This window comes from Hylobates moloch, unplaced genomic scaffold (genome assembly GCF_009828535.3).
Source record: "Hylobates moloch isolate HMO894 unplaced genomic scaffold, HMol_V3 SCAFFOLD_5, whole genome shotgun sequence".
In the NCBI taxonomy this organism is placed as follows: Eukaryota; Metazoa; Chordata; class Mammalia; order Primates; family Hylobatidae; genus Hylobates; species Hylobates moloch.
Window position 1 is genome coordinate 3967512 of NW_026652280.1, and position 144179 is coordinate 4111690.

A 144179-nucleotide genomic window follows, 5' to 3' on the forward strand; every position below is an offset into this window, starting at 1 on the left:
CAGCACCATTTTCCAATAGCACATGCTCTCTTTGGGCCTCTATGTCACATCTTTGTAATTCTCACAATATCTCAAACTTTTTCATTATTATCATATCAGTTATCATGGAGATCTGTGATTAGTGATCACTGTTGTTATTGTAATTGTTTTGGGGTGCCACAAACCATGCCCATGTAAGATGGCAAACTTAGGATAAATGTGATGTGTGTTCTGACTGCTCTATCTACTGGCTGCTCTCCCATTTCATTCCCTTTCTTGGGGCCTCCTAAGTGTTTAAGTAAAAGGAAGAATCTCATGTCCCTCACTTTAAATCAAAAGCTAGAAATAATTAAGCTTAGTGAGGAAGGCAGGTCAAGAGCAGAGACAGGCTGAAATCCAGAGCTTGTGTGACAGTTAGCCAAGTTGTGAATGCAAAGGAAAAATTCTTGAAGAAAATTAAAAGTGCTACCCCAGTGAACATATAAATGATAAGATAGAAAACCAGCCTTATTGCAGATATGAAGAACATTTTAATGATGTGAATGGAAGATCAAACCAGCCATAACATTTTCTTAAGCCAAAGCCTAATCCAGAGCAATTCCTCAACTTTCCTCAATTCTATGAAGGTTGAGAGAGATGAAGAAGCTGCAGAAAGAAAGTTTGAAGCTAGCAGAGGTTGGGTCATGAGGTTTGAGAAAATAAAATAAGCCACCTCCATAAAATAAAAGTCAAGGTGAAGCAGCAAGTGCTGATGTAGAAGCTATAGCATGTTATTTGGAAGATCTAGCTGAGATATAGATGAAAGTGGCTCCACCAAACAACAGATTTTCAATGTAGATGAAACAGCCTTCTATTGGAAGATGCCTTCTAGGACTTTCATGACTAGAGAGAAGTCAATGCCTGGCTTCAGAACCTCAAAGGACAGGCTGACTCTTTTGTTAGAGGTAAATGTAGCTGCTGATTTTAAGCTGACGCCAATGTTCATTAACCATTCCTAAAATCCTAAGAACCTTAAAAATTATACTACATCTATTCTGTCTGTGCTCTGTAAATGGAATTCAAAGCCTATATGACAAAACATTTGTTTACAGCATGGTTTATTGAATATTTTAAGCCCACTGTTGAGACCTACTGCTCAGAAAAGAAAATTTATTTTAAAATATTACTACTCATTGACAATGTATGTGGTTACCTGGGAGCTCTGATGAAGATGTACTAAAACATTAATGTTGTTTTCATGCCTGCTGACTCAGCACGCATTCTGCAGCCCATGAATCAATGAGTAATTTTGACTTTCAAGTGTTATCACTATAACTGTATTAGGTTATAATGTATTATGTATAACGATAACTGTGTTATCATTATAAGTGTATTACAATATCAAGTGTTATCATAATACACTTCATAGGGCTACATAGCCGCGATAGTGATTTCTCTGATGGATCTGGGCAAAGTAATTTGAAAAACTTCTGGGAAAAATTCACCTTCTTAGATGCATTAAGAACATTTGTGATTCATGGGAGGAGGCCAAAATATCAACGTTAACAGGAGTTTGGAAGAAGTTGATTCCAGCCCTCATGGATGACTTTGTGGGGTTCAAGATTTTAGTGGAGGAAGTAACTGCAGATGTTGTAGAAGTAGCAGGAGAACTAAAATTAAAAGTGAAGCCTGGCGATGTGTTTGAATTGCTGTAATCTCATTGTAAAACTTGAACAGATGGGGAGTTGCATCCTATGAATAACCAAAGAAAGTGGTTTTGTGAGATAGAATCTAATTCCGGTGAAGATGTTAGAACATTGTTAAAATGGCAACCAAGGATTTAGAATATTACATAAACTTAGCTGAGAAAGCACTGGCAGGGTATGAGAGGATTGACTTCGTTATCTGGGTAAAATATTAAAGAGCATTGCATGTGTAGAAAAATCTTTCTTGAAAGGAAGAGACAATGGATGTGGCAAACTTCACTGATGTCTTAGTTTTAAAAATTGCCACAGCAGCAACTGCCACCCTGATCAGTTGGCAACCATCAGCATCTAGGCAAGACCCTCCACCAGCAAAAAGATTACAACTCACTGAAGGCTCAGATAATCATAAGAATTTTTAACACCAAAGTATTTTTAAATTGTGTAATGCTATTGCATACTTAATAGACTGTAGTATAGTGTAAACACAACTTTTATGTGCACTGGGAAAACAAAAAATCTGTGTGACTCGCTTTGTTGGGATACTTACTTGATTGCAGTGGTCTGTTACAGAACCTGCAATATCTTCAAGATATGCCTGCAGTTGAATTACCTAGTCTAGTCTCACATACACTGCCATTTTATGGAGAGCTCAGTCCATTTACGCTGAGTTTTAGTTGTGGCATATTCAGATCTACATCTCTGTAGTACTTTAAAAATGTTTACACATCCCTTTTTTTGTCTTTCCTGATTTTGTTGTTTTGATTTAGATTTTCCTTATCCCTCTCTTGTTTTTCCTCTACTGGTTTAATATAGTGGCATTATATATATTTTATATATATATATGAAATAGTGTATATATAATACATAACTTTATTGTATATATGTAATTGTGTTTATATACATATACAGTATATATATGTATAATTATATATATAGTATACATATTTTATACATACCTAATATGGTGGCTTTATATATATTATATATTTAATATAGTGGCATTATATATATTATATATATTATATATGAGTGTGTGTATGTATAAATAAGTATATATTGGTATTCCATTGAACAGTTTAACATGTATATTTAACCTAAGGAAAATCTAATGTAATACATTTTCTTTTATCTCCCAAAACATAAGAATTTAGGAGATATTTGAATTAAATTATATGCTCTTATTCATTTCTGTACTCCTAGTTCCAGAGTGCCTTGTATACATGAATAATTAACAAAAGCTTGCTGAATAAATTCGTTAAGATATTTGTAGTTTATTATGGATTGACTCACATTTAGTCATGTTCCTGAGAAGTTCCCATGAAACTTGGGATATCGTCACTACAGGTGATTTATTTATTTTGAAAATCAAATGTATTAGAATGTTTCACTGAAAGATTAAGTATAGTCATTATAAAGCTTATATTTTTATCTAGATCCAAGAAATATATTGCTGATTTCAGTTTGTCACAGTGGAGACCTAAGTGGCCGTTGAGTGTTCATTGCTTACAGTATGGTATTTAGCCCTTGTTCCCAGAAACTTGGAATGAAATGAGATCTTGAGAGACATTCTCTGGTAACTCCTGCTTGTGAGTCTGTACAACTTTGGGCAACACTAACTTTTCCCATGGAGGAAGGAAAGAAAATGGAATTCAGCAGCCATTGGGCTCCCCTTAGCCTCACCCCCACTTCTCAGGGCTGGATAGAGTAGGAGAGGCATGTCTCATCCTCAGGCCTCCTCCCCGTGGAGGCCCCAGCCACCATCTGGGCCCCCATGACCTGGAACATGGTGTGATTTGGGGCTCATCTGTCTTGCTGCATGCCTAAGGCTCATTGTGCAGAAAGGCTCAACACAAAAAACGATAACTCTCAAGAGTGTTGCAATTTAATATTGGTGTAAGTACATCTTTAGGGCTGTGCTTAGCTCCCATCCTGACCAATCTGAAGACTGTTCTAGGTCTTCCAGGTCATGGAGATGCTGCCCTTCTTGCAATTTCCTTACTCTTAGCGCTCACAACTTGCCATGGTTTTCCCAAAGCTTTCTGGTCTTAGCTCTGAAAGTTCTGTCTCTGGGACCTTCTCAGTCCCTCGCTGGCCATCCCTACTTATTGTCTCTGTCATTTCTTTAAGACAGGAGCACAAAGCCTTGCTCTATTCCTCTTCTTGAGGCTGGGTTTCATTTCTCGTAGGCTTTCTATCTGCCTCTTCTTTTCTATTATGGGGGCAAGGTGGAGAATGCGGGGAGGTTCAGAAGAATACAAAGTTGTCCCTCTCATTACTTGGTCCTCCTTCCCACACAGCACCCCCATTCACTCTCCAGTCCCACCTCAGGACACCCCTTATTGTGAATCATGGCTGCTTAACCACAGAAGGATGCTGCCCTCCACACCATGCCTGGTCCTGGGGAAAGCCTTGGATAGACTGGGCTGGCTGAGAGGCATGGGGGCTTGTGTCTGCCTTTCTTACCCCCACACAGTCACCCTCTTAGCATCTTCATTTATTCTGCATCCAAACAGACATTCTGTTCTGGCCTCTTTTTGATCTTTTCTCACCTTCCATCTAGCTAAGTAGGACCTGCAGTGCATTTACTTCCTTTAATATTAAACTAATTTTTCTAAGAGTTTATGCCAGTGTTAGGCATTGTCCTGGTTACTAGGTATAGAAGACAAAAATCTGCACATCTGTATCTCATGGGAAAGGCAGGAATGGAAACAAACACCAAGAATGTGATAAACGTTGTGAAAGAGATCTACAGAGTACGGGGCCCAGGAATGTTCTGTGAGGACAGAAGTGATGCCTTACACTTCTTTTTCCATCTCAATTTTTGCACCAAGCAAAGTATGTTAAACAAGATAGGTACTTCATAAAAATTCCTGATGAGTAAAATAGTTGGAGTAGATGTTCTTGAGATCGATCTTGTAATCACATATTTAAAAAAAAAGTTGAGCAGTTTGACTAATTTAGAAACCATTTATGAAATACCAATATGATTGTTTTGTTTTGGCATCAGACTATTAAATATGGCTGTGAAAGGGATTTGATATGATTCTACAAGTAGCACGTTGGGTAAGCACGAAATACTTGCCTAGGGAGGTTGCAAACATATCCCGTATTTCCTCAGGTTGACTCCTGGCCTACCTCTGCATTTGCCATTTGGACTAGCTTTATGTCTTAATTAATGACCCAATAGAAAGAGCTAAAACAAAAACTTCATGAATTTTGCAGATGGTACTGAATAAAGAGATATTACTAATTGGAATAAAGAGTGGTAAGCATTCAATTGCCTTAAAGATGTTGGAAATACAGAAAAATTTAAAATATCAAACAAAGGTCAAACTTTTGTTTGTTAGAAAATGAACTGAAGAGGTTTTAGAAGTAGAAATACCAGGAAGAGAAAATATGAAAGAGCAGGAAATTTGGTATTGGTCTAAAACATCATGGTAATGAAGTTAGTTATACATAATTTTATATAAAATGATATTTTACAATGTATCATATGCATGCTTTTGAAATAATCTCACAGATTTTATTTTAATCTAAAATTTATTTTATTGGATAATCAATGATAAATCACTGGACTGAACTGTTATCTTGGAAGTGATAAGTTCTAATTTATAATTTTTACTTTTTTATTTTGACATATTATAGACTTTCAGAAAAGCTGTACAAATAATTCATAGCATACCTATATATCCGTCTCCCAGATTTCTCAAAGGTTAACATTTTATCATGTTTGCGTTTTCATTCTCTCTCTCTCTCTCTCTCTCTCTCTATATATATATATTTAAACCATTTGAAAGGAAATTGCAAACATTGTTCTCTTTTACCCTTAAATACTCCAGGGTTCTGCACCCAAAACAAGAACATTCTCTGTTATAAAAACATGGTACAAGTATAAAAGTAAAAAATTAACATTAGTGTTATACCATCAGCTAGCTAGTCTGCAGATCTTAATTCAAATGCTATCAGTTTTCCTGTTAACGTTCTTTTAAGGAAAAAAATTCTAGGGCCAAAAGTTGTGCAGTGTTCAATCATTAGGGCTCTTTCCACTGTAAATGTGAGGTTGTCCATTGGTTTTCCCATGACTGTCAGGACCTTGATATTTTTGGTGAGCACAGGCAATTTGTTTTATAGAATAAATCTTGATTTGGTTTTGTCTGATGTTTCTCTTTATTAGAATCTATTTTTTAAATATCACAACAATAATATTTTCAAAGTATATTATATCAGGAGGCACATGATGTTAGATGTCCCATTTCTGGTGATGTTACGTTGATTACCTGGTTAAGGGGAACTCTACAAGTTCATATACTGTGAAGTTACTATTTTTTCATGGCAAAGTTACTCTAAAGGTTCTGTTTTTACCTTTGTAATCTGTGTCTTATGGGGAGATACTGTGAGACCATGTAATTGTCCTGTTACTCATTAAACATTCACCCTGCATTTGTATCCACTAGAGGCTAAGTCATGAGTGACTGAGATATTGCTGTGATAGTTGCCAAATGGTTATTCATACCCCATTCATACCCCAAATGCTTGCTTAGCATATTTAGTCAATTTGGAGTGTTGACTTTTCTTTTACTTTGTGGTTGTTTCTTCAGAGAATTTGCATCAGTGGAGGTATTCTCATAGGGTCATCAATTTATCTATTTTGTTTATTTTCCCTTTTATACCCAGTATCCAAAGCACGTCTCACCATTCCTTTGTAAGTTTTTCTTCCCCCAGAAGCAATGTCTTTCAATCAAAGGCTGCCGCTCAAACTGACTGCATTTATAGCTCCTTTTTATAGCATCCGATTGTTCAGGACTCCTTTCATTTTGTACATATAATGGATTTTCTCTTTCTGGTGGTAATTTTGGATCAATCTTTGGCCTGCAGCTAACTCCTCTCTTTGCTCCCCCATGAAGTTTTTTTCTTGGACTTTCCTTTTTCTCCACAAAAGCATGCAATTGAATAGTGGATAATGCTCTAGGGGTTATATTTCTACTTACAGGCAATTTGAAGTTTGGGCATTATTTGAGCTAGTTATGCTGTAGGTATGGATTTTAATTATAGGGCCCTGCTTAAAGTTATGAAAGCCTCTGTGTTTCTAGGATTTTGGAAAAGTGGGGGTCAGAAGGTGAAAAGGAAGGGAGTGATGTCTTGGTGAGTGAATGGGTACTCATCTCACATATTTCTGGTTTCAGGTTTTTTGCATAATGTTTATGTCATTCTTCCCAATTAAAAATTTACATTAAACCTTCTGTAAGCCTATAAGGACTTCAATCACACAGTGATTGAAGGTATCATCTCTGGTGCCACAAATATTGAGTTCCAGTTCTGGTGTCACCACTTGTACATTATTTGACCTACCTGCACCTGCTTCCTGTGTGAAAATGATAACACCTGACTCATAGGGTAATTGTCAAGACAAGGTGAGACGACCCCCATGAAACTCCTTGGTGTGATCCTAAACCATCATAAAAGCACTTTCTAATATTTAAAAGCATCACACATGGTTAAATTATTTTACCTAAAGAAGTTTGATAAATGATTGTTTCCATGAGGATGTTTCTCTGTCACTGTGTTTGTAATGTTTATCATTGACCTTAATGAAGACTTAAAATTCATGTTTATTAAATCTTCAGGTTGACCCCGAGTTAGAAGCTAAATATGATTATCAATTGGATAACAAATTTCTGTCCAAGTTTTTCTTTCTCTCTTGAATATATTTCATAGGATTTTGTTTTTCCCTCTGTAATATCACTACCATAGTCCACAAGGGATGTATTTTTATTTATATGTCTTTATCCTTCACTAACTTGTGAAGTTTTTCAGAAGGAAACTTCCTTATTTAGTTTGGGAAACCAGATGATGAATAGATATTATTCAGAGAATTACAATACAGTGGCATGGCTGAAATGCTTAGGTCCTGTGAAAGAAAATTAATTGAACTCAGCTATAAATTAAATCTAAGATTTAATGGCTGCCTGACTTATATAAGAATATTTCCACCACTGTGTCTAGAATGGATTAGAGGGAGACAGGAAAGAAAGTGAAGATCCAGGCAGGATATCATGCAAGCCCAAGATGATCATAGCACAGGCAAAGGTCACCCACACAGGTTAGCAGAATTAGAAGGGCTTGAGATGTCATTGGGAGATAGAACCAAGAGATGCTATTGTAGGGCTAGATTTTGTTGCTTAGTTATAAGTATATTGAGGGGTGGAGGTCTGAATGTTGGTGAAATCCCTAGAGTTAAGACTCCATGAAAATATCAACATCCATGCCAGAAAGAAAAAAAAACTCTCTGTGGATTTGCCAGATTTACAGTTTGTTGATAAAAGTCATATAATCCAAGAAATAATAGTGACTCTTTTCTTATTTTATGTCCCCCACCCAGCTTCCTCCTTTCTCACTTACTAAACTCAACAGAGTCAAGATAAGAAAAACAGTGACTTAGTGATGAATGAGTGCCTTATTCTTCTAGTTGGTCAAACAGTTTACTGAGTAATTACTGTTGATGGTGGTGGCGGTCCATCTGGAGCTGCCGCTGTGAAGACACTGGCTGCAGTGAGGGAGGCATGGCTAGGGTTGCATGCTTGGAGTGGTATGGAGCCAGTGGGGGTCAGGGACAAATGATCCCCACCCCCTACTGAGTTGGCAGGGTGAGAGCCCTGTGCTCCCGGGCACAACTGCAGCCACCCAGCTGCGGCTGCATACCCCAGCATCCCTGTGCTTTTAGGAGGCCTGGTAAGCCCCCCTGCCCCTGCAGACTCAGAAGTGCCTGCTCCCACTGCCTGGCCTCTCGCCACTCCCACCGCCTACTGTTATTTCCGAACAAAGTTGAGGTCAAGCCTGGGTGCTGTCATGACCTGGCAAGTACGTGTGCACTCAGGAAGACACTAACATGCCAGCCCCCTGCTGCTTTGGCCCCCTCCAGACTTTCAGTGCTGATGAGCATGGGAGAGAGGCCAAGAGGGGGTTGAGGGCAGTTGGGTGCAAGCCTACAGCTGCTGCTTGGCAGGAACAGCCTGGGAGCCATGGATGACATGATTGATGGTGGCAGGAGGCAGACAGGCTCCTGGGTGGAAAGGGGCAGGTCCCCAGTGAAGCCTCACCTCCAAGCCAGGGATGGCCTGAAGCTGGGGGCTGGGCTATCAGTTCTGGGTGGAGACCATGGCCCAGAGTGAGAACTTATGGTGCTTTTCTTGGGCCCACCTATGGCCACCTATGGACCAATCAACATGCACTTTCCCCTTTCTGAAGCTCTTAAAAACCCTGGACACAGCCAGACCCACAGAGACATTGGGACGACCTGCCTGGAGAAAGGAGCTACCCACCGTGGGTCTCCTCTCTGCTAAGAGCTGGACACTTGTCAGGACAACCTTCCTGCAAAAGGAGGTACTCACTTTGGGTCTCCTGAGAGATGTTTTGTCTCTCAATGAAGCTTCTCTCCACCTTGCTCACCTTCCACTTGTCTGTGTACCTCATTCTTCCTGGCTATGGGACAAGAATTCAGGACCTGCTGAATGGCAGGACTGGAAGAGCTGTAACACAAGCAGGGCTGAAACATGCCCCCACAACTCGCCAAATTGAGGGCAACAAGGAGAGAAGAACTGTGGTCTGCTCCCTGAGCCAGGGCTGTGACACCCTCTTTGGAGCTCTGTGGCTCCTGGCATCTGCAAGATTCTGGGCGCCACTGCATTCCCCTAATCCAGACACGGGTGCCTGCAGTGAAAGCTGTGTGAGGTACATCTGGTCTAGCTCCAGCCTCACACAAAGCCAGCACCTTTGTCGGTACCTGGAGCTGCCCACCCAGCCATAGCAGCCAGTGTGCTTGGTGTGTGCAGTGGCCGGACCCTGCACTCACTTGTCCTCACACCCCTCACCTCTCTGGGCCTGGCTTGCCCTCGGCAAGTATGGGATCTGGGCTGGTAGTGCAAGCCAAGCGCAGCCTGCCAGCCCGAGTGGGCGGAACAAGCCCGGGGGTGTGAGCAATACTCAGGCAGAACGTGTGCCCAGCCACAGAGGTTTCCAGCTGGTGCAGCAATACCCCATGCATCCTGTGACACCGTGAGCTGACCCAAAGGATACTAGCGGTCTTGACAAAAATTACTAAGTTGATTACAAAATGTTTGAACGTGCTCATCAACAATAAAATTAGCAGAATTGTGACAGAGAAATAATTTTAATTGCCTACAATTTCTAAAAATAGTATATGTGCATTACTTGCATGACAAAAATGAGGCAAAGCATGATTTTCTAAGAAGAGGAATTTGCTGCGGAAAATTCTGTCCAGTGTTTAAATAAGCCAGAAAAGTTTCAGGAGGATTCTTTTTTTTCTTTAATAATCTGTAATCAAAACTATTGATTTATCTTTTTTCCTTTTTTTATTTAAACCATGTTCTTGTTTTGAATCTAGATAAAAAATAAAATATCTCTACAGTTATTCTTAAAGGCCATAAAGCAGTGACAATTCTACAATGATTCATGAAAACTTTTTGCTCATGAGTTGTAATTGCAGGGCTAATCCTAGGTAACGGGAACCACCAAAAATCTTTTTAGGAAATGGCAGTGTTTGGATCTTTGCTGCAGGGTCTTTCTAGGTTTTAGCTTCTTGAGATGAAGCAGAGGCCTACTGAACGAAGGCTTCGATTTCTGGGGTTTAAAAGACCTTGTTGGAATCAAGCCTCTTTGGGATGATGTACATTCAGTTGAGTTTGTATTAATTGAGTGAGATCTCAAGAGATGCTTGTCTAAAATCTTTAACAAATACTGAAACAAGAAATTCTGTTCACTTTTCTTAGAAACACACACTGGAAGAGACCTCTATGGGTTATTCTATGTATTTCCTGGCCTCCTAGCAAACTTGATCTAAGCTTCCCAAATAGGTTCAGCAATGCTGCAAGAGTTTTTCTGCAGTGCACCTGTGGACAAGAGGGAGGCAGGTTGGCATCAGGAAACACACCACAGGGCAGTGCTAGCCCTTTATATGCATCTTGAAATTACAGCCATGCACTCCGGAGTGATGCTTCTTTCCTGTGTCTGATGTTCTAATGCCTTCTTTTCCAGGTGGTGCTAACTGTGGAGGAGGTGCTTAAACTTCCCTTCCCAGGCTGATGAGGACTCGATGTCCAGGGCCACATCCTCAGGGCTCACCATGGGCTGTCCACTATTTATCAGAGCCTCTTTCTTTCTTTCTTTCTTTCTTTCTTTCTTTCTTTCTTTCTTTCTTTCTTTCTTTCTTTCTTCCTTTCTTTTTCTTTTTTCTTTCTCTTTTTTCTTCTTTCTTTCTTTCTTTCTTTCTTTCTTTCTTTCTTTCTTTCTTTCTTTCTCTCTTTCTTTTTCTTCTTCTTTTTTTTTTTTGGACAGAGTCTCTCGCTGTTGCCCAGGTTGGAGTGCAGTGGTGCAATCTCAGCTCACTACAACCTCTGCCTCCAAGGTTCAAGTGATTCTCCCGCTCCAGTATCCCAAGTAGCTGGGATTACAGGTGCCCTCCACCATGCCCAGCTAATTTTTTTTATTTAGTAGAGATGGGGTTTCGCCATGTTGGTCAGGCTAGTCTCAAACTCCTGACCTCAGGTGATCCACCCACCTCGGCCTCCCAAATTGTTGGGATTACAGGCATGAGCCACTGCGTCCGGCCTTATCAGCGTTTCTTATTAGTTTTTGGCAATGCCTCCTTTACGGATATTGCTTTTCTTCTGGTGTCTCTACCTCAGCCACAGAAACAAGTGTTCAGGTTCATGGGGGCTGCAGGCGAGGCCCCAGTGTACCCACAGTGCAGCTAGTGAAGCAGTCAGTGCAGGCAGGAGGGGGCCGCATCCCTCTCAGCAGGAATACACAGGTGAAGCCCCATCAGCCCCTGGAGCTGTTCACTGTTGCTCCACGGACACCCCTAAAAATGCCCTGACACAGATGACTGGCTGGGAGGCTCCATGGAGGGACCTGTGTTTGTCCATCCGGGAGCTGTTCTCCAAGATCCCCAGCACCCAGCCCGTGAGTCCCTGTGTGCCCCCCTGCCTCGATCTGCAGGATTTGAGGCTGCTGTAAAGACCAGTTAAGCCCTGGAAAAGTAGCTGGGGCTGCTGACCAAATAGTTGCTGCTGCCACCCACGATGAGCCACCTGGAGAGTTTTCCTTTGAAAAGTGTCACCCACTCTCCACCTGGAGAGTTTTCCTTTGAAATTAGTTTTCCTTTGAAATTAGATTATGTTTCACAGATCAATAGCTTCTTCTTTATTTAATCTTCCCGAGGGCGATAGCAAGCTAGGGAGAGAAAGGAACAGGGCTTTATGAAACCTGCCTGTTTGTTTCCTGGCTCAGGTGTCTCCCACTTGCACACCAGCATCGGGGAGAATTCCTCAGTCTCCTGCCTCTCGCTCATTTCTGTGGCCACGTGTGGCCGCTAAATGCATTGGTACCAGGCCTGCAACCAGGGCAGGATGGGGAGCCAGCTCGCCGGTGGGGAGGCTTGTCCTGTGTCCTCAACTGGGCTCCAGCTGCCTGCCGGCTGGAGGATGGAAGCACCAGCCTCTGGTCTAGAACTAGGCCCCTGGGGCAGCGCCATGGCTGGCACCGTCCATCAGTACTTGCCCGGAAGCGGCAACACTGCACCTTAGGAGATGTGGGGCTCCCAGGCTGGAGAAGCACCTCCCCTCTATCTTCCTCAGTGTTAGGCTGCAATTTGTTCTCATCCTGCAGGAAAACATTTAAAAACTCAGATCTCATCTTTGCCTTCAAGATCATTTGTCCAAATCTGGGAGGACAACTTCCTCGTGGAGGTGGAGAAGCACAGTCTGTGTGAGCAGCGGGCATCCCACCCCCGGCCCTTTTGGATATGCTGGGAAGTGAGTCCACTCTGCTGGAGTCCATGCCCAACAAACTTCACAGAAGCCAGTGCTCCCAAACACTGGCTTGGAGAGGACAAATAAGTCATTTAAAGAAAGATATTATATGGCGTTACATGTCCATCATAAAACGGTCTAGCCTATATGGTTTTATAACTTTGCCAAGTCTTATTGTGGTGTTTGACTTTAGCCTGGACAGTGGCTAAATTTGGAGTTCCTTATTTATTTATACTTTCATGCAAGAGGGTCACAGTGTGTATGGACAGAGGCAAGCGTGTGTGTGCACAGATTACTGATCTGCCTGGGTGAGGATCCTTCCTTCTGGCTGCCTCGGACTTTTGGTCACAAACAGACCTTTCCATAGTTTGGACAGATTGAGTTTTCCCAACTAATGTTGCTTCTCCACGAATGAAGAACACAGGGCTCCAGGACCATGGGGTTAGTCTGATCACTCCTTTGAAAAAATGTTTTATCAAGTTTTAAAATTTTTTATTTTGTTCATGTCAGAGCTCCACACCTTTTGTCTTATGAGATACGCTCTGTCCAAGGGAGCCTGGTGAGCCCAGGGGCTGGGGAGGTGCATCACGGCGTGGCCTCTGGCATTTCTTTATGACAGTATCCTTCCAGCCAACGTAGCTTGCTCTGTGCAGAAGCATGGTTTCAAATTCTGCCCTTGAAACATGGATTAAGCAGTGTTGCTAATAGGTATTTGTCCCTGCGCTGTCAAACATTTCACTGATTCTGGAGTCTGCAGAGAGCTTAATAGCCAGGTCCTCTGTCAACGTGACTGCGGCTGTGTCTCCTTTGCTTTAAGATGCCATTGAGATTTACAGGAGCAATAGGTGTAGAATGATGCCTAGTTAAGAACAGCACCTGGTTATGTATGTATCACCACAACTCACTGACATCCAAAGTGACCAGATGAAATGGGCAGACCCTGCTTGCCAACAGGCACCGGCCTCAGTGTGGGAGGTGAGAGCACCTGCCCGTGCCTCTGCTGCACTGTGCACACGGCCTCTGGAATGCAGGCACCTCTGGTTGCAGAAACTGGGATCCACTAGTGATGGAATTCCTAAGATCATTGATATAATTGATTTTACATTTTTTCTTTTTCAAAATACAGTGTAATCACGCTTCAAACACAGCACCTCTAGAATAGTGTTGGTTTCTCTGTGTATGATTCTCTAAGACATTCTGCCATTTTCATTCTCTGTAGCTTTTAGTATATAAGAAATAGGTGGCCAGGCGCAGTGGCTCACGCCTGTAATCCCAGCTCTTTGGGAGGCCGAGGTGGGCGAATCACAAGGTCAGGAGATCAAGACCATCCTGGCTAATACGGTGAAACCCCATCTCTACAAAAAATACAAAAAATTAGCTGAGTGAGGTGGTGGGCGCCTGTAGTCCCAGCTACTTGGGAGGCTGAGGGAGGAGAATGGCATGAGCCCAGGAGGCGGAGCTTGCAGTGAGCCGAGATCATGCCACTGCACTCCAGCCTGGGTGACAGAGTGAGACTCTGTCTCAAAAAAAAAAAAAAGAAATAGGTAATTAAACACTATTTTCATCAATTTATGGCAGAGAAGATTGGACTATCCTTCAAGAGAATATTATCAAATACCTCAATCCAAATATGTTAGAAACTGCATTTTGATTAAATAATTTAAGAAATAGATTGGCATCCATTTATATATTTATGATGAAGGTGAGTGAAACTTAGCCATACAGGGTTGTGCTAACTCTTCTAGGTGGTACACGGTAGGTCACATTTCTCTTCCTGTTAGCATCTCATACTTTTCATAACATAGTTGTTTAATAATGATGTATTCACTGAATGAAAAATGAATAGATACATAAGTGCTTATATTGAAAAAATAAGTCAATCTGTGGTTCACATGGCCTTTGATCTATATGCATTTTCAAAATATATAAATATATGCATTTCTAAATATATCCATTTTAATCCATACATTTCTGAATATATAGTTATATTTTACATACATAATACTTTTTTACATACAAGGGCCTTTTTTTTTTTTTTTTTTTTTTTTTTAAGTAGTGAAAGACACTTAACTCTGTCCAGGAGCTGTTTCCCCTTATGCCTAATAGAGGCTGTTTAGGTTCAGGTCTCCACACTGAATCTAAAATTCACTCTTGGGCCTACGACATGCATTTTAATTGATTGGAAACAATCATGATAATTCCACCTCGTTTGTCCTGTGAAATGGAAAGACATAGTTCTGTCTCTTGGAGACAGGAAGGCAAGCCTTCAGCCGGGGCTTCTGGGACAATCATTTTGGCATTTCACCTTTAGCATTAATGAAGAAAAAGTGCAAGTAAAATTGAAAAGATGGAGAATGACAAGTGCTGGCGTGTGTGTGGAGCAACTGTTACTCCCCCACCTTGCTTGCGGGTGAGTGAAACCGTAATCCACTCTGGCCATCTGTGGGGCCATTTCTCATGAAGTTAAATATGAACTCAGCAAAGAATTCTGCCATCCCATTCATAAGAATTTACTCAAGAGAAATGAGCACGTGTATCCACACAAAGCCTTGTGCACACTTGCACGTGAGTGTTCATATGGACGCTTTCCTTATATTCACTCCAAACTGGAAACAACCCAAATGTCTATCATCACGTAGTGCATAAACAAGCGACAGCGTCCCCACTGAAGGACATAGTTCTACGCAGAGGTCCCCAGGAGAGAGCTGCGGAGGGCACAGCAGCACGGGTCAACCTCCAACACAGGCTGCTGAGTGAAAGGCCAGGCCAAGAGCACCTATACTGTATGATTTCACCCCTAGGAAGTCCTGGACCAGGCAAACTCATCCATGCTGACATTCACAGATTCTGGCTTTCTAGGGGCAGGGTGAGAAAAAGGATGGACTGGACAGGAGTGCACGGGAAACGTCTGGGGTGATGGACACACTCTACATCTTGTGTAGGTGATTACAATAGTGTAATTGCATTTGTCAAAATGCACTCAATTGTATACATAAAATGGAGATGATATTGTGTGTAATTTATACTTTGGTAAAGTGACTTTTAAAAGAAAATCACAGAAATGCAAGAAGGAGACCATGTCTTCTGTGCCTGAGCATGCAGTGGGCAATGCTGTGATGCTCAGGGCACCTGCTGTCCTCTGGCCCTGAGTGGAGCCAGCAGCTGGAATGAGGACGGACTCATATGAGGTGCAAAGGGTCCATCTTAAGGACATCATTATGCCACTGAATTTCCCAATCCTGGGAGGAGTGACTAGGTATTTTGGAAGAAAACAAATTTTTCTTATTGTTTAGTCTAATCTTCTTGACGTTTTGAAGTATTTTTATATGTTTTTATTCTTCCTGGTCACTATCCCCACAGACTACATCTGCATTAATTATTTATTCCTCACCACAGCCCCAGGAAGTAGAGTGGGCAGCTGTAACAATTTTGCTTTGGAGGATGAAAGCATCTTTGGCTCAGAGAGGGTGAATGACTTGTGCCATATCACAGCATTGTTTAGGAGGGTGCTGGACCTACCTGTCTGGTTTAAAAAGCCACTGTTCCTCCAGTTACACTGTTGTTAGCTCACAGCTACTGATGACACTATTATTTCCTCCCCTCTTTTCCTGGCATTCATGATTTTATTGGTGAATTATCACTTTTCCATGAAGACAGAGTTGGAAGGATGTTGAGAACTCCCCCACACACTCAGACAGCCCCGCAATGACTGTCTTGTGGAGGTAAACAGCCCCACAATGACTGTTTTATGGAGGTAGATGTGTACATAAAAGTGGAAGCCTGCCCACCACATGTGCGCTGCATTTCTTCATGAGAGAGACAGGGGGCAGACACTGTCCTCAACTCCATGGACCCTACGGTGTCTGAAAACAAGGACAGGCCAGAAAACAGGCATGTCGCGAGAGGGTCTCTCCAGCCCACTGTGTGACCGGAGGGTCTATTTCAAATAACCAAGAGGGAATTTACTACATGTTAACATCTTGAACTTCTGCCTACAAATCAACACTATTTTCAATCTTCACCTACTTACTCATCCACATATTAATTCAAGTCTGGATTAATTCTTATTCAAAGACATTTCAGCTCATGCAGTATTTCAAAACATGCCTATCCAGTGGGGTGGAATCCAAACAGATAGTGAGAAAACAGATATTTAAGCCTTCTGACTATCATAGGAACTCCAGGTGAGAATCAATCTTTTGGGTGTTGTCTGAATTTATCTTTCCTATTTTAAGCAGTTTTACTTGGACTTCTTTTTTCTTTTTTCCAGAAATCGTTGTTTATTTGTGCCTTTTAAAATATTTCTCACTGGATACTGAAGGAAGGAGGTCCATTCTTCTCAGTTTGTCTACCTTTAATGTTAATGATTATAACTCTTGAGTTATTTTGGATTGTATACAGAGTGGACATGAGGCTATCTGAAGATAAGTGAACATTGAAAGTGGGCACATGTAATTATTAAATGTTTTTCTGCACCTTCATGTCATTCCAGCTAAAGTAATTCATTGATGCTTTCAATCTTTCATCCCCCAAACCCTGTGCTGAGTACCTGTCATAAGCAGAGTTTGGAGTACGTCACTGTATCCTTGATGATATTGAAGCAGAGGTGTTGACAATCTCCCTACAACTACTCATTGGCAATGTTCATGAAGACTCGCCGGAGTCACTGAAATTAAGCCATGCAAAGGGGGCCTCCTCACTTCTGCCTTCTCAGGGCTGCCCTTGTGACTTCTCCATTCGTGTTGGCTGCGTCCGTCTTCACCCCACTGTCCATGTTCAAAATCTTGACTTTGTTTAGATTTCCCTCTCCCTTTCTCCCAACAGCTACATAACTTCATTCCATAAAAATTCTTTCTTATTGATGTCTCTAGCATCAAATCCATTGCCACTGCCCTCAATTAGAACCAGTGCTTGGTTCAGATTTCCAGTATATTCTGTGTGCTGCAGCCATGAGAATCCTCATTCAAGCTTTCATCATATCAGCCTCCTAGGAGAAGATTTCAAACACTTTCTCTTGCTTATGAGATAATATTCCAAGCTGCCTGTTTGGAATTCAAGGATCTCATGCCACCCTGATTTATGCTGATTTACTTCAGCCTAAGATGACTGAATTCACACTTTGCATTATTGCACTCCAATAATGTTTAAGCCCTAATGTCTAATAGTAAGAAAAACTGGCTAATTAAATGCTGCTGATAGTATTTCTATTTCTACATCTTTGTTTTGGTAAAAATATGTTAATGAGACTTATGGTTACATAAAGCTTCTGCTTTTCAAATAAAGAAGTTTGAAAAACTGAGCAATTACATTGCTTAATATAATAGCACATTATGCTGCTTCTGTCCTGCATGGAGTCACATTTCTGCTGGTCGGTAGCCTAGAAGCTGCACCATTTTTTCTGAAGTCCTGAGGTCACCTGCAGAAGAATCTCAGCAGTCCAGAGGAATGGCTGGCACAGCCAGCGAGCATGACTCATGGAACCTGGAGACCCTGATGTGGATTCCCAGAGATGCTGGACGAGGGAAATCTGAAAGGCTGAGCTTACTGCAGAGCTGAGTATAGTAGCTGAAGTTACTGTTATTTATAAAACAAAGGGAACTATAGCTGTTGGAGGGCACAGGAGTCCCGGATGTATGGGTTAGAGGACCTTGATAATTCTTGATTCTGTGTATCCTTCACTGTAGCCAGCTGATAGATGGGCTTATTTGTGAACATGCCTAACACATGCTAGATTTTCTGACCTGGGCGACTTCCTGTCCTCTCCAAATAACTGTCACATCTTTCAGAGATGACATAAGCCCCCCCTGCTCCCCGATGTTGCCACAGGCTCCCAGGACCCTCTGAGCCATGCTGCTGGTTAATTTTGCTCAGACAAAGCAGCAGAGTCCGTCCTTGCCGGAGCTGTGGGACCTGCTAAGTGGGCTCCTGTTTCCAGTTTAAAGCTTTTCATTTGGAGGAAGGGAGCTCTTTTGAATTACTAGTTTAGTACACATTTCTCAGGGTGAGATAACTGGGTCAGACTGTGAATGCCATCATAGTTGTAAACCATAATTTGGAGCAGTAGTGATTTGGTTTAGTTTGAAATAATTAAATGATCTATTTTATTTTATGCCAAAGTTTATTCACATGATTTATGTATTCTTCATACTCACTGGAAATACCTCTTGTGCTGCTATAACAGAATACCACAGACTGGGTACTTATGAAAAAACAGAAATTTATTTGGCTCATGGTTGTGGAGTCTGGGAAGTCCAAGACCAAGGCGCCCACATCTAGAGAGGGCCTTCTTGGCTGGGCCATCCCATGGTGGAAGATGGAAGGGCAAGAGATTGAACTTGCAGCACCCCCAAGCCCTTTTATAATTGGCATTAACTCATTTATGAGGATGGAACCCTCATGACCTAGACACCTGCTATTAGGCGCCACCTCCCAACACTGTTGCATTGGGGATTAACTTGCCAAAAAGTGCTGTGGTTTATATGTGTCCCCCCTAAAAGCATTGTCCCCAAATGCTTTTAGGGGGGACACATTCAAACCATAACACTTCTCAATTGAAGTACCACTTCTGCTGTCATTATTACTATTTATTTTATGCCTACATGCAGTGGACACACACTAGGGTAATCATCCATGTGGAATATCCTGTATAAGTCCCATCTCTTGAGTGTGCTGGAGGCTGTGACTTGCCAAGACAATATGGCAAAGCTGAGGGGGATGTCATTCCCTTGACGAGCTTACATTATATAGGCTCTGTCTTGGCAGGCTGGAGACAGAGATTCTTCTGCCTGCCCTAAAAATGTAAACTTTGCTGTGTGAGAGGGCTCTGCATTCTGGGAAAGGGCCACATGGCAAGGAAGAGAGAGTGGCCCTGGCTGACAGCCAGAAGGGAAATAGAAGTCTTAGACCTACAACTGCAAGGAACTGGGTTCTGCCAACAACTGTGTGAGCTTGGAAGAGGACTTTGAGCTTCCCAAGGTATCTGGCTGATACCTTGATTGTCACCTTGTGAGACCCTTAGCTAAGAGCCCAGTTCAGCTGTGCCCAAAGTCCTGACCCATGGAAATTGTGTGGAAATAAATGTGTGTTATTCTAAGTTGCTAATGTGGTAGTTTGCTCTGCATTTGTGGACGGGTGAAAAAGATATATATGTGTTAATCTCTGGAATCTGTAAATGTAATATTGTTTTAAAAAAGCGTCTTTATAGATGGAATTAAATTAGGGATCTTGAGATGAGGACATTTTCTTGGATTATCCCAAATATAATCACAAAAGGCCTAGGAAGAGGGAGGCAGAGGGAGATTTGAAAGGCTGAAGAGGAGGAGGCAATGTGATCACAGAAGAGCTTGAACTGATGTGGCCGTGAGTCAAGGAAGGCTGGCAGCCACCAGAAACTGGGAGAGGCCAGGAACAAATGTTTCCCTTGAGCCTCCGGAGGGAGCATAGCCCATAAACACCTTGATTTTGGCCCAATGATGCCAATTTCAGACTTCTAGCCTCCAGATGGAAAGAAAAAAAAATTCTGTTGATTAAGTCCCCAAGTTGGTGGCAATTGTTTACAATGACCACAGAAAACTAATACAATGTCCATAGATAACAGGTACTTGCCAATAACCACAGTTTGGTGAGCACTTAAGATGAGTGAGACTCTGGGATAAGAACCAGTATACATTTCTCAAACTTGCCTCCAATTTACAGATGGGTTGACTTATTTTCAGAGAGATAAAGTGACTTCTCAAAGGTCACATGTTTGGACAGTGACAGAGCTCACATCTGTAGGGTTCCACATTCCACACCCTTTACTCTTATACCATGCTGCTTGAAAGGACCAGCGTACTTAATGCATTTAGTTGTGACTCATCCATAAAACCAACCGATTGCTACTAGCCTGGCAAGTCCAAAGAGATAAACTTTCAGATGCTGAAGCCCCAGAGATGTGTCTCCACATTGCTGGTCAGGGAGCACAGTGCTTTGTCCACCCTCCAGGGTGCTCAGCGAGGCACCAGCAGCAAGTGTACTTAGCTGCAGAATCACTGAAAATGAGACCGTCGTCTCTAATGGGATCTTAGTCAAAGGAGACAGTCATGTCCTTAATACTTATAGAAAGGGGAACTCTCATAATGACATAAGAAGTGACTGGTGGGTGAAGTAAAGAAGTGGATATTGAGTTTTAATGGTAGGACATAGAGAACCATTGCATCGTGGAGCGATGGACTTCAGGAAGATTAACTGGGCAGCATCTACATCAGTTCAGGTTGCCATAACAAAATACCATAGATTGAGTGGCTTCAAAACAGAAATCTATTCTCTCACAGTTTTGGAGTGCAGAAGTCTCAAATCAGAGTGTCAGCATGGTCGGGTTCTGGTGGGACCCACTTCTTGGCTACAGATGGCTGTCTTCTTGCTATGTCCTCACATGGCTTTTCCTGGGGGTGCATGTGAAGAAAAGGGAATATTTTTCTATCTCTTCTTCTTCTTTTAAGGGCACTAAATTCCATCCTGAGGGCACTGCACTTCTGACCTAATCCAAACCTCAAGGGTCCTGTCTCCAAATAGCATTCCATTGGAAGTTAGGGCTTCAACATGTGAATCTCGGAAGACACAAACATTCAGTCTGTAACAGGCAGCAATGTTAGGATAGCTTTGAGATACTGGAAGCCAGGGGTATTATGTGTTACTTGATGCCAATATCAGTTACCACCTCAGACATTAGTCTATTTAAAAAGAATCTGTAATTATTCAAAATGCCATAGGTCAGCAACTGGGTGGTTCTTCTGTTGGGCTCAGCTGGGATCATTCATATGACTGCAGTCTTCTCATGACCTGACTTGGAGTATAAAGCTATAAGATCTCATCCAGGTTTGGAAGTTGGTTCCAGCTGTTGGCCAGGGTGCCTCAGTTCTCTTCCACATGGTGTGATTATTTCCCAGTAGCCAAACCATCTTTGCAAGACAGTCACAAGGAAGTGTTTTAAGTGACCAGAGTGGAAGTTGCTCTGAACTTAGCTCTGAAAACGTCACTCTTACCCATTGCATTAATCAGACCAACGCACAGAGCCAGCCTAGATTCAAGAGTGGAAAGCCGTCAACTGCATCTTGATGAGAATAGTCACAGCTTTACATGGCAAAGGGCCTTGGACAGATGCAGGGAAGTATACTTCATGGGGTCATAGTTAACACAATCTACTGCAGCCAGTACAAAGGCTTTGCAATTTTTCAGGACAATTATAATATGAATTTGAGTTGAGATGTTCATAAAAGAAATGGAGAGAGAGAAAGGAATGATCTCAAGTGTTAGGGCAGAGAACTGGGATCCTGACTATGGGTAGGAAGCAGAGCCTTGTAGGATAAGAAATGACCTTCATGCATTAAATGTTGGAGTCCTGGAGGCTTTGATGCCATTGTGAGAAATAGGAAAATCTGAAAAACAGGCTTATGGGTCACAGAGTGGAATTGCTCTAATGCCTGTTTATGCAACTTTAGAATTTTCTAGGAGAAGTTTATACAACAATTACTTGAAAATGATAGATAATGTATTGGGTAGAACTTCAGTACTAAAAGGTAAAATTTGAGTCTGATTGGCAAAGTAGAGATAAGATAATTGGTTTAAGAAAAAAACTTACATATCAGGGCAGAAGAAAGACAAGCTACAGAAATAAACCAAAAGGGCTGTGGATATCATTAAAGGCAATGGAAGAAAATTTTGAGAAGGAAGAGATGCCATATGATTCAGAGAGATCATGAAGAACACAATATAAGAAAAGCCATTGGCTTTGGGGATTAGAAGGTGAAAGATAATGTTGAAATATCTAATTTTATCATATTTAATCCAATTTATGATTCCATTGATCATAACACTAATTCCAATTTCAGACATGTTAAATGTGAAAAAATGTTTTTTCTTATAACTGAAAAATTATTGTAGCATATAGGAAGCAAAGCCAGATTGACAGAGAAGGAAGTGGCAGTACATGACAAGGAAGGGGACCCTGAAGAAGTGGTGTAATTATTTTAAAGATGTTTAATGAAAGAAAATATAAACTAGGAAACAGATGCAAGATCTGGAACAAAATTTTGTTTGTTTGCTTGTTTGTTTATTTTCAGATTATGATTTGTTTGATTTCAGACAGACAGGAAAGAACCAGTGGAGAAGGAAGAGGGAATTGAAGATAAAATAAAACTTTAGAAGGAGGAAGAAATACGGTTAAAACCTAAGGGAAGATTTTAGCTTTGGAAATAAAGAGTTTTTTGTTTTTTATTTTTTATTTTCTCTACGTAAAGAAGAAAATGGAATCTCTGGTTCCAGTCATAATGGAGAAGCTCGAATTAGAATAATCACCCCTTTCTCCTAAAACAACCATAAAAGCTGAACAAATTATGTAAAGCAACAGTTTGATGGAAGTGGTGGGAAATGCTGTGCATAAGACTTCAGGGGCTACCATCTCTCAGAGAAGGGAAATATACAAAGTTGTCTGCATATTCACCTCAGAAAAACACAGGAGGAATAGAATCCAAGAAGACAGTGGCAATTGTACTACCTGAGGAAACACGGATCAGATTCAAGGCTGCTAAAGCAGTTGGTCTAAGAGGGCAAAAGTACTGTGGTGAAGGAAATAACAAAGAAATCACTCGTACATTTGTAGAACATTTCTCTCAATTACTGGCCAATTTCTAGGCTGCATATTTGCAAAGAAACTTTCAAGAAACTTAGTAAGAAATAAGAGCTGGCAGGATAAAGAGATGAACAAAGATTTCAACCAAGGAGGGTCTGAGGGAAAAGTAGTTAGAGTTCAAGCCCTGACCTGGAGGAAGAGCCTCCATATGTTATCTGGTCTATCAGTAGAGGGCCCAGAGTCCATGTCCCAGGACAAGATTACACTCTAGAAATAAATACCATTTCTTAGGAGTAAGTACCATGCACTAGGAATATATAACATAATCAAATAGATATTCTGGATCTGAAAAATACAGTATCTGAAATGGAGAGTTATTGGGTGAGTGTAACAGAATACTGAACTTGATAGAATACAGAGTTAATGAGATAGAAGAAGAGCAAACAAACAAAAATCCAAACTTAAAGCAAAGAGAAAAAAAAGTTAAAAAAATGGAAAACCTAGAAGAGACATGGGATAAAGTCAAAAGGTCGAACATATGTGTAACTGGAGTTCCAGAAGGCACCATGGGAGATATTGGAAAAGAAACAATATGAAAATAACATGGCTGCGAAATTTTCAAAACTGATAAACAACATCAGCTTACTGATTTTAAGAAGCTCAAAAACCTCACTTTTGATAAATATAAAGCAAATCATGCCTGGGCACCTAGGCACTTCCAACTCAGTGTACTAAACCACTGCCCTGCCCACCCACCCTCCAAAAAAAAAGGAGGGGGGAGAGAGAGAGAGGAGGGAGAGAGAGAGAGAAAGAGAGAGAGGGGAGACAGAGAGAGAAACTAAAAGTAGCCAGAGTTAGAAGACACAAGGTAACAATAATAAGACTTAAAACTGATTTTTTATAGAAACTATGAAAGCCAGAAGGCAATAGAATGGCATGTTTAAGTGTGAAAGGGGGAAAAAACTACATATAAAATTTTATAGCCAGAGAAATCATCCTTTAGAAATAAAAGCAAAATAAATAATTCAGTTACACAGAAGTTGAAATAATTCAATGCCAGCATGAATTATTTCAAGAAATAATAAAGGTAGTTCTTGAAGCTAAATAAAGTAAGTTCAGCTTCCAGCCTCTAGGTTTCAAAATATTGTACAATGCTATTATAATCAAAACAAGATAGTACTGGCATAAAAACAGACCCATTGACCAATGGAACAGGATTGAATGTCCAGAAATAAACCCCAGTTATTTAGGGTTGATTGATTTTCTCCAAAGGTGCCAAGAACACACAATGGGGAAAGGACAGTCTCTTTAATAAATGGTCTTGAGAAAACTAGATATCCATATGCTGAAGAATAAAATTGGATCCTATTTCACACTATATAAAAAAAAACTCAAAAATGAATAAAAAGACTTAAACATAAGACCTGAAACTATAAAGCTACTAGAAGAATATGTTGAGAAAAAGCTCCATGATACTAGTCTGGCCAGTAATTTCTCAGATGTGACTACACAAACTCAGGCAACAAAACCAAAAGTAGACAAGTGGGATTATATCAAACAAAAAAGGTTTCTACATAGCAAAGAAAGCAATCAACAGAGTGAAGAGAGAATCCATGGAAAATATTTGCAAACCATACATCTAGTAAGGGGTTAATATCCAAAATATGTAAGGAACTCAATAAACTCAGCAAGAAAATAGATAACTTGATTTCAAAGATGGGCAAAGGGTCTGAACAGATAGTTCTCTAAAGAAAAGATGTGAAAGGCAACAGATCTATTAAAAACCTTCAACATCTCTAATCATTAGGGAAATGCAAATTAAAACCATAATGAGATATTACCTCACACCTGTTAGTATGGCTATTATTAAAAAGATGAATAAGTGTTGGTGAAGAATGTGGAGATAAGGAAATCTTGTACCCTGTTGGCTGGAATGAAAATTAGTACTCATTTTGGAAAACTGTATGAAGGTCCCTCAGAAAACTAAAAATAGAATTACTATAAGATTCAGCATCCCACTTCTGAGTATTTAGCCAAAGAAATTAAAATCATTATGTTAAAGAGATATCTGCAGTTGTATGTTCATTTCAGCGTTATTCACAATAAATAAAATATGGAAGCAACCTAAGGGTCTGTCAGTGGACGACTGGGTAAAGACAATGGTGTATATACACAGTAGAATACCATGCAGGCCTAAAAAAGAGGGAAATTCAGTCATTGGTGGCGCTGCGGATGGAAATGAAGGACATACGTTAAATGAGATAAGCCACAAACAAAAAGACAAATGCTGTATGATCTCACTTATATGTCGAATTTTAAAAGTCGATCTTATAGAAACAGAGAGCAGAATGGTGGTTGCCAGAGGCTGGAGGAGGGGCGGGAGTGGGGAACAGGAAGATGTTGATCTGGGGGAAAAGTCTCAGTCAGACTGAAGGAATAAGTTTTTAGTGATCTGTTGCAGTGCATGGTGACCGCAGTTAATAATAATGTACTGTGAAATTCGAATTTCCTGAAAGAATAGGTTTTTAATTTTCTCAGCACAAAAGAGGATAATAAATTGGTGGAGGGTATAGGTATGTTAATTAGCTCAATTGAATCTTTCTATAATATATACATAGATCAGGCCGGGCGCGGTGGCTCACGCCTGTAATCCCAGCACTTTGGGAGGCCGAGGCGGGTGGATCACGAGGTCATGAGATAGAGACCATCCTGGCTGACACGATGAAACCCCGTCTCTACTAAAAATACAAAAAAATTAGTCGGGCCTGATGGCGGGCGCCTGTAGTCCCAGCTACTCGGGAGGCGGAGCTTGCAGTGAGCCGAGCCTTGGTGACAGCAAGATCCGTCTCAAAAAAAAAAAAAAAAAATATATATATATATATATATATATATAGTGTATAGATATTGATAACATTGTACCCCAAAATTATACATAATTAGTATTTGACAGTTATAAATAAATAAATAATAGATATTTTAAAAAAAGACTTTTTAAAAAAGAAAATGACTCCAGATAGGATAACACTGCAGGAAGGAAGGACTCTACTGAAAAGGATAAATATATTGGTTTTCTAAAACAACAACAAAAATACTATCTTATGTAGTTTATAATACACATATGTGCATATAAATAATATGTAGAATATAGTAGTATATAAAAATAGTGCGAAGGGCAAAAGAAGAGTAAAGGCATTGGACAATTTTAAGGTGCTTGTCATGTTTCAGTAGTGGTAAGTTAATTGGTTTACAGTGGATTGTGGTAAGTCAGGAGTGCCTTTTGTAATCTTTAGATTTCTAGGATAAGCACTAAAATAATAACTTTAAAATACATAAATTAGGAAGCAAATAGAAGATTTGGATTTTAGTAATTCGCTCTATAGGTGGGTGTGGAGGCATGTGCCTGTATTCTCAGCTACTTGGGAAGCTGGGGCGGGAGGATTGCTTGAGCACAGGAGTTCAAGGTTGCAGTGAGCTATGAGGCCACTGCTGCACTCTAGCCTGCATGACAGAGTGAGACCCTGTCTCAAAACAAAAAAAGAAAAATTGATAATAATTTTCGAGATGAAGGTTATACAGCAATGGAAAAGTTGAAAAACAAGAAATGGAAAAGTGGTACCAAAGGTGGAGTGAAGACACAAAGAACAAGCTCTGTGCAAAGGCGGGTCTGGATCTTCTTGAAAAAGCAAAATTGAAGGCAGGGAATCAGCAAGTGGGGACCAGGCTGTGAGTGTGGAAGGAACGAGAGGAGATGGGAAATGGTGCTGATGCAGGAGCTAGACCGAAATTATTTAGGCAAATAGTAAAGGTAAGAGAGTCTTCGGTAAGGCCTCCCTTTTATCAAAAGCAGCCCCCAAATCATTTCTTGTCTAACAAAGAGCAGCCTGTGAAATCGAGCTACAGACAGAGATAAGCAAGCTGGAAGCTTGAACAGGTGAATGCTGGTAGCTGTGCCAATAGGAAACGGTTACCTGAGGGCCAGCCGTGTTCAACATGGAGGCTTCATTTTCCTTTTCTTTGTCAATCACGTGTGCAGTAAAGAAGCAGGAACCATGGCACCAGTCAGGTAGAGAACTCATTTGCATAATAAAAGGTTAGGGTGGGATGGCCAGCTTCTTTGCACACTATGCAAATGTTACGCGCAGTCCGACCCGTCTCTCATGCCCTATGTAATCAGACAGCACCTCCTCAAGCTCATCTATAAAACCCCTTGCATTTCACCGTGGAACCTGAAGACCCACTTGGGAGCACCCTCTCTTTGTAGGAGAGAGAGCTTTTGTCTTCTTTTTTCTCTCACCTATGAAACCTCCGCTCTTAAACTCACTTCTTGTGTGTCCACGTCCTCGACTTCCTTGGTGTGAGACAACGAACCTTGGGTATTGACCTGAGACAATGACGCAGCTTCAGTGTTGAATGGAATAAAAGGAATACGTGTTTTTCATTGAGGGGACTACAAAGATAGTAGTTGGGACTAGAAAATATATTATTTTGTGCAGCCAATGCTCCTAGTTTAGGACTTTCTCCCAGAAAAGCTAGGCAGATGGGAATGCAAGCAGATAAAGTAAATGAAAGGGTTTACTCATGTTTGTGGGTTAATATGCACATAGGGCAGGAGGATGAAGAGAAGGCCCTCGAGGAGGTGACCTGGAGTGCTGTTCAAACAAATCATCTTTTTTTCTCTTTGGGATAGAAAGGAGATTGAGACCTAGAAGCAATATTCATAGAGTCATAAGGAACAATAGTTTTATAACATGTCCTTGGCATTGTCCATGCAGCAATATTTTTCACAATAATTCTGATCAAGTTTTACATTTTAAGTACATTTTATATTTTAAGTACATTTTAAGTTTTATATTTTATGTACTTATTTAAAATAAGTAATCTGTATTTATTTTACACTTCATGGAATTTGTGACTGTATTGGAAAATCATCTTGTTCCATGTATCAGATCCATTTTATAAAGGTGGTAGAATGTAAATTTTTGTTTGCCAAATTATATTTTCATTCAGTCATCACACATTTTTGGAGGGTTTGTCAGAGTCACTGCCCTATTGCAGAAATAGTATTTGACACGTATTTTATTGAACACATATTTGCCGGGCACCCACCCTGTGCCAGGCACTGTGCTTTAACCTTGATTACATCAGCAAAACAAACAGACTAGAAATAAAAACTTATGGGACTTTGATTCTAGGAGGAGGAGATAGATAATTAACCATAATAGTATAAATCAGTAAATTATGTTCACGAAGAAGTGCTAAGCCTGTGGAAGGGGTAGAGGAAGATAGGAGGATGGAGCTACTGGGAGGTGAGTGAGTGTGGTTTGCACTTTAAAAACAGCATGATCATAGCAGCGATGATTGGAGGACATTGAGGAGTTAGTCATGTGCTTATCTCAGCCTAGACCAAGAGGAAGGCAGGACAAGTGTCCTGTGGGAGGAGCCTGCCTGGCAGGTTCCAGGCTCTGCAAGAAGCCTGAGCAGCCGAGTGTGGTGGGATTGGAGTGAGGGCCGGGCGAAATCAGAGTCAAAGCGGTGAGAGGGGAGGGCAGACAGGTAAGCCTGCTGCCCGTGGGGAGACTTTGCTTGTGTTCCGAATGAGCAAAATGGGAGGCCTTGCAGGTTCTGAGCAAAGAAGGAGTCTGCCTTCACCTTCGTTAGGCCCTAATATGGTTACTCTTGCTGCAGTGCAGGACTGGGAAGGGGTGAGGATGGGGACAGGAGCAAGTTCATGATCTGGGAGGAAGACTGACCTATAAGTTCACAGAAATGATGGAGACTGGTGCTTCAAAGTTCAGCCAAATGGCTGAGTGATTTCCAGGCACTGGATTTCACATTTTCTACAGCTCTTTTGGCCTTTCCCTTCCAGCAACAAGGCATCAGCTATGGCTTTAAAAAATAATGTCTCCAAAGGCCCAGAGGAGTGAGCCAGCAATGCACGGGACAGAGGGAGAGCTGTCTGCAGGTGTGCATGTGTGTGCGTGTGTGCACAAATGTGTGCACGGTGCCAGTCTGCTGGGGTTTTTTGCCTTTTTTTTTTTTTTTCTTTAATGAGGGATGAAATAGCTTTTACAGAAGTTGCAGCCGAACTCCCCTTCTGGCCAATGGGCTTCACACTTCCTCTGGCTCTCTGGTGACAAGGTGTGGAAAGAGAGCATCTGACAGAAAGAAAGGGATAGTCTTGAATAGTTTAGTCCAAACCCCTAGCGCTGGCCACGTTGCTGCCTAAAGAAGATCCAGGCTGTGCAGCAGGGAAGAGGGGATGCCTGCTCACTGGGAAACAGCAGTGTCTGCCATCCCTTCCCAAGGGCTCCCCACTTCTCCCCACATTCCAGGCCGGCCCATCCCTGGCCCAATCTCAGCGAACGTTGCCTCCTCCGCACTCCCATAATTCCTAAGCTCTTTCCGTATTCACTTTCTTTCTGGAATTTAACTTTGTTGAAACCCATGCTATTGAAACTGGCGTGCAAATCAGTGTGCGAAGAAGTATGGGAAACTGGCCGGGCGCAGTGGCTCACGCCTGTAATCCCAGCACTTTGGGAGGCCAGTGCAGGCGGATTATCTGAGGTCTTGAGTTCGAGATCAACCTTGCTAACATGGTGAAACTTCGTCTCTACTAAATATACAAAATTAGCTGGGCATGGTGGTGCGTGCCTGTAATCCCAGCTACTCGGGAAGCTGAGGCACGAGAATCGCTTGAACCCAGAAGGCGGAGGTTTCAGTGAGCCGGGATCATGCCACTGCACTCCAGCCTAGGGGACAGAGTGAGACTCCATCTCCAAAAAAAAAAAAAAAAAAAAAAAAGGGAAACTAGAGGAGAAAAGGTCTCCTAGAGCAGCATTTTTAAAACCCACCTTTTTTCCCTTAAAATTATCTAATACATTTTCATGTAAAACAATTTTTTTAACGTATCAAGGAATTAAACACAGATCTTGGACAACCTTCTGAGAGAGGCCAAAAATGTTCAGGAGACTTTGGTCTTCTGTAGGACTGTTTTGGGATATGCCCCTGCTATCTGCTTGGCTGCATCTTATTCCTCTGCTATTTGGGGCACTTTGGTGGACATTTTTGAAAAGCGTTGAATCCATCGTACTCATATTTGACCCAGATGCAGCCACTGTTCATATTACTCTCACTGTAGTGCTAAAAAGAGGGGAGCCTGGAGAAGGAGTTTTTCCTGGAAAGCTAGTAGCTTTGGAAAGAAATAAAGAAAGAAAGAAGTAAGCTCTCCACTGAGTAGGTAGATCCTCTGTCACTTATGTTGTCAGGGTCTCGGTTGACTATCACTGAGCTGTGCCCGCAAATGCCTGGTAACACACGGCTGCTGAAGTTCACCAACTGTGTTGCATTTTTCATCAGAAGAATAGCCTCTGCTCTCTCTTCTTCCACCTTTAACTATTCGTGGATGCCTTGCCATTGACACCTTACTATACGGAATTCTCTAATTTCCTGTTCAGCAAAGTTTAGTTTTTCTATCTTTGAAAGGGTTATTATACTTGATACTTGATACTTTATTGTGGATTACTTGTTTTATTGCTGGTCTGAGTTCTGTACCTCTTTTTTTTTTTTTCTTCTTAGGATTATAAAAACACAAGAGGTACTCAGGAAATACCATTTCATAGTTTATTAAAGTTTTTGATTAATTGATTATGATTATGATGATCTATTTTCCTTCCAAGCCTCTAATAGGCACAGAGAAAGCTCATTAGGTATTGGGGCTGTGGTGGTTTAGCTACCCCATTCCATCCGGCTACAGCTGAGGCTTCAAGAATGGCTGTCACTGTTCATACTATGCTCAGTGTAGTGCTAAAAGGAATGGAGCCTGGAGAAGGAGTTTTTTCCTGGAAAGGAAGTAGCTTTGGAAAGAAAAAAAGAAGTAAGTGCTGATATGTTGAAATTAAAGAAATAGCCATTCTGACATAGAAACTGTGCTTTAGACCAATTGCTGAAAAGGCTACATAAAAAATATGTGCCACATTTTCTTTATCCAGTCTAACATTGATGGGCATTTGGAATACTATGCAACCATAAGAAAGAATGAGTTCATGTCCTTTGCAGGGACATGGTTGAAGCTGGAAACCATCATTCCCAGCAAACTAACTCAGGAACAGAAAAACAAACACCGCATGTTCTCACTCATAAGTGGGAGATGAACAATGAGAACATATGGGCACAGGGAGGGGAACATCACATACTGGGGCCTGTCAGGGAGTTGGGAGCAAGGGGAGGGATAGCATTAGGATAAATACCTACTGTAGACGATGGGTTGATGGGTGCAGCAAATCATCATGGCACATGTATACCTATGTAACAAACCTGCACGTTCTGCACATGTATCCCAGAACTTAAAGTATAATAAAAAATAAAAATAAAAAAGCGAACATGGTAACTTGTATCTATTTTGAAAACATTTCTTTACCAAAAATATTATGAATAGCTAACATTGTTTTCATTACTTTTGTTAAATGGACCATCTGCATGAACCTCACAGCAGCCCTAGGAGGCATACACTGTCACTGTCCCCACCATTCAGAAGAGGAAATAGGATTAGCAGGCCTAAGAGTTGGCCCAGGGTCTCACAGCTACTGAGACATGGAGCTAGAATTTACATCCCAGGGTCCATAATGAAGTCGCTGTTCTAAACTTATGAAACTACTTTCCTCATAATTTCTCTTTCACCCAATTCTTCACTTTCCTGTGAGTGAAGGAGATAGGGGCCTGTGATGTCCACTTGGGCAAAAGACTAAGAGACCCCACCCAAAGCTGCTGTGTTTATCAGGGAAGCAGGAAATTAAGCACAACATATAAAATAAAATTTTAATGAATCAAAAAGAAAAAGGAACCTATGTAATGGGATAGAATATTTGCAAATCACATATCTGATAAGGGATTTGTATGTTGCATACATAAAGAATTCTTACAACTCCACCACAAAAAGACAGCCCAGCTAAAAACAGGCAAAGAGCTTGAATAGACATTTCTTCAAAGAAGATATGCAAGTGGATAACAGACACATGAAGAGATGCTCAGCATCATTTATTAGTCAATAAGAAAATGCAAGTCAAAGCCACAGTGAAATAGCACTTCACACCCATATAGGATGGCTGTAATTAACCAACCAACCTACCAAGCAATCCACCAACCAAAAAAACAAAAGAGAAAATAACAAGCAATGGAAAGAATGTGGAAGAACAAGAGTCCTTATACATTGCTGGTGGGAATGTAAAATGGTACAGCCACTGTGAAAATCTGCAACAAGTGAACAGAATTATAAGTTTGCCATCCTCAACAAGTTAAAGTAGAATTACCAAACAAACCAGTAATTCTACTTCTAGGTATATATGGTGAGGAATTGAAAATAGGGACTCAAATATCTTCATGTACATGCATATTCATAGCAGCACCATTCACAACGGCATAAAGGTGAAAACAGCCCAAATGTTGATCAAGAGATGATGGATAAAGAAATTGTCGTATATCCATACAATGGGACTTTATTCAGCCCTAAAAAGGATTTTGGAGTGATATACTCATACAGGCTAAAACTTGGATGAACCTCAAAAATCTTATTCTAAGTGGAAAAAACCAGACATAAAATGTCATCTATTGTATGATTCCATGTATATGAAATATTCAGAATAGAAAAGTAGAGACATAGAGACAGAAAACAGATTAGTGATTCTGAGGGATTTGTGGGCAGGGTGACTGGCAATTAACTTATACATGGGTATGAGACCTCCTTTTAGGGTGATGAAAACTGTTTTGGAACTAGATAGAGGAGGTAGTTGCAGTACACTGTGAATGGACTAAGTGCCACTGAATGGTCCACTTTGAAATGGTTAATTTCATGTTATAAACATTTCACTTTAATTAAGAAACAGTAACAAATATTTGAATGAAATTCAAAGAGCAATTAACAAAATGTAAAATATCATAAATATGAAAGAAACACAATCGTATACTAACAAAACATTGGAAATCAGGGCGCCGCCCGAAGAATGTTGAGTAAAATTTAGCAGTCCTAGAACTTAAGTTCTCTCTGCCGCGGGGGAGTGTGTGAATCTTACTTTCCTCAAGAATTTCCGAGGCTTTTGAACCAACTTTGTAAAAGTGTCATCAGATCCTGCATTTATTGAGGGTTCAGAGTAACAGCTAACTTTTATTGAGTACTACTTTGTTTGGGACACTGTCTTAAGGGATTGACACATAAAGTCTCATTTAATCTTCACAATTACATTCTAAATTAGTTGCTGTCATTCACCCCATTTTAAATATGAGGCTATCAAGGCAGAGAGAAGTTAAACAGCCTATTGGTCCTGCAGCTACAGATTGAAAGCTCCAGATCTGGCACTTGGACCACTCAACTCCTCTGCTTCTGTGGAGCATTCCTATTATTGGTTCCAGGACCCACGCTAGACAAGACACACAGGCAAAACATGTGGCACTCCCTTTGCTTCCCACTGAACACTCGCTCAGTATCATGAGGGAGTGTATAAAAATCATATCATTTTTGTTGGATTTCTCAGTGTATGCAAGCTTCAACAACTGATCATTTCTCCTTCCTCATCGCCATTCTACTTTTAAGGAGCCAGCAAAAATTCACTTTGGACCCAGAGTTTTCGTTTGGGCTTAGCATCTGAATACTTTTATCATTGCAAATATAGAGCACTGGTCATTTTGTGTATTTAGAGAAAACTGCAAAATAATAGAAACATAGATATTTTAAAATGAGAAATTAAGATTTCCATTTGGAAACCTAAATTAGGTGTGCATTAGTGAGTGTCTTAGTTTTGATTGGGATGTGATAACAAACTATCATAAACTGGGTGACTTATAACCTTATAACCAACAAAAATGTCTTTCTCACAGTTCTGGAAGCTGGGAGGTCCCAGATCAAGGCACCAGCAGCTTCAGTATTTGGTGAGGGCTGCTTCCTGGTTCATATATGGCCATCTTCTCCCGTGGTGGAAGGAAGGGATACGGATGAGGGTTCTGGGACTTCTTACATAAAGGCACGAATTCCATTCATGATGGGTCCACCTCCATAATCTAATCACTTTCGAATACCATCACACTGGGAGTGACTATTTCAACATATGAATTTGGGGGCTACACAGAAATTCAGACCATAGCAGTAAGTGGCAGCGTGTTCCTGGTACGACCTGTGCTTTCTTGTTGCAAATTCAAAACAGATGTTAACGTGTCTATTTGAGAGTTGTTTGTTTCATGAGAAGGTGGCACAAATAAATCTATATTTTTTTGTTGTTGATGTTGTTTCGTTTTTTTTCCAGGTGAAATCTTAGTTTTATCTATTGAGGTAGAATTTTTCTGGATAAAAGTTTTTGCCTAGGTTAAAGGTTAAAGTGAGCTTTCTTCTTTTCTGCGGTAGGGTATTACTTTCCTATGCTTCTGCAATGTTACCACAACCCGGGTGGCCGATGACAACATAAATTCATCCTCTCAGAGTTCTGAAGGCCAGAAGTCTGAGATCAAGGTTTCTGCCGGACCCTGCTTCTCCTGGGGGCTCTAGGGGAGTGTGCTTCCTGGCCTCTCCTGCTTCTGGTGGCTGCAAGTGTTCCTTGGCTTGTGGCAACCTCACTCCCATCTCTGCCTCTGTCTCTGTATGGCTTTCTCTTCTCTGTCCCAAATCTTACTCCACCTTTCTTTTCAAGGACACTCATCGTTGATTTAGGTCCTGATCAGATAGTCCAGGATGACCACATCTCAAGATCCTTAACTTAATTACATCTGCAGAGAGACTTTTTCTAAATAACGTCCTTCTTTGCACATTTATGAGTTCTGGGGGTTGGGACGTGGACACATTCCTTTGGGGGCCTGCACCCTTCCCTGCAGGTGGTAACTGAGTTTAGAAAACAGCTGGGTGTGCTCTTGGCTGCTGTTTCCTCCCAGCTACTAGGCCAGCACGTCCTCTGAGGGGGCTGCACACCCTGCCCGCAGGCTTGGGGAAGCCACCTCAGAGGACGCCTCAGGAAATGAGGCTGTTTCCAAACAGTTGCATCAGTGTGATTTTTCTGAAACCACATTCTGGTTTCAGCTTTATATATGTTAAAACCCTGGATTTACAATCCGGTAATAACTCTGGAGCGTCCAAGGACTCACAGGATATGAACCGAGTCCGGCAACCACAAGGTGCCTTGCAGTCATGCACTCTGCGTCCCATGTCAGATGCCACCTCTGACAACCAGGAGATGAGGGTCTCTGGGGCTTTTGAGAAGGAACAACTACCAGGACAGAAAGTCTTAAAGAGGAAGGCCTCCCTTGTTCCCACAAGAGCATCACCCTCACTCCCACACACGTGCCCTCATGTGTGTATGCGCGTGCATGTGGGCAATGGACACACTGCCATGATCAGGCAATTTATATAATAGAGAGGGTGTGAGTTAGTTCTCTCTCATCCCACGTTCAAGAATATCATTCTATTATCTTCATCACATTCACTTTCTAACGTCTTCCAGAGCCCCCCTGCTCGGTGATGGGCCTCAAGTGTCACCCTCAGCTGGGAAGGCTTCCCTTTTCCCTTGTTGAAATCTCTCCCCTTAAATATCTGCTCTTGGGGGTGCCTTTGCTCTTATATTAACAGGGGAGCTAGGAGGCTGATCAGAAAAAACGTCCCTTGATTTTATGTCAGGATCACGTGTGCACCTGTCCGAGCTATAAGATGCTGTTCAATGAACTAGAGACAGAGCTGGGGTGCAGGAGGAAATGGGTTAGGTTGTGAGTACGTGTCAGTAGCTTTTAAATATCTGTATACCCCCTCCTCTATGCACGCACCCTGCTGGCTCCAAATGCCTCTTACCGAGGCCGGCATCACCCGTTTTCTTTATTAGCTGCCTACCATCCTCGCAGCTGCTCTGGGCGCCGCTGTGCGTGCTGCCTCGGAGCCCAGGAAGCTATTCCATCCCAGCCACGAAGGTTTTTGTTCCCTCTCAGGGTGTGATTTAGCATCCAGGCTGTGATTTAATGCTAATGCCACTAACGTCAGAGACGGCCATCCTGGAAATGAATGAGGAATTCGGAGAACAGCTCTAAGATTTCCCCGGGTGGCGCCGAGATGAGTGGACTGGCTGGAAGCCGAGGGGCCCGCTCTGTGTCATTTGGGGAAGAATATCTTCCGACACTACCCATGAACCCCCTAAAAGCCTAGGCGCTCTCAAAAGTGTTGTGAAATATCTTAGTGATCTCCACGATTACTGGCTGCAAGATTGGAGGAGAAGCGGAAATATTATTGATGTGTTATTACCTAGCCCACACTCAGCCACAATTATTAGTTAATCTTTGAAAAGTGGACTTCCAGGGTAGAAATTAAACACCGGCGAACAGCTGTTGAAGGAAAATTGGTTTCTCATTGGATTTCTTTTTCTTCTAATGCCGATGCTGCTTGGCTGGTCCGAGTCCTCATTGATATTAAAGTTCTCGTATCAATGCTGGACCAGGAGAGATTGATACCCAGCGTCAGCATCACCTCCGATTTGCACGCAGACCGCAGTGCACCCGTGTTTGCTTGGTACCAGGCCCGGGGTTGGCTTGACTGGGGAAAATATTTCATTTACATGCTTATGTTTAAAAAGGTAGCCATTCTGAGTGATGGAAACATGTACCGGCTGTTGCTAACAGTCCCGGTATAATATCCAGTAGATTGTGCTATTGGGAATGAATCAGGTGCTGGAGCGCTGACAAAATGCTGGAACGCATGATCCTGTATTTACAGTACACTACCTCATTTTTAATAGAACTCGTCCAGGAAAGTCTTCCAAACAAGTTGCAATCGGCTGGCCTCCTTCTAGCAGCTGCGGGGATTAATATTCCGAACAGATCTATAATTTTAGGTCTCTAGTGCAATTTTACTAACTCACTCCACCCTTCCTCCTCGTCCCCTTCCCCGTACTCCATCAGGGACTCTATGCTGTCTCCTCTCCCTTCCTCCAAGTCTCTCCCACCCACATACCCTTAAATTACTCCTGCTATCCAAATGGAATTCGGTGAAGGATTTCTCAATATCTGTGACCGAGCCATGCTCCGGCTCCTGGCCAGCTTAAGCTGACTTGTAAGAAGTAAGATATGCACATGGATTTTTCCTGAAGCACATAACAGCTTAAGATGCCTTAGTTTTTTCTTTAGATGGTTTTATTTACTTTCTTTTTTATTAGTTTTGGGGAAGTGATGAGAATCTCACAATTGCAGGGATTTCTAGCTCGCAGATGCTGAGTCTTTTCTGTGGTTAACGTCATGATAGTAATAACGAGAATGCTGATACTAATAACGACAGCCTTTATGTGTTGGAAAATGCATAAAAATAAAGATAAACAAGGAATGGAGAATGAAAACATGGTGAATATCAGGGGCAAGGCTCTGAGAACTCCCTGATAAAATGGAGCAATTTACAAAACATTTATGGGGGCTTTTAAGAACTGTGAATTTGTCAAGTGTTATGAAGCAGCAAGCAGCAGGCAATAGAGGGAATGTCTTTGGAAAAAAAGGGCCCTGGTGTTTGCCAAAAATCTGTGCAGGAGTTCTTCCTAATGCCTCCCCTCCCTTAGCAATACGAGCAGAGATTTGGACGCTCTTCCTCTTCTACAGTTAGCGGGGTAATTTAACGAGCTGTTTAGAATTATCAAATGTCTTTGAAATTTTCAAATATCCTTTCCTGAAAATAGCACATGAAATGACTCAGGTATTATTCTTTTTTTTTTCCCTCCCCTAGGCACTGTCCCTACTGTGCTATTATCTGTGGATGTGATTTACTTCAGCTCTTCCAAACAGACAACCGTCTGAACAACACAAGGATGTGGTGAGCACCCAAACAGACCACACTCCTCTGAAGTAGGAGGGCAGTCATCATTCACCAGTCACTCCTAATGTCGAAAATGTATGCAATTCGGACCATGGTGCTTGATCGAGGTAAACTAGATAGCACCGTGAACTCACAGCATAGTGAACTATCCACACGGCAGTCGGAGACAAGCACATTTGCAATTTTTCTGAGATTTGTCAGAATTGGAATGACTCAGTCCACGGAAGGTAATGAATGTGAAAATGGGAAATAGAGCGGTAAGAACGGAAGGCCGCTTTATTTCCTCTGTTCCCATGCCTGTGGGGTTCACGCTGTAATTCAGGGAGATATGCCAAGGAAAGGCGTTGCTCTCACCGGTCTGGGTGCAGGGCTCCGGGCCACCATTGATGTCTCCGTGCAGGCCAGTGGCTTTCCCGGGGAGCTTATCTGGCACTGCAAAAGCAAAGCAGCTCTGCTGCAAATCCAGGCTGACTCAGAAAGCTCTTGACGACCCAGAGCAGTTGGCTCTGCTGTCCTCCACCTCGCACTTTCCGGAGGACTTGGGACAGTACTTACACGTGAATCCACATGTGCCCACACTTGGGGATGTACACACACGTGTATCTTCATGTGCTCACACTTGGGGATGTACACACACGTGTATCTTCATGTGCTTACACTTGGGGATGTACACACACGTGTATCCACATGTACTCACACTTGGGGATGTACACACACGTGTATCTTCATGTGCTCACACTTGGGGGTGTACACACACGTGTATCTTCATGTGCTCACACTTGGGGATGTACACACACGTGTATCTTCATGTGCTCACACTTGGGGATGTACACACACGTGTATCTTCATGTGCCCACACTTGGGGATGTACACACACGTATCCTCATGCGCTTACACTTGGGGATATACACACACGTGTATCCACATGTACTCACACTTGGGGATGTACACACACGTATCCTCATGTGCTTACACTTGGGGATGTACACACACGTGTATCCACATGTACTCACACTTGGGGATGTACACACACATGTATCTTCATGTGCTCACACCTGGGGATATACACACACGTATCTTCATGTGCTTACACTTGGGGATGTACACCTGTGTATCTTCATGTGCCCACACTTGGGGATGTACACACACGTGTATCTTCATGTGCTCACACTTGGGAATGTACACACATGTATCTTCATGTGCTTACACTTGGGGATGTACACACGTGTATCTTCATGTGCTCACACTTGGGGATATACACACACATGTATCTTCATGTGCTTACACTTGGGGATGTACACACATGTATCTTCATGTGCTCACACTTGGGGATGTACACACACGTGTATCTTCATGTGCTCACACTTGGGGATGTACACACGTGTATCTTCATGTGCTTACACTTGGGGATGTACACACGTGTATCTTCATGTGCTCACACTTGGGGATGTACACACACATGTATCTTCATGTGCTTACACTTGGGGATGTACACACACGTGTATCCACATGTACTCACACTTGGGGCTGTACATACATGTGTATCTGTATATGCCTACACTTGGGACTATACATACATGTGTATCTGTATATGCCTACACTTGGGACTGGGGATTGTAACACACCAAGTGACTGCAAGGGACCCCAACAGAGGATAGTGCAGCTCTGCTTTGTGATTTCTGACACTCTCTCTTCTTATTTCAACAGTGACTTCATTTGTGTGAAACAGTCTAATGTCAGTGTGGTTCTTTTATGACACCTGGTATGTTATTGTCACATTGTCATCATGATCATATAAGAAAATGTCGATTGGGGAAAAAACTGCAGCTATTTAAAAAATTCTTTTAAGAGGCTCCCTTTCCATTGATTCTAATCCCTATGCACCTACAAGATCATTTCTCATGAGTGAGATGCTCCTGTCCCTGTCCCACCTTGTCAGGGGGTGGGTGAAGGCCTCTGAGGTCTCAGTGCTCACCCAGGCCTGCCCCATACTTTTATCTGTGGTATCAGCCATTTATTACCACCAGGTCTCTGGTTTAGTCCCCTGCTGACTTGGCATCTCTGGATTACATACACTGCCTTAAAATTTTCAGGTCAATTTTTGATTGAAGGGATGATTATTCATGTACTCATCTTTGGGAATGGCATTTACTCTAACTGGGGTCTGCAGAAACTTCAAAGTGGTCTTCCGGCCTGGCTTGGTGCAGTCCCTCCATCTGCAGGCTTGAATTTTTCAGGGTCTCAGAGTTGGTCTGGCTCAAGAACACTGACTCGTGTTAGCACATCTCAGAGGAGACTGACACAGGAAACCAGAGTGCCAGTTCATTAATTTACAGTGAGTAATATAAGTGTCAAGTGGACCAGATGTTGGCTTCATCCTGACCAACACATTCTCTCCCTGTAGGCAAGCTACTTGCGAAGTCAAACAATCAGAAGGATGCTTGGGGAACAGGCAGTCAGAACAGGAGCACGGAGTTTGATGATTCCAACGTCCAGCCACACAAATGGTACACAAAGGCTGTTCAGACCCCTCACTGGAAACCGGAACAGGAGCTGTTGCTCTGTAATTAGTGTATCACGTGTAACTCCGAGCTGCTCACCTTCTGATACCTGGCTGCCCTCACCTTGTCTGCATCCCAAGGCACAATGGAAGTGAGTGTCTGGCCTGCCATGGGTGTACGGGGTGTGTGGTGCAATATTTGCGAGCATCATGTACACAAATAGTGTACACAAATAGTGTACACGAATGGTATTTGGCTAAGAGACACTAGCCACAAAATAAAAAATATACCTAAGAATTATCTGATATGAACTTGCAAATGCCTATCAACCAGCAAAGTATTACAATCAACGAGCAATACACAGTTGTTTAGTAACACAGATCATTGCCAGCTTCACTCATGTTAATTCGTGGCTCAGGTCCTTAGACTTTGACTTCATCTTCCATTTTGGGAAAATTTGCTGAACTTTAACCCAGGCTCTGTATCCACCAATGCATTGCCTTGAAGCCTGTTTCGGTTTACCTAGCCCTCAATGGGCATCCATCTGCTTACTGTTCCTCTGAATACCAGCCTTCACAGAAACTACACCAGGAGATAATTAGTCGCGCTAACAACCTCGGAAAGCACTGACAAGGCTGTTCAGACCCCTCATTGGAAGCCGGAACAGGAGCTGTTGCTCTGTAATTAGTGTATCACGTGTAACTCCGAGCTGCTCACCTTCTGATACCTGGCTGCCCTCGCCTTGTCTGCATCCCACGGCACAGTGGAAGTGAGTGTCTGGCCTGCCATGGGTGTACGGGGTGTGTGGTGCAATATTTGTGAGTATCATGTACCTGCAACTCTCATTAATTAAAAAGACAGCTGGTACCCTAAAAAAAAAGGAGGCACAATTCATTTAATGACAGGTATTTTAAATGTGTATGCTAATTTCAGGTTTTTCCTTTCATCCCCCGGAAGCACAGATGTAGAAGGAGGCCGCTGGAAGGAAGTGTGTGAGATGAGCTTATTTGTGAGTGAGCAGGAGGGAAGGGGTGGTGAACTTTCCTCCCAGGACGAGATGTGTGCCTGCACTTCTCAGCCGTGAGTGTCGGGAACCAGTCCTGGAGAAGCATGACAAATCGCTTCCCTGCGAAGGTACATAGCCTTTTCTTTTAGGAACAGTTGTGTCCTATTCTCTGCGATAGAAAACCATCAAAGTCTTTTTTGACATCTCTGACATGAAATAGTGAAGACAGTGCAGAAAGATGCTGTCTTGTACCTAATGACCTTGTGCGGAGAGGGGAACAGAAACAGCTCATTAGAGTGATTTAATGTGGTATTTTGTTAAAACTAAATCAAAATAATCTATGGAATGTGGCTGAGATTCATCTGAACTTGAAACACACAGGACTGCGCTTTATCTCTTTGTTTTCATTTTGCAGCTAAATGGAATTCTAAATTTGAAATACTACGGAACAGCATGCTTTCCAAATTAAAAAAAAATTCTTTTTTTTTTCCAAAACAGGCTCACAATCTTGGGATAACTGCATAGCAGGAAATAAACAAGACTTGGCTCTATATTTGAAGCTGCAGTACAAACAGAACCTAAAAGACAGACAGAAAGAAAATGATACATATAAATATATGCATGAAGTGGGGGAGGGGAGAAGACTATCTCAGAAAGAAAATCTAGAAAAATAGTGCAGGAATGCTCACAAACCCAAATTAGCTGCAGCTTCAATACAGTTAACTATTGTTTCCTTTTGGAAAGAATTTTATTATTCTGTTTTCCTCATCTCTTCCAAAAGAAAGAGCTTCGAGCAGCATCTGCAAATTGCTGGTAGGGAAATCCTTGATCTTTACCCCTATTGAGATTGTCAAAAGATACCAAAAGCTGGAATCTGTGCTTTATAAAGTTAATGTTTTCTGGAAATTGCAGCAATACAGAAAGCAGCCTTTCCCCTGCTTTCAGCAGTGTTTGAGAGGATTCTGAAACTCTCTGTAGGTGAAAAAAAGCCACCAAACTGACTCTGCTTCAAATCTCTACTAAGTTATTTCTCCTGTTTGTGTGAACCCTGGGACAGAACGGGTGTGTTTTCATTTTAACCTTAGCTCAAATGGACAGCTGCAGGTGTGTAAGTGGGTTGGCGGTGGCTGCCCAGAGAGGACGAGATATTTCAGATTTGGTTTCTCCAAGGTTCCACCAGTTGTTGGTTGTATTCCATCTAAATTATAATCCTAAAACGTGTTTAATCGAGAGCTACACAACAGTGCAAAGTGGTGGATGTTAATGTTGAATAGAGCTCAACCTATACATTTTGAGTGCCTTCCTGGGGCCTGGATTTTAACTGAGAATTGTTAATGTGATGAATTTCTCATTGTTAATTAAATGTTATAATGAGTCTTGAATAGTTTTAGAACCAGAAGAGAAGTATTCTGTGAGAAAACTTTATATTTGTTTAAAAAACAGAAGAATTCCATCTTTCTGTTGACACTTTCTCCACACCTTTGTGGGGCATTTTCTAAAAGAGAATAAAATAACAGCAAAATGTCTCATGTTTCTCAAAAGCTAAGTTGCCTTTACACAGCTGTAAAAAAGCAGTACTGAAAATGGATGAGTAAATTGAGGAACATATTTAAATACACACATATTTTAAGATTACCACAACTAATGAAATGTAAGGCTTATTGCCTTACGTTTGTGTTTAACACTGTGTCTAACTAGGGGCATCTCCAGCTTTACTAAACATTTGCAGACAGCCATGTTCCTGCACAGGTAACTGCTAATCTCAGAACAGTGCCCCTGAGCCAACTGGAGCAAGGACTTAGTGCCTTTCAGAAGGGATTCAAGGTCATGGCTTATCATCATAGACGCCCTGCTAATGAACATCTTACAGATCATCCTAGGATGGAAGAAAAAGAACGTCTCAAAATTTCAGAGGGACCACTGGAAATCAGCCACTTGGGAGTTTGGGTTGAATTGACTGTTTCTTCAATGAGCCAACTGCTGTACATTCAGCCTACAACTGTTAGATGGTGAGGAGTAAACACGTCCATTCCTGGGGTCCTCATTCCATGCCATGCCAGCCATGATTGTGCTTGTGCACTCAGGAAAGAAAGGCTATGGCTATTTCTTAAGAATGGCCCATCCTGATGACACAGTGCAGATTCTGAACTGGACCTGGTGAACATCACTGATGAGCAATCCTGCTGGGCGTGGGAAGGGAAGGGATCTTAATCCAAGCAGCTTGCTTAGCACTGGCGACCTCCTCCAGGACGTGGAAGAAAGAAACGAGAGCGCGGTAGCCCAGGATCCCCTCTGGCCCTTTGCACTGCTGTCTTCTAATCTGTGTGCAGCCCAGTGGTCATCAGGTTGACCTGTTCGGTATGCAGTCAATCTTTTTTCAATGGTGTGATTTTACAGGATATGACAGGAAAACTGAAATGGCTCCAGCTTGGGTCCTAAGGTGGGACCTATGATAATTGTTTAAAATGAAATTGTGGGACCTTTTATTTTGAACACGCATAATGTTAAAAGTGAAAAGGTGGGGGGATGCATAACAGAGGAAAGAAGGGGCTGGAGAGAAAACATACTCTGTTGGATTGGCTCATCTTTTTTTAAATGACAGTCACGATTCTTGAGGTTACAGTGATTTTGTTCATCTCTAGGCCTTCACGTGATTTTCAAGGACAAGTTAATTTCCAACTTTTCAGTCCTTGCATCCATCACACATGACTCCGCCTGTCAGGGTTTTAACAGTAGGGCATGATAGTAATAAAAACAACAGCAACAATGGCTACAACGAATAACTCCTCCATTCATCCCCCTTTGTAAAGTCCTCGCTCCACCGCAGGCTCTGCTCTAGGTACAGGGAACCCGAAAGGAAACAAGAAGGTAAAAGCTGCTTTTCTTGTGCAGCTTGTGTTCTCGTGGAGCAGAAAACTGACAAATCAGCCCCTACTAGTGCCATGGCCCCGTGTCGAGTACCAGCCATGTCCTCAGACACCTCTTCAATCAAGGTGTCTTTAATTCGCACACGACTGTGCTGATGAAGGCATATCCCCTATTTAGCAGATGAGGTCACTGACATTTAGAGAGGCGAGGGCCAGTCCCCAGGTCACACAGGTGGAGTGTGGAGCCCTGCCATTTTGACTTCAGGTTGCATGCCTTTATAACCGTTTCTGTAAGGGAGCCGTCTGGTCTCCCTTGATTTCTCTGTGCTCTTGTGTGTGGTTTTTGTATTGTTTGGTTTTGTTTTTGTTTTTGTTTGTTTGTTTTGTTTTTGAGACAGAGTCTCGCACTGTTGCCTGAGCTGGAGTGCAATGGTGCGAACTCAGCTCACTGCAATCTCTGCCTTCCAGGTTCAAGTGATTCTCTTGACTCAGCCTCCCGAGTAGCTGGGATTACAGGCACCCACCACCACACCCGGCTATTTTTTTTATTTTTAGGGAGACGGGGTGTCACTATGTTGGCCAGGCTTGTCTCGATCTCCTGACCTTGTGATCCGCCCGCCTCGGCCTCCCAGTGTTGGGATTACAGGCATGAGCCACCGCACCCGGTCTCTCTGTGCTCTTATGAGTGGGTGTTTGCATTCCTGTCCTGGTGTCCTTATTGCTCCCCTCCCTCTCAAGCAATGTCTAAAGCAGGTGGCCCTGGCATTAGCTTCTTTGATTCCCTCCCAAACTTTCCCCATGAGCTGGGGATTGCAGTGGCCGTTGCACTCTAAAACGGAAATGCTCTTGGGCCGCTTCTGAGGTGTTCACAGAGTGGGAAGGAAGAAAGACAGATAAGTAAACAACAGCACAGCTAGGTGATCAGAGCTAAAATGGGGATGTGCACACTGCTATGGAAACCTAAATGAAGGTGTTTTCATTATCTTAATTACCCTGGCTCCCTAATTCGATTATGCGCTATTGGCGGCAGGTGCCACATTTTTTACTTGTTTTTCCCCAAGTGCCTAGGATAGAATTTACACCCAGTCAGTGCTTAAAAATATTTGTGAATTGATTAAGCAAACTTGGCAAGTCAGATTTTCTTTTTCCTGCCTTTACTTCTTATCTCAGTTTGATGCTGTCAAAAATTATCCTTGATGCTTCTTTCTTCCCATTTTTTTGCGGTAGTGATGAATATTATTTCCGTGAGTACAATTGTGTTGCCAAGGTTTACTAACATTTGGCTAAATTTCAAAAACTAAGCCATTCAGGTGATCAAAACACTACAAAATTGATCAGCTAAGGGGGATTTTTACTCTCTACCCCATAAACCTAGCCAGGGCCACCACAATTGTTGTTCATATTGTTTGGTGGCCAACAGCCCAGTGGAGACTGAGGTCTGTATGGAGTTCTGCCAGTATAACCCTGCTTCCCAGAATGGGGACTGCACTTTGAAATTAGAGAGTTTTAATCTAATTTTCCCAAAGATGCTATAAGGGCTTTTGGTTACTCCACACCTAAAGCTTTATAACTTAATGTAAATAAACTGGAGTGTGAAAGACAAGAAGAATTGAAAAACTGTCATCAGGCTACCATAGGCATCTGCTGTTATGGCAGCAAGCCCCACACATGGACTGAGACTACCACTCAACACCATATATGTTACTTTGGTAACATGAATTTCTAGACACTCCCCCGAAACATCATGTATGTTACTTTGGTAACATGTGAATTTCTAGACACTCCCCTGAAGCAAAATCTTTAAGGACAGGGCCTAGACATGGTGCATTTTTGTGTAATTGCTGAATAATTCTTAAGCGTCTCATTCATTGAGAATCTTGCTGTCTTCCAAGAAGATAGGTTGTCCACAGTAGACTTTCAGAGAAGAATCATTAAAATGGATGTTGGGAAAAGATGGTCTGGAACTGAAGGAAGATTTGATAAAGACAAAGAGAAACGTAAACATGGCAGATGTTCTGGCATGAAGCAAAGGGATTTTAATGTGGGGGCTTAGTATTGAGATAAGAGACGAGAAAAGTTTTCACATATCTAGTGAGTTGAAAGAAGGGCGATATTGAAATATTGTGAAATGAGGATTATGTACCAGCTGATTTCCAATTCCACAGAGCCACAAAAATTTTAGCTTGATGAGAATTTTCTTTAACTTGATACGTTAGACTCTTGCTTACCAAAGTACTACTTGTAATTTTCCCAGCATCAAGGGCCTCTTCAGCCATCTCAGAGCAAGAATTCTTCTTAACAATATTGAAAAGAGGCTCCAGCAACGAAATCCTCTGAACTTTCCATGAGGTTCAAGGGTAGCTGCCACTTTCCAGAATCAACACAAGTATTCTTACCTGGCCGGGAACAACTAGCCATGTGGTTGGCAGGGTCAGAGAATTGCATAGGGCCAGAGAAGTGTTTTCAGGTGGGACACATGGCCATCTGAAGGCTGGCAAGTGACAAAGTCAGAGCTGTCCCTGAGTACGAGTCCGCAGAAGAGCTCAGCGAGCCCCTGTGCTCCCAGGCCCCCTCTGCTCTTAGAAGAGCCTCCGTGATGGCCTGGATGCTTCTTCCTCTTTATCCACTTCCTTCCAGCTTGACCTGGGACACCTCCCTGGGGCTCCTCAACTTTGTTTCAGCTGGTCATCAGCAGCCCATGCAGGCACAGAGCAAGTAGCAACCAGAAGCTTTTTGACTCTAAGGGGAAGGGAGTTTGAAAATGTTTTTCCTGCTTCAAGAAACTTTTCTTAAAAGATGAATTTGCTTATTACTTCTGGTGTCCAATCTCCTGCTGATTCCAGGCTCTTCAGAAGTTTAGAAATGAATTACAAGTCAAATGCAATGCTCCTAAAATTGAGCTTGTGTGTGCGTGTGTGTGTGATTGTGCAGGTGTGTGTGTGTGTGTGTGTGTGTGTGACCTGAGACAAAGCTTTCCAGGTAGAGTTTACAAATGGCGATGACTTCCTGCATCCTTCAGCCTGGGTTTTGGTGTTCCTCTATCTGAAACATCCCAGCATTTTGCGTTTCTCCAAAGCTGTGAGCAACTCCTTGTGAGATGGTTCTTGAGGGGTGTATGCATGGGGATGGGGTGTGATTGGCCCTCCACATTTTCATATTTGCATCATCCATGCTGGGAAGCTGTTTAAAATACTACATTTTAAGATTATGTTCTCTTTTTTGTAACTGTGGTTTTTAGGTGGGAATTTTCCCCAAGGAAACAGTTTTTTTTTTTTTTTTTTTTTTGAGACGGAGTCTCGCTCTTTCACCCAGGCTGGAGTGCAGTGGCGCGATCTCGGCTCACTGCAGGCCCCGCCCCCCGGGGTTCACGCCATTCTCCTGCCTCAGCCTCCCGCATAGCTGGGACTACAGGCGCCCGCCACCTCGCCCAGCTAATTTTTTGTATTTTTAGTAGAGACGGGGTTTCACCGTGTTAGCCAGGATGGTCTCGATCTCCTGACCTTGTGATCCGCCCACCTCGGCCTCCCAAAGTGCTGGGATTACAGGCGTGAGCCACCGCGCCCGGCTAGGAAACAGTTTTGAGAAGCTTATTTTAAATTCTGTAATTGTAAACCAGTGCTTTGAAACAGTTATGATGAAGAATATCCGACTGCCTTGATTTTCATAGCTGGAAACATGAGTTCCCATAAGTCAAACACGCCCACTGTGGCACAGGAAGATGAGGGCAAGTCCCCATGGGACGTGAGCTCTTTGTCCACATCATCCCTCATCCCCATTGTGTCCCTATCACTAAAGGTGCTCCTTTGTGCTCAGCCAATTACCAGTGAGATTTTTCAGGAGCCTAGAGTCTTCTGTATGACCATAACCTTAAGCCTTCAGATAATTTTTTATTTCTAGTTAATATCTTCAGCAAAAAGAATAATTCCTTAGCTGTCTCTACTTGCCTGGTCATGAGAACACAAAGCCTGTGATGTGACTGTTTCCCTCCTCTGCTTCATCCTGTGATCCCGGGCCTTGAGTTCCCATGCCTTTGCATTTTAGGTAGTTGGCTGTTTGGCCTTGGTTGGTGATGCTTGGTTGCCATCATGGAAATGGCCAGACTAACGCCTAGGCGGTTTATTAAAGGTTCAGCAACACTGCATGGATACGTTAAAATGGAGAAAATGGAGAATGCCCTCTCTCTCTCTCTCTCTGTGTGTGTGTGTGTGTGTGTGTGTGTGTGTGTGTGTTTTAAGAACCAAAAGGCAAATTACAATTTTTTTAAAACTTTATTTTGGTTCAGGGGTACACATGCAGGTTGCTTACTTGGGTAAACCCGTGTCATGGGGGTTTGTTGTACAGATTATTTCATCACCCAGGTACCTAGTATCCCATTCTGCTTTCCAAAAATCAGATGCAGAAACCATATTTGTATAAGTAATTGCTCCCAATTCCTTTGAAACTAAAATTGAATAGAAAATACTAATCCATAATAATAATAATGATGGCTAAAAATATAGTGCTTTCTCTCTGCTATGTACTGCTTTAATTGCTTTACAAATGGTTAAGTCAAACCAACTCATGAGAAGTGTCCTACTGTCAACATTTTTTTCTTTTGTAGATGAAGACACTAAGGTAGAGGGAGGTTAATTGATTTGTAGAAGATGCCATTCTTGTCAGTGGCATTGGAGTGGGGGACTTGCACCTGCTACCTCTGGCTCAGGAGGCCATGATTTAAGTAGTACATGTTTATGCCTTCGAATCACTCTGGAATAGAAGCTCCCATGGCTTAAACAGAGATGAAGAACAAGTAGGGCTCAGAATTTTCAGGCAGCTTTACATCTAGATTAAAAGTTTGTTTCTTCCCTTTCTCCCTCCTTTCCGATAGCTGCTTCGGTCACTGTGCTAGGCTTCAGCAGGAACGAGATGACCATGACCCAGCAGCAGTCCTGAAGAAGCCTCAAGTTAGGGTCTAGTGAATACTGACACAACAGCAGAGGTGGCCAGTGATAGCGATTTGCACAGGTATTTTTAGAGCAAGGGATGGGGACTTCACTTGTGTTCTTTGTCACACTCCCTTCCATTCCAGAAAGAGGGCCTCCACTTGGGGATAAAGTACACTCACCATTCATGCATTTCTTTGGGGTCAGCTGGGAACCTATATTCCCTTCCCTGGCACTTCCACCTGTGCTTGGCTGGCTCAGTCTAGGACCTACCTTCTCCATGGCTTTTAAAAAAGGACTCAGAGGGTTGCTTCATTTTCACTCTCTTGTGGCAGAAGATGAGAGTTTTCCGAACCTGACCAAGTTAGGAGTTGCCAGCAATCATGTTTTCTGTCTGGTCAATGTATTTGCAGAAAAGGAGAGTCACACAGATTGTCAGAGAGGAGCAGAGTTGCGAGATCATGTTGGTGGCATGAGTTCCTGATTGAAAGCCTACTTGATATTCAGCCAGATTCAAACCCTCGGAATCCACCTCCACCTTCCAGCCCTGAATCCTTGCAGTTAATTTTCATTTTTGCTTACTCTAGTGCACGTGGGATATGTTCCTTCCAACACAAACAGCCTTAATTCTGCTAATATAAATTTTTACCTAACAGAAAAAATTCCTAGTTTTTATTTTAGTTTATTTGACTTCTAAGAATAAAATGTTCAATATATCCCATATTAATTCTGCTCTTACTGACCAGCAATTAGAAACCATATTCTAGCTCAGTCATGCCACCTTCTGAACGCCTTCCAGATGAGGTTCTGCAGTAAGAAAATCTTGCAGGTCGATCTAAGAAGTTAAATGATTATCAGGGATGTAATTTCACTGAAGAGACTACACTTCTGTGCATAGAAAGGGGTTAGGAAAAGAATCTGGCAGCTCAAATTTAGGATTGTCAGCTATGGATAAATATAAATTGATATGTTTGTCACCCTTTTAGAGGGAATATGTACCATTCAAATCTTAAATTTAGTAGAAATGTTTAACATTTTCCATGCGCTCATTTAAATATTTATACAAATTCTGTTCCACATACACCACCAAATTATAATATTTATAGGTAAAAGATGACTTAAATTACTTTTGAAGCAGTGCATTAATTTAAACTTGAATGTGCAGTTACAATTCAACATTTTCTAGAGCAAAAATTGAAAATATAATAAAATGATACATTTTAATTATAACTCAAAAAAGCATCATGATGGCAATGCTTGATAACGATTCAAGTCTATTTTAGAGATATACAAGTACAAGCCATGCAAACATACTTAAACACATCTTTCCTACTATATATAAGATGTTAAGTAGTTTGCAGTATGTAAACACTATCAACCACAGTGTACTTGGTGTAATTAGGCTACAGAAACGAACATTTAACAGAATATCTTAATTTATGCTTGAGAAAGGCAAGATGAAAACAAAAATCAGATGAACACCAGATTTCTTTGCCATTTCTTTGAAGTAGATGTCAATATTTGTCAAAGTACAAATTGGACCACAATAATAAAGGAGATACTGCCTTCAGGGCATGGGGAATTCCAGAGGTCCAGGGTAGGGGGAGGACAATAAAGGAAGGAAATCTTTGTCTTCTGATCTTCATGGGATAGACAGCATTGGGGCTCGGTGTAAGTTAAACCTTAGCCTACATAAATTAATTGCAAAACTTTTTGTTATCCACCTCCCTTTCTCCTTCCCTGATTTCTTCTTCTTCTTTTCAAGTCCTCTAGTTGTTGATTCAAATTCTAAAATCAGGAAAATCTTTCTGATTTGGTGAGTATTGATGAGTGTTTTTTTTTTCGTAGTTTCTGTCAATTTCAGCACTGCCATTTTGTAATTTTTCTACCATTATGGATTCCACTTGAAGGCCAAATTGAAAGGCAGACAGTTCATCTGTAACCATAATAATAAATGTTAGTGCAGAATATTAACAACTTAGCTGTTATGAGCCTTGGGTGGACTTTTGTTGGGCTAGTCAACTCACCTTCTCATCTCCATCAGGTTTTCCTGCGGGTAACCATGACAGCACATCTTAGTTTTCATAATTAGGGAAGCTGGACAGTATCATTTTCAAAGAACAAATCATAGAGGCTGGGGCAGAGCAGCCCCTTCCCCGGACCCAGAACACCAATTAGCTTGGTGATCAGTCTTCCGTTGATTGAGAAGTTAATTCACCATAGTTCCTAAAGGTTTGGGATGCTTATGGGCCATACCATCTGCAAGGTATTCAACGGATGGCCCAATAATTCACTAACATCTGTGATTTAGTGGGTGTTTGAAATGCAATGTCTATGGGGTTTTTAACTAAAGCCACACTAAGTCTGTTTTATTCATTAGGTGAACTCCAGAACCTGTTTGTTAAATTCATTTTTGTGTAATCATGACCAGACTTAAACTTGGGATTAATGTGAAATAAGCACTTTTTTTGACAGTAGGGATATTTTTCAGTCTATATTATCAAATTTTCCCCTAGTAGGGTAGCATTTTATGTGTCTCTTGAGTGTCCTACAAACTCCCACTCTTAATGGTGTGCTCATGGTGAAATTGATGTGTTATTGCATTGGTGCTCCATGTGCTATTATAATGTTTTAGGGCTGTAAACCATTTTTAAGCTGGTGTGTGTGAGAGAGAGAGAAAGAAAGAGAGAGAGAGTGAGAGAAAACTCCTAAGTCCAACTACGGTAATATAGCCCTACTAATTATATTGATCTAATTAATCTAATTAAATTGCAGCTAAATATAATTTTTTGTATGTCATTTGTCTACATTAACATTATGTAAACCTATTCTGCCTGTCCATGCATTTTATATGCAGTATTTTCTTTAGCACCTCAAGGACTTTGGGTATTAGAACAGGGTGGAATTCATTTCAGCAGCTTTGTAAAACAGGATACTGAAAGACTAGAAGAATTTCAAAGATGAGCAACAAAAGAAAGCACACTTCTGTTAAGCAAAAGATTTTGGATATTTGAAAGTATAAATACGTTCAGGGAAAAAAACTCAGTTTCCCACCTGTACTTCTCCCACACATGCTTTTGCTTTTTTTTTTTTTTTTGGCTTATGGCATCTATTAGGATAGTCCTTTGTTTTATTGTTGATGAAGGGTATAGAATACATCAAACACACACACACACACACAATTATACTGGGTTATTATGTTTTAAATTATCTGCAGTAATATCTAGAATATTTGAATATTTTAAATAAAACTTTAAAAAATTAGGATGCTTCATTATGGAAAAAAATGACTGACGGAAATAATATCAAAGTCAATAAAATATTACAAACTTGACAATAATTGTTAACTGATAGGGGAATATCAATATATTAGACAATATTCTCAGAGTAGATATTAATCTGCTCAGGGTAACCCCATGAGACAGGTATTGATATTTTTCTCATTTCACAGATGAAGAAACTGAGGCACATAGTGTTTAACTTGCGAAAGTCTAGGCTGCTACAAAGCTGTAGAACTGAAATTCGAACCCAGGCAGTGTGACTTCAAAGTCTAAATCTGAGCTGTTAAGTATAAAGCTATGCAGCCTCAAAACAAAACAAAGTCTGTTATTTAAGCCCAGAATTCCATAGCATCGAGACACTCTGCCAGTTTTCTTCTTTCTTTTTCTTTCTTTCTTTCTTTTTTTTTTTTTTTTTGAGACGGAGTCTCTGTTGCCCAGGCTGGAGTGCAGTGGCGCGATCTTGGTTCACTGCAACCTCCGCCTCCTGGGTTCAAGCAATTCTCCTGCCTCAGCCTCCCGAGTAGCTGAGATCACAGGCGTGTGCCACCATGCCCAGCTAATTTTTGTATTTTTAGTAGAGACAGGGTTTCACCATGTTGGCCAGGCTGCTCTCAAACTCCTGACCTTAGATGATCTGCCCGCCTCAGCCTCCCAAAGCTCTGGGATTACAGGCGTGAGTCAACATGCCTGGCCACAAGTTTTCTTTAAATAAATTCCACCAGAAAATAAGCCTATGTAGTACATGCTTCTAGGAAGTGTCCTAACCTGAAAATTTAAAGTGTTTTAAGGATGACTTATGGTGGCAGAGATGAGCAAGGAGAGCATGGATAAGGGTTTTTTTTTTTTTTTAATACTGTGACTTGGAAAACAAACGTTATTTCAACTTATCTTATGAGTATAGAAATTACCTGGTAACTGTGAATGCATGGGAGTGTTGGAGATGGTGAGTGTCAGCCCTGGGAACTGTAAGAAAAGTCGGGCAAATATGGAAGTCTGGACATTTCCGCTAGATAAATGACTACGGGAACAGATAATGCAGGGTACCCAAGGCAGCCTTGCAAATCAGTGCCCCAAGGAATGAAATAGCCTCAAGGGGAGTTAATAGAAGTCAGGAACTCCATAATCCGCCCGGGAAGGAAAAGGGATGGAACAGTTTAGGCTGTAAAACTGACAGAGAAAACATTTCATTTGAAGTCTCATTTTTCTTTGCTGATGGAAGACATGGGAATTGGAGAGGCTCAGCTCTCACAGGGCTGCAATAAACAGGGACACACCAATGGTATTTCAGCTATCTACTGCTGCGTAACAAACCACCCACAACCTAGTGGCTATCAACAGCAACAATATTTGCCCACAAATATGATGGCCTTCTGCTCTGGACTGTTCTCAGACGACCCAGGCTGGACTTGTTCCTGCCTATGCAGTGGGTTGGTGCATCTGGTGGAGGCAGGCAGAATTGTGGGGATGTCATTCATGTGGTGGTCAGCTGATTTTCACTGAGGGTGACGGGAGGACTGGGCCGCCACCTCTCCTCATCCTGCAGGCTAGCCCAGGCGTGATCTCATGGCATGGGGCTCAGGGGCGCTAGAGAGATGCAACATTGCTCCTGAGTGAGGCTTGCAGATGGCACATCATTTCTGCCACAGTCTCTGGATCCAAGCAAGTCACTTTGTGGAAGATGCCAGCGTTCAAAAATAGACTTCATTTTCGATAGGAGTCGCTATCCAGTCTTGCCACACTTTTGGTTATATCCATTCACTATAAACAATGAGGCAGAAGCACTGGCAGTTGGACTTTCCTGAGGCAAGAGGTTTTTCCTTAGCGGAAGACGTACTTCAGCTGAACAACAAATCAGCCCACTGAACATTCTTTCTATTGAAAAAGATGATGGAAGTCTGTGAGGTTTGCTTCTTCGGTATCCTTTCTTCTGATATGAAGAATCCTGGTGTTGAGAATTCCTTCTGATTTTACCTTGGGGGTACTAGCCCTCCCCAGCCTCTTGTTTTTATTATTAATAGAATGCATTGATTCCACCCTCTTGTTCCAAAAGTGGGCACGTTTCCTATGCTTGATAATAAAACTTGGCACTCCTATAGGCATAGGCCCCACGGTGGACCAATCAGAATCAATGCTAGGATGCTGGTCAGTGCTATTGGATGAAGAGTACTTTCTGCTGAGTTTGCTAAGAATAGTAGACAACAAACTTCATGTTGGGAGGGAGGACCTGCCTGAGAAGGAAGAGTCAAGAGAGAAATCAGGTCCTCCCCAGGCTGTGTATCTGGACCTAAAGTTCTTTTTTTTTTTTTTTTAAATTATACTTTATGTTTTGGGATACATGTGCAGAATGTGCAGGTTTGTTACGTAGGTGTACATATGTCATGGTGGTTTGCTGCACCCTTCAACCCGTCATCTACATTAGGTATTTCTCCTAATGCTATCCCCCCCAGCCCTCAACCCGTTGACAGGCCCCAGTGTGTGATGCTCCCCTCCCTGTGTCCATGTGTTCTCATTGTTGAGTTCTTAATGCGCCTCCTGACATTTTCTGTGACAGAAGCCACTAAGTTCCTTCTGTATGTTTGGTTCAATTCAATTTCAGCTTCTGTCACTTGCAGATAAGAGTCCTAATGTATGAGAAATAAAAGACAAGAAGACAAGGAGGTAGATTAGATGAAGGTATAAATATAAAAGGATACATATGAAACAAGAAAATAAAATTAAGGCAAACAATGACAATGAAGTTTAATACAGAAAATATCAGAATTTAAATATATTGTTAGCATATGAAGAAATATTTCAGGATGAAGAATAAAAGAACAAATAAGATAAATTAAATAAAAAAGAGAGGCAACAATGAATAAGGCAGAAGCAGCAATCAGGAACGTAACTGTGGGAAAATGAGTTAAAGTAAGGTCTGATGCCTTGAAGTAAAAGATGCTTTTTCTTCCTAGTGCAAATGATTGAGAAGTTGAGTTTTGAAAGCAAAGAAGAAAAAGGTGGAGTTAAAGAAAGAGAAGAAAATAATGCAAAAGTCTAGATAGAAAAACAACAATCACAGAGACCAACCCTACTAAAACATTACCTACTAAATGAAGGGAAGGCAGGGCTACCCTCCACGCATTAAATACCGGGAGAGGAGGGCACCGCATCTCTGGGACTCAGAGCTGGTGCACAAAAAGTGGCCAGACAAAGGAAACACTGCTATCCAGTAACTGGATGCCTAGCAAAGTTGTTCCATTGATAAGATTATAGGAGGAAGGAATTAAATAAACTTATCTCCCACCGTTTTCCTTGTAAAAAAGTAACTTTGAGAATTACACAGAAAATTATGGTGAATTTTAAAAGAAGCAGGAATGAAACAAGGGATAGAAAGGTTTATGGCAAGCAGTGGGACCACACAGACATGTAATTGTAGAACAATTGTTATAGTCATAAATACTTTTCAAAACAGAATGAATAATCATAACCCCAAAAGACATGATGCATATTGATATTCATAATTGTGAAATTAAAAAAGGGTCTAGAAATCCAAGATAATTTCAATTTAAAAAGGGAGGAAAGTGAGAAATGATTATCAGAGGAATATTCTTTGACTGCTAAATTCTCCATTGGAATAATCAGCAATTATTTACTTCTTGAGGTTGATAAATATAATACATTTTGGCAATAAAGCAAATCAGTTTCAGAAATAAAAACAAGATTTGTAAACATCAAATCTCCAAAGTGCCAAATAAAGAATTGAAAACATTGTTCAAACATCTATAAGATAGAAAATAAAGGACAATAAAGCTGGTTGGAAACAAATTTATTTATGACAAAAGTATTAATAGTGACATTAACTATAGAAGTGTTTACTTTTGCATGAAAAGATATGGATGACCAGACCAGAGCAAGATATAAAATCGAAAAGTATTTATTCAAGTCACTGAGTCTTGCACCAATGAGATTCGCAGTGAGCTTACTCTAGGTATGAGTGTTGCAGCAGGAAACAGAGCAAACAGCAGTCTCTGTATGCTTGGATCATACATTTTAGGGGGTTCAAGAAACAACAGACGTCATAAATATCTAAAACATAAAATAATGCTAGAAAGTCATAAGTGATATGAAGAAAAATAAGGCAGAAAACAAGGGGAGGGGGTGAGTAGAGGGGAGGCGTAATCTGAATTAGGAGAGGCTGGAAAGTTGTCACTGTGAAGCTGTCATTTGAGCAACACTTGAAGGTGAGGGAGTGATGAGATCAGCGGGAAAAGTGGTCCAGGTGGAGGGACAGCCTGTTCAAAGGCCCTGGGGAAGGATGATGCTTGGCAGCCATGGGGCTAGTGTGGACGGCAGAGTCGCAGGAGCTGAAGTCTCAGATGGGGTGGGGCCTAATTTACAATGAGCCTTGTCTTTATTCTAAGTGAAATGGGAGAACCAGGGTCATGCAAGCGGGGCAGTGCCATGGCCTGGTGTACTTTTTAGTGCTGTGTTCTGGCTGCTAAGAAGCAAGGAGGCTTTGAGGAAGATTCGGTTGCATTACAGGTGAGCCATATTCTGGGTATAGTATTTTAGTAGGGTATGAGTTTCTTGTGGCTGCCATAAAAAATTGCTATAGATTGAGTGGCTCGAAATAATAGAAGTGTGTTCTCTCACAGTTCTGGAGGCTAGAAGTCTGAAATCAAGTTGTTGGCAGGATTGACTCCATCTGGGGCTCTGAGAGAGAATCTGTTCTGGCTTCTCTCCTAATTTCTGCTGGTTATTGGCCTATTGGCTTCTGTGGCTTGTGGCTACATCATTCCAATCCCACAGTCCATCCTCCCATGGCCGTCTGCCCTCTGTGTGCTCTATGCATCTCTGTGTCCAAATCTCCCTGTCCTTTCACTTAGAAGTCATTGGAACAGTGACAACCCTAATTGAGCAGAACTTCATCTTAATTGGATCACATCTGCAAGACCCTATTTCCAAAAATGGTCTTCTTCATAGGTACCAGGGGTTAGGACATGGAGATTATCTTTTGGGGGGACAAATTCAACCCAATGCAAAGCATAGGGATTTTTTATGAATGAATGAAATGTGAGATGTTAGAGAAAGAGAGAAGCCAAAGGGGACTCTAGGTTGTGGTTCAGTCTGGCAGAACTATGGAGGTGTGCAATTGCCATGGACTGAGATGGTGGCGACCACAGGAACAGCCCATAGGAGGACCTAGAGGGGGTTTTGTTTGCTTTTCCACTCCAATATGGCTGGCTATTGGCTATCACAGTGGAGATGTTGAGTAGGCAGTGGTCTACAAAAAATGAATGGTTGCAATATGAGAAAGCTGTTTATAGACATAGAAGGAAAGTAGCAGTGGGGTAGAATAATATGCGTGCTCTTTTTCTTTATATAAGGAAGTAAACATTCAAAGTAATTGTTAAGTATGTACTGAATTCTGTTTTCCTAAGATAGAATCCACTTTTTTTTTCCAGTGCCCATGGAATACTTACCAACACTGGCCAAATTACAAAATCTCAATAAAAATAAAATCTCAGTAAATTTCAAAAAACAAAAAATAGAAGACATGTCAGTGATATAAATGAACACTTGCTCTATTAAATATCAACAATAGGCTGAGTCAGGTGGATCACGAGGTCAGGAATTCAAGACCAGCCTGGCTAACATGGTGAAACCCCATCTCTACTAAAAATACAAAAATTAGCTGGGCATGGTGGCAGGTACCTGTAATCCTAGCTACTTGGGAGGCTGAGGCAGAAGAATCTCTTGAATCTGGGAGGCAGAGGTTGCAGTGAGCTGAGATTGCGCCATTGCACTCCAGCCTGGGCAACAAGAGCAAAACTCCATCTTAAAAAAAATTAACAATAATTAATAGAATATTTAAAGATCAGAAAAATCCTGTATACCCTTCTTCATGTGAAAAAATGTGTAACTTCATCTATTAAAAGAGAAATGCAAATTAAAACTACATGGAGATTCATTTCTCGTCATTAGATTGTGTATCTAAGATACACACCCCAAAGTTTAAGAACATACTGGTGGAAAAGCAAACATTCACATGTATATAGAATGTATAGAGATACTTTGTTAATACCTAACAAAATTACATATACTTTTACCCTTGAGCCCAACAGAACTGTCTCAAAGAATCTAAGTGGAAGATATACCTCCACAAATATGAACAAACTTAAATGCAAGGAAATGCAATTCTGTAAATAAAATATCAGGAGTAACTCCAATATCTGGAAATGGTGGCTGGCTCAGTAAAGTATGATTTTACCCCACTATAGAGTATTGGCAGCTTCAAAAGCATGAGAAAGATCTCTTTATACTCATTTTGTGATACAGATATGAAGTGAAAAAGGCAACATGCAAATTACTGAGTATATTATGCTATCTTTGTGTAACAAAAAAGCAAAAATAAGATGCAGATGGAAATGAAGCTTTTAAATATAATATTGATTTATGTATCATATAAATGTTTGAATATAATTAAAAAGGAAAACAAAACAGATTTAAATAGAAAAGAGGTTGAAACAAATAATCCTAAGGGCATATTCAATTGAACTATTTCAAGTGGCATTTGAACATAAAACTCTACTGCAAAATGCCACTGGGAAGTGTCCTTAAAAATAAGGCAACATCATTCTCAGTAAACTATCGCAAGGACAAAAAACCAAACACCGCATGTTCTCACTCATAGGTGGGAATTGAACAATGAGAACTTATGGACACAGGAAGGGGAACATCACATTCCGGGTACTGTTGTGGGGTGGGGGGTGGGGGGGGCGGGGACAGCATTAGGAGATATACCTAATGCTAAATGACGAGCTAATGGGTGCAGGAAATCAACATGGCACATGGATACATATGTAACAAACCTGCACATTGTGCACATGTACCCTAAAACCTAAAGTATAATAAAAAAAAAAAAAAACTTCTAGCTGGCTTAGCCAAAAAAAAAAAAAAAAAAAAAAAAAAAAAGGCAATAACAGCTAAGTAGTCTTAATTTTTACTCAGTAACTTTATGTTTAGTCATAATGTTGGTATGGCGAATTTTAAATAATTTAACGTATTAAATAACAAAGAAAACATTAATCTTATGAGCAATATATGTGATTGTGTCAATTATCTGCCTGTCCATCTCCTACCAATTAGACCTGTGAGCACTGATACCCCAACAGCAATGAGCATCTCTCGTACCCAGATTATGGTTACTAACACCATTCCCTAATGAAAGGAACCAATGTTTCTTGAATCGTTAATTCAAAGTCCAAGGCAGGTAAAGTAGAAGGTGAGCCTGGGAATCTTGTGGTGCCAGAAAGCCAGGAAGTACTTGCGGACTAATGGAGTAGTTGCAGACATGTAATGGGCCAGCCCAAAGAGACCCTTATTAACCACATTTGGGAAAATTTGAGCAACAAGAAGAATAATTATGTTTAATTTAAAAACATAGGATATATAAAAGTCCATGTGTCTAAAGATACTCAGAATATATGTGTATATTCTCTTTCTCTCTATGTATATATCTATATATACATACACATATTTTCTATGTACATATCTACATATACACATATTCTTTCTCTTTATGTATACATCTTTCTATCTATACATACACATAGAGAGGGAGGGAGGGAGGGGGGAGAGGGGGGCGAGAGAGGGAGGGAGAGAGAGGAAGATATTTCAATCAATTGCCACCACTGGCAGTGACTCTTACATCATTTTATAACTCCAATTGAAATCATTTATTCAGGCAAGGATCATAATTAGATGCTAGTGCCATAAATTACCCCTCCCACCATTACAGATTATTTACTAACTGAAAAGTATACCTTGACAAATAATTAAACTTTGCATCACTAAAAGGTGAACACCTGACGTCATGTTCCTCCTTGTGTATTGGAATATGAGATGTCTCAACACCTATGACGTATTCTCACCAAAAATGTTGAACCTAAATCCAAACAAGCCTTTAAACCTAATTTTTGAGTGTATAGAGAATACATGGGATAGAAACACATGTTAAACAACATCTTTAGATAAATACAGAATATAAAACATTCTTAAATAAATGAGAATATGAAACATTGTGTGAGACTTAACACTAAAAAATACGTCACGAAGGAAAATAAAGAGAGAGTTCGGGACCTGTTCTAGATTAAAAAGACTAAAGAGACATATCTAATTATATCCAATACAAAACCTTGGTTGGAACGTAAAATATTTGAAAAGCTTATAGGACATCATTAGTACAACAGAGGGAATATGAACATAAACCCTATATTTTATGGTATTAGGAATTATTGTTCATTTTATTAGGTATGAATTGCTCCTATATTGGAATAGAGCCCCTTTTCAGGAGTTTCATGCTTAAGTGTTTGTTAATGAAGCCACATTATGTTTGGAAAATGCAAAATATTCATTTGTCAGTTAAGTTGGTGTGTATATATGTGTTTATTTTACCATTCTTTCAATTAGTGTTTAAAAATTTTTTTACTATAAATATTTTTAAAAAGTAACATGACATACAAGTTTGTTAGTGAACAAGATATCTCATGGAAAATGAACAGTTTGCTTGGAAAATATAAATTCCTAAAATTAGTTCAGGAAAAGTGAAAAGTCATGAAAGGTAAATAACTGGGTAAGACCTTGACAATATCTGTGAAGGACTTACCCCTCAAATTGCTTTTGTTTTACCACAAAGAAAGGAAAAATATAATGAATTATAAACAATCATAGAGCAATTCCAAGTGATGAAAATATTTTAAATTTATTTTATAAAGATTTTATACTCTGATATCAAGCCTGTCAATTATAGCAGGAGTTAAAAAGAAAGACAAAAAGAAAAAAGTCTAAAAATATAAATATAGAAATCCTAAATGGAACATTAGAAAATTAATTACAGGCATAGTTAATATTAAAAAATAAATAATCTAATTTATCATCTTCCTATGGAAGCCACATCTGGGTTCAGACACAGCTTCTTCACATTCTGGCTTTATGACCTACCAGATACTGAGCCTACTTAAATATGTTTGTCATTTAGAAAAGAAACATTAAGAAAGTGTATTATTGCCCTCGAATTAAATGAAACAAGTATACAGCAGTTAGCAATTTGTCTGCCAGTGATAAACAAATGTTTACAACTACTAGTATCTTCAGGGAGAAAAAACATATAATACTTTGGCAAATGTCCAAAAGATATTAATAAATTATAATAACCTTACAAATTAAAATTAGAGCTCTCTGTGTAACCTAAGAGTAAGAAGATACTGGGAAAAGAATATCTATTTCCAACTAAAAAAATCATTGTACTCAATGTGCAATATATTTGATTAAAAAGCCAAGAATTAAAAGAATGTGCAAGAAAATGAATAAAATATTTTTCATTTTTATTACTATTTAATATTTTCCAGGAAATTCCAGCCATTGTAATAAGATAAGAAAATTAAAGAATATGCCATCAGAAAAAGAAGGGAGATAGTCATTATTTTTCCGTGACTGTTTACTTAGAATATCCCAGGGAATGAAGTTCATATCTTATAATTAACCAATTTTTTCCCCTCAATCCTTGCTTTCATAAAGCATTTTCCAGTATGTTTCCCTTGGATTGTTATTTCTCTGAAATAAATCACACATTAAAAAAGTAGTCAATAGTCAAATTAATGTGAGACTAAATTCAATGGCCTATTCTTGAAGTTTATCAATGCAAATTAGTTTATTAAACATTGTTTGAAGTTCTATATCAAGATGATTAGAAAGCTCCAAATAATGTACTTCGATTATTTACTTAATCAACAAATATTTAGTATCTTCAATGTGCTATTTGCTACAGTGACTGCCCTTGTAAAGCTTATGGTTTAGCTAGAGACAGACAGAACGTAATCCCATAATGATATAAACAAAGGTGAAATAGCAACTGTGATGAGGTTAAGAGGCATGCAGGGACTGTGACAGCTTCTCCAGAATAGACAAAAACTGCAAGCATTTCACGTTCAAAGAAAGTCTGTGCCAAGGACCTTTGGTAAGCAGGAGCATGGTGAGAGTTGGCCACACCAGGGAGTGTGCAGAGAATGAGAACACGCTGAAGGCAAAGGCGGAGAGGGCTTTCAGGTGACTTCAGGGAAATGCTCTCTTAATCCTAAGAGCGATGGGAAACCATTAGAACAATTTAAACCTGAGGCTAGAAGAATAAGTTTACATGTTTAAAGCGTTACTGTTTTCAACTGAATATGAATTAATAATAAGAATAAAGGATATACAAAAAAGTATGCTAATGGACACTTAGACAAGAGAAAAATTAGACGAGACTGTAATGTGGAACTGTAGGAATCATATCAGAAAATATCAAAGACATTTTAGATATGATCAGAGAAAAGAGATTTGGGTACAAATAGGTCTGTAGCTTGAAGCCAGTGGCATAACAAAAGCAAAGCATCTCCATGTCTATTTGCCCCTATCTTCTCTGCCAAGGAGAATCATTCTCAGACTGAAAAGGGTAAAAAATGAATGTTGCTTCAAGGTAGCTGAAACCAGGCTTCAAGGCAGCCTGGTGCAAGAATGGATAAAGAGCACCTGGCAACTCTAAATAATTTGACTTCTGGTTTATATATGCCTGTGTATCAAGGGGACTTAAGTAAGAGATGAACTGCGTGTGGACCCACCCTGGAGGGAGATCTGGGAAGTGGAAGGGGCTGCAAGGAAGAGAATAGGCAAATATCTGACTTTCAGAAAGAGTAATAGGGAAGGTAGGATTTATGAAACAAAGCTTGGTGAACCTGGTTTCAATGTGGAAAATAATTCTGTAATGAATTTTAAAGCATCTGTAAATACACAGGAGAAGTTTTAGTTGCAGGAAGCCACAGGAAGTTTGTGAAGAGCTAATGATGTCTGATTAAATTCAGTCCCTTTGTTGAAGGGATTATTAAGCTGAAAGAACAAGCACATTCAGAGGAGGAGACCATTTAGGAAAACTGTGGGTGTTCTGGACGTCAGCATGGGAAGACTGCAACTGCTTCCCAGGAAAATGAGCTACATTGGGTGACGATTGAGTGAACGGTTTGTGGCAGAGATGAAAGAGCATCCCACAGTCTCCCTCCTGCTCCTCTTTCTTTTTTAAAAACTAATTTTTTAAAATTAGTTTTTAAATTTGTGTGGGTATATGGTAGGTGTATATATTTACAGGTACATGAGATGTTTTGATACAGGCATGTGATGTGAAATAAGCACATCATGGAGAATGGCGTATTCATCTCCTCAAGCATTTATCCTTCGAGTTACAAACAATCCAACTATGTTTCTTAAGTTACTTTAAAATACGCATGAAGTTATTATTGATTATAGTCACCCTGTTGTTCTATTGAATAATAGGTTTTATTCATTATTCATTCCTTTTTTTCTTTTGAGACAGAGTTTTGCTCTGTTGCCCAGGCTGGAGTGCAATCTCGGCTCACTGCAAACTTCACCTGCTGGATTCAAGCTATTCTTGTGCTTCAGCCTCCTGAGTAGCTGGGATTACAGGCATGCGCCACCATGCTTGGCTAAGTTTTGTATTTTTAGTAGAGACAGGGTTTCACCATGTTGACCAAGTTGGTCTCGAACTCCTGACCTCAAGTGATCCAACTGCCTTGGCCTCCCAAAGTGTTGGGATTACAGGTGTGAGCCACGCTGCCTGGCAGGTTTTATTCATTCTTTCTATTTTTTTTTGTACCCATTTATCTTCCTCACCTATCCACCCAACCCCACTTCCCAATACCCTTCCCAGTCTCTGGTAACCATCCTTCCACTCTCTGTGACCATGAGTTCAATTGATTTGATTTTTAGATCTCACAAATAAGTGAGAACATGTGATATTTGTCTCTCTGTGCCTGGTTTATTTCACCTAAGATAACAGCCTTCATTTCCATCCATGTTGTTGCAAGTGACAGGATCTCATTCTTTTTTATGGTTGAATAGTACTCCATTGTGTATATGTACCACATTTTCTTTATCCATTCATCTGCTGATGGACACTTAGGTTGCTTCTAAATCTTAGCTATTGTGAACAGAGCTGCAACAAACATGGGAGTGCAGATATCTCTTTGATAGACTGATCTCTTTTTTGAGGGGTATGTACCCAGCAGTGGGGTTGCTGGATCATAGGATAGCTTAATTTTTAGTTTTTTGAGGAACCTCCAAACTGTTCTCCATAGTGGTTGTATCAGTGAACATTCCCACAGGGTACGAGGGTTCCCTTTCCTCCACATCTTTGCCGGCACTTATTCTTGCCTGTCTTTCAGATAGAAGACTCTTCTTTAACAATAGGCCCCCTGCTGCTTTGCCTTTTCCCAGCTGGAGAAGGAATGTTCCCATCTCCCTCCAGTGTAGTGAGACCATGTGATGGAGTTGCAGCCACAGAAGGTGAAAGGAAGCCATGTGAGCAAACTCATAATCACTTCCTTAGAAAGGAAAGTGTTTGCGGCCGGGCGTGGTGGCTCACGCTTGTAATCCCAGCACTTTGGGAGGCCGAGGCGGGCGGATCACGAGGTCAGGAGATCGAGACCACAGTGAAACCCCGTCTCTACTAAAAATACAAAAAATTAGCCGGGCGTGGTGGCGGGCGCCTGTAGTCCCAGCTACTCAGAGAGGCTGAGGCAGGAGAATGGCGTGAACCCGGGAGGCAGAGCTTGCAGTGAGCCGAGATCGTGCCACTGCACTCCAGCCTGGGCCACAGAGCAAGACTCCGTCTCAAAAAAAAAAAAAAAAAAAAGAAAGGAAAGTGTTTGCTTTTAACCTCCTCTTTCCACGCATGTGACCAGGTGAGTCAGCTTTCGCCTAGCACAAGGGGTGACACAGCATGACCAGAGGAGCCCTGTGTGATGGCAGGGGATCACCTGCCTCCTTTGCTGAGCTGTTCACAGCTGTCCCCCCTCATCTGAGGTTTTGCTCTCCTTGGCTTCAGTTTTCTGAGGTCAACCATAGTCAGAAAGTATTAAATAAAAATTCCAGAAATAAACAATTCATAAATTTTAAAATGTGCACTGTTCTGAGTAGTGTGATGAAGTCTCACACCGTCCCGCTCTTTCCCACCTAGGACATGTCTCCATCCTGTGTCCAGCATGTCCTCGCTGTATGGGCTCCTTGCCTGTTAGTCACTTAGCTGCTGTCTCTGTCATCAGATCCACTGTTGTGATATCGCAGTGCTTGTGCTCATGTAACCCTTATTTGACTTCATAATGGCCCCAAAGCACAAGAGTAGTGATGCTGGCAATTTGGATATGCCAAAGAGAAGCCAAATATATGCCAAAGAGAAGTTGTTAATTTCTTACTGTGCCTAATTTATACATTAGATCTTATCATAGATATGTGTGTGCAGGAAAAAAACATGATATACATAGGATTCTGTACTAGCCATGGTTTCAGGCACCCACTGGAAGTCCTGGAATGCATCCTGCACACAAATGGGGGGACTGCTGTATTTAAAGAGAGAAAAGCTCCTTTACTTGTCTGAGCCGCTAGATCACATTGTTAAGACCGCTTTACTTATACACGTGCTAAATTGAGTGGCTTAGAAACTTTCAGAAATCAGGCTTATTATGCATAATTAAATGAATACACAGATATTGAATGGATATATATGTAAAACATATTTATATTAACTTTTTGAGAGTTTCTTGGTGTAAGACCATAGGTTTTGTCTTGTTCATATGTTTCTAATGACTTGATATAGAACTTACATCATTAAAGGAATGCATGATATATAATGAAATTAAGATACAAAAAGTTTAAAAATTTGGGACAATAAGATTAATTTGATCTATTCACTTTAACAGAAACAAAGTATTGTTCATTGATACAAATAAAGTACACTGCAAGCAAAGAAGGAAGAAAGTACGAGACAGCAGTCATTTCAACAACAAGAGTAACAGCAACAACAACAACACAAATCCAAAAAAGCGATCTGAAATGCCACGTGGCTAACAGGATTAAAGATAAGAGCATTTAGTCTTTATTACTGGAAGAATCCTATCTAGAACAATGAAGCCATGTTTTTCAATTTGCAGTGGGCTTTACACTTCAGAATAGGTATAACTACCAAAAGCAAACAGACACATCTTGGTATATAGTCAAAATTCTATGAAAATGGAATGAAATGTTCCAGAGACAGTTCCCAACTAAGGAATCATCTGGAAGTTCCCCGGTTCTAAGGGATGGGGCTGATGACTACATCAGGGATTGGGACAGGCAAGTTTAAAGTTTGAACCTATGTAGCAGCCTTGGGAGTTTCATCATTAAGAACAGAGCGGAAGGAGCTGTAGGGAAGAAAACCATTTGGAGTTATTACCATAATCAATGCAGTGGCAATGACAGCTTAAAGTAGTGTCTGTCCAGTAGGGTCACAGGCTGCATAGCATTGTTCCTGTTATCTTATGCTGTCTAAGAAACCACCCCAAAACCTAATGGTTTGAAAACAACAACCGTTTTTAATATTTCATAATGGGGTGTTCGGCGCCATTTAGTTGGCAGCTAGCATAGTCCAGAGTTCTCCAGGCAGCTTCACACTCATGCCTGGCACTGTGGTGAAAAGGGCGGAGGGCGGGCTCCCCTGGGTCCCTCTCACACATCCTCTGGCCTCTCCCTCAGGCCTCTCCAACAGTGTAGCGAGATTCCTTACGTAGCTTCTCAGGACTCCCGAGCACCAAGGCAGGAGCTGCAGCTTGCTCCCAGGACAGCCTGGACCTGGCCAAGCCTCATTCCATCTCTCCTGCTTGTAGAGACACAGGGAGCTAGTGCAGATTCAGAAGGAGGGGAACTGGATGTTATTCCCAGATAAGAGGGGCAGCGGAGGACTGGTGGCCATCTTTACCACAGAGGCAGGAGAATGAACACTAAGAAAAAGTTCTTAGAGTCATGGGAGTAAGAAGTCCAGGGACTAACGAGACACTAGTTTCAGGAGAGTGTGAATTGAAAGTCACATTTCAAGGTGTTCTTGTAGAAATAGAGCTGGTGGAAGTAGACTCCTCTTTTGAGGAGCAAGATTAGGCCATAGTTTGTATTCTTAAAGAATTATTGGAAATCTCAGAGGTCAACGTTTGTTCAAGTAGGAGGGCGCTTGTGGATTAGAATATTCTTATATTGAAGCCATCAAGTTAAATTCTTGCTTGCACAATTTATTATCAGTCCAAAGGTTAGTACAGCTTCCGTGGCAGACAGATTACTGAGAATCCACTGCTTTGAATCAGAAAATAAGTAAATTATGCTTCTTATGTTTAATATAAATTTGAAACACATGTATTCAGACATACTGACAATGCAGAGGATGCAATTGGTTTGATCCTGCAAGTCTTACTGAAACATGATTACTTCTTTACACAGTTCATGGTAGAACTGCTCAGATAGTAGATGGAAAAATATTGCTTCTATATGTTTTCAGTTGAAACTAGGTATTTGTTATTTAACTGTTAGTATTTTGAGGTATATTAATCTTGTTAGTATAATCACAATATTTGAGAATGCTTTCACTTTTCTGTAAAAGCCTGATTAGATAAATTATTTCTCTCTACTGTTGATTGCTTCTATGCATATACCAACATCCAATGAAAAGATACTTTAAGTGCAACAAATATCTCATCCTTATAAATTTTTGAAAAGTCTTAATTTTCTTGGTGTAACATTGTGAATTATTTAGTCTTGTCTTGAATCCAGCATTGGAAACAGGAAACTCCAGAATACTCCTAGGGGCACTGAGATGGCCAAGCAAACAACAGCTTTTCATTTTTTCCTAAAAGTTGACCCGCAGCAGGGGAAAGTCTTGCATCTGGGGAAAAATCTGATTGGCATGGAGATGTGTATGACCTTTCTCCTTTTAGATAATCAAACATGGCAGCTCTCCAAAGCAGTTGAAAGTAAACCTAACGGCACTTTGACTTTTTAAATTACTATTTTTAATTCAACCAAAGTTAACCTTGGTGATTATTTTCACTCCTTAAGTAACAGATGATAGTAAGAAAAATGCTGTGAGGTGGATGTTGCTATTCCCACCATACAGATGGGTAAATACTCAATTGAAAGTTAAGTAGTTGTTCAAAGTTGTTATTTTGGAAGTGCTTGAGCTGGCATTTTAACTTGATAGCATTTGAACTTGACATGTTTGACTTCGTAAACTAAACTCTTTCTTCTACAGAGAGTATCTTTTTATTAGGTCAGGAGGAAGGGCTCTAGCTTCATTGCTATAGATTTTTTCCACATTGTATCACAATCGTGTCCTTACAGTGATGACCCTTTCCTTCTCTCAGATATCCAAACACAAAAGGTGTAAAGGAAAAGTGGCTTATTGGTTATGTATATATTGTCCGGTCTTGAGAGATTCAGATAAACAAGAATGAGTGATGCAAAAAGAAGTTGAATCTTTGTTGCTTTCTCCTTTCCTAATACTGAAAATGGGAACTCAGTAATACAAAACCTGAAACTGCTTTCTATTTTTTTGGGAAGCTCTGACTTCACTGGCTACTTGGGTTGCAGAATAAATCACGCTATGGAATATGGAGTCTGTATAGTCCATCTGAGAAATAGGGCAAGAAGTGGAGCTGGAGCTCATAGGGGAGAAAGGCTTCTGTCTGTTCATGGCATTTTAATGTTGTAACATTAACTAAATGCGTGGGTCTGATTTCACGGTTGGACTACAAGTGTCCTGGTAATAATGCCATGGTGAGCAGTCAATGAACATTTATTGAACTGACCTGAAAGAAAAACATTATAAATAAATGTAACTTGGGTGGTCTTATTGGTTACTGCTCAATTCATTAGATATCATAGACAATTCTTTCCCAATTACTAGTTACTTTAGTAAGTACCTGATGAAATAAAACTTTAAAGTAGCACTTTCAAGTCAGCAAAATCATGCCACCCCTGTTAGCTATATAAAGGAACTTGTGGAAGACTAATGATCCCACTGAAATTAACTAGAAAATGCAGAAAAATACAAATAAAACAAGCTAATTGGTAACCCTACATCCTGGTCAGTATATGTATTATCAGTTGTTTGGATTTTACCCATTCTAATATTTGTTTACTGATATCTTGTTTGTTTATTGGCAATTCCCTAATAACATATTTCTGAGCATCATTTACATGCTTATTTGTCATTTGTATGTCTTCTTAGGTGAGATGTCTGCACAGGTCTTTTGTCCATGTTTTTATTGAGTTTTTTTTATTGTTAAGTTTTAAGTGTTCTTTGTATATTTTGAATGAAAATCCTTTAACAGATAGGTGTTTTGCAAATGTTCTTTCCAAATCTGTGGCTTGTCTTTACATTTTCTTAACAGTGCTTTTTGCAGCCCCAAAGTTTTCAATTTTAGTAAGTACAAACTAACATTGTTCGTGTATTATGCTTTAGTGTTTTATCTAAATATTCATCATCAAACCCAAAGACAGCTGCATTTTCTCCTGTTATCTTCTAGAAGTTTTATAGTTTTATGTTTTACATTTAAATTTATCATCAATTTTGAGTTAATATTTATGAAAGGTGTAAGTTCTGTGTCTAGATTTTTTTTCATATGGATGTCCAGTTGGTCCAACACCATTTGTTGAAGAGACTATCCTTTCTTCATTGTTTTTTTTTTCCCCTTTGGCCAAAGACTTGTTGACTATATTTATATTGGTCTACTTCTGGGACTCTCTATTCTGTTTCATTGATATACTTGTGTATTCTTTCACCAATGCCACACTGTTTTGATTACTATAGCTTTATAGTAATTTTTGAAGTTGGGTAGTGTTAGTTTGCTACCTTTTTTCTTCTTCAAGGTTGTGTTGACTCTTCTTTCTTTTCCTTGTCCATATAGGCTTTAGAGTCAGTTTGTTGATATTCACAAAATAACTTGATGAGATTTTGGTTGATAGTTCACTGCATCTACATATCACATTAGGAAGAACTGGCATCTTAATACTATTGAGTCTTTCTATACCTGAACATGGAATAGCTCCTGTTTATTTAGATCTTCCTTGATTTTTTTCCATCAGGTTTTGTAGTTATCCTTATGTGGATTCTATACATAATATCCTATATTTATACCTAAATATTTCATTTTTTGGTGCTCACATAAATGGTATTGCATTTTAAATGTTAAATTTCAGTTGTTCATTGCTGGTATATAGGAACACAACTGACTTTTGTGTATTAACCTGTATTCTGCAATGTTTCTATAATTGCTTATTGGTTCTGGGGCTGTTTTTTTTTTTTTTTTTTTTTAAAAAGGATTTTCTACATAAAAAAATTGTGTCATCTGTTAGTAAAGACAGTTTTATTTCATGCTTGCCAATCTGTATGCCTTTTATTTCCTTTTATCTTATTGCATTAACTTCTACTATCATTCTGATGTTAAACAAAAGTGGTAAAATGAGATCTTTGCCTTGTTTCCACTCTTAGGGGAAAGCATCTAGTTTCTCTTCATTAAATATGGTGTTATCTCTAGATTTTTGTAGATATCCTTTTTTAAGTTAAAGAGGTTCCACTGTATTTCTAATTTGCTGGGAGTTTTTATCATAAAAAGGTGTTAAATTTTTTTCAAGTGTTTTTTATGCATGCATTGATATGATTATGTAATTTTTCTTTCTGAGCCTGTTGATGTCATGGGCTATATTAACTGATCCCTCAATTGTTGAATTAGACTTGCACACCTGGAATAAATCCCTCTTAGTCATGGTGTGTGAACTATTTTACACATTGTTAGATTTGATTTGTTAATATTTTGTTCAGGATGTTTGTATTTGTGTGCATTAGCAATGTTGGTCTGTAGTTTCTCTTTCTTATATTGTCTTTATTTGATTTTTGCATTAAGCCAATGGTGACTTCATAGAATGCATTAGGAAGTGCTCTGTTTCTATGTTCTGGAAAAAATTACAAAAATTTGAATCATCTTTTTAAAAACTGTTCAGTCAAATTCACCAAAAAAAAAAAAAAAAAAAAAAATCTGGACCTGCTGCTTTCCTTTTCAAAAGATTAGTGATTTAATTTCTTCAATAGTTATAGGCCTTTTTAGATGATCTATTTTTCCTTGTGTGAGTTTTGATAGCTTGTGTCTTTCAAGGAATTGATTCATTTCACCTCAGTTACTGTATTCGTAGGAATACAGTTGCTAATAATATTCTTTTACTTTCTTTAGGTTCATGGAATCAGTAGTGATGAACACTCTCATTTCTGATATTAGCAATTTAGATATTCTCTCCTTTTCTTGGTTACTTTTACTTGGAGCCTAACAATTTTATTAATTCTCTGGAAATCATCTTGAATAATTACTAATTTTCTCTTGATTTTTATTTCAATGATTTCCATTCAGAAGCTTTATTATGTATACCCTTCAACTTTGGGTTTTGCCTGGTCTTTGTTTTTCTAGATTTTTCTTCTTTTTAAAAATTTATTTATTATTGATACATAATAATTGTCCATATTTATGGAATGCATGTGATATTTTGATACACGCACCATACAGTGTGTAATGATCAAATCAGGGTATTTAGAATATCTCTCACCTCCAACGTTGATTGTTTCTTTGTGTTGGGAACATTTCAAATCTTCTCTCCTGGCTATTTTGAAATATATAATAAATTATTATTAACTCCAGTCCTTCTGTTGTACTATCAAACACTAGAACTTATTCCTTCAATCTACCTGTAGGTTTGTACCCATTAATCCACCTCTCTTCATCCCTCCCTTCCCAGCCTTTGATAACTGTCATTCTGCTCTACCTTCATAGTGAGAACTTAGATGATTAAATTCATCTTTTCTAATACAGGCATTTAGAGCTATGCATTTCCCTCTAAGAAATACTTTAGCTTCATCTCACAAATTTTGATCTATTTTTTTTCTTATTGCTTAGTTTGAAGGATTTTTTTTTTTTTTTTTGAGAGGGAGTCTTGCTCTGTTGCCCAGGCTGGAGTGCAGTGGAGCGATCTTGGCTCACTGCAAGCTCCGCCTCCCGGGTTCACGCCATTCTCCTGCCTCAGCCTCCGGAGTAGCTGGGACTACAGGCGCCCGCCACCGCGCCCGGCCAATTTTTTGTATTTTTAGTAGAGACGGGGTTTCACTGTGGTCTCGATCTCCTGACCTCGTGATCCACCCGCCTCGGCCTCCCAAAGTGCTGGGATAACAGGTGTGAGCCACCACGCCCGGAAGGATTTTTAAATTTACTGTAAATTTTTTCTTTATTCCAGTGGTTAATTAGAAGTATATTTATTATTTTTTCATAATTTTTGAATTTTCTAGATTTCTCATTGTTATTAAACTATGGCTTGATTTTGTTTAAGTCAGAAATTATATTTTGCAGAGTTAAATATTTTGAACTTTACTAAGCTTATTTTTTGGCTCAGCATACATCTGTGCACCTGCACTTGCAAAGGATGCTTATTCTGAGTTGTTTGCAGGGGATTTGCACACGTCTGTTAGGTCAAGTTGATTGACAGTCATGCTTAGATTTGTAAATATCCTTTTAAGTTATTTTACATTGATTTTTAAGCTGCACAGAGAGAAAAATAATTAAATCTCTGCCCATGATTGTGGATATTTCAATTTTTTATTTAGTTCCATCAGTTCTTGCTTCATTAATTTTGATTTTGTTATTATATATATAGTTATACATTTGCAAACTATGTCTGACAAAAGACTAGAATATGTGCAGAACAGTAGAAAACCCCATCAATCATAAAAGCAAAAGTAATCCAACTGGAAATGGGCAAAAGCCATGAAGAGGCATTTCATGTTTTAGGATGTATGGATGCAAATAGACACATGAAAAGACGCTCAGTATCATCAGTTATCAGGAAGACGCACATTAAAACCACAATGAGATATTATGGTAAACTTAACAAAATGGCTAAAATAAAAAATTACGACACCGGGTGATGGTGAGGATGCAGAGAAACAGAGTCACTGACATTTCTTGTGGGAACATAAAATGTTACAGCCACTCTGAAATATAGTTTGGCAATTGCTTGTAAAACTGAACATGCAATTACCATATGATCTGGCTATTGTACTCTCTGGCATCTATCCCACAGAGATGAAAGCTTATGTTAACATAAAAATGTGTATGGGAATGTCTATAGTATCTTTGTTTGTGATGGTAAAAAACTGGAATTGGCCCTGATGGTCTTCAACAGGTGAATGACCAAACTGTTGTACATAAAATACTACTCTGCAATAAAGGGAATCAATTGTTAATATGGCTAGTCCTTTGTCAGATATAGTTTGCAAATATGTGATTGTGTGTGTGTGTGTGTGTGTAACTTGGATGAACCTCTTGGGATTTATGTTGAGTGAAAAAAGTCAATCCCTAACAGTAACATATCCTATGATGCCATTTATAAAACATTTTTGTAACGCCAGCGTTTTATAAGTGGAGGATATGTTGGGGAAGTAGGAGCTGGAAGAGGTTAGGTGGATGGAGTTATGAAAGAGCAAGATGGAGGCCCTTGTGGTCCTTGTGATTTGGACCTGATCAGGCTTGACAGAGGTAGTGCATGGATGACCTACACAGAACTTCATTCACACTCACAAATGGGTACAAGTGAAACTGTTACATTGTCAGTATCCTAGTTATAATATTATGCTATGACTCTGCACAATATTACCATTGGGAAGACTGGGTAAAGTAGACAAATAATTTCTTCATAATATTTCTTAGAACAGCATGTGAATCTATAAATATCTCAACAATATTTCAACTATAAAAAGGACTTGTCAAGATATTATTAAATGTTAAAACAATTATTTTAAATATGATTAAAATATATTGTCTCCACCATTATTTTTATTGAATTATCTATTTTTTAAAAAATAAAGAGAGAGAGAAGATTTACAAATCAGCTAAAATTAACAAAGAAGAAGAGAAAATAATAAAAGTGCCTAACTCATTTTCGTAAGATGAATAAAAATATTGTTTTATGGTTTTAGACAAACATGGGATGTTTGTCTATGATCGACTCCTATAATTAGTCAAATATTGGTTTAAGTGTGTTCTTTAAAAACTTGAATATAAGCACTTGTAAATTAGTCTACCAGTAACAGATGTCTACTTCCCAAATCAATGCAGAATGTAATAGCCACCAGGTCTCTACAGAAAAATAAAGCCAAAATCAAACAAGAACCTAAGTATTAGATTGAAAACTAGAAGGAATTATAAAATGCAAATTCATAAAACATGAGGATCAGAGTCAGATCAAATGTGAGAGTTTCGTTACGTGTTTAACGGTGCCCCTACACATGTTGAAATCCTAACCACCAGTACTTTAGAATGTGACTATATTTGGAAGTAGGATCACTTCAGATGGTGTTAGTTAAATTAAAATGAGCTCAAACTGTAGTTGGATGGCTCCCTAATCCAACATGACTGATGCACTTCTGTAAAGGGGCAGTTGAGACACAGAGCATGCTACAGGGAGGGAGAACACACGTGAAAGCATAAGCAAGGACTGGGATGATCTTCCCACAAACCAAGAGACACCCAAGAGTGCTGGCAACCACCAGAAGCTGGGTGAGAGGCGTGGGGCGGATTCTCCCTTACAGCCCTTGGAAGGAACTCTCCCAGTTGACAGCCTAAGCTCAGCCTTCTGGCCTCCAGATCCCTGAGTCAATCAGTTTCTGTTGTTTAAACCACTCAGTATGTGGTGCTCTGCTAAGGCAGCCCAGGAAATGAGTACATATGTAAATATTTTATGAGAAAAAATAAAGTACAATGTCTTACACTGTACCATTTTCAGTGAGCATATCAAAATGAAATAATTCAGAAATACTTTAAAAAGATGTCTGGAAATACAGGAGACAAAGTAGAGACCAACCAAGAGACAAAAAAAACAACCAATAGACGAAAAACAAATACCCAATAATTATAATATTGATACCTAAAGCCAAAAGCATTAGGTATGAATAAGAATACCCATTTGTACTCTTTATTTTACCAAAAAGTAAAATGTGTAAGAAGATGTATTAGTTATGAACATTTATACAAGTAATATTGCATCAAAATATGTACAGCAAAGACAAATGAGTAGGTACACATTTCCTTCCTTCCTTTCCCTCCCTCCCTCCCTTCTTTCTTTCTTTCTTCTTTCTTTCTTTTCTCCTTCCTTCCTTCCTTTTTCTTTCTTTCTTTCTCTCTCTCTTTTCTTTCTTTCTTTTCTTTCTTTCTTTCTTCTTTTTCTTTCTTTCTTTCTTTCTTTCTTTCTTTCTTTCTTTCTTTCTTTCTTTCTTTCTTTCCCTTCCTTCCTTCCTTCCTTCCTTCCTTCCTTCCTTCCTTCCTTCCTTCCTTTCTTCCCTTTCTTCCTTTTCTTTCTTTTATGGAATTACACTTTTGTCGCCCAGGCTGGAGTGCAATGGTGCAATCTCGACTTACTGCAACCTCCACCTCCTCAGGTTTAACGATTCTCCTGCCTCAGCCTCCCGAGTAGCTGGGATTACAGGCGCCTGCCACTATGCCCAGCTAACTTTTGTATTTTTAGTAGAAACAGGTTTCACCATGTTGGCTGGGCTGGTCTCAAACCCCTGACCTCAGGTGATCCACCTGCCTTGGCCTCCCAAAGTGCTGGGATTACAGGTGTGAGCCACCACGCCCGGCCTAGGTACACAATTCTTATGGAAGCATTTAAAAGAATACCTCTAATAACAATTTATAATAAATCACACAGGTAATAAAAAAAGAAGAAATGACTTCAACTATTTAACATACTGAATCAATAGAAATATACAGAAATTTTTAGCCTAGACAGATCATAGCTTATTTTTTGGCATCTGTGAATTATTTACAACAATTAATCATGTGTTACACCTTTGTATTGGAATTACGTGGAAAAGAATTTTAAGAATATTCCTGTGCAATTTCCACCTAGGTCTTTTGTACCCATTTATTGTTTCATTTATTGGACATGTGCTTTATGGCAGACACTGCACTAGGCGCTGAGGACGCTGCAGTAAATAGGAGAAAACCACCCCTGCTTTCATTTGCTTTTACAAAGGGCCAAATGCCATGGAGGAAATAAGAGAGCAGGTAACAAGATGTAGAGCAATCTGGCGATTGAGGAAATTGTTCACGGGGTGGTCTGTGAAAACCTTTGCAGGGAGTTGTATCCCCGTAGAGTGGGGGGAGTTCAGAGTTGAGGATGACGCTCAGAGTCTCTAGAGAAAAATTGCCTAGGCAGGGACCACAGAGGCAGGTAGAGTGACCTCAGGAGAGCCGGGAATGAGCCCGCCCAGGCAGCCCGCCATGGAAGACAGATAGAGGAGGAAAAGCCGGTGAGAGGGGGGAACCAGCTGGGGAGGAGGGGAAACCATTCGGTAGAGTCTCCTGTCCTCATGAGAGCTTAGAGGAGAAAGAAAAAGGAAGAGAAGGAAGGAAAGTCCAGAAAATTAAGGTAGAATGAGGGGCAGCCTCAAGACCCCTGATGGGCCTGGCAAGAGCACTTCCGGGGTCGGAGAGGACGGAATTCCACCCAGAACCCGCTGAAGAGTAAAGGGAGGTTCCGGGGGGGTGTTGAGAGCTGAGGAATTTTTATTTTTCTACATCTCTCCAGGGTAAGATTTAGATGCAAAATGTAGAAGGAAATGGCGATTGTTAAAGTAATTGAAAGCACTTGGAAATAAATAATATTCTGAATGTACTCTGGATCAAGCAGGCAGTTGAAAAGATGGTCATTGGAGTATTTGAAATACGACAATGATAATAACATCAGAGAGACATTTTCAAAAGCTGCTTACATAGTTTTCAGATTGAAGTACCTGTTTTATTTTCTTTTTATTATTTTACTTTAGAGAAAGGAAAGGATCATAAGAAAAATAAGTGCACCAAGATTTTGTTTCAGGCTTTTAGAAAAAAAAACAAAAAACAAAAAACACCTAAAACAAATAACATAGAAAAAGAGACAGAGAGGGAAAAATCCAATAAACTGAAACATAGTAAGACGGTAGAAATGATAAATTCAATAATTGGTCTTTGGGAATAGCTTGTGAGGAATGGAAAAGCTCAAGTTTTACAAATGCAGTGATGATAAAATTATGAAAAAATGACTAAAAAGAAATGAATTTGATATGTGGGAGACTTTTACATGTTACAGGAAGGCACTATGAAAAACTATATTCTAAGCAATTATAGTCTTGTTAAAAAGGAAACTTTTTTCAAAAAATCAAAATTTACAAAACTGACTGCAGAAGAAGAGGAGAAAAGACAGAGGCATTAATAACCAAAGAAGAAATAAGAAAAGTTCGCAAGTGATAAAGGAGATAACTTCAAGATTTAGGAAACTGATAAATCTCAGAAACCTCAACTTTTTTTCAGAATATAGAGTGAAATATACATGATCTGTACCCATGTTTAAAAATGTTAAATATGTTGGAACAAAAAATCCTTCCTTGATGTTATCTAGGATATCTAAACTCATAATTAACATGCAATAATAATGGCTGATGGCTTTACTTGACTGAGCACTTGCTCTGAGGGGCAGAGGAGCTATGCTGGGTTTCACAGGCATCAGCTCCTTTAACTATCACAAATAATGTATAAGGTAATACAGTTAACTCGACCTTATAGGCCAGGGAAATGTTCCTTCTTGATGTTTGTTGACAAAACGGGCCCACTCCTTCTTTTTCCCTTTGTACCTCACGTTTGGCAACGCCATCATGAAGTCTATGTGCCCCATGCTTTGGTACTAGTGGGAAGTTCAAACCATGCAAACCACTCAGCACTCAGGAGCCCTTGCCAGGACCCCAGCCCCAACCACAATAAAAGCTACAGCTACTCATCGCTTCCCTCACCTCTCTGGACAAGTGCGGTAGCTGCCCTGCTGTGAGTCCCATTGTGTAAGTGACACACATTGCCATGCATGTTTGGTGCATGTGTGGCATCTCCAGTCTCCACCTCTGTTATGAGCTGAATTTGTGTCCCTGAGAAAGATATGTGAAAATCTTAACTCCTATACCAGTGAAGGTGACCTTATGCAGAAAGAGGGTCTTTACAGGCGTAATCAAGATAAGAAGACGTCATTAGGGTGGGCCCTAATCCAACATGAATTTTGTCATCATGGGAGGAGGAAAATACAGACACTGAAGGAAAACAGCCATGTGACAATGGAGGCAGAGACTGCAGTGGTGTGACCACAAGCCAAGGAGCACTCAGGGCCCCTAGAAGCTGGAAGATGCAAGAAGGGATCCTCTCGTAGGGGCTGTGGAGAGGACATTGCTTTGCCAGCACCTTGATTTTGGTCTTCTGTCCTCCAGAATGCTGAGAAAATGATCTCTGTTGTTTAAGCCATCTGGTTTGTGGTGTAGTGATGAGTGGAAAAGCTTAACTTTCACAAATGCAGTGATGATAAAATTACGAAAAAATGATGAAAAAGAAATAGATATGTGGGAGACATCTGTTACAGGAAAGTACTATGCAAAACTATAGCCTAATAAGTTATAGTCTTGTTAAAAAGGAAACTTTTCTCAAAAATTAAAATTTACAAAACTACAGAAGAGAAGAAAAAACAGATGCATTACTAACCAAAGAAGTGTTAGGGTGACAAAATGATTCATTATTACGACCCTCGGAAACTAATACAACCTCCACACCAAATTTGGGTGTGGGGCTGATTCCACCCTTGGAGGGAAATCACAAAATGGAAAGGTTCAGGGACTCGCCCAGGATAATGTTGGTCATAGCTGGAAGAATTTGAATTACTAATGCTTGACCTGGCAAGGAGAAAAAACACGTAGTTTTGGGAAACTTCAGTCCAAGTTCAGATCCTGCTTGTCTGACACTGGAGTCCGCTGGTTTAATCCTTGCACTCTCTCTATCATAATGTTTTACAGTAGAATCTCTAGAGAAATTTCTGTTACATTAAGGGGTGAAAAACAGATTACCAACATTATTCAGTAAAATATTCTAGAAGTTTTGGCCAAAGCAATAAGAACCAAGACAAATAGAAAATGTATGAATACTTGAAAGAAATGTGTAGATGACAAGTTCGTTGTATTAGTCCTTTCTCACGCTGCTATGAAGAAATACCCAAGACTGGGTAATTTATAAAGGAAAGAGGTTTACTTGACTCACAGTTCTGCATGGCTGGGGAGGCCTCAGCAAACCTACAATCGTGGCAGAAGGGAAACCAAATGCATCCTTCTTCACGTGGTGGCAGGAGAGAGAAGCACCAAGCAAAGGGGGTTGGGCAGAGAAGCCCCTTATAAAAACATGAGATCTCATGAGAACTCGTTCACTATCGTGAGAACAGCATGGAGGAAACCGCCCCCATGATCTAGTCACCTCCATTGAGATCCCTCAACCCAACATGTGGGGATTACAATTTGGATTACCATTCAAGATGAGATTTTGGGTGGGGACACGGCTAAACTGTATCAGTTGTGTACCTAGAAAATTCAAGAAAAGAACTTACATGATGTTCAAATGTAAAAGTTTACTAAAGTAGAATGTTGGCAAGATAAATATATCAAAATCAACCTTGTCATCTACACATATCTTTCAAGTATTTATTCATCTTTTATTTGTTTTGGTTCTTACTGCTTTGGCCAAAACTTCCAGAAATGTTAATGAATAATGGAGATAACCTTGTTTTATTCCTAATGTAAAGGGAATTTCCTTAACTTTTCTACATTCGAGCATTGACCAATCAAAAAATCCATTGGATTCCATTCAGAAAGCAAGAAAAAGCATAAAATGTCTATGAATAGTTTTAGGAACATAAAGAACCCATAAAAGATGCCTGCTAGAATTAATGAGAAATAGAAAAGAAGACTTAAATAACTTTAGAGGCACAGAATGCTCTGACAGAAAATTTTATTGGTTTACTATGGCTGCAATAGCAAAACATCGTACATTGGATGTTTTATTTGCATCAATTTATTTTCTCATTTCTGGAGGCTGAAAGTCCATGATCATGGTGCCAGCAGAGTTGGTTTCTCCTAAGGCCTCTCTTCTTGGTTGAGATGGTGCTGTTTTGGGGTGTCCTCACATGGCCTTTCCCCTGTGCACGCACATCCCTGGCATCTCTCTTTTTATAAGGACATCAGTCATATTGGATTAGTGTTCTGTCCTTCTGACTTCATTTAACTTTAATTACTTCTTTAAAGGCCCTTATCTCCAAACATAATCCCTGTAAGACAATAAATACAGAAACTGATATAGTTGACTACCCAAAAATGTAAAAAGAGATGCACTTACAAAATAAATCAAAATTGAACGAAACAAGTTGATATATTTAATAGCAGCAAAGGAGAAATATTTGTACTATATAAAGAAATCATGCAAGCAATTAGAAAAACCATCATAAACATTTTTGGTAAACAGAGGAAGCACATGGAAAATTTTTATAACCTACTAACAAACACATGGGGAAAGTTCAATTATAATAATAATCTAATAAAATTTTATAAATGTTTCCAAAAAATGATAACACTTTGCTGGTGAACATCTGGTAACCAGTATTAAAGATTGCTGGACTGTTTCAATTATGCTGGAAAACAATTTAATGACATGCATCAATATTCTTTGACCTAGCATCTTTTTACCTAGTTTTGATTAGGTTAAAATTCGACCTAATTTTGCTTTTGAAATAAATCCTAAGAAGTTACCCAAAAATATGAGGGAAGTTTTATGTATAATAATGCTTATAATGGCAAAACAACATTGACTACTATTTAAGTGGCCACAAGCATTAGAGAATAGGAAGTGGACGAGCCCAGGACAGAATATTGTGTCATCACTGCCCATGATGTTTACAAGGCGTCTTCTATAATAGGAGGAAATTCCATCACCAAAGTCCACCTGTTGCAAGAGGACGTTGGGGTTTGCTTCCTTCCCTTTCTATTTCTCCCCATCTGTTTTCCACATTGTCTAACATGATCCTGGGTGACTTCTAGAACAAGAACATGCATAGTTTTGAGGAGAAGGAAAGCCAGAGCCTGAGTGTGTGTTTGTGCAGGTAAGCGTGTCCTCTAGGTCAGGCGGGTCTGGCGATGGGAAGACCATCCCACCCTAAGACATGCCCATCCAGTGTCAGCGACAAGCCCGTGAGTGAGCTGTCACAAATGTTGCTTCTCAGGGAGTTTACTGGAACTAAATGTTTGGGATTATTTCTTCACACTACAGCAATCAAGGCATCGTTCTGAGACCTGCACTGGAATACTGCATCGAGTCCTTGCTCATCCCCACGAATGCTTTGGGTTTCGCTGTGTTGTGTGTGCAGCTGTATATGGGCATATTGGGGCTGATACAGCAGTCATTCTTTCCAAGAAATCTTTGATCTGCTGAAAGGTGACTACAAAGCTGATAGCCAAGGTACGGATGCAGGGAGAGTTTCACAATGTGGCATGTTAGAAGGGGCGGGTCCCAGGGGCCACTTTGCTGAGTGTGTAACAGCTAATTGGGCCTGCTAGGGTCAGCAATTAGCTTGGAATTGTTCTGAATAGAACTGACAGGGCCACCTTTATCTGTAAACCAGTTCTTCATTGAACAATAATGCCGCAGCCAGTCAGGGAGACATCTGTGCAGCACAAAGCAGTCTGCCTGTGTCAGAGTAGACGGAGCTTTTCCCCAGGCTGTGGAATTCGGATGTCCTCTCCGCAGTGGAGCCCAGAGATCACCTGGCTCCCTAAAAGCAACACTTGGCAGGTCCTTTGTGAGAGGAACATCATTTCCCTCAGTCTCAATGACAGAGTTGTTTCTCTGACTGAAGATTACTTCTTGGAAAACTAAGGGTGATATTTTCTTTTCAAACAGTGAAGAGAATATGAAAAACTTCACTTCGAAAATGATCTACCAGGGTTGTGTTAATAAGAGTAAAGTTTGGAAAATAAAACTTAGAAACGTTATCTCTGGGAGGTCTAAAAATTTTCCTCATGCTTTTGATAGTCAAGAAGGGAACGTGTTCGCCTTTGTGTCAGATCCTTAACCTCTTTTTCGTCCTTTTCGTTTGCACTTAAATTTCGAGAAAGAAAACAACAGTCCCTTTTCACAAGAACCCTTTTCTCCTCCCTAAGAAAATAGCACTTCTACAATGTTACCTTCCTCAAGCTTCATGGCCGAGTTGTGGGTTTCTTTTTAATTTATTTTTATTTCGTTTTTCTTGGTGGGGGCCGTGGATCGGCTCATCTCAAGTAGGGTGGTCTACTGGCAGAAGGCTTTATCTGGTGTTGAGGTATGGCCGCCATGTGGGGCCCTTCACACCTGATCTTGGAGTTCAGTGGAGGGGCACGCCCCACCTGGCTTGCCAACCACCACTGCCCAGTGAGCCTTTTCAACTTTTTTTAAAAATTTTTTTTTAGAGACAGAATCTCCCTGTGTCACCCAGGCTGGATTGGCACAATCATAACTCACTGCAGCCTTGATCTCCTGGGCTCAAGGAATCCCCCTGTGTCGGCCTTCCAGGTAGCTAAGAAGACAGTGCATGCCACCACACCCAGCTAATTTTTTAGTTTTTCGTAGACATGTGGTCCCTCTCTGTTGCCTAGGTTGGTCTCGAGTGCCTGGGCTCAAGCCATCCTCCATCTTGGCCTCCCAAAGTGCTGGACTAACAGTGATGAGCCACTGCACCTGGCCTGCCCAGGCGAGTCTTATGTCAGCCTCACCCCATCCTTCCCTGAGAGGTACATCAAGAAGGGAGAGGCACCTCGACAGTCTGTGGATGACAGCGCTATAATTTCAACATTATTTTAACATAGTGTAAGTGCCTTATATATTTATGCGGCTTCATTTTACATGTGCTTTTTTGTATAATTGATTTGTACTTGTCTCCGCTAGATTTCAGTAACCTCTCTTTTTTTCTATTGTCCCCTGCCAGTTGTTCTCTATCCTCGAGGGAAAAAAATGTGAAGCACTCCCACTATGCCTTCTCTTCTCTGCAGCCTCTTTTTTGCAAGGAAGCCCTGTCGTGCAAGGGAAGGTCAGACAGATGAGATTCCGGCTGGCCCCTCTAGCTGAGCTGTTCCGCATGGCGAGTGTATGGGAAGGAGGCTGCTTTGAGCTAACTTTGCCAATGCTCTGCTGGTGAGGTAAGCCAGGGATGAGCCCCTGATGGTGTTCAGGGATCTTCTTCAAGAGCACAAAAGGGAGCTGATTGATGAGGTCCGTGCATCTGTTCACTCTTTCCCACGACAGCTCCTGCCCCAGGTGTTTCAATACCCAGGGACAAGGTGGGGAGCAGATTTAATGGGTGAATTTACTTGCAATAAAGAAATTCTTCTCCTTGTCTTGGTCACCATTTTTTCACCAAGAAACTAGCATTTCCTATCCTACTAAAAGTTTATAGTTCTTTTTTTCTTCTTCTTTTTGGTGAGCACGTTTCTGCACTGTTGAGCTGACAGCTGAAATCTGTCCTCCTCCTGCGTGTGATGTCAGCTGTGGGCCAGCCTGGCAGTTATGAAGAGAAGGCGGGGGACAGCTAGGGGGAAAAGGAAGCATGTTAGGATTGTGACCAGACCGGCTGAAACTGTGTGTCATGTGTCACAAACCCCACGGCCTGGCAGATCTCCGCGGAGGGAGCTTTGACTCTCATGACATAGCTCAGGGCTCACGGGAGGCCAGGCCGCACCTGTAACTCTCCTGGCTGACGTGCGACCAGGCAGCCTCCAGAGAGAAAGAGAGAGAGAGAGAGGTGAATGGGCAAGAGCTGAGATTCCAGCAACAGCAGGAAATGGGCTGCATTGCAGACAGCCGGCTCCACCAAGAGTTACTTCTAAAATCTGGGTTCGATTACGATGTGCAGTCAGGTACAAACTGACAGACGAACAACTTTCTCCCATCTCGTGGCTGCTTCCTTGTTTACAGCGCTTTCAGACTTCATGGAAGGTTCTCTAAAGGCACCTGTGTGGTGTCTCATAAGAGTCTGGGCTGCCAAGCGCCTCCTGTGTCATTTCTAACAGGTGTGGAAGGTGAAAGGAAGGAGCAGGAAGGAAAAGATAAGACACGAAGAGAAGGAGCCATGTGGAAAAACCTGGAGTGCAGAAGTGTTTGTCTGAAAGGCTACGATGACCGTGATGAGTAAATTACTTTATTCCTACCATTATACAATAAAATAGTATCCAGTTTTTGTGTTTATAGGAGAACAAATTACTGTTTCTCTATTTCTATTCATTTTCTATTTTTAAAATAAAAACTTTATATAAGCATAGGATACTTAAAAGAACCAAGATGTACTTTGGCTTGTGTTTATATGGGGACATGTTTGAAAACATAGCATTTTTAAATTGGTAAAATAGGTAAAAATAACTGGAGAGGAAGTTTCATACTTGACAGAGATGATATTGAAATATTCAATGCGCCAGGCACGGTGGCTTACGCCTGTAATCCCAGCACTTTGGGAAGCCAAGGCAGGAGGATCACTTGAGGTCAGGAGTTCGAGACCAGCCTGGCCAACATGGAGAAACCACATCTCTACTAAAAATGCAAAAATTAGCTGGGTGTGGTGACAGGTGCCTGCAATCCTAGCTACTCAGGAGGCTGAGGCAGGAGAATTGCTTGAGCCTAGGAGGCTGAGGTTGCAGTGAGCCTGCATTATACCACTGCACTCCAGCCTGGGTGACAGAGTGAGACACTCTGTCTCACAAAAAAAAAAAAAAAAGAAAGAAAAGAAAATAGAAATATTCAGTGCACACAATGGGAAACAAGAGAGGGTGCAAGCCTCTGGGCCCAGAACGGCAGGGAATCCACGACCCTCCTGGTGAGAAGGCAAAATGAGAATGTGCAGCCTCTGTCCTCATTGGAGGCCATGGGTGCAGAGTAAAGGGACAAACTGGCCACTTGGCATTGCGTGGACAGTCGAAGGATTTCACTTTCTAGCAGTTCATTGTGGCATCTTATCTCTACTGCCCGGACATGGGGACCCACAGCTTGATGGAGTCACTCTTTTTGGGTTGTGATTCCAATGTGTCACCTAAGCTGGCACCCAGGGAGATCAGGGTCCACCAGCAACATGATTACTCAACAGGAAAAAATCCAACCCTGTTGTACCATCTGACACCAACTCCTCTCTGACACCTCGGCAATAGTCAGGACACATTTAGGATATTTTCTTTTTGAACTATGTCATTTTTGGACTTTTCTTTATCAATTACAATAATGTTTACTCTTGTCATTTAGTAAAATGCTGTAGTCCCTGGTTATATTTAAGATACAAACTTTGTATAATATTAAATATATATGTGTAAACATGCATATATATCTATATGTAGATGTGTATGTATGCATACATGCGTGTAATATTTGTTTAATTTCAAATTAATTATATTTTGATAATTGTAACACTCTAGATTTGTTTTGAAAATGCCAATTTTAAAAAAGATGCCATTTGGCCTATCATTGATGGGCATTTAGGTTGATTCCATGTCTTTGCTATTGTGAATAGTGTTGCAACTAACATACCGTGCATGTCTTTTTATAATAAAATGATTTTTATTCCTTTGGGTATATACCCAGTTATGGGATTGCTGAGTCAAATGGTATTTCTGGTTCTAAGTGGTACATATACACCATGGAATACTACGCAGCTAAAAAAGAATGAGATCATGTCCTTTCCAGGAACGTGGCTGGAGCTGGAAGCTATTATCCTCTGCAAACTAACACAAGAACAGAAAACCAAACACCGCATGTTATCACTTATAACTAGGAGTTGAACAATGAGAACACGTGGACACAGGGAGGAGAACAATACACATTAGGCCGGTTTGGGGCACAGTGGGAGAGAGAAATAGCTAATGCATGTGGTGCTTAGTACCTAGGTGATGGGTTGGTAGGTGCAGCAAACCACCATGGCACAATGGCACACGTTTACCTATGTAACAGACCTGAGTGTCTGGAACTTAAAATTAAATTAAAAAAAGATGCAATTTGATAATCATTATTTTTTCAATTGTTATATTTTTTATTTCCCTGGCCTTTGATTTGTAAAATCTTTTATATATTAAGGAAATAATTCAATTTGTCAAAAGTTTTCACAACTTTTGGGTTTGCCATTTACATTCTATTTTTGTTCATATTGGGATTTTTTTGGGGGGGCTAATTAAAAACATTGCAACCAAATATTTGTAATGTTTGTATTCCTTTATTAACTCTTTTTATTTTTTTTGAGACAGAGTTTTGCTTTTTTCACCCAGGCTGGAGTGCAATGGTGTGATCTCTGCTCACTGCAACCTCCGCCTCCTGGGTTCAAGCAATTCTCCTGCCTCAGCCTCCCGAGTAGTTGGGATTACAAGTGCCCACCACCACACGCAGCTAGTTTTTGTATTTTTAGTAGAAATGGAGTTTCACCATGTTGGCCAGGCTGGTCTCGAACTCCTGACTTCAGGTGATCCACCCGCCTTGGCCTCCCAAAGTGCCGGGATTACAAAGCCACCGTGCCTGGCCTCCTTTATTAATTCTTTCTTTAATCTTAGGCTAAAAAGCCCTTTTCTCCTCTAAACTCTTCTAGCTGTTTTAAATTGTTATATCTTTGTTTTCTTGGTTTACAATGAACTATTTGGTCCTTCTTTTGTTTATTATGGAATATGGTACACAGTATATTTATTCTCCTTAATTAACTGATAGTCTCTTCAATGATGAGAAATGCATGCCTTGTTAAGTGCTAAAGTATACAGAGAATTTGACCTGCTTTTATCTTTATCTCTTTCCTCTTGGCATTCTTGTTCTCCATTTAAAACCAACTGAGATTAACATTTAAGACACTATGCTACCCTGCTTCAAACTCTACTACAGGGCTACAGTAACAAAATAGCATGGTACTGATACAAAAACAGACACATAGACCAATGGAACAGAACAAATAACCCAGAAATAAGACCACGTACCTACAACTACCTCATCTTCAACAAACCTGACAAAAATACGCAATAGGAAAAGAACTCCCTATTCAATAAATTGTGCTGAGATAACTGGCTAGCCATATGAAAAGGTTAAAACTGGACCCCTTCCTTACATCATACACAAAAATAAACTCAAGATGGATTAAAGACTTAAATGTAAAACCCAAAAGTATAAAAACCCTGGAGGACAACCTAGGCAATACCTTTCAGGACATCGGCATGGGCAAAGATTTCATGACAAAGACATCAAAAGCAAATTTGCAACAAAGGCAAAAATTAACAAATGAGATCTAATTGAACTAAAGAGCTTCTGCATGGCCAAAGAAACTATCAACGGAATAAACAGACAATGTACAGAATGGAAGAAAATTTCTGCAAACTATGCGTCGGACAAAGAACTAATATCCAGCATCTATAAGGAACTCAACAAATTTACAAGAAAAAAACAACCCCATTAAAAAGCAGGTAAAGGACATGAACAGACACTGTTCAAAATAAGACATACATGCAGCCAACAATCATGAAAAAAAGCTCAACATCACTGATCATTAGAGAAATGCAAATCGAAACCACAATGAGATATCATCTCGCTAGTCAGAATGGCTATTATCAAAAGTAAAACAACAATAGACGCTGGCAAAGTTGTTGAGAAAAAGGAATGCTTATACACTGTTAATGGGAGTATAAATTAGTTAAACCATTGTGGAAGATAGTGTGGTGATTCTTCAAAGACCTAGAGACAGAAAAACGATTCAACCCAGCAATACCATTACTGGGTATATACCCAAAGGAAAATAAATTGTTCTATTATAAAGACACATGCACGTATAAGTTCATTGCAGCACTATTGACAATGGCAAAAACATGGAATCAACTTAAATGTCTATCAGTGACAGGCTGGATAAAGAAAATGTGATACAGATACACTGTGGAATACTATTCAGCCATAAAAAGAATGAAATCATGTCATTTTCAGGGACATGGTTGGAGCTGGAGGCCATTATCCTTAGCAATCTAATGCAGGAACAGAAAAACTAAATACTGCATATTCTCACTTATAAGTTGGAGCTAAATGATAAGAACAAATGGACATATAGAGGGAAACAACACACACTGTATCTATCGGAGGGTGGAGGGTGGGAGGAGGGACAGGATCAGGAAAAATAACTAATGGGTACTAGGCTTAATACCTGGATGATGAAATAATCTGTACAACAAACCCCCATAACAAAAGTTTACTTATGAGACAAACCTGCACATGTACCCCTAAACTTAAAAGTTAAAAAAGAAAGAATTATCCAATCTGAACCACAAAAATAAAATATTTTTTTTAAAGGCAAATGGAACCTAAAGGACCTAGGGAACTAAAGCAAAAGATCTAATATTTGTATCATCACAGGCCTAGAAGGAGAGAAAAGGGAAGGGCTGAAAAACTGTTCAAAGCTAAAAACTTCCCATTTGGTGAAATACATAAATCTACAGATTCAAGAAGCTGAGAAAACTCCAACAAGGTAAACCTAAAAAAATCCATACCAAGACAGATGATAGCCAAACTTCTGAAAACTAAAGAAAAAGAAAAGGTCTTGAAGTTACAGGAGAGAAAGAAAAATTCATAATTACAGTTGGAGACTTCAAAACACCTTTCTCAATAATTAATAGAATAACTACAGAGAATATCAGCAAGAAATAGGAGAATTTAACAACACCATTACCCAACAGTATCTAATCAACACTTAAAGAACACATTAGTAAACAACCACAGATTATACATTCTTTTCTCCCACTGAACATTCACAAAGGTAGACCATATCTGACACCATTAAACATACTTTAACAGTTTCAAAGAACTGGAATCATGCTGTGTGTCCTTTGACCACAGCAGAATCAAAGCAGAAACTAACAACAGAAATGTAAAGGAAAATCTCCAAAAACTTGAAAACAAAATATTGCACCTTTAAATAGCCTGTGAATCAAAGAAGTCTCAAAGGAAATAAATAATAAATTGAACTAAATAAAAATAAAAATACATCCACAAATACAGAATCTGTGGGATGCAGCTAAAGCATTGTTTAGAGGAAAATTTATAGCACTGAGTCCACATATTAAAAAAGACAAATAGCTTCAAATTAATAGTCTAAGTTTCCACATCAAGAAATTAGAAAAGAAGAGCAAAATAAACCCAGAGCAAGTAGGAGGAAAGAAATAAGGATAAGAACATAAATCAATGAAATTGAAAACAAAGAGAGTAAAAATAAATAAAACAAACTTAGTTTTTTAAAAAAAATTAGTAAAATTGACAAAAATCAAACTAGCAAGCTTCAGACCTCATACACATATCTTATAGACTGAAACATCATTATTAAAATATTTCCAAATAGAGTTCAGCAATATATAAAGAAAATTATATACCACAAGTAAATGCTTATTCTAGGGATGCCAGACTGGTTTAATACTTTTAAAAATCAATCAATGTAATCCACTGTATTCACAAGCTAAAGAAGAAAAAAAATCACATGATCACACCAATTTAGGGGAAAAATCTTTTGACAAAATTCAACACGCATTTGACAAAATTCAGCACATATTAATGACAAAAATTATCAGTAAGGAATAGAGGGGGGTTTCCTCAACTTGATAAAGAATGTCCTGTCTACAAAATGCTATAGTTAGCATCAACTTAATGTTTAAATGCTAAATGGCTTTCCACTAAAATTGAGATTTAGGTGAGAATGTTCACTCTCACCATTACTATTCAACATCATACTGGAAATTCTTACTATCATAGTGTCTAATAAGAAAAGAAAAGTAAAGAGAATCCATACTGATCAGAAAGAAAAAATTCACCTATTTGTAGATTACATGACTGTCTACATATAAAATCTCAAAGGATCTAAAAAACAAACCAACCAGCAAACAAAAGCTTCCTACCACAAATGAGATCAATATGTTCACAAGATACTAAATCAACACACAAAAATGAATTGTATCTCTACAAACTAAGACGGAAGAGAGAAAAACCGAAACTGCAAATATAATACCATTGTAATAGCTACAAAAAAATCAAGTACCTAGGTGTAAATCTAACAGAACATGTATAGAATTTGTGTGCTGAAAATTACAAAATGCTGACGAAAGAAATCAGAGACAATCTAAGCAAATGAAGAGAGGATCTTTGCTCATGAACTGGAAGACTCAACATAACAATTTTCCCAAAATTGCTACAAACACAGAACACGATTCTTATCAAAATTCTAGCAAATTTTTTATAAATTCAAAAAAGATTATTCTAAAATTTACATGGGAAAGCACAATCCTAAGAATAGCTAAACAAATTTTGAAAGAGAATAATGAAGTGCCCTGTTTCCAGGTTTATTACATAGCACTGAGACTATGGGACTGGCAGGGATGGGGATACACACAAAGATAAATGAAATAGAAAAATGGACCAGTAACAGCCTCACACAAGAACAGCCAACTGATTTTTCAGAGGTACTAAAATAATTCAATGGAAGACAGATAGTCTTTTAAACAAAAAATAAATCTCAACCTAAACCACACATTTTATACAAAAAGTAACTAAAAATGGTTTAAATGTAAAACACCAAATTATAGTTTTTCAGACTAAAACACAGGAAAAAAAATTCAGAACTTGGGCTTGATGAAGAGTACTCCAATGTGGTATCAAAAGCTCAATTCATAAAAGAAAAAGATCCATGAATTGAACTTTGTCAAAACAAAAATTTTGCTCTGTGAAAGACTCCATTAAAAGGATGGAAAGACAGCTATAAACCAAGGGATAATATTTGCAAAACATATACCAGTTAAAGGACTCATATTTAGAATTTGTAAAGATCTCTCTGAGCTCAACAGTAAAAAACAAAATGATCCGATTAGAAAATAGGAAATAACATGAAGAGATCTTTCACTGAAAAAGACATACAGATAGAAAAAAAGCACATAAAAAGTTCAACATCATTAACCTTAAAAAATGCAAATTAAGGTCACAGGAGATGTCACAAAACACCTATTAGAACAGCCAAAATAAAAACTAGTGGCAACACCAAATGCTATCGGTGGTGCAGAGAAACTCAATCATTCATACGTTGTTGGTGAAAATATGAAATGATCCTCACCCTTTGCAAAATCACTTGGAAAATTCTTGAACAACAACAATAACAAAGCATACAAATATCCTATGACCAAGCAGTCACACACCTGGGCATTTATATCAGAAAAGTGAGAGCTTGACAGAAAACTGGTACACAATTGTTGGTAGCCTTTTTATTCGCAGTTGCCAAAATCTGGAGACGAGCAAAATGTCTTTCAATGTGTGAATGGTTACACAGACCACGGTACATCAATGCCATGGAATACTATTCAGCACTAAGAAGGAAAAACTCTTGATGCACAAGTAGCTCAGAGGAATCTCCAGGGAATATGGCTGAGTGACCGAAGTCAGTCCTAAGGGTTACATTGTATATGATTCCATTTATACAATATCCTTGAAATAACAAAATTTTACAGATGGAAGAAGATTTGTGATTTCCCAGCTTTAAGAATCATGCGAGTTGCAGGTGGGTGTGCCTGTAAAGATCTTCATGGTGACAGAACGATTCTGTGTCTTGTTTACGGTGGAGATTACTCAAGTCTGCATGTGATACAATGACATAGACCTACACAAACATGGCATGAGTGTCAGTTTCCTGGTGTGGATATTGTACCATAGTTCATAAGCTGCAGCCATTGGGAGAAGCTAGGTGAAAGGTTCAGGAGACCTCCTTGTACTATTTTTGTAACTTCTTATAGATCTATAATTATTTCAAAATAAAAAGTTTTAAAAAGGACCTACAGGTGTTAATTCAACGTTGAACAGATGCAAGGGTTCCAGAGGGTCTCAGCTTGTCCTCACTTGTTTCCTGTGCTGTGCCCAGCAGACCAACAGTGACCCCAAGCCACACGCCAGGCAGACCACCAAGGTGACTTCCCAGGTGGTAAGGACTTCTCAACTTCTTTGGCTGGAGGACGCGCCTAGCAAATCAGACTTTCCCACAAGCTCCTGCCTGTCCACCTGCCCGTGAGTGGCTTGCTCTTGTCCTCTGCCTCCTGATTTCAGAGCATCTCTTCTTCTCCATTCATGTACCCCATGATTCCTGTATGGCTTGGGAGACTGGGGGGATGGTTAACCATAGATAGAATGGGAAACAACAGAAAGTGAGTATGTGGGTGGAGGGAGAAATATTTTTGAGCACTTTTGGTTGGGCTGAGTGGAAATGCCTCTTTGGCATCCATGTCAGCGTTTTGACAAGATCAGGAGAAGTGTGTGCAGAAGAGAGTCTGAGCACAGGCTCAGGATGGAGGGTGTCACTGGCGAGTTTGGAATAGTAGCCAAAGAAGTTACAATGGGACAGTGGAAAGAGAGGAGGAAAAAGGGCTGTATCTGAACCCTTGAGAAATACTTAGTGGTGGGTAGAGAGAGAACCACAACACTCAGCACGTTGAGTATTGCCTCACTACAGAAGAAACAACACGGTCTGTGCTTCCATCAGCTGACAGCTCTGAGTCCTGACTCCAGTTCAGGGTGTCCTGGGAGACGGAAAAAGACACTGATGAATCGGTGAAGTTCCTTGCACTTTTTCATTTTGCTAGAAATAGTATGAATAATAATAATACCTAGAAATTGCTATTAGATGTTTTGTATACATCATCCCATTTAATCTTCACATCCTACCAAAAAGTTTTGGAAGGTTCAGAAACCTGCCCAAGGTCACAGAGTGGTGACAGGCAGTGGGGAGCTGGCCCACACCAGCCCTCTGGCCCTGTAGCCCACCTCTTTATGGAACGTAGTGCTGGGGTAATACTGGCACATTTCTGCCTGTGCCTGGGCTCAGGTCTGGCACACACATAAAACTCTCTACCCGTTTCCCATGGCTGCCAAAATGCAGTGCACGTCATGCAAATTTTTCCAGCTCTCCTGTAGTCGCCCCATTTAGCACAATGAACCTTTTCTTCCTGTTTACTAAGTGTTTACACTGTCCTTTTAATCAGATATTGCAAGAGCAGCTTTTTTCCTCTGCTTTTAACTAGAAAGGACTCATTTTAGAGAGTGTCTCGTGCTGCTTTTGTCTGCTCCCCCCCAGAATCCATTTGTTGTCATTTTCATTCTTTCTCACTAGAAAGTGCCGCTCATCAGAGTGACTAAAAATATGAAGCATAAAACTGTATTTCCCCACACCCCAAATTAAGCCTTCCAGAAGGACATTAATATGCCCCAATTCTTTCTATCTGTTGAATTTTTCAGCAACTCAATCCCAAAACCATTTTTATATTTGGTCACATATGAGTTGAATGAGAGTAATTGACACTAATGATTTCAGCTCATATTTACTCGCTCTATTGTTTCATTTTGACTCTGTTTTTCCCTCTCCTTTTCTGCCTTTCTCCCCCCGTATGCTGAGTTCCACCGAGACATATCTTTGTTTCACAGAGTTCCACAACTCAGAAGCTAATCATATCCCAGAACACAGATCCTGATGTCCTGTGGTGTTTGGAATTTACATTAGTTGTTGATTCGCCCACTTTTGGTTAGGGATCATTTCACTGTGGATATCGTACCCTGGCATGTATCATGCAGATACACACACATTCACAAACAGATATCTCCAGTTAAATATTCATGATACCCAACAGTATCATAGGGTTTTTCATACAAAGAAATGGCCAGTGTTGTCATTCAAGGCCTGGAGTACCTTATGCAGAGAATACTAAACAGCCCATTATTACCTCCACTGTGTGACAGACAAGCTTCAACGGAGACTAATAACAATAAATTAACGTATACTGGGTTTGAGGGGGAAAAGCAGGACAAAGGAGCTCTGAAATTGGAGATAACTGTTATCGTATATTTTGATTTGGACTCTCTTGAATTAGGTTTGAATATTAGCTTAAAATTTTTACACCATTGTCCATTTCTGAGAGAATGCAGTTGACTTTTAGGAAGATAGTCAATGGCAGTGATTTTAGTTAAATCAAATGGAAACCAAGTTTGAAAAGAAAATAGATTTATCTTTCCACTTGTTGGGAATGTATTTCAGACATGCAGCATGTTCATCTCCTATTATTTAGTGATCTTTACAAAAAAAAATGCAACCTTTGAATTCAACCTTCTCTTTCATTTCAACTTAGATACAGATGTCCTCTTTTGGGAATTAAATATAGTATGTCATGTGCCAACAGAAGGAAGGGAAAATTTAGAATTCACTCCATAGCCAACGGATGGCAACTGGCCTAGGGAAAATGGATAATTAGAATGGAAGAGTCACATTGCAGTCCCAAACTTGCACCCTGCTGAGGCCACAAAGATTCTGGGTTTCAATATGCAGCCTCCTCCACCCTGATTTCCACCACTTCTGTGAAAAACAACGTACTCTGGGGCTGAACTGGTAGCTGTAATTAATTTAACTGAAACTGCAAACTATCTCATCACAAGTTCACCATCGAATTCATATAGATTAAAGAAAAGGTCACATCTTAGCTTGAAATAGAGTAGAGATCACTATGGACATGAATATTTTATGTAGAATAAGGTATGTATTTACTTAGAAATGCAGTATGCACATATACTAGTTATCCCGGATGTATTAATTCATTCATTCGATCAGCAAACACTTAGGAAGTGCTCACTGTATATTAGGTGCTTTGCTGAACTCCAGGGACCCAAAACTGAATAAATCTCTTAACTCTATGGAGTTCATGATTTAATTTAACCATATGAGGGTTTAGAAAATACACATCTGCAGAGAGGGTACTAAAAAGGCTAAGAAATGAGGTTATGATATGAAACTATGCCTCGTAATAATTGAGAAAAGCTAGATAATTCAAAAAGATAAATTACTGGGACAAGTTTCTGAAGAAAGTGACACAATGTGTCAACATCAAGAACAAATGTCAATAGTTTATCTAACAATGAAATGTTGTTGGAAGCTTTGTATGAGAGAGCTCTAAAAGTCCCCCTCACTGTCTGAAGTCCCTCCTGGTGTGGAGGCGGAGAGAGGCCCTGAGTTCTCATGAGGGTGGCGACGATGCCCTTACGCCAGGCCAAGGCAGGAGAACAGGAGCCAGGAAGCCCAGCTCCAGGGAACCAATAGTTCTTCCAATGAGGTGTCTAAAGGACCCAGGACTAGGCAGGGGTGACCAGACAGATCTGCAACATACAGTGGGTAAGTTTGGGTGTGTACGAACCTAGAACAGCTGCAGAATGCTTCCTGGAAGGATGTTTGAAGGGACAGGAGCCATTGAGGGGGGAAAACAACTGGTTTAGAGACACACTGGAAACGCCTAAGAACTGGCAAAAGACGCATTTGGAGAGACGTGTGAGCTCTGCACTTCTCAGACGTTCACTTGTCTTTTGGATAATTGATCAGCAAATATATCGAACTGACCACTATATACAAAACAGTGTACTTTGGAGTAGGGGATGGGTATAGAAAGAAACATCAAACAGGACTCATGCTTTAAACAACTTTCCGTCTGTTTAAGTAACGTAGATCTGACCTACATCAAATTTTTATAGTCCTATTGCCTACAGCTGAGTGAAAGTTTTAGGAGTCATTTTAGGAATAAAAATATATAGGAGTGAGGGATGCTGTTCTAATAAAAAGAATGCCACATTTGGAATTGAAGTGTTGTTTCTGTCACTTATTAGTTGTATTACTTTTATGCAATCCTCTATATAGTCTGAAACTCAGTTCTCTTCTGGAAAGTCTGAGCACTACACCCACCTTATCAATTAGGCTTCTTTGGTTTCGAGCCACAGAAGTGTATTATGACCAACTGAAGCAGCAAATGGTTTCATTGAAAGGACATTATGCAGCTTATAGTAATGAAAGGAAGACTGGAGAAACATTCTCCTAAGGAATAGGACTCAGGGCATCGTCTAGGGTCGGAGTAGCAAGAACCCATCAATGGTCATGTCAAGAAACTACTATTTTATATATATATATATATATATTTTTTTTTATTATTATACTTCAAGTTCTAGGGTACATGTGCACAACGTGCAGGTTTGTCACATATGTATACATGTACGATGTTGGTGTGCTGCACTGGTTAACTCATCATTTACATTAGGTTTATCTCCTAATGCTATCCCTCCCCCCTCCCCCCACCCCACAACAGGCCCTGGTGTGTGATGTTTCCCTTCCTGTGTCCAAGTGTTCTCGTTGTTCAATTCCCACCTATGAGTGAGAACGTGGTGTTTGGTTTTTTTGTCCTTGCAATAGTTTGCTGAGAATGATGGTTTCCAGCTTCATCCATGTCCCTACAAAGGACATGAACTCATCATTTTTTGTGGCTGCATAGTATTCCATGGTTATCCATTTGACTCAGCCATCCCATTACTGGGTATATACCCAAAGGAATATAAATCATGCTGCTATAAAGACACATGCACATGTATGTTTATTGCACTACTCACAATAGCAAAGACTTGGAACCACCCCAAATGTCCAACAATGATAGACTAGATTAAGAAACTACTATAAAACAAATGAGGTCCAGCCATTTTTTAAAATCCTTGCACATTATGTTCAAGATTCAACCCACTAGGAGAGAGTTCCGTTGGCCTCACTTGGGTCCCACGGCTTGCTCTTGAGGGATGGGCGGGCAGGGAAACTGACCAGTGAGATCCACCAGGACTGCACACATGGCGAAGAGGTTAGATCCTAAAAGGAAGCCAAAGCAAAGTTAATGAAGGAAGGGAGCAAGAAACAAAACCCCACAAGCCTTCCCCCAGTTAGGCTATGCAGTGGGAGTTCCCTTCCTTTCTCCAGCAGCAGGTGCCATCAGTGTCTTCAATGCCCACCCTTATGCCCATGGTGCTCTGAGTTCTGGGCATGCAGACAGCTTCCTGCTGAAGCTTTCACTTGAGGGCTTTCTATGGCATGCCCTGTCTGCACATAGGGCAGGATTCATGTGTTGGGAGCCCGCACCTGTGGGAGCAGCTGTCATTCAACGACATCTGGGAACTGGAGAGTAAAGAAGCAGACTCCTCATCCCCCGTGCACTGGAACCTCTGGGACATGTTCTCAACCCCTCCCAGGGGTTTCTAGCACGACTGAGCACTGGTCTCCCAGAGCAGAAACGTGCTCATTGATGACACTTTCCCTGGCTGCCTTCCCTTCTCTGTCTCACTTTCCTTCCTAAAACCACCTCCTCAATAAGCTACATTCGCTCTATCTTTTTTTTTTTTTTTTTCCTCAGGGTCTGCTTCTGGAGAAGGAAACTTAAGAGAGGTGGAACCAGAAGTAATTGTAGGAAGCAGAAGCTCAGAATTGGGTCATGGGGTGGGAACCTTTACTGGTGGAGAGAAGATAGTGACAACTTGGGGCCCGTTGCGGTATCACGATGACCAGGGCTCTCACCTGACCTGGACCAGGCTGAGTGCAGGGAGGGACCGGCTCACACATCAGCATGAACATCAAGGGGCTGGGTGATTGTTGATGAAAACTATGGAATCTGTGAAATAACAAATAACATCGTAAAAGCCAGAAGGCCTACCTGGAAGCATTTTTAAGAAGATCTCTTCTCTTCTAGCCCAAAGGCAAACTTTACTAAAACTTAAGCCCAAAATATGATTTCAGGAGTGGTAGCATTTCAGAGATGGGCTGAATTTGCTTCCCTGGCAATTCTCCTCCACTAAAGTCACAGAAGCGGTAAGACCTGGATACTTGGGCTGGGACACTGGGAAGATGGTCTTCAGAGTTTAAGCCCTGGATTTCCTTGAGCACTGTCCGGCAGAACCGATGGCCCCCTCCCATCACCTGGAGACCATACAGACTCACCCCGGGCTGGAGGACTTCAAGACAGATGCTGCCTGCCCCCCTTAACATCGGCGCCTCCCCTGTCAGTGCTTCTAGACCAATAACAAGATCAAATCTCAGCACAGCTAAAGCAGGGAAATGCTGCATCAGCTCCAGAAGGAAGGGCTCATTTTAAAAGGAACCGTCCTCCAGAAACTGGGAGGATATGACCAGGAATGGATATGGGGTATGCTAGACCAAGGAGGGTGACAGATACAGCTGGGTAGGGCGAGATCATTGATTTAGAAACACTTTCTCATGACCCAGAATTTAACAGCTTAGAAGAAAATCTGCAGCTAAACCAAAATTTCAGCAGATTCACTACTAAGCTTGGAAACCAGGATGATTTACGTGATTATTTGCGTTAGCATTGGCCCTCAAGTCGGGCTGTTTTGTCCCGCAGTGAACATTTGGCAATGTCTGGGGACATTCTGGGCTGTCACAGTGAGGGAAAGTGCTACTGGCATCAAGTGGGTAAAAACCAGGGGTGCTGCTAAACACCCCACAATGCACAGGACAGGACCCGTCAACAAAGAATTACCCAGCCCAAAGTGTCAACAGAGCCCTGGACTACAGTCAGCAAGTTGGAAAAGATGGCATCTTAAAATACATTGATTTTATGAGAACACAGAATCCACTGGCCAACTACGTTTCCTGCCGTTGGTGTAGGAGGTACTCCTTCTGCTAGCACTGCGAGAAATGCCCCAGGGAGGGCCACCAGCCGTGAAAAGCCCAGCTGTGGGCTGTCTTCAAGCAAATAGGGCTGACATAAGAAATGTTATTTTGGAACAGGTCTCCCGAGTGTTAAAAAGGATGATAAGATTTCAGAGTATCAGAGGCCAGCCACTGAAGGTTAGAGGGAAGACCAATGTAATTACTGCACAAAGCAGCATGGCCTAAGTGTCATCCGGGCCTGGACCCGTGGGGCTCTGGGCCTGGCTAGTAGACCCTGGCACTTCTAGGGCAGAGACAGAGAGGAAGCCAATGAGGATTTTGCTTGACTTACATTTCCAAGAGTGACTTTAAAAGGTAGGCCAGCAGAATTCCTTTGTCAGTTGGGATGAAATCATGAGCCGTCCTCCAGTTTCCAGATAACGCCCACTGATGACAGGAGAGGCAGGGCTCCTTGCAAAAGGCTCTGCAGTGTTACCCTAGTTACACACAGTCGTGGCTCCCACTGTTTTCGTCCAATGGGACTTGTGGTCATTTCCTAGAGTAACTAGTACTCTAGGGGGAGGGACAATACCCAGATCTATGGAGAGATGTTAGATACAGAGTTTAACAGACACTGATACCAGAGAACCCAAAGCACTATCCTGCCCCCCTCCCTGTAAAATGGGGACTCACAGAGGTCAGGAGATATGCAGGGCCCTGGCCCAAGTCCATTTCCAAGTGGCTTCTGGATGGAATGGCAGAGATTTGAGGTAAGTATATAAATGGATACTTCGGGAGTGACAAAGAGCTTAGCTGGAAAGAGCAAAGCTGGAGGATTAAAGATGAAGGGGTCTGGGCTGGAGGCATGTGTACAGATCTGCAGAAACGAGTGCAAAGTGTACATATCTTTGCATCTTATACCACATCCACCAGAAAGCATCCAGCTCAGAGGGGCCGTTGAATAAGCAGTGGACAAGATGATCCTACCAGTGGACAGAAGCCACACTCCTTCCTCATCCACCAGCAGCTGCCCCACGGGCTCATGAATTGGGTAGTCATGGTGAGGGCTAGCGGCTGCAGATGGGCCTCAGCATGGCTTCCTCTTGCTGCACCTGACAGAGTCACTCCTGTGGTCCCTCTTTTTCCCTCATAATGTGTTTCAAATTTTCCTTCAAAGATTTGCTTTGTGAATTCATTCATCCACTCTAGATTGTGATTTTCTGATTTATTGCTTTCTACTTTATTATATTTTTCCTTCTGTTTTCTTTAAATTAGAAAGGTTTGAAGTTATTTTCTGAATACTTGAATACTCTGTGTTTTCTATCGACGTAGCAATGCATTTCCTTTTGAGTGTGGCTTGAAGACTGTGTTTTCTATGGACTAGCATGCCGATGGCGTAATGCATTTCCTTGTGGGTGTGGCTTAGTTACGTAGATCTCAATTTGTCATATTCACGTTTTATTTTTTCTATACTTACACTTTTAATTTCCTCTTTGGATACACAATACTTTATAATACATTTACTTTGTAAATGTATAGAAAGAATTTTTCCCTGAGATTCTTATTATTAGTTTCCAGTTTCATTGTGTTTTCTAAATGAGTTGTAGTTGTTATGACTTAAAGATCACTTTGTGTTTAAGAAATGCATGAGAATATTGGGTCTTAGTCCTCTCTTCTTTAAATACTACATTTTTAAAGAATTATTTCCTCGATTATTGCTGTTTTCTTGATTTTGGAAATAGAGACCTCATTTTCTTCACTTTATTCTTTGTTTTTGTTTTGTGATTTGGAAAGTAGATGTCATGTTTAAAATGTTACCACTAGTTATTCAAAACGTTTAAAATAAATATTACATTAGTCTAATACATATTTTAAATGGTGAAAATTTTTTCTTTATTCAATATGAGAAATTTATTATGCTTTTTAGAATTTCTGCTGCATTTTCCATTACTTTGAACTGTTTACAAGTCTTGTGTTTTTAAATAACATGTTTCTTACATGCAACATTTTTATCCTTGACATTTCCAAAATATGTGGCCATTTGCATACATTTGATCATTTTCATGTTTGTTGCAAGTCCTAATCGATCATGAATTCCTTTGATTTTCTTACTGACCAGAGCAGACCCTGCAAGCTCTGCCCCACAGGCCATATCCAGACGCAACCTGACTGTGAGTGGTCTGTGAGCTAAGTATGTTTTTAACATTTTCTAGTAACTGAAAAAAAAAGATTAAAAAGTGAATGCTATTTCGCAGTATGTGAAAGTTAAGTGAAATTCACATGTCAGTGTCGTAACAGTGTAGTGTGACACAGTCACTCTCACTGTCTTCCGCATTGTCTGTGACTGCTTTCACACTACCATGGCAGAGTTCAGTAGTTATAACATGAAGCCATATGGCCCACAAAGCATAAAATACTTACTATCTGTCCCTTTGCTGAAAATATTTGCCCATGCCTGATGTACAGCAGTGAGGTAAGCCTTTCTTCTACAGACACACATTTTTGATGCCATGTGGAAGCCCAGTGCCCTCCTCCATGCCCTGAGTCTGCAGGAGAGGAAAGCACTGCAGTATTTATAATTGCCACAGATATCAGTGGTGTGGCAATTACTGTATTTATCACAGGCTGCGTGTAGAGCAATGAGGCCACCCATGACAGCCAGTTCCTGAATTCTGACTATAACTCCAGCCTCTCCATTGTTCTCAGTGAAAGCAGGTCACAATGCAGGAGGATGAAGTTGCTCTCACCCTAGAGAAAGCCTGAAATCTTCTCTAGTTTATTATGCTTTTGAGGAGTCAATTGCAAACTCTGTTGCTTCACTGTGATGAAACACTTCTTGTGACTCGTCTTTCACCTGGAATGTCATGGGTGATCATGGCTGAGAGGTGGATTCAGGTGCTGGCTTCAGGAGAGCTACTGGGTAGCATGTTTTCTGTAACATGACAGATACGAACATGTCTTTCTGGCATTTTCCTGTTGCCTGGTACCCCTAAACAAGAGGTTCTTAGACTTATTCTCCAATCTTATAAAGATGCATGATTGCCTCTTAGTCAATGCAATCATGAACAAAAATGTTTACACATCAACACGGTCCCTAAGAATATCTGGTTCATGGGATCCATCTCTATCCGTTTCTAATCCTACTAAAGAAAGCATAATAAGTTGGAACCCACAGCTTCCTGGCCTCATAGAGGTTACAGTGGGGTAGTAAGTCATTAAACAAAATGATGGTTACATGATTTGGTGAGAGGGGAAGGGAACATGAGGCTCAAAGCAGTAGGACTGAAGGTATAGGGCCACGTTTTTGTTTTTTGCTTTGTTTTATTTTGTTTTCGGAAAATAATACATCAGTGGAGGCTTAAAGGTTAATTTAGGGAGAATGGGAGAAGTATTTCCAACAGCCAAAAAAAGAATACTTGAAGGCCCAGTGACAAAAGGGCATAGTAGATGAGAGAAACTCAATGGAATTCACTATTCAGGCTCACAGCCTGCAAGGAGGAGGATGACGGGCTTTGTAGACCCTGCTCAACCTGCCGGGCGAGATCTTCATGGCAGTGGGAAGTCACGAGGGGCTATCAGCCAGAGGATCAGATTAGGGTTCTTACAAGAAGGCTGCCTGGGCTAAAGAGGGGTAAGCTGCAGGCTGGGATAGCAGTTAGGAGTCCAATACGGTCATTCAGGTGAGCCTGAGTGAGAGTTGTGCCACAGAAGATGTAGGAAGCAGGCAGAGTGGAGAGGTTTGTGAGGGGTTGAGGGGTAAATGGACACAGTGGCCGATGAGGTGAGGGATGCCTCTCAGGCTTCCAGCTTTGGCGCCACATACCAAGACAGGGATCACTGAGAAAGGGGCCTAAGAGCTGGGGATGGTGGGTCCCAAATGCAGGAGGTGAGGTTGAGTGTCTTCACAACCACTGTGCAATCAAGTGCAGCAGTCATCTGGGCATGGGAGCAGCCTTCCCTGACAACTGGAAGCTGTTCCTCCTGTACTGTCCCCGTTACTGTCTCTCACCACACCTCGCTTATCTGCTTCGAGGAACTGATCATTAATACTTGTAAAAGTCTGTCTATATTAGAGTCCCATGGCTGCCATAACAAATGACCTCACACTTAGTGGCTTAAAACGTTAAAAGTTGATTAGCTTTCAGTTCTGGAAGCCAGAGGTTCTAAATCAGTGTCAATCCTCAAAATCAAGGGGGAGAATCCGTTCCTGTCTCTTCCAGCTTCTGGTGGACCCAGGGGTTCCTTGGCTCATGATCCCATCTCTCCAGTCTCTGCCTCTGGGGTTGCATTACCGCCTTCTCCTCTTCTGTAGTTAAATATCCTCTGCCTCTTGTACAAGGGCACTTGTGATGACACTGAGCCCACCTGGATCATGTAGGATAAACCCCTATCTCAAGAGCCTTAACTTAATTACACCTGCAAAGTTCTTTTTTGCCATATAAGAAAAGATTCACAGGCTCTAGGAGTTAGGGCATGGATCTCACTTCCTGGGGGGCAGGGAACATCATTCAGTCTAACATGCTGCCTTTCTCTCAAGGATTTACCCTCCGCAAGGGCAGGTCCCCACCTGTTCACCAGTTTCCTGTTACGAGCATAGTGCTGGACACATTGGCGGCATTAATGCATATATATTCCTGGGGTGCAATAGCATGATTTAAAAATGTTATTTTCTTTTGTTCTGTTCTTTAAAATACCTTAAACTAAGGCAACTGGTAACTCGCACAAGCAAAAATCTTGTGCTGAATTTCACTGTTGTTCACCACTCCTTCAGACTCCTGTATTTTTGACAAATCTTGAAGGTCACTGGCGGTGGTCACGTGCAGAGGACAGGAGTTTGCCATTTTGGTACACAGGGAGTTGCCTTGATTGGGAATGAGTGGGATGGAGTGCAGTCATGAGCTTCCCTGCCTCACACTGTACCAGACAGGGAGCTGGTACTCTGAGCCCACCCTGGCCACCTGTTCTCACTGCCCAGGGCTGACCACTGAGGTTCGGCCCATCCCTTGGGGTGGTCAGGGGGAAGTGAGGAGCCAGGAGCCCCTCTCACTTTAATCCTTGTTGAAGCATTGGTTTGCTTGTTGGCTGGTCACCTGGAGCTAGAACAAGGCTAATGTGAGCACAAGGCAGTATTTTCACCGATCTTCAAGCATAGTGGCAGAGAGTGGTGTTGAGATTCAAGTCAGGCACGAGGCTGATGCTACATCCTGGTCATCTGGAATCCCATGACTCCTGTAACACTGGTGTCAGGGAACAGAAGTGGCACGTGGATGTGCACCGGTGTGTATTCCATGTTCTTATGTGCCTGAGGAAGGCGGCTGGACCCGTGGTGTATTGAATCTGCATATTTGTATTTTGAAATTGTTCTCGTAAATGTCAAAATTGACAATGGCTACAAAATACGTGGATGCACAATCTGAGAAGCTTCCTTGCTGCAAATGCTGCAGCTATCCCAATCAAATTTGAAGACATAAATTAAGGATGATTTGAGCATATTTTGCGTTATTCTTTGTTATATTGTGAATTATAAGAGCACTTTGCTTGGCTTATTTTGGGCTTGGTAAGGTATTTAGAATTTCATGTCTTCTTTACGAATTGAGAAACAGACACTTAGCGTGGTTTCTTATTTTACAAGTGCAGTCTATACCAGAGTAATAGAGCTAAAATATTTACAAGGCAGAGACTTGACTGTATGGAGTTTTCTGATTATAATTGCTGAACATTAAAGGATGTGGAAATAAATATTTCTAGCTTTGCACTTCTTCAATGTTGTCTTCAATGCTGCACAGGGCTGAGAAACCTTAGCTTTTGAAATACTAGAGTTGTGGTCTAGCCACGTGTTTTAAGAGCAATGTTTCCATAATTTAACAGAAAGATAATATGTTAGCCATTCTACCTCCAGAAAGTTTGCTTTGCAATGTCATCATAACCATCATCATCAATATTAGAAGTAGCAGCATCAATATTATAACAGCTGCCAGTTGTGGGCCACTTATCTGTGCCAAGCTCTGTGCTAAGCACTTTGCATGCTTTATCTTATTAAATCATAATAATAACCCAGTTGACACCCCAGTTTTATGTGAGTATGCTGAGACTCAGAAATTATTTATCCAAAGAAACATAGCTAGGAAGCAAGGGAGTTGGGATTTGAATCTAAAATATTAGATTCTGAATTCTTGAACTGCACCTAGCGAGTTTACAACCAACACGTTTCTTTCATGCTATACCTCAAAACAAAATGGCACTTTTATTTAAATAAACACAAAACAGAAACCCCAAAATTGTTATAATTGTTTAAATTTGAAAAGAAATGCTCAAAGATAACGTCACCTTTAAGCAGCTTGTTCCTGAAGTGCAGGCTTCAGGTCTACCCTCCAAGCATTTTCATTATAAAATATCCACAGATGCTCAGCTGCTTTGTTAATAACTACTGCATTTTCATCATTGTAAACATAAGCTGAATCACACCTATTCAGTTATCTTTAATGACCGCTAAGTGACTCCCTTGTAAGTGCCCAGCAAGTTATAAGCGCTGCATTCTTTGGTCACCAGAGAACCTGCCGGGGATGAAGAAAACGCACGTCAGACAGGGAGATATGGACCTCAGGTCACTGAACTGCTAAGGAGCGTAGTCGGACTTGAACCCTGACATGTTTATTCCAGTATCGATGCTCTCCTCACTATGGAAGAAAGAAGGTAGATTATTCTTAATATGACACATGTATCCCCGTTGTTTGAAGGAGTTTTTTCTAATAACATTCCTCTGAATTTTTAACTTGTTTTAATCCTTTTTGGTTAAACTTAAAATTTGAGCTAAATAATAAAATTATGAACAATAAAACCTTGTTTTTGTCTGGAATGATGAAGCTTTTCCAACTGGGCCATATTTCCTTTATTAGAAATAGTAGATAAACTGAACTGAGTGTTAGCCAAATCCTGTGGCCCCTTGATTGTAGATACTGTGCTTTATTTTTCATTTTCAGCATTTTACATGGTCCTTGGTTTATCACATGTATTCAAATATTTTGTGAATTTGATAATAATGTCAATTTTAAGATATTTGGGATGAGACATTTGGTAATGACGTAAAATTACCTAAATACAAAATGATATTTTAACATGCTAATACGCAGGAGAAATTTAGGTCACCATGATCATTATATTAACAACACTGTTGGGTTTAGAGGCTCTTTGCCATATTAAAAATGTGAACAGAAGCATTGAAGTCATTTTGTTTCCTAAATGGTGAGAGAAATAAAAACAGCAGTGAGAACTTATTTAGTCTGAAAATTGTATTGATCTCTATCTGCTCTTATAATACATTAGTCTAGGTACCAAACTTTCTCTTTGTCCAATTATAAAGAGAAAGAAAGAGAAAGTGTACATTTAGCCTTTCAATATCGAAATTCTATTATAAGTTTCAAACCTACTACTTTACATTTACCACCAAAATTGCATTTCCATGGACAATTTGAAAGCATTTTACAAAAATTAACTACTTTAAAATGCATTGTGCTTAAAAAGTCTAATACCTTCTCTGACTACTTTAAAGTTCTTTGAAGACACTTTCTTTTGTCTTTACAGTTATCGTGTTTAAAAAAATACAGTCTTCTATTACACGGTTTCGAACCAGAAAACTGCTGGAGAAATCACTGTTTATTCAACACTGACTCTATAATTTTCTTAATTTTTATCACAAAAATACACACTGGATCTTCAAATTTGTTTAATTTGAGTATTGAAGAAAACCCTCATTCACTACTATGAAAAATATATTCTATTTACCTTCTGATTTGCAAAAATAATTTTTGTTCCTGCCTCCATGGTGAGATATTTGCTCACCCAGTTTCTCTAGTTCTTTAGTTCTCTTCTTTTTTTATTAATATGTGCGCAAAAGTCTACATCAACTGTCATGTGACAATTAACACACAATTCCTGGGAGGACCTGTGTCAGCCACACAATTTTTATACACAATTGTAGATTCAGTGGTCATCAATGAAGGCCAACTATAGCTTTACCACTAAGGATGCTATACTCTTTTTCAAGAGATAGGACATAAACATATTCAGGATAAAAATCACAGTAGAGTCACATAACCATATGGGAGGAGACTTAAAAAACACCAAGCACTATTGCATCCGTGATCGCTGAAAGAGGAGTTGATGTGAGAACCATGACCTCAGAAGAATGAGGATCGCCATGGGCTGGAGGAATATCTACTCCATTCCAGCCCTTTTACTGTCTGGGGATAAACGATGAAGATAATTCGTATTTCTCTTCCACTCTAGACCTCACAAGAACCAGTGACCAAGATACTCTACTATTTTCTGAGTATTATTATATTAATGAATTTAAGAGGAAATTGTGGGAAAAAGTGATATCTGTAAGAAAAATATGTTTGTTGTGATCTCAATTTGATTTGTTATTAAAACCAGGCTTATATAGAATGTCGTGTGTTTGATTGATTTGGTTGTGTTGGTGGTTGTTTTCTTTTGCTGCTTTTTGAAGTCTCTTCTGGATTTAGAGATCAGATCTCAGGAGGATGGAAATGAATGATAACAATTCCTCCAAGACTGCAAAATTTCGCAATCATTGTTTCCAGGTTCATTAAGTATCTCTATTTCTTTTCCCATAGAACAACAAAAGAACATGTGCCCATTAAAAGAAAAAACTCACACACTTTTTCCAGAAATGTTTCTAATAAGGCAATTTCAACAGATCAGATGTCTCAAAGGAGTGAATGATATTATCTGGGGATCTTTTGCTGAAGTAGAGACATTCCTAGATTTCAACTTTTCTCCCAATGGTTAAACTTTTACTTAAAAGCATGAGCTGAGCCAAATGTGTAGATCTGGAAATCACTAAATTACTTCCTCTGACTTCCTTATTTCTCAGTTGGTAATAATTTGATTATAATTGAGCTTCATAATTGAGCAACATACAAATATATATTCTGCAGAGGCTTCCAACTACCAAAATATGCTTTCACCTGAAAAGCATGTCTAATTATACACACATATTTATTCTAACTTACTTGATTAAAAAAATAAAATAAATAAATCAAATAAGCCTTACTTGGTTCTAGTGGGAAACACATTTCAAGCTCTGGGGAGGGAGGAGAAAAGAATCCAATTGTGATTAATAATCCTCATTACTGAGTCACTCCTCTGACCAGCACACACTTCAGAAGGTCTTATTACTCCCCTTCTGTAAGAAATGAGACAAAATGAAGGGAGTGAAATATGGAAAAAGCAAATAGTTTGGTACATGTCTAAAGCTGGCTAAAACTTTATTATTTAGGTAACTTTCGGTGCTCTCTTTGGGGCTTACAGTACATACCTAGGAGCAGACATACAGTAACTGAATTGTTTCAACTTCTCTAAATAGCATTGAAATGGACTTAACTGTTGCACTAGAGGAAAAATCGTGTGTCTCCAGAGACTATTAGTGTCATTTAAAAGGCTAAATGTATCATAAAACCTGTCTTTAACAGAATAAAATTGTACAGACCAACACAATTTTCACTAATGTTTTCCACATTTCTTGAAAAGAAAGAAGAAAGAAAGAGAAAGAAAGAAAGAAAAAGAAAGAAAGAAAGAAAAAGAAAGAAAGGAAGAAAGAAAGAAAGGAAGAAAGAAAGAAAAAGAAAGAGCTAGCCAGCCTACTGGGCCATGGAATTATTAGGAATACTTTAATGCTATAAACCACCAAATGCCTTCTTAAAAATTAAAAGGACTTTGTAGCAAGATACCTGCAAGGTAGATTTGAATAAAAATATTCCAACTTTAGAAGATAAATGTAACTGATTATATTTCTTCCATAGTGTGGTTTTAAATACAAATGCAACCTAACTTACACAAGGAATGAGATTCCAGCCTCTTGCATTTTGTGTCTTCAAAGTGAAAGTGAACTTTGTAGCTGGTTTTATTGACTCTTTATTTTCCTTTTATTTTTTGTTCCAGGGAAATACTTCCCTATGGTATTTTTCTTGTTGTTACATATGTTGTACCTGCTGAATTGTGTGCTCAGCTTCCTTTTGAGTAAAGTAAATAATAGTAGAGCTCTTCCAAAACAGAAAAAGGTAGAGATAAAGGTTTAAGCATTGCTTTTATTCCATCAAAGAGACAAAGGGATATTTCTTTCCTCTAAAGAAGTTCAGAGTATAATGGGGAAAAATCAAGAACAGAGAAATAGTGAATCAAACCTCAATTGAAAGAACAAATCTTTCTATTTATCTGTCTCATCTTTTTACTGGGGCTGTATATCAACTATCAGGAAAGCTATTTCAAATAACTTCCGCTAACATAATTGTTATGTTATATGTTTAGTTGCTATGGTAATGCATGACGTAATCACCTATTACCACCACAATCCGTTATTTTTTCATACCTAGCCAGCATGTTATTTCTCCCTTTCTTCCCTTAGTCCTCTATGATACAGAAGGAGAAACAAAACACAACACAATGATGTATATATTATTTCCTTTTGGGGCAAGCCTCTGAGTGGGGATGTAATTACTCATCTGTAGGAGCTTTTCCCATAACAGAAAAGTTTCAGATTTTCATGCAACTGCCACCATTATCACCCGATCCTCATTAAACTGGGGGTGAATGGAAACAATTGTAATTTCTTCATTGTTTCAATGGGGATTGTGAACGTTTCCAGAAGATGGGGACAATGCAGCAGCAAATTGTTGTGACTGAGGGATGCCCATGCTGATGGGGACTGGCTGTCTAGGGGCACAGCTTTGCCATCCTGTAGAGAGGAGCCTGGATTAATTAAAAGCAAGAATGGCTTTGGCAGTGCTGTGGTCCTCAGTGACCAGCTGCCCAGAGCTGCAATTCTAGAAATATCATGAAATCATGTGATACCAGCAGTGTGAGGGATGAATAGCACATGATAAGGAGCTGACATATTTTGATGAGATACTTATTATTATTATCCCAACCCATGGTAAAGTCATGCCCTTCACAATGTGAGTTTCCATATCACTCCCAGTAACCTCGAGCTTTCAGCAACAGTCTCAGGATGTTGTGCACATGAAGCAAAAGCATGGTTCATCCCAGGTAGCACTAAGGATTCCTTAGTGCACTGGCATTTGCAGCTGGCTAGACCAGAGGACAACCATGCTCAGCCATCCACAGAGAGGGCTGATCGCAGCCAGTAAAATTAACCTTTGCTCCTCATCTAAATTACTCTCTACCTGTACTCAGCTGTCCTAACCCTAATAAATCTCTACTTCCAAACGGGACTCTCCTATCCCTGGCCCCGTCTGGTGCTCCAGCCACACATATCTGAGCAGATCCTGGAGGCCCAGCACCTCTTGTCTTGACTTATGCTCTTTCTTTTTAATTTTTTTTTTTTTTTTTTTTACTCTAAGTTCTGGAATACATGTGCAGAACGTGCAGGTTTGTTACATAGGTATACATGTGTCATAGTGGTTTGCTGCACCTGTCAACCGGTCATCTAGGTTTTAAGCCCCACATGCATGGGTATTTGTCCTAATGCTCTCCCTCCCCTTGCCCCCAACCCCCTGACAGTCCCGGGTGTGTGATGTTCCCCTCCCTCTGTCCAAGTGTCCATGTGTTCTCATTGTTCAACTCCCACTTATGAAAAGCTGGCAAAAGTTTGGGCCTTTATTCCTCATCTAAGTTACTCTCTACCTGCACTCAGCTGTCCTAACCCTAAAAAATCTCTGCTTCCAAGTGGGACTTTCCTATCCCTCCAACCGTCTGGCGCACTAGCCACATATATCTGAGCAGATCTTGCAGGCCCAGCACCTCTTGTCTTGACTTATGCTGTTTCTTAAAACCAGAGTTTTCTTGTTTTTCTTTGCAACTCTTTTAAAATCCCAATTTATCTTCCCACATTCATCCCAGAGGCCACCTTTGCTTTAAGTGATTTTGATCATTTGTCAGGATTAATATTTCTGTCTTCTGAGGCTCCCTCTTTGCTCGTTCTGCTCCATATTTCTTGTCCATCTGTCCTTATTTAGCATGATCTCTCTCTCTCTCTCTTTCTCTCTCTCTCTCTCCCCCTCCATCTCTTTTTCTCTCTGTCTCTTGACTATAAGCCTCTAGGACGTGGTCTCCACCTTCATCTCACTACCCATTCTTTTAGCACTCAGAGTGTCTGGCACAGTGTTTGAGATGTCCTGCCTGACAGCTTTTTCATTTATGGAAAATGGAACCCAATTCAAACTCCAATTCTATAATGTGTGTGCAAATTTAAACAGTCAGTACCATAAAAGTTACAGATAGTATGTGATATTATGTTCTTTTCAGCGTATCTACTCCCATATCCCATACACCAACCACTGAACCAATTTCTTGATTTTGTTTCCTATTATCTAGGGAACAGATGTTTTTCAAATTGTGGGATTTAAATATATACTCACCCTGAATTAAGTCACTTTCTTTGCCAGTTTAGGAAAAGCCCCAGATTCCACTATTCCCTGCACTCTTGTATATTTTCCTTGATATATATCATAGAAAGGATTTCTGAAAGCTTCTGAAAAACACATAATAAATTTGGTGCTTCTTGTTCTTATGGTTTTGTGTTATATTTAGAAATATGATAGTTCTGTTTCATTTCTGTATTCCCATAAGCATGGCGTGTAAGGAGTGGATCAATATTTATTGAATGCAAGAAGAGAGAAAGAAAGACAGACAGACAGACAGACAGAAAGAAAGAAAGAAAGAAAGGGAAAGAAGAAAAATGGAAGTGGGGGAGGAAGGAGGGAAGGAAGGAGAAAGGGATGGAGGGAGTGAAGGAGGGAGGAGGAAATAACGCATAATTTCTTTTTATTTTAAATTGCAAATCCGCTACATTGCCCCTTCTCTTGGTTTCAAGACCTAGTGGATGGCTTTTGTATTCCAAGTTTCAGTGCAACTGTAAGGGTCGCAATGAAGTAACAAGTCACTAAAAAGAAAACTCAAAGGACTAATTTTTTAAAATGAAACAATTACAATTATGGCCACACACTACTGCAGGCAAACATAATAACTTTCCTGTTCAACTCACTGATTTGCAAACATTTTAGTGCTAGTTATGCTCAGACATACATTTGCAACTCAGAGATGCCGAACCTATGCTTCTTTAGTCATTCTCGTTGTGATACTTTCTTCACAAATGGTGTTTGGTGATGCCCTTCTTTCTAATTGCTTTAAATTAAAAAGCAATTAGATGCCTGCTAATTTCAGATTGGATTCTCTGGGTCAGGACTGAGATGGCTGCAGCATCATTAGGAAGTGTGCATTATACAGTTCCTTTCAATATCAACTGGCCCTTCACAGAGCAGAAGGTCAGGGCCTGATCCTGCAGGTGGCAGCTGTCTTTATAGATGGCAAGATGGAGCAGAAAAAACTCATTGATGTCGTACAGCTCCAGATGATGCAACTGGTCTTCTGACTCTATTTTGAAATACATTGAGGCATGGCTCGTATTTTGAAGCTTCTTTATCATTTTGCATCCCCAGTGCATGAGACGCCTGGTGGATAACAAGCTCGGTGTTAAAGAACTCGTACAATATGGTTTTCTTTTGTTAAACAGCTTACTAAGGGCCGTTTTAGATTACTGAGTTTAAGTTTCAAAGTTTACATTTTGAGATGTTTTTTGCTCTACCCGTTTTACAGATGAGGAAAGGAAAGAGACTTGGTGACTCGTTCAGTCTTTTGGTCGATCACCGAGTTGGGACTACAAATCGGGTCATCAGACTCCAGGATTCTCTCTACACCCCACCCCCCACTATATCTCATAATTCAACACAAATGAAACTATCCGTCTTTAAGAATTTAGGTGACATACTTTCAAATGACTCAATCTCCTCATTAACCTTCATGAGTCTATAATAATTTTGTCCCCGATGCCAGAACCATGACCTGAAAAAAGATGTCGTCAATATTTTAGTTGAGTAAGAAAATCACTGGGGCTGTGTTTTCTTTCTCCATCACTGAGATCTTAAAGAACATATGGATAATGTCAGCAGTAGCTAGATTTTGGGAGCCTGTGGGTGTCAACTGTCTGTCCATTCAGTCACAAGCTTACAGGCTTTCTCCTCAAAGAATTTTGTCTGCATCACTTATCTCTCCAAATCTTTCTTCAGTTGGACTGAAAAGTGTTACTTTTACTTCCTTCCTACTGGTTTATATTCAGGAGCGTGATTTAATGAGTTGGTATCATAAGCAGTTACTTCATTCAAATGGCTTCTGAAAGGAACTACCCACAACAAACTGGCATATTGGCATAGGTGAGCCACCCCAAACCACTCCCTCATTCCAGGAAAATTCATAAGTTTGTCAAGTCAAATTTTCCCTCTTGTGACGAAATACATAGTGAAACTTATGTTGATTAGTTTTTAACTAGTTACGTCTGAATTGGCACATTAGTATTATACCTATTAAGGAATAATGACACCAAAAAATGTTTAAAAAATTTCTCTTGCAAAAAGTAGATGTGAATGTTCAAAAAGAGTGCTGATATTTGGGGTCTCCAGTTGTATTAGATAAGTTTCAATTTTAAAATTACATAAAAATTATTTTTCAACATCAACTAATTTTTTTGACTTAAAAAAATAAAGTGTAAGTTCTTAGTTATATAAGTGTATTTTGAGAAGATACTGGAAATACACAAAAATATGAAAATATGTAATAAACAACTTTCATAATATGAATCTTTTAAAAGGTTCCTATGCTTTCTTGAGTTATTTCTCCATTTCTTTTTTTTTACTTAATTGAGATTTTTCTTCTCAACTTTGTATTAATATCATATAAGAATGTTTCACTGTATCAGTGTTCAAAGTGATATAACTAATGCCTATTTATGGACATTTAGGTGACTTTTGAATTTTTGTTATGATAGGTTTAACTGTAAAAATATACCCACCATTTATATGTTATGCCTGTTCATATTAATATATTCAACATAACTACATGTTTATAAAATATAAATATTTGTGTAATTATGTTAATATGTTTATAAAACATGTTATATGCTTATAAAATAATTTTCCACATACTATTTGCTTAAGCAACATTAAAATTGTATTTATAACATTTAAGAATATAAAGAAGTTTTATATTTTTGTGCAATCAAATTTAGTAATATTTTTCTTTGTGGTTTCTTTCATTATTTTTGGGTATAGAAATATATTTTGGAATAGATAATATTTTTATTATTTGCTCTGGCAAATAATTAAAAAATAATAAAAATAATAAAAAAATTATTTGCTTTGGCTAGCTTTTTAAAAAATGAAATCACTTTTTAGATAGCAGAAATATGATTTTAAAGGTTACAGCAATATATTGTTATCTTGAATGGTTTCACCAATTCATACGCCCCCACAAAGAGTTCAAGGTTTCAAGTCTCACTACTCCCACTTTCACATTAAGTGTTATAATTTCAAGTTAGTCATTATATCCATTCTAATTCTAAAATTAATGCGTCTTTATCACAGGAAGTTCGGATAATACCAACGAGTACAAAGAAAAAACAGAAATCATTGCTATCATTCAACCCAAGGATAAATACTGTTAACTGTTTCCTATAACACCTTCCTGTCCTCTTCTCTTAAATCTTACTTTACATATAATTTTTTATCCTGCTTGTGTTTCCTTAGTATTATATGTGAGCATTTCCCCACATCTTTATGTACTATGCACTCACATCATTTTAAATGGCTGCTGTTGCCTTGTTGAACATGTAATTAGTTAGTCTGCTATGATGAGCCTGGAAAATCCTTCCAATTATTCATGATTTTTAAAAAGGATATTGTAATGAATATCCTTGGGAACACACATTTAACAGCATCTCTTTAATTTCCCGAGAAACAGTTCTAGTACTGAAATGTTGGGATCAAAGGATATGAATTATATCACTTTATTTCTATTGTCAAATTACTTATGTAGTAGGTTAGAAAGAGTGGATCATTAATTTTGCTTTTCAACTTTCAAATTTTGATTTTTTACTACAATTAAGCATGTTTGGCAAAATTATTAAATATTTATGTGTCATCTTTCATGCAACAATATTTTCTGTTATTGAATGTTTATCCTGTGGAAACGCTTTCTTAAACTTATCCTTTGAACTCTCTATATCCTTTATCCTTGAACTCTCTATATATTATAGTTCATCAGTTTTTTCCTACCTGTTATTTTCCTGAAAAGGGAAAATTAAGATTTTATGTATGGAATCTATGGCTATAGAGAAGTTTTACAATTTTGTGTGATCAAATTTAAAATGTAATAGTATTTGTTATTTCTTTCATTAATTTTATGCATGGAAATTTATTTTCTAAGCAGGGATTACGTAGATATTTTTGTGTCTACAGTATTTTCTTCTCTTTTTATAATATGATTTTCTTTTATTTTGAGACAGAGTTTCACACTTTTTGCCCAGGCTGGAGTGCAATGGCGCAATCTTGGCTCACTGTAACCTCCGCCTCCCAGGTCAAAGCGATTCTCCTGCCTCAGCCTCCCAAGTAGCTGGAATTACAGGCGTGCGCCACCATGCCTGACTAAGTTTTTTCTATTTAGTAGAGATGGGGCTTCACCATGTTGGTCAGGCTAGTCTCGAACTCCTGACCTCAGGTGATCCACCCGCCTTGGCCTCCCAAAGAGCTGGGATTACAGGTGTGAGACTGCACCCAGCAGGTTTTCTTTTTTGTACTTGACGATTTTATCTATTCAGAATTTATTCTGGTGAAGAGAAGAGCAATGAGAAGCTATTTCTGTACTTTTTTCTCAACTTGCTAATCATTTATCAAATCGTCCTTCCTTTGCTCGTTGCTTGGCATCGTCATTTTTGTCGAATATAAAAGTTTAATAACATTTTTATATTCTCCAAAGTCACGAATGTTCTCCAAAGTCACTCATGTGTGGTTCTGTTTCTGGCCTATCTCTTCTATTTTGCTGATCTGGCTGTTTGTTGTTAGTTTGTTTTTAATTTTATTAAGGTCCATAATATGTAAGGAGTAAAATGTTTTGTTAGAATTTAAGACACAAAAAAAGTCAACTGCTTAACTGAAAATAGAAATCAATGCCACTCGGTGGGAGAGCTCCGTCTTAGTGGGGGCCCAGTGGCAGGACACCATGATCCACGGGTGGATTTGGAGAGAGCTCTGCTGGTGCACAGGAGGGAAGCGTGCAGGGGGAGGGTGTGAGAGGAAAGTCCTTCAGAGTCCACGGAGGCAAGATGTGGTGAAACTCAGGGGAGTGCCAGGGAGTGCCAGGGAAAGCCAGGGCCAGGAAGCACAGGGCAAGCTGGGAGGTCGGGGGCCCAGCCGCTGGGGGCTACCTGCCCTGCCGGTCCTGTATACTTGGTTGTATTGACAGATTATAGCACCTGTTTTCACTAGAATTCAATGTCAGCTTAGCTTTTAGATACTTAGAAAATGGACTGGCATCTAAGAGGAAACGTACATGCATGAAAATCCTTATATTTCCTTCCTGGCCATCGTGAGACATCCCCTACCCTACTGATGGTGAGGGAGACGTTTCCATTTGCATTGATGAATCGATGGGAGCTGATACCACACTCCTTCTTATTTATTATTCTGCTACTTTCTGCTTTCCAGGAATCTTCCAGCCCACCAAAAAATATCTGTGAATATGTTACCATGTGAAAATATTTTTAAAATTACAGCTACAGTCTTTCTCTGGAGAGCAGCACTAGCCTCCACACTGACAATATCTGCCGGGTGCATGGATGCGTTGCTGAATTCATCTTCATTATTTGAAAAGTTGTTAAATAAATTCACTGCCTGGTAGAATTGTGCTGCCCAACCCATTTCTGTGCTGTGAGACTCGCTGCTGTTTGAGGGAACCACACGTGTGCTCCTGACCCCTTCCTTCCATGCATGTGGTCGGATGGGATGACAATTTCTGTCCCCTTGTCTTTGGCCTATGCTGATTATGGGCAGAGGACGTGGTGTTCTGGGTAGGGTCTCTCTCCCTCTGCCACAATGCCCAGCAATTGTCCCCGACAAAGTTCCCAGTGTTCCCAAATATGCTGTATACTTTTGGAATTGAATTTGCATCTCTAACCCCTGCGTATCTGAGGAGTAATTACAAATCTAGATGATAAAACAACTGAGTTTCTGTAAGTTGGTATTTCTTGTGACTTTTGATTCTTAATTCCTAAAGATATTACATATATTTCCTGTTTAGTGTTTTTCTTAACCAATTTCTCATTGAATATGAGACCCATATTCATGAGTCTCATTGAATAAAGTCCCATAATGGTATAAATTTTGGTTGCATGCCTTTTGTCAGTTTCTAGTCAAAAACAGTTTTAGACCCACTCCCTTACACAAACTCATCTGATTCACTAAAAGGAATACACTATCTTATGAGAAATAAAAATTAAAAAGTTTATTCCATGACTTCTTTTCCTCTTGGCTTCAAAAAACATTGATTTAATCTCTGAAGTATTGTTTCCCCTTTCTGATTTGGCTATTGTTTCAGCCTCAACAATACAAAATATCAAAAAGAATGCATTCTCCTTTTTTATTATTGTATTTTATTTTAGCATTTCTTCTATCATTCTGTGGGCTGGTCCACAATTTGCTTTCTGTTCTGCTGGCATTTCATGTGTCATCTGTACAACACCTTTTCAGCCCCTATCCACCCCCACCCCCCGCTCCTGTGCATCTACCTAAATCACGGTTTACTTCTGTCCCAGAAGGCCTTATGGTAATTAAATAATGGTGTTTCTTCTAATATTTCTAGGAGTGGTTTATTATTTTATACTAGACAGATAGTGAATTGCTGTGAATTGCAATGGACTTCAGGCAGTTGCTTACTTTCACTATTGGTTTGTCTTTAGGTTATGTCCAGGGGACAAAATCAAGCACGTTCTGTTTTCCAATGTAGTAAATGTGATTGAAGTTAGGACTATTTGCTTGTCTATGAAGGCAATGTGACAAGTCATAAAAGAATATTTTTTTCTTTCCTGTTAGCAAAAAGGAACTAGCACCAATCACGTAAGGATACACCAGAAGCGGAACCATAAGCTTTGTCTGAAAGGCTGAAATCGGCCGGATGCGGTGGCTCACACCTGTAATCCCAGCACTTTGGGAGGCCGAGGCAGGAGGATCACGAGGTCAGGAGATCGAGACCATGGTGAAACCCTGTCTCTACTAAAAATACAAAAAATTAGCCGAGCGTGGTGGCGGGTGCCTGTAGTCCCAGCTACTCGGGAGGCTACCGGGGGGATTGCAGTGAGCCGGTTGGCCTCCAGCCTGGGACAAGGGAGATCCTCTCAAAAAAAAAGAAAAAGAGATAGACTGAGATTCACATATGAGACAGTATTGCTCTTTGGAGCTAATGATTTTTTTTTTTTTTTTTTTTTTGAGATGGAATTTCACTCTTGTCACCCAGTTGGAGTGCAATGGTGCGATCTCGGCTCACTGCAACCTCTGCCTCCCAGGTTCAAGTGATTCTCCTGTCTCAGCCTCCTGAGCAGCTGAGACTACAGGCATGCAACAAAAACAAAAGGAGCTATAGTGTGTGGGAGGTGGCATGGTGTGTTACAGGCAGTGCCTAAACCTTGGCTTCCTCATTCATAAAACTGGGTGAAAATCTCTTCATCAGACTAGTGCTGGGAAGATTAAGTGGGATAATTTCTGCAAAACATTAATTTCCTTTCTCCTGAACTTCTCAGGGCACACAAGATGAATATAAATTGCTGTCTTATTTTCCTATGGTTTTTAAATGTTTGTAATAGTTGCAATGTACTTTGACATTCAGTGCCTAAATTTTAATGTTTCTAATTATAAAGTTTCCTATTTAATTGATTGCAGCACACATACATTCTATTTAGTTAACTCTTAACATTAGCATTCAACACAGTAAGCATGGTTTGAGGTATGCTCTTAATTTTGTTTTGCATCAAATTAGTTTATGTCCTTGAAGACATGTCAGTACTGGATTAGGATCTAGAGATTGAAGCTCTGAACACATAGAGATATGACGCAGTAAAATTCCATGTGAACACAATTTCTGTATATTTTAGAAAATACTAATCAAAGATGAAAACTAGACGTTCTCCAAAGTCATTAATGTAAGGTCCAATAACGTTATTTCAGGAAATATTCCAACAAAATTTGTAAGCTTCATGTTTTTTAGGTACATGTAAACTTTTGCATCCTTTAAATGTTGAGTGATTTTTTTAAAAAATGTTTTAAGAGGACAAGCTCTACTAAATGTTTTTGAAGTAGAGTATGATTTATCAGCAAATGGGATATAAAATTTTAGAATATTCAAGAGGTAATGAAAGCAACAGTTAACATATAGCAAGTCTTTAGTAAAAGGTTTTTTTTTAACCTAGAATTTGACCAATCCAAAGGAAATTATATGGTTTAGAATTGAGCTGTCCCCAGGGACTTGAAGAAGCCCTTAAAACATATTATTTTCTTTCTTTCTAGAGGCTTATATCAGCTGTTCCTCCCTTAAATAAAATGGCAAGTTACTATTGTATCTATTTCACAATAGCATCAAAATTTCTGTTACATATTTCCCTTTGTGATTTAAATGATATTAAAATAAAAGATTTATTCTGGAGTATTCACTATGTTCTTAAATCAAAAATTATCTTTGCTAGCCCTAATTTTAAGTGAAGCTTTAATAATAATGCTACTTAGCATTTGCATAGCACCTTATACTTTTAAAATGCTCAAGATTATTAATTAGATACTCTCCCCACGAGCCCTGTGAGGTAGGTCAGCCTTATTCTCTCTTTTTACAGACCCAGGGGTTAAGTGGCCCGCCCAAGGGCCCAGACATTCCAATTGCACTTGAACTTGGAGTTTGATTTCTCATGTTTGGTGCAGACCAGAGAACTCAACTACTCAATATTAACAGATTAAACTATAGCAGACAAGAGCAAATCAAAATAGATTTTTAACTGCTTAATGATAAAACAGTAAATATATGAAGTTAGCCTTCCATTTTAGCCTGTCTTAGAGCTTTTATAAGGAAATCATAGCTCATTTTATAAAATTATAGTAATTTTAAAACAATTACAAAATTAAACAAGGTTTCTGGTAGAGAGGTCAGTTTGAAGAAGAGGGCGACCCACCTCCTCCTCAATGACTGAGATAACTGAAAAATGGGCGTCTTTGCCACGGCCAATTCTGGTCACTTTCATGAGGCCTCTTTACAGCGCCTGCTTCCACCAAGAAGTAAGTTTAAGCAGAAGAGAGGTACGGTCACGGGCTCCTTGTGTCCTATGAGTTATTATTAACTGTTTGGCGTCAGCTGCTTCCCTCCTGGCACACGCATTTTGGATGTGATCGTTGAACTTGTTGGATAATGACCTTCTCAGAGCTGGTATGTGTGTGCCAGAGACTGACCTCTGACTTGTGAAGTCAACTCAGACTCTGTTGTCTCATACTAGTACCTTGCCTTGTGCCAGTAAAACTGAAGATTCCATTTTTTATTTTCCATTTGTTTCAGAAAGAATGTTGATCCTATCAGCACTGGCAAATCCGTATGGGTCTACAGCAACCTCAATTCTTGTCTCCTCAGAAGAAAGAATTTGACCAAGGGGCATAAGGCAGAGGGAGAGACAGGCAAGTTTCAGAGCAGGAGTGAAAGTTTATTAAAAAGTTTTGGCCAGGCGTGGTGGCTCAGGCCTGTAATCCCAGCACTTTGGGAGGCTGAGGTGGGCGAATCTCAGGGTCAAGAGATCAAGACCATCCTGACCAATATGGTGAAACCCTGACTCTGCTAAAAACACACCTAAAAAATTAGCTGGGTGTGGTGGCACGAGCCTGTAGTCCCAGCTACTCGGGAGGCTGAGGCAGGAGAATCTCTTGAACCTGAGAGGCAGAGGTTACAGTGAGCCGAGATCGCTCCCTTGCACTCCAGCCTGGTGACAGAGTGAGACTCCTGTCTTAAAAAATAAATAAATAAATAAAGGAAAAAAAGTTTTAGAGCGGGAATGAAAAGAAGTAAAATACATCTGGAAGAGGGCCAAGCTGGCAACTTGAGAGATCAAGTGTGCCATTTGACATTTGACTTGGGGTCTTATACATTGACCTGCTTCTGGGGGGTTGCATCCCTTCTCTCCTGATTCTTCCCTTGGGGTGGGCTGTCCACACGTGCAGTGGCCTGCCAGCATCTGGGAGGGGCCACATGCACAGTGAGTTTACTGGAGTTGTGCAAATGCTCACCTGAGGCATTTTTCCCTTCCCAGTCGAGTGTTCCTAGAGGAAGGTCCTCTACCAGCTACGTTCCACCCTTTTGCCTCTCAGTGCACGTGCTTGAATCCACTCGTCCAACCCCTGAGATTTTACTGGGAAGCTTCTCATCACCAGCTTCAAGCTTCAGGTATTTCTGTCTGTTGGGAGACTCACTTTCCCTAGCACTGGCTGTGCCCAATTATTATTTTAGCTTAACAAGGGCTTGACCATCACCTGATGGTCCCTGACATTCCTGGTGACCTGGGGCCCTCTTTCCCGCCCTGCTCGTGTCTAACTACCTGCTGTACTAATCCAAGTCATTTCTCAGAAAACAGCTCCTATGTCACTTCTTGAGGCTTTTGGGGAACTTGATGGATTCTTTTCCTTAGCTAAATGCCTTTCCCTTATCAGCTTTTGAAAAATGAAAATTATGGTTTTATCTTTATCTCCTACAAAACCTGGTTCTTGGTTTTTATACATGGGATTTTGGCTAAACAAGAGGTGAAATAGCATTTGTCTTGGCCTAGTCAGAGGGTTTGGCACATACTCTTGTGACTAAATACTACCGTTGTTTTTAAAATAGTTATTTCTTATAAAAATTGTGAATGAGAAAGGGGAAAATGCATTCTTAAAGTTTCTGTCATGTCCCTAAAGTGATGAATCTGAGATGCAAACAGGAGAGGGAAGAAATAGAAAATCTGCAAGATCTGCAGTGTTAGGAGGTGAGAAAAGCAACCGTCTTGTGGGAAGAAGTGGACCCCTGGACCCGCGTGTGAGCCTCCCCCTGGGTGGGCCTCAACGCCTGTGCCAGCATCCCCCTGACTGCCAGGAGGTCCCGGGCTGCACTCTGTGAAGGGCCGTCCTAATGAGGTATGGGCAGCCTCCCCTGCTCACTCTAGTTCAGGCTGCTTGCGAGGGAGCAGACATTCAACTGGGCTATTTATTGACACAGATTTTGAAGCTCCCATTGCCTTCCTTTCCTGGCAGGTCACACTGCTGTCTGGATCCTGGTCGTCCTTCATCCCAAGGGGGCTGCATGTCTCGAAATGAGACTCCAAGTCTTGAAAGAGGAAAGACTAAGATCTGGATGTCTCCGTAGGAGGCAGCAAGCTTTTGACTTATTTTATGAATATGTCTTCAGTGTCTACTCTACACCAGGCATTGCTTCAGGGATTAGCACAGTTCGAAGAACAAATCAGGAGACATTTCTGAAGGTTTAAACCTAGTTTTAATTGTAAACTGTATTTGCATATCTGAAGAACACTTGTTGATTCTATTGTTTTTGGAAGATGAGTGAAAGAGATTGTTTGATTCGACATCTGGAAAAAATGTTTTGATTTTTGGTCTCCATTATTATGATTTATTAGAAACATTAGAATAATAACTTAATATAAACACAAACTAAAAGCCTTATCTACCTTTTGTATTATAATCTCATTTCTCCCTTGAGAAAAAGTTGAACAGTTTTAAAAAAACGATGTTAATAAGGTGGTAGCTAAATAAATAAGTTAGAGAAAGAAAATATCAGGGATGATAAGCTAGGAGAGATGGAGGTTCTAAGAAAAGCAGGCTTTTCTAGGCCATCGGTGGGAGGAGGGGGATCAGGCAGTCAAGCCCAGGAATTACGAATCTCATTATTAACCAAAATGCAATAATTTCCAAAATTTGGAATGTGAACACTTCTAGCAAGAATTTTTGAGAATTTACTCTCTCTCTATATGTCAATTATAAATCATGTATTATCATAAAACATATACATAAAGGAAATTTAAAAAATAAATTAAAAACAATAGTTTAAGGTTAAAGTATATATGTTAAGAGTATAAAATTATTAAAAATACAATAGTGTAGTGAGAGCAATGCTTCATTAATTTTGAAGATTTTGGCTTAAGGTTTAAAGTACAGCGATTCAAATGTCTATTTTTAAGTTCAGTTTACTTTACTATTTGGTTTGAAAGGCTATCACAACTAAATTAAAAAAAAACTGCACAAAGATATTTAACTCCAAATAGGAGAAATGCATCATGAACTATGCTTAATTAAGTTATAATATTTGCTTTTCAGATCTATCCTATGTTTTTCAAACTTTTATGCCAAGATTTTGTAGAACTCGCTACTGAACCTCCAACTTCATCCAACTTCATCTATGTCAATCAGTTGTATCAGTAAAGTAAGAGAAAAAGGTGTCTTCTCCTTTTTTAAAAAAATCCCTAGACATTTTTCTGGGGAGAGGAGGGGGAATTGTGAGCGAATCAGAGGATTCTAAGTTTCTGAAGTATGCAGCTATAAGATTTAGTTAGAGATAATTTATTTACATCGTTTTTAACTACAAAGTTCACATTAAGGAAACACAATCATTTCTTTCTTTCAAAATATTTACAAACATCTTTTTTCAAAAAGCAGCACATTCTATCATTTTGTTAATTTAAAACTATATCAGCTAACATGTATTTGTCAGCAAATAGCAGGCAACTTGACTAAAAATGGCTTAGGTCATGATGGCATTGAACAAAGTATGTAATAAAAAAGCCTTAAAGATGGAATAGAAGATCTGTGATGTCATCGAGGATCTAGTTTCTTTTTTTCTCTCTGCCATTCTCGGCATGCTTATTTTTCTCCTCATGTTCATACCTCATGGTTGTGAAATGACTGCTGTGGATCCAGTTGTCCTGTACTCACTCCCACGAGCATCCTGAAAAGATAGGAATAATGTAAGGGGAGAAACGTGTCTATCTTCTCTGTTATCTGCTCTTTATTATGGAAATTAATGGATCCCTTTTAATTGGCTGAAACAGCTGTTAATGGGAGAAGGAGGCAGGTTTCTTCCCGGTTTAATATGCCTGCTTATTTGTATCACTGCAAACCTGAAGCTCTTTTTCTTGAAGCTTTCAAGACACTAGTCCATTTTGTGAAGGTTAGCTGACAAATGCTAGATAATGTCATGTGGATTCCTTTTGACAAGATTTGCAGCCTCTGCGTGCAGAAGTCCTCGTGTGCCCTCAGGCTGGCTCTTGTGCTACATGTGTCTTGGGACCATCTGATGGGAGCTCACTGGTGTCACTCTGGGCATCAAATACCGGGGAGGTTGATCTCTTTTCTTATCTATGGGAAGAGATATCTACTTCTCTTCCAAAAATCGTTTTTTGCAGCCCATGGGAATAGACATCTCATTTTGGGGCCCCTTAGGCTAAACAACTTATTTCATAGCTCACACACAAAAAACTCATAGGCCGGGTGCGGTGGCTCAAGCTTGTAATCCCAGCACTTTGGGAGGCCGAGGCGGGCGGATCACGAGGTCAGGAGATCGAGACCACGGTGAAACCCCGTCTCTACTAAAAATACAAAAAATTAGCCGGGCGTGGTGGCGGGCGCCTGTAGTCCCAGCTACTCGGAGAGGCTGAGGCAGGAGAATGGCGTGAACCCGGGAGGCGGAGCTTGCAGTGAGCCGAGATTGCGCCACTGCACTCCAGCCTGGGCGACAGAGCGAGACTCCGTCTCAAAAAAAAAAAACAAAAAAAACCTCACAAATGTCTTCTTACTATTGACCTTTAGTGGGTTAACTCTTGGAGCTCCATAGACCCCTCCCATAACACACAGCCCGAATGTCTACTTGCTTGCTAAGGTCATCAGCTAAACTCTTCCGCAAAATAACTAAAACAGGAATGAACTCATTTCTTTCCTCCAGAGCTTTCTGAGGGCTACCAGAAGAAATGACTCTTATGCAATGTAAAATAATGTTGTCATCCAAAAGTATAATCTTTAGACAAGTATATAGAGACAATATATGTAAAACCATGCTCCTTATCTTGGCTAAAGTAAACTAATCCAGTAAGATAAAAGATCAAGGATTTTAGCTTAACTTTCTTTTTGGTTGAAGTACTTGTATTTAAATGCTAACTGACGTCTTTCCTTGTTGGGTCTCAGTCTGTTACTAAAGTAGAACTTTAGGAAGTAAGTATAATATATTGGAGAGGTGAAGGCTAACGTGAGGCAGTTCCGGGATATTTTCTCAGCCTCAAAGGACTTCCGTTTTGAGCTTACAGAAAACCAGAAATGAGACCTTAGGCCTCAAGGTGAAAGTTGAATTTCTATTTCCTACAGGTAAATGATAGCTGGTTTGCTCTTTCTTTGAGACCTTGAGGATATTATATTCCTTCTCCATGTGAACATTCTGGACCTTCCTTTATTTTTCTTTTTAAGCATTAGACTTAACACGACTTAAATCTTAGAAAATATGTCAATGCATTTCGGCGCCTGGGCACACAATTAATCTTCATCTATCTCTGGTAATATAAACACACCTGTGGGATGTTTCCCATTGAATACATGAAAAGAAAACTCATAATAAATCTCAGACTGATAGCTTTATCATGACTGACAGTGCTGCTGGAGGTTCCTTCTTTATGAGTATAATTTGGGAGTATATAAAAGCAGGAGATTGATTTCCACAGAACCTTGCCTTTTCTTTAGTATTTATTCCAAGCTGTGTGACTCTTCCTCTTTTTTAATAAAAAAACCCCACAACATGCAGTTCCTATATTTAATTTATATAACGGAATGTACACATGCACACACTCACACTCACGCACATGCATTATTATTTAATGCCTGGAAGACACAAAATGCCGAATGAGAATTTTGTATGTGATTTCCTCCTGCACTTCTCAGGCAAGAGTGTCCTCTTTAGAACTTGCTGCTTTGGTGAGGCGAGAGAGAATAATTTGATCCCTTAACTAGAATGGGTGCTTCTAGGATATCCAAGTAGTAGATTTACTGTCACTATTAGAGTTAAATTATACTTACTGCTAGTAAAGGGTTAATCAAATCTCTCAGATCAAATTCTCATATTTTGTAGTAGAAACTTTTAAATCCTTCTGGCATGTTCTGGAGCCATGCCTTGGAGGTCTGGGATGCGGGTGGGAAATCCCATGTGGGAAGGCTAAGTGGAAGAGGCTCAAGCCCTACACCCTCTCTTTCATTCCTACACCTTTGCTTTTATCTGATTCATACTTCGGTGCTCTGTGCATGATGTCTAAAACCATGCTAGTCAAATTAGTTTATACTGGTTTATGGTATATAGGAGCAAATAAAATTTCCAAAGAACCAGAGAATACTTCTTTTTCACTTTAAAGATCTTTAAATAAAGATCACACTTTGTTTTCAGAATTGATTAATTCTGTGTTGCTGAATTCAGTGCTCATATCTTTGGACTCATAAGGGTAGACATGTTATATAGGAAGCAATTCTCTCATTCCCCAGTTTGAATGTGGTGAAATTTCCCCAGTATTAGAGAGAGCAATGTTTTATTTAGAAGGACCTGGGAAGAGAAAAATTTGAATGATAAAGATTAACTTGTAAAAAACTTTTCAGGCTGGGCGCAGTGGTTCATGCCTGTAGTCCCAGCACTTTGGGAGGCCGAGGAGGGCAGATCGTCTGAGGTCAGGAGTTTGAGACCAGCCTGGCCAACATGGCTAAACCTCATCTCTACTAAAAATACAAAAATCAGCCATGTGTGTTGGCGGGATCTGTAATCCCAGCTACTCAGGAGGCTGAGGCAGGAGAATCACTTGAACCTGGGAGGCAGAGGTTGCAGTCAGCTGAGATTGCACCATTGCACTCCAGTCTGGACAACAGAGTGAGATTCTGTCTCAGATAAATAAATAAATGAATGAATAAATAAATAAATAAATACTTTACAGTGTGATATAATTTCAGGCGTATACTTACAGAAAAGTTGCAGAAAACAGTATGCACATTTCCCACATACCTTTCAACTAACTGTTCCTAATGAGGACAGCTTCCACCACCATAGTACATTTATTGAAACTGAAGTAATTAGCAGTAACAACTGATTTGAAATGAATCTATGTACCCAATTCAAATTCTGCCAGTTTTTCACTAGTATCTTTTCTTCTTGTTTAAGATCCAATCCACTATTCCACATTGTGTTAAGTTGTCCTGTCTCCTTCATTTCTTCCACCCCATAATAGTTCCTCTATCTCTGTTTTTTATATAAAGAATAGTTTTAATAATTAAAGGTTTTCAGTTCATCAACTGTATAGAAATTCTCTTTGTTACATGTGGTTGTATGCTGAGGGGTTAAGACTGCCTTTAACCAACTGGTTTGAAAATGGGATTGAATATTTGTCAGATGCTATTCAACAAACATTCTGAAATATGACAAAGCAATAGACAATGGAAGTTATTACCTACATCGATAGAACAGTTGTTAAAATCCTAGATCTGACAACTTACAGTCTGTGTAGGTTAGTCAAATTTTAGGCCAGATCCTAATATTCCACCAGCTGAACATAAATCTGCAGAAATATGTAGCTCTAATACTTTGAATTTAACTGGGGTTGGTGTTATGTTCAGTGGACAAAGAAAGAAAACAATAGAGGAACCATTTTAATTTTATTTTAGGACATGTGTCTGTTAGTTTGCAAAAGTGGAGGGAATTGGGGGGGAGTAGTTCGCTATGTGCAAATGACTTCCAACTGTATTGTTTTGTAGCCAAATAATGGTATCTATATAATGTTTAGATTGAAAATTTTCTTCTAACAGAGTATGTGCTCAGTTTTTTGAAGTGTGTAAGTTTAAAGTGCACTTGACAAAAATTTGTATTCTTTGGTGGGTGTAGGGCTCCACATACTTTTATTAGGTAAATTGTGTGCAAAGTGATAGTCAAATATTTGATGTATCAGCATTTAAAATGGTATGCTGCAATCTCCAATGTTTATGAGTTTTTCAACTTTAATTTCTCCTTGCAGTACTCTCAATAATTTCTTTATAGGTTTTATAGTTTCTTCGTTAGAATACAAATTTGGGACTCTTCTGTCTTCCTAGTGAATTACTCCTTTTATTATTGTGATAGTTAATTTTTATGTTTCAACTTGGCTGGACTACAGTGCCCAGATATTTGGTCAAACATTATGTTTACATGAAGGCAATTTTGGGTGAGATTAACATTAAAGTCAGTGGACTTCAAGTAAAGCAGATTCTCCTGCATAATGTGGTGGGTGGGCCTCATCCAGGCAGTCAAAGGCCTTAAGGAACAAAGACTGATCTTCCCTGCGTGCGAAGGAATTCTGCCAACAGACTGCCTTTGGATTCTGTGATGGTTTATTTTGTGTGTTAACTTGACTGAGCCACAAGGTGGCCAGATATTTGGTCGAACATTATTTGGGGAGTTTCCATGAGGGTGTTTTTGGATGATAGTAACACTTCAATTAGTAGATTGAGTAAAGCATATTTTTGCCTTCCACAGCATGGATGGGCCTCCTCTTATCAGGTGAAGGTCCAAATAGAACAAAAAGGCTGAATCTTCCCCAAGTAAGAGAAAATGCTTCTGACTGATGGTATCTTAGAACCGGGACCGCAACTCTTTCTAGTTCTATAGCAGTTTTCAGGCTTCAGACTCAAGCTGGGACATTGGCTGTACAGATTTTGGTTTTGCCAGCCTCCAGAATCATTTGAGCCAATTTCTTACAATAAATCTCTTCAAAACACACACACACACACACACACACACACACACACCCTGTTTCTTTGGAGAACTCTAATATAGACTTGAGCTGCAACTCTTCTCTGAATAATTTGAACTTCCCAAGCCTCCACAATCACATGAACCTATTTCTCCAAACAAATCTTTTTCTCTTTCTATATATACACATACTGCTGGATCTATTTCCCTTGAGAACCCTGATTTAATATAGTTATGATGTTGTGCCCTATTTATCCCTAATAATGATTTTTGCCCTAATGTCAGTTTTGCCTGACATTAATGGTGCTGCACCAGCTTTGCCTTTGGTACTTTGTTTTCTCCATCCTTTCAGTCAATCTTTTTGGTTATATTGAATGATGTTTCTGTAAAGCTGTTAGAGCCGGATTGTGCTAATTATCCAGGCTGAAAATCTGAGTCTTTTAACATGTGAATTTAATCTACTTACATTTATATATGTTAAATTTATATACATATATGTATTTACACACAGACACAGACACACACTCTTACAATTTAAAACCTTCACAGCAACATTTACAGATGAGAAAACAGTGGTAGAGAAGAATTAAATAACTTGACTGAGATTGTTTAATTAATAAATACCTTTCCAGAAGCTATATTCTTAACCTCATCATACTAATTCTCAAGTTAAATATTATATTTCTAATTCTTTAATGATTAGCATTATATTTATACAAAGTTTCTTGATGTAATGAAATCTAATCAGTATCTATGCATTCTTTCTGAAGAGTAGGTGTTTAAAAAACCCCTTTTTTAGTTTTCACTAGTCTTTTCTTCTTTTTCCCCCCCAGATTATTGTTGTTTACTAATTTTATACGTTTTTAACCACCACCTTACAAAGTCATTATTATTTTTTACAGAAGTACTTATTTAGATATGCTCATTTGTTTTACTTATCATTTCTTCTTGCATCTTATTTCTTTTTTTTCAGTTCAGTTTACTTGAGGTATGTACTTCAATCCTGGTAGTAAGTTCTAATTAGTGTCTGTAAATGGCAAAATCTTTTGTTGGTTGTTTGTCTGCAAATGATCTTATTTTTGCTTCAATTCTCACAATTATTTGAAAGGATATAGATTTTTGTATTATCACTACCCATCAGTAATTTGAATGTTTTGGCAGCTAATGGGCTGATAAGAAACTTCCTCTCAGCAATTGTATTGTTGTGTAGGTAATCTTTCCAGAAAGCCTATTTGATGGCTGTCTGTGTTGCTTAATCTTTTTTTTTTCCAGCTTTATTGAGGTGTAATTGACAAATAACAATCTGCATATACTTAAAACATACAGCATGAGATTTTGATATACATATGCCTTGTGTAATGATTCCCATAATCAAGCTAATTAACATACCTAAGACTACATATTCCACATGTTATATATGATGACAACAATTAATATCTACTCTCTTAGAAAATGTTCAGTATACCATATACCATACATTATTATGAACTATAGCTACCATGATGTACATTAAATCCTTATGACTTATTTTCTTTATAAGAGAAAGTTTGTACATTTTGGCCAACATCTCATAATTTTCCCAACCCTTCATCCCCTAGCAAGCACTATTCCATCCTCTGTTTCTCTAAATTCAACCTTTTTGAGATTCCATATATAAGTGTTATCACTGAATATTTTGTCTTTCTGTTCTGGTTTATTTCATTTAGTATAATGTCCTCCAGGTCCATCCATGTTGCTGCAGATGTCAAGATTTCTTTCTTTTTTAAGGATGAATAATATTTCATTATGTGGATATGTTTGTGTGTATGTGTCTGTGTTCCATTGTGTGGGTATGTGTCTATGTATGTTTATGTGTATTCAGCCTTTTTAAAGGCTAAGTAATATTCCATTTTATGTGTACGTGTGTATATATGTATGTAAATTTCTTTTTTCACTCATCTTTTCACAGATGCTTACATTATTTTCATATCTTGGCTAATGTGAATAATACTGTAATAAATATGGGAGTGCCGATAACTCTTAGAGATAGTAACTTTATTTTCTTCAAATATATAGCAGTAGTGACTTGACCGCTATATAATCTAGGCATGTAACAAAATTGCTCATGTACCCCATACATTTGTACAAATAAAAAATAAAAATTATGAATTTAAAAAAGTAAAATTACTGGATCACAAGGTAGTTCTATTTTTTATTTTTTTGAGAAACCTCCATATTGTTTTCCATAATGACTGTACCAATTTACATTTGCATTATTCCCTTTTTTCCACATTCTTATCAACACTTGTTGTGTCTTGTTATTCGATATAGTTTTCTAACAAATGTGATGAGATAGTTTATTGTGGTTTTGATTTGCATTTCTCTCATGATTAGTAGTATTTAGTGCCTTTTATATACATGTTGGTAATTTATATAACTTCTTTGGAGAAATGTCTAGTGAGTTCCTTGCCTATTTTGTAATTAGGTTATTTATTGTTATTGAGTTGTATGACTTTCTTGTATATTTTGAATATTAACCCTTATCAATATATGGCTTGCAAATATTTTCTTTCATTCTGTAGTTTCTCATTTCATTTTTTTGATTGTTTCTTTGCTGTATAGAAGCATTATAGTTTGATGTAGTCTCACTTGCTTATTTTTGTCTGATATTATACCAAAAAATCATACCAAGGTGAATGTCTAGGAGCTTATGTTTGTCTATATTCGCTTCTAAAAGTTTTACAGCTTCAGGTCTTTCATTTGTTTTTAATCCATTTTGAGTTTTTTTTAAATATCATGTAAGCTAAGGATCCAGTTTTATTCTTTTACATGTGTATGCCCAATTGTCCCAATATCATTTATTTAAGAGACTGTCCATTCCTCATTGTGTATTATTGGCCCTATTCTTGCCACTTTTGTCAAAGATTAGTTGACTGTATATATGTGGGTTTATTTCTGAACTGTCTTTATTCTGTTCCATCCATCTATGAGTACATTTTTACATAAAGAACCATAACCATACTGTTTTGATTGCTATATCTTTTTAATGTTTGAAATCAGGAACTGTAATGCCTCCAGCTTTGTTCTTTCTTAAAAGTGCTCTGATCTCCAGGTTCTTCTGTGGTTTCATGCAGAGTTTTAGATTGATTTTTCCATTTCAGTGAAAAATCCCATTGAAATTTTGGTAGGAATTTTGTTAAATCTACAGGTTGTTTTAGCTATTATAGATATTTTAACAATACTAACCTTTCTAGTCCATGAATATGGTATATCTTCTCATTTATTTGTGTCCTTTTCAATTTCCTTCCTCTGTGTCTTATAGTTTTCAGTGTCTGTACAATGAAAACTTTGAGTTTCACCTCGTTGGTTAAATTTATTCCCAAGGGTTTTATTATTCTTGATGCTATTGTATATGGGATTGTTTTCATAATTTCATTTTCATATAGTTTGTTGTAACTATGTGGAAAATGCACCTGAGTTTTGTATGGTAATTTTGTATCTTGCAACTGTACTGAATTTGTTTATTAGTTCTAACAGTTTTTTTGATGATGTCTTTAGGATTTCCTACCTATATCTTCTGCAAACTGGGAAAATTTTAGTTTTTTTCTGATGGGGATTTCTTCTTCTTTTTTTAAATGCAGAATTGCTTTGGCTGACTTCCAGCAATATGTTGAATAGAAGTGGGAAGAAGCAACATCCTTGTCTTCGTCCTGATCTTAGGGGAAAGGTTTTAGCTTTTTCACTGTTGACTGTGATGTTAGCTCTGAGTTTGTCATATGTGGCTTTTGTTATTTTGAGGGGTATTTCCTCTATACCTAATTTGTTGAGATTACTTATTATGACATGATGTTGGACTTTGTTAAATGCCTTCTCTGCATCTATTGAGATGACCATCTAATTTTTATTCTTCATACTTTTAATGTGATGTATCAAGTTTATTGATTTGTATATGTTGAGTGATCCTTACCTCCCTGAGATAAATCCCATTTGATAACAGTAAACAATCTTTTAAATGTGCTGTTGAATTCAGTATTCTGATATTTTGTGGAAGATTTTGCATCTACGTTCATCAGGCATATCAACCTGTAATTTTCTTTTCCTGTAGTGTCCTTGACTGACGTTGATACCAGTGTAATGCTGGCCTCATCAAATAAATTTGGAAGTGATTCTTTCACTTCAATTTTTGGGAAGAGTTTAAGGAGCATTAGTGTTAATTATTTATCAGTGTTTGGTAGAATTCACCACTGAAGCCATCTGGTTCTGGGCTTTTATTTGTTGAGAGGTTTTTGATAATTGATTCAATCTCCTTACTCACAATTGGTTTGTTCACATTTTTTCTTTCTTCCTGATTCGATTTGGTAAGTTGTATGTTTTTAGGAACATATCTATTTCTTCTACATTATCCAATTTGCTGGCATATAATTGTTTATAGTAGTCTCTTATGATCTTTTGTATTTCTGTGGTTTAAGTTGTAATGTCTCCTCTTTCATTTATATATTTATTTATTTGAAACAATTTTCTTAAATTTGTTAAGACTTCTTTTGTGATCCAACATATAATCTACCCTGGTGGTATGGTCTGAATGTTTGTGTCCTCTCCTCCAAGATTCATATGTTAAAGCTAAACTCCCAAAGTGATGTTGTTAAGAAGTAGAGCCTTTGGAAAGTTATAAGGTCATGAGAACTCTGCCCTTATGAAAAAGGATTAGTGCTCTAACTAAAGAGGCTTGAGGGAGCTTGTTTATCCCTCCTCATGTGAGGCCTCATAGAAGGCCCTGTCTATGAGGAACAGCCCCTCACCGGAAAACAAATCTACTGGTGCCTTGATCTTGGACTTCTCAGCCTCTAGAACTGTGAGAAAAAAATTCAAAATAATGATAGCTATTTATGACAAACACACAGCCAATATCATACTGAATGGGCAAAAGCTGGAAGCATTCTCTTTGAAAACTGGCACAAGACAAGGATGCCCTCTCTCACCACTCCCATTCAACATAGTATTGGAAGTTCTGGCCAGGACAATTAGGCAAGAGAAAGAAATGAATGGTATTCAAATAGGAGGAGAGGAAGTCAAATTGTCTCTGTTTGCAGATGACATGATTTTATATTTAGAAAACCCCATCATCTCAGCCCCAAATCTCCTTAAGCTGATAAGCAACTTCAGCAAAGTCTCAGGATAAAAAAATCAATGTGCAAAAATCACAAGCATTCTTATACACCAATAATAGACAAAAAGAGAGCCAAATCATGAGTGAACTCCCATTCACAATTGCTACTAAAAGAATAAAATACCTATAAATAAAACTTACAAGGGATGTGAAGGACCTCTTCAAGGAAAACTACAAACCACTGTTCAAGGAAATAAGAGAAGACACAAACAAATGGAAAAACATTCCATGCTTAAAGATAGGAATAATCAATATCATAAAAATTGCCATCCTACCCAAAGTAACTTATAGATTCAATGCTATCCCCATCAAGCTACCATTGACTTTCTTCACAGAATTAGAAAAAACTACTTTAAATTTCATATGGAACCAAAAAAGAGCCTATATAGACAAGACAATCCTAAGCAAAAATAACAAAGCTGGAGGCACCACACTACCTGTTTTAAACTATACTACAAGGCTACAGTAACCGAAACAGCAAGGTACTGGTACCAAAACAGACATATAGACAAATGGAACAGAACAGAGGCCTCAGAAATAACATCACACATCTATAACCATCTGATCTTTGACAAACACGACAAAAACAAGCAATTGGGAAAGGATTCCCTATTTAATAAATGGTGTTGGGAAAATTGGCTATCCATATGCAGAAAACTGAAACTGGACCCCTTCCTTACACCTTATACAAAAATTAACTCAAGATGGATGAAAGACTTAAATATAAGACCTGAAACCATAAAAATTCTAGAAGAAAACCTAGGCAATAGAATGCAGGACAAAGGCATGGGCAAGGATTTCATGACTAAAACACCAAAAGCAATGGTGAAAAAAGCCAAAATTGACAAATGGGATCTAATTAAACTAAAGAGCTTCTGCACAGCAAAAGAAACTATCATCAAAGTGAATAGGCAACCTACAGAATGGGAGAAAATTTTTGCAATCTATCCATCTGACAAAGGGCTAATATCCAGACTCTACAAAAACTTAAACAAATTTACAAGAAAAAACAAACAACACCATCAAAAAGTGGGCAAAGGATATGAACAGACACTTAAACAAATTTACAAGAAAAAAACAAACAACCCCATCAAAAAATGGGCAAAGGATATGAACAGACACTTCTCAAAAGAAGACATTTATGTGGCCAACAAACATATGAAAAAAAGCTCATCATCCCTGGTCATTAGAGAAATGCAAGTCAAAACCACAATGAAATACCATCTCATGCCAGTTAGAATGGTGATCATTAAAAAGTCAGGAAACAACAGATGCTGGAGAGAATATGGAGAAATAGGAAAGCTTTTACACTGTTGGTGGGAGTGTAAATTAGTTCAACCATTGTGGAAGATAGTGTGGCAATTCCTCAAGGGTCTAAAACTAGAAATACCATTTGACCCAGCAATCCCATTACTGGGTATATACCCAAAGGATTATAAATCATTCTACTTTAAAGACACATGCACATGTATGTTTATTGCAGCACTGTTCACAATAGCAAAGACTCGGAACCAACTCAAATGCCCATCAAAGATAGACTGGATAAAGAAAATGTGGCACATATACACCATGGAATACTATGCAGCCATAAAAAAGGATGAGTTTGTGTCCTTTGCAGGGACAGGGATGAAGCTGGACACTATCATTCTCAGCAAACTAACACAGGAACAGAAAACCAAACACCACATGTTCTCACTCATAAGTGGGAGTTGAACAATGAAACACATGGACACAGGGAGGGGAACGTCACACACTGGGGACTGTCGGGGTTGCGAGGCTAGGGGAGGTACAGCATTAGGAAAAATACCTAATGTAGACGATGGGTTGATGGGTGCAGCAAACAACCTTGGAAAGTGTATATCTATGTAACAAACCTGCACGTTCTGCACATGTATCCCAGAACTTAAAGTATAAAAAATAAATAAATAAAATAAAATAAAATAAAGGATCTGTTTTGGGTATCAAATGTGATGGTTATCAATTAATCCTTAGTACATGGTTTGCACTTAACAAATATTTGTTGACTGAATGAAAAAATCTGTTATTTATAAAGTACTCAGGCTAAGATATTTTGTATAGCAGCCTGAATGAAGTAAGACATCTGCATAATTTTCTGTGTGCATTTGAGAATAATACGTATTCTGCTACTGTTGGATAGAAAGTTTCACACATATATAGGTCCATTTGGCATAAAGAGTAGTTCACGTCCACTGTTTCTATATTGATTTTTTTGTCTGGATATTCCATTCATTTTGAAAGTGGGGTATTGAAGTCTCTTACTATTATTGTATTGCTATCTATTCATTCTCTTAATTCTGCTTATATTTGGTTTATATATTCATGTGTTCTGATATTGAGTACATATTTATTTACAATTGTTATGTCTTCTTAATGAATTGAGTCCTTTATAATAATTATATAATAACCTTCTTTGTCTTTTATTACAGTTCTGGACATAAAGTCTATTTCTTCTGATGTATGTATAGCCACTCCTTTTCTATTTCGGTTTACATTTGCATAAAATATCTTTTTCATCCCTTCACTTTCCTATTAGTGTTCTTGAAGTTTACGTTAGTCTCTTGCAGGCAGCATGGAGTCTTTGGGTTTTGTTTTTTGTTTATTTTTCAATTCATTCAGCCACTCTATGTCTTCTAATAGAAGACTTTAATACATTTATATTTAATGTAATTGTTGCTATGTAGGACTTACTATTGGCATCTTGTGAGTTGTTTTCTGATTGTTTTAGTTCTTTGTTCCTTTATTTCTCTTCTGCTGTCTTCCTTTGTTAATTGATTTTTTATGGTAGGACGCTTTGATTATTTTCTCTATGTTTTGTGTATCCACTATAGGTTTTTGGTTTTTGATTACCATGAGACTTACATAAAGCATATTATATTTATAAGTGGATTTTAAGCAGAGAGCAACTTGACATTTTACATTTTGAAATATTGTGTCTGCAGTAACAAATTATTGTAGTTATAGGTGTTTTTAATACTTGCAACCTTTGAAGTACAGTTAAAAGTAAATTACACAACACCATTGCAGCATTAGAGTATACTGAATTTTACTAAATATTTACCTTTACTTACCTTTCACTATTACCTTTACAAGTGAAATTTACACATATATAATATCATGTATTATTCATGGAATACATATATGTATATTAATGCTATTAATTACCATCCTCTTATTTCAGCATGGAGAACTCCCTTTAGCGTTTCTTCCAAGGCAGGTCTAGTGGTAATGAACAACCTCATCTTTCATTTTTCTGGGCAAGTCTTTCATCTCTTCTTTATTTCCAAAGGACTACTTTGCTGAATAAAGTATTCTTGATTGGCAGTTTTATTCTTGTAGCGCTTTAAGTACATCATCTCACTGTCTCCTGGCCTGTAAGGTGTTTCCTGAGAAATTTGTTGATTGCCTTATAGATGTTCCTTCATATGTGACAAGTTGCTTTTCTCTTGCTGCTTTAAAATTATCTCTTTGTCTTTGTTGCCAGTTTAATTACAATATGTCCCAATAAAATCCTCTTTGGATTGAATCTGTTTTGGCACTTCTGAGATTTATGATTCTAGGTATCCATATTGCTCCTAAAACTTGTGAGGTTTTCAGCTGTTATTACTTTAAATACACTTTTTGATATTTTTTTCTTGTATTTCTGGAACCCCCATATGTATATTTATTCACTTAATGGTGACCTGTAAGTCTGATAGGCTTTCTTCACTATTTTTGATCCTTTTTATTATCCTCTGTCTTAATAATTTCAAAAGATCAGTCTTCAAGTTTGCAGATTCTTTCTTTTTCCTAATCATGTATGCTGTTGAAGCTATCTATTACATTTTTTATTTTGTTCATTGCATTCTTCAGCTACAGAATTTCTGTTTGGATTTTTTTGAAGATTTCTTTCTTTTTGTTGAACTTTTTTATTTGGTTCATTTATTCCTTTCCTGTGTTATTGAGCTGTTTATCTGTCTGGGGTAAAGTACTATGATGCTCTGATCCTGGAGGGCAGGGCTCAGCAGAGACATGGGAACCTGAGGGCAGGGCACAGTGCAGCAGTAGCTCCTGTCCCTGAGAAGGGGACACAGTGGTGGCTCCTGATCTAGGGAGAGCACTGCATCATGGATTCCAGGCAACTCTGTCTGCTGAGATCAGCATGATGAAGACACTGGGGTGTCCTCATTTTCTAGAGCTCCGGGTGTCCATGGCAGAGAGGAGAATTCCTGAGGTCCCTCTCCTCTCCTGTTCCCTGCAGGGAGAAATCCCTCTGTGGGGGATCCCTCTTGGTTTTGAGCTGCTCTGGAATGGGGGATGGGGTGACAGAGCTAAAATGCTTCCCAACTTTTCTGTGTGTCCATCCTCAGTTCCTATGCTCCACAGCGTTTCTGTTGCTCCTCATTAAATTCCAGAAATTCCCCAGATCTATTTTCATTGATATGTAGTTGTTTATTTATTGTTTTTGTGAGGAAACAAGCATTGGGGGCTTCTATTCCATTATTCCATCATCTTGCTGATTTCACACCTCTTTTTTGGCTAATCAATTTTTAAGAGTAGATACCGAAAAGTTGCCAAGATGATACAGAGTTTCTCTTCCCTTGATTGTTAACATCTTAAATTAACTATGGCACATTATTGAAACCAGAAACCAATGTTGGTACATTCATATTAAAAAAATCCCAGGCTTCCACTAGTTTTTTCCCCCTAATTTGTTTTTTTTTTTTTTTCCTGTTCAGGATTCCATCCAGAATACCCTGTTACATTTAATCATTGTGTCTCTTTAGGCTCCTCTTGTCTGTGACAGTTTCTTGTACTTTCTTTGCTTTTGCAACCTTGATAGTTTTGAGTACTGGTGAGGTATTTTGTAGCCTGTTCCTCAATTGTAATTTGTTTTATGTTTTTCTCATGATAAAGCTGGGATTATGGAAGGTGTAATGGCATTTTCACCCCATAATATCAAGAGAACATACTATCAACATCACTTGTTATTGACGATGTTAACCATGATCCCTTGGCCAAGGTAGTGCTTGTCAAGATTTTCTCTACTGTAAAGTTGACTTTCCCCTTTGTCATACTACTCTTGGGCAGCAAATCACTAAGTTCAGCCCACACTTAAAGGTCAGGTCGTGGAGGGCGGGGGTGGGAATAAAGCTCCTGCCGATTTTTTAAAATATCATTGTATTTTTTATTATGGTGTCCATTTTTGTAAAAATGTCTGTAACCATCTTAAACCTAAACATTGTCTTATATTTGTTCATAAGGCTGTATTATTTCTGTTTCTTGAGGAGTCCTAATGTTCCTGTGAATTAAATCTGCTGGCTCTCCCTCATGCTGCTTCATTTCCTCAAGTGGTTTGTCATTAGTTTATCGTCCAAAGGAGTTGTTTGTTTTGTGATCACCATGTATTCTTCCGTGTTTTTGTTTTGGTTTAGTTTGGCTTCTTGCTCATGCCGGACCCGTAAGTGTTTCAGTGGTCCGGGCCCAACGTTTATATTAATTTCTTGGTTCTGAGTTCCCTCTATGGATTCTCAAAGCTTTGATTTCTCCCAGACGGCTTTTCCTGTCCATTCTAGAATCTGGCTAGCTGGCAAGCTTCCTTGCTGCTTCCCAGTGCCAACAGGTGAACCCATCTCACTCATACCCATCTCACCCACCCGACGCCCTCTGAGGTTCTCTGCTCTGCATTGAAGAATGCAGCCCCAGTCCTGCCCAGCTGAGGCTGAGGCCGCATCTCCTATGTAACCAGAGGCCAGGTGTTGTGTGGAGTCTTCTCTGCTTTCCACAGAGCCTTTGGCTCTTCTCTTAGTTTCTGAAACCTGTGGATTTTCGTGTCTTTCAAATGCAGTGGAGTTTTAAACGACGCTTTCTATTTTACCTAGTATTTTTATGTGTTTGGAGCTAACCACTCTATGCCATTTCTATCAACCATTTTACCAAAGTCTCCTTTAATTCTTCTAGTAACACAACATTTCTTATATTGATACTGCATATTCATTAAAGAAAGGGAAATTTTGATCAAGGAATGTTATTCACACTCAGAGTTGCTGTCAGTCTTCTGAATAGCAACGTTTATAATTAAAAAAAAATTCTATTAGTTCTTCAGGGTAAATGCAACCTTAACTTTTGAAATTAATTATCGAATATTTATTGAGGATCTACTATGTGTAAGGAATTTTGTGATGAGTCAATGATTAAGACATAGTCCTTGCTTAAGGAGTTAAACTATAAACATGGAGAACTATTTTAAAAAGTGGAATGTTACAAGTGATATAAAATAGTTACAAACGTGCTGCAAGAGGCCATAGAAGGATGAGCCAATTTCCAGCCAGAAAGACCTCAAAAGTACCATGCGGGAAGACGATGAGCCGGGCTTAGCAAATAGGTGTCATTTGGAGATGAAACAATTGCTTGTTGGCAGGTGTCAGATTATACCTGGATTCAAATAGCAGGGAATGAGAACATTAAACTACCTGGATTTGTGGTGCACACACAGGGTACCAAATAAAGGCTACTCAACGCATGGTGCAAGGATGGGTTGTCAGTTTGTTCAAAGAGCAAAGTGTTTAAAGTGATTTCTAGAAAATGGAATGATAAGGTCTTGGAGAAAAGCAATTGTTAAGGACAAGGTAGATTTAATTAGAGAAAACGTATTGACAAAACAATAAATCAAAAATAAATACACAAACCAAGTTGTCAGCAGTCTCACCCAGCCCAGGCCCTCACCCTTGGCAAAGAGTCCCCATAAACAAGGTGCAAGCACCCAGTGGAGGGGCTACTCCCTGCAGAGAGGAGGCTGAGCTGCACACCTGAAGTTTCTGTCCACAGAGAGTGGAAGAGAAAGAAGACCAGGAAGCAAGAGCCCAAGTGCTTGTCATTCCACTTCTGCTGCATAGTCACTAGGGAGAAGGCACTGCAGTGCTCTGAACCAAACATTTAAAAACACATTAACTTATTAATAACAATAACTAATATTAATAAGCATGTGTATAGCCCTCTTTGTCTTCAAATCACTTTATGAACATTAGCTAATCAATTAACAATGGCCTCTTTCTGATACTAATCTTCAGTCTGAACACAGAGACCCCTGGGGACATCAGAGGGGATGCTGGCCTAGTCCTGAGGCGGCTGTGGTCATCGGAGGCAGGGCCTGGGCCTCCTGGCCTCCAGGTGGCACACTGTCCAATTGCAATAGTTCTGCTACCTACGGCAAATCTCAGAAAAACGCCTGTGTATTTCTTTTCTCTCTTCTTCTTCTTTTTTTTTTTTTTTTAATGTTCTCTTATGACTTTTGGGTAGAGAAAACCAGACTCACTTTCCCCCTGGGGTTATAGTTCTTCTTTCTGTGTTATTGTTTCTGATATAAGCAAATAAACCAACAAGACTCCAACGTATTTCTTTGTTACTCTTTTTATTTACTGTTGACAGAGAAGCTTAATTAGATTGCTGTCTTTCCTGTAGGACTCCGTGTCCATGGGGCGTGGACCAGAAGCCGCGCAGACCGCCGTGTCTAGGAAGGGACTCGATCCACTAGAGGGACGTCAAATTTACCAGGAGTAGCGAGAGCCCTTTGGACGTGTCTGCTTAAGGATGCAGAATTTACATGGATCCCCTGACACCAAGTCCATCTGCGGTGCATGGGGACATGAGCCTCCCCTGCTGGGGTGCATGCCTGGTCCCTTTGGGATTCCCTGGGTTTCACAGTGCCTGGTGCAGAGTGCCGCTCAGGAACATTTGGATTTCTCTGTTTGCATTTATTTTGCAATGATCTTAGAGCAGAGTGCTGAAATAAGATCCTCAAAAAATCTCACCACTCTGCTCAGTCCCTTCAAGGCTTTAGAAGCTGCCTTCTGGCGAGTCACAATGGAGCTGTTGTGGGGGTTCCTGCCTGCTTCACGTTGGGCTTCTAGTTCTGGTGGGCATTGCTGGTCTGTCATGCAGGGAAGGGAATGGAGCCCTGGGCTGCGCAGCCACATCTGGCCTGATACTTAAGGCTGATCACACACTGAGCATTGCCATGACAAAGCTGTGTACCCCCTCTTTCCCTGTTGATCTCCCATCAGTGATTAGTAAGTGGCTGTGTTAGACAAGGCCTTTGGGCATTTTTCCAATGTGAAGCCACTTAGCATTAGAATTGCAGGATATTTTTTGGCTTCTTACAAGACTTTATCCAACCCATTTGAAAACTTACCTTGAATTATGGCAGATTCTGTAGATAGCTATAGCTTTGACCTTTTATCTCCATCTCTACAAGGTATCAGGAACAGTTGTGCCATTTAGCATAAACTTTTTCTGTTTTAGTAGGTCTCATGGAAATATACCAAATGAATAAAATGAAGTAGTTTTTTTGTTGTTTGTTTGTTTTTTACAATTTAAGAGTAAAAATGCATTTTTTTTTGAGATGGGGTCTCACTCTGTTGCCCAGGCTAAAGTGCAGTGGTGTGATCATGGCTCATGGCTCACTGCACCCCTGACCTCCTACCTCCTAGGGCTTGGGTAACCCTTCCACCTCAGCCTCCCAAGTAGCTGGGACTACAGGTGCATGCCATCACGCCCTGCTAATTGCTGTATCTTTTGTAGAGCTAGGGCTTCACCATGTTGCCCGGGCTAGTCTTGAACTCCTGAGCTCAAGCAATCTGCCCACCTTGGCCTCCCAAAGTGCTAGGATTACAGGCATGAGCCACCATGCCTGGCCTGCATTTTTATTTTTGTTCCAACATTGATATTTTTGCAGTCTAATATAAACAATCTTATCTTCTAGTTTTAATTTACATTTCAGAGGAAAAGATGCCTGAAGAATTAAAGATATGCAATCCTCAAATTTAAGAGATAAGCATTTTAGAAATTTGAAACATGTGAATTGGTGATTTTAATCTCATTCTCAGTTTTTTTTTCCCCAAGAGGAATGAGGACATCCACTAACAACCCTCTGCCCATTAGAGGCAGCAGGCCAGAGAGGAGGAACTAGGGTAGGTGTTTCCTCCCCCAGCCCACCCAGACACTCTGTGTGTGTGTATTTTTAACTATCTTTTCTGATTTGTGTCTCATAAATACATTAGTTACTGAGATACTGATCATTTCTTTGGAAGAAAATGCACATCTCATAATGGAAACAGTCTAGCATAAAACCAAAGGTCAAAATCATTGTGACCGATTGTTTCAGAATAAAGTGCAAGTCCCTTAAAGAGAAATGGAAGTTGACAGGAAGAATAAGAGAACACAAGGCATCTTGGGGCTCATTTGCTTGTCTTCTGCGCTGACAGACTTGCAGTTATTCCTGCCACATTGGAAGGTGCACTCACTGCTCATCACCAGAGAAAGCCACCGCGGAAGGCAAGCATTTGCAAGTCCATGTTCCATTTGGAATAAGCCCCACATAGAGGCAGATTGCGGGGCCTGGGTCTATTATACCTGGACCACCCAGGGAGACTGAAGGTGTGGAGTTGTATGCAAATGTTTCACTTCGTTCTGCTTTGATTTACATTGCCTTAAATATAGAAAGAAGAGGCTTGAAATCCAACTGAAACTTGCATGATGTTTCAAGAAGAAAAATCGTTTCTAGGAACACAGAACAAGTCCGCATTTGGCTTCTTATGTTTTTCTTAATAAAATAATGTAAAAATTTTCCAGAACAGAGTGAAAAAATATAGATTAAATATAAAAGCCTTCAACAGTTAAAGAACACAAAAATTTGTACCCTCTGAATGAATATTTTAATTACATTACATTTCCTTTTAATATCTTTCCATGGGAAACTCCACATGTATTCAGAAATATACTGTAGTTTAATTATGCAGAATATGAGCCAAAAATTCTATTGTCTAGCTTTCCAATTGGTTTGCCATTTACCTCAACCCTATAACATTAGTAACTTACACACATACACACATGCACACACTAAATATGTAAATATATGTCTAGATGTCATATATATGCACCTACACACAAATATATGTAAACATGTATGATACGTATCTGCAGATTCATATATATGTATATGCTTGTAATATTTCCATGACAATTTCAACTTTTATGTAACATTATATGCTTGTCTTAGCTCCTAATTCTATTTTAGGTATTTTGAATATAGAGAAAGACACTTCAAATACTTGTAATTTTTCATGGTGCCCAAAATAATGACCTACTGATTTTGCAGTTACCAATTTGAGACTCACTCCATAACTCTAAAATGGTAGTTGGCTAATAGGTTTATGAGACACTTAAAATGGCAGTTGGTTAATAGATTAATGAGATTTTTTAAAAAAAAGACAAGGATGAAAATGAGTAAGACTGTATCAAAATGTTAGATGTGCTAATTTGATTTTATCTGAAAAAGAATCTCTGAGGGATGGAAGAGAAGTGAAGCCCCACAGTGCTTTGAGCAAGTTATATCCCACAGACTAAGTAGTTTTTGGACATTAATGACACCCACCCTTATCCATTAGCCACAGAGTAGGAATAGTGAATCAGATAAAACTTTCTACCTCACCAAGACCAGTCAAATGTACAAAGGAATCAGACTCCCTGGAACATATTTTGGAGATTTATGCACAAAAGAAAAAATATCCAATTTTCAATTAAGACCAATGAGACTCACACA